Raw genomic sequence first — 144,179 nt, forward strand, 5'->3', positions numbered from 1 at the left:
TTCGAGTCTTGGGCCGGCAATACCACGACTGAGGTGCCCTTGAGCATTTCATTGTTTAGCCCTAATCCTCTTTTGTATCCCAGTACGATTTTACTGTAAAACATAATTAAAATTCACAAGACAATATTCTGAAATATTCAGTATTAATCTAATGAAAGCAAACTAGGTGAGGACTGTAATCTGCTGTAAAAATAGACCAACAGAGATGAATCAGTAATTATGTTCTTATGTAATTACTGTAAATACTGGTATGTTCACATCATCTCATCAAGGCTTCTGCTGTATTATTTCCTGCATAATTATTTCCTTTATAGTCTTTCAAAGTGCGTTGTCAAAGACTTTGATTTATTGACTGTTGTGTGTGTGTTTTCCACTTAATGGACATATAATCCATTAGCAGAGAAAGATAATCAATAGCATTGCAATCATCATGCAACAACATTTCTCTCAGAAAAGGACAGACAGTTGATATGTGACTTAAGTGACGTGACATTCAGCCAAGTATGGTGACCCATACTTATCAGAAAAGTGCTCTGCATTTAACCCATCCGAAGTGCACAGTCACAGAGCAGTGAACAGTCACACACACTGTGAACACACACCCGGATCAGTGGGCAGCATATGCTGTTAGCATTGGGGGTTCAGTGCCTTGCTCAAAGGGCACCTAAGTCATGGTATTGAGGGTGAGAGAGCGCTGTACATTCACTCCCCCCACCCACAATTCCTGCCGGCCCGAGACTCGAACTCACAACCCTTCGATTGGGAGTCCGACTCTCTAACCATTAGGCCACGACTTCCACTTCCACAGTCTGCATATGCAGTCAATGCTTTTGATCATATATCTATCTCTGCATATGTGTTAACATTTATTAGGGCTTTCATGCATGCGTGTTTCATACTGTACAGTAATGGGATTAAGGGTCTGGGAATGAATTTGTAACATCTGTCCAATACTGACTCTCACCTACCTTTTTCACTTCCCTGTCTGCCTGAGAGACACTTCCTGTCTAAATGGCATGATAAGAATTGATTTAAGTATCTTAAATCTGTGTTGTGCTAGCAGAAAAACAGTTGTCTTGAGCTATAAACTGATATCTAGAGTTGTGAATTCAGCATCACACAAATTATTTATTCTGTGAGGGGAAAAAATGTCAAATAATAGGGGGATTATTAAGATAAAGTGAGTAGTATTTGGTTGATCACGTGATTTCAAAATTGTGCCCCCCCCCCAGCCAGTGTTATTTTAGTGTTATTTACTGTACTATTATAGTCTTTACTCATGTCTTGAATTATATTTTTGTATTTTCAGTTTTCATTTAGGTTTTAGCCATTTTGATATATGCTTTTGCCATTTTTATTAGTTTTGTTTTAAATATTTTTATTTAGCTTAAATTTATTTTTAATTTCAGTTCATTTAATAATTTTAGTGCTTAAAACCCATGGCAGCTATGACAACATTTCTCATTTTTGTTTTCTAAGAAAAATCACATTTCTGCATTTTCAAATTTAAAATGTTTACGGCGGTCTTCCGGATCCCCGCCTCCACCTTGGTTGCTGGAGCCTGCTGCTTCGCCTCAGCCCTCCAGATGCTCAGGGTTGCTCAGGGAGCCTGCTCTGCTCCGTCTGGGTCACCATCCATGCCAGCATTGTCGCAGGAGATCACACCCCTGTATCCTCCACCCTGGTTTCCTCCATGGCTCCTCCCTCCTGGCTCCTGCAACTCCTTCGTGGGCCTTCATCTTGGCTGAGCTCTGGTGGTCCACCAGCTGTCTCCTCCTGCTCTGGCCCACCACCTATCTCATTACACTCCTGGTTCCACGCTGGCTCCTTCCTCCATCGTCACCTCCCTGGTCCTGGCTGCTCCATCCTTCATCCCTTCACCATCTCCAATCTTCTCTGCACCCAATCCTGTCTTCTCTGTCTCTGGTCACTGGTCGCCATCTCTTCACCCGCTCATGTCTTCCACACTAAACTCTTTGTTGGTGCAAGGACGCGCCTTCCTGGAGATTACGGCTGTTCTGTCACGGCTTTGTTGTGTTTGTGTCTTGTGTGACCTAGTTTTCTCCTCACGTGTCGTGATTTGATTTGATTCACCTGCCCTTAATCAATTAAGTCATTACCTTCTGTGCACTTACACTCCCCTCTTGTCTCTGTTGAATGTCTGATCTCGTCAGTTTGTGGATGCATGAATGTGTAGTGTTTTCCTGTCATTTGGATCATCATGCCTGCCTGCAGATTATTATACACACCAATCCGTGACAGGGGTTAGTGAAAAAATATGTACACATTCACAATAAGATCTATAATATGCAGAAAATAGATTTTTATTTAATGTCGATTTTAGAACAGGACACAGATCAGCACCGATGATAACTGATTCAAAAAACTTTTCTTTTTTTTAACTAATTGCTAGAATCCTGGTTAAATGAAAGCATCTCTTTAAACGTATGTTATTTGTATTTAATTGACAATTAGCTTGCATCAAGCTGTTGGATCATGGGATTAGAAGGAATGCAATCTCACCACTTCTATTTCCTACACACACTACCTCACAACGCCGTAAACAACCTCTCAGTCACACATCATGGCTAATCCACAGATGGCGTGCAGCAAGTTGGGCACACCTGATCTTAGTCACTTTGATATGTAATACAGTAGTGTTCAGGTGAGAGTAAAGTGGATTGGGATGTCTGCAGTGCAGCCAGGAGACAAAACACTGGTCTGTCAGGCCGCTCTGCACCCGCCTTATCTTCTTACATAAAGCCTTGCTCCATCAGTGGACACACACACGCTAAAACAGCACAACATGCAATGTATGAAAACTGCATATATTTCAGATGCACGCAGAGTGATGACTTGATCCCTGTGGTTATTTTCTGGCCTGCAGTGTTTTTGCAGGGTTCACGTCACATGACAGTGTACAGCTTTCTCTGTAATCCATAAGCTGCTTTGGTGGAGGGTAGAGGGTGGTGGGGGAGGTACAGGGATTTGACTGTTGGCACAAGTGTGGCTTGCCATGAGCACGTGATGAAAGGTGACTCTGCACTCTGTTCAGGTTAATCTATGAGCTGAATTATGTCATGACTGGAAATATCACCTTTAATTATGTGCTGGTTTTATTAATGTCTGCCTCTCTCTCTTTTGGTTTTGTTCTTTCTGCTTAAACACCCTGTGAAATTGCTAGACAAATGCAGTTTTCTCCTGTCTATCTATCTGTCTATCTATCTATCTATCTATCTATACAGTGGTGTGAAAAAGTGTTGGCCCCCTTCCTGATTTCTTATTTTTTTGCATGTTTGTCACACTTTAATATTTCAGATCATCAAACAAATTTAAATATTAGTCGAAAATAACACAAGTAAACACAACATGCAGTTTTTAAATGAAGGTTTTTATTATTAAGAGAAAACAAAATCCAAAACTACATGGGCCTGTGTGAAGAAGTGTTTGCCCCCTAAACCTAATAACTGGTTGGGCCACCCTTAGCAGCAACAACTGCAATCAAGCATTTGTGATAACTTGCAATGAGTCTGTTACAGCGCTGTGGAGGAATTTTGGTCCACTCATCTATGCAGAATTGTTGTAATTCAGCCACAGCCAATTATTTTTTTGATTAGTAATATGCATTGCTAAGAACTTCATTTAGACAACTTTAAAGCTTTTAGATGATGTATAAATCTCAGTTTCGAAAAATACCCTTATGACTGTTTTTTTGGTCCAGGGTAACTTATGTTATAAAAGATTTCTTAAGAAATCTTTAATATATGAACCAGTATGTTCATGTTCAAGCTATAATATGTATATAATGTTTATACAAAATGAAGCTATAAAAGTATGTTGTTTATTTTGAGCTATTCTTTAGGTTCTTTGATATAGAATAGAATAGAATAGAATAGAATAGAATAGAATAGAATAGAATAGAATAGTGAAATCTGCCTTTTCTCCCTTTAAAGGCTAAGATTCAGAAAGCTTCCTGGAAAGGGCTTAGTGACAGAACATATTAAAGAGTCATCAGCAATGCACGTTAGCGAGGCATGCCAGAAATAGCTCCCTGGTTGCAGCGCTGTGAAGCTTGCCTTAGTTTCCAGCCAGCTGAAACAGCACAATCATCCACAGAGAGAGAGAGAGAGAGAGTACTTATCTTTGATGGCACAGATTAAAACTACACACGCTTCTCAAGACTTCAAGGGCTTATATAACACTATAGCTCTCTTCCACACATAAAATGGATGTTTTTACTCCTTCATGTCTTAGTGTAGTGGAAACAGATTGAAAATGGGCTGTATGTGATGGACAGATGGTCGGTGTATGTCTAAAGATCATATTAATACTGCTTTAATGCTATGTGAATGTGCGTCTGTGATTGTGTACAGATGGACTGGCAGTGGGGTGGTTTGTCAGTTTGGCATTACATTATTCATCAATCGTCACACCAGGATGCACTAATGCAGACACTGCCATGGTCTATTATTATTATAGCTTAAGCGAGTTTGAGTGTCAATAACATTTAATACATTTCTTAAGCCTAATATCCATAATCAGAGATCAAAATTAAAAGCACTGAATTTTACTGATCATGATTTTCATTCATATATTCTTTATTTTTGTGATTCTTTTTTTTAATCCAAACTCTCACTTTATTTTTTTTTTGTAAAATGGCATTTTATGGAAGTAGCATCAATAAGAAAATAAATGAAAATGAAATGTTAAACTGCACACTTGGCTTTGAATGCTCTGATGGCTGCACACAATTAGCACTCGTCACATACTTATCAAACAAAGGGAGCATTTTATCACCCTTCTAAAGAGCTCTTATCACTTCTCGCCTGCCACTGTGTATAGTCTTTATCATGACAATGCTGCTTTCCATCTACACAATTTTCTGAAACCTTCAGAACCTTCTCTTTTTGAGATGTGAACATATGTTTTTTTTTATGTTTTCATGCTTCGCAAACCTTTATGCATATGGACTTTGTAGGAGGAAAATGGAGAGAGGTTATAGAGGACACTTGAGAGGTATCTGTAGGGGGAAGGATGGAGCCCTGACTGAGGGGTGCAGGCCAGTCCTGCTGGGCTCCCTCTGTCCCCATCTGGACTGTGTTTATTAGTCTCAGGGGTCAGTACAGAATCACAGTTCTCCTACAAACACCTTTACTTTCTCACAGATAGAGGTAAGACTCCATCAGGGACCGATCCCATGGTCCATTTAGACATCAGAAATATACTGTGATCTGTATCAAACTTGTTTTTAAACTCTATATATTCTATATTTTTTTGTATATGCTAAGCATTACCTCTTTGCAAATGCACATGGTACCCATTTGCCAGAGTGACAAATGTGTGGACTAATTTGTACAACTTTAAATCATTATTCTGATACTACTACTACTACTAAAATGTATGAATTATTTTTTTATTTATAATATTTATGGTTTATTTTTTTTTATTTATAATAATAATAGTATAGATTTTTTTTAATGATCCTACAAACTGGATTAGTCAAATCTGATGATAAGAAGATGTTTTATCTGCTTAATTTTATACTGCTCACAGATCCCCCCTCCCCCCGCCCGATATGTACTGTATCTGAGAATATACATTTGTTTTATGTTCAGTATCCTATAGCAGAGCCTTCCTGGGGTGTTAAACACTTGAGGCAAGTCAGTGAGTCAGACACAGTTGTGTAATATCAGAGGTCAGATGTTCAGTCAGACCCACATACCCTTTATCAACACTTCAGTCAAACCTGAGAGTGGTATCACACAAACACACTCATGTTAAAAATACACATACAGTACCACAACATCCGCTTTCTTCATTCACTTCCCTTCTCTTTTACTCTCCTCCTAAATATCTCTGACATTTCTTTATCCCAGTGCATTGTGGTAAAAAACAAACCACTGATTCGATTAACTCTTTAAAGCAATTCAGGGAAAGTGTAGTGTATGACTCTGTGTTTGCCTTAAAACAATCTTACTCAGTCAAGTCTGTGTTCTTATAAGTCAGTATTGTGATTGTAGGCCAGTCTTATGAATATTTTCAAAACGCCCTGAAGTGGAATAAATGTCTTACTAGTTTTAAGCTATTGTAGGTGATTGGAGTATATTCAAGATGCAAAACAGACCAGTCTGTTCCTGACTGTGATGTCCAGACTGTCTGCTTCACTCCCCCCCGTGGCTCTCACTCCAGACACAAAGGATTTCTCTCACTTTTTCTAACAGCTTTTTGATACCCCTTCACACGCATGAATAAACTGATAGATGTGAGCTGAGGAACAGATTCTGAGCCTGCGAGTGTGTGAACACTATGTGATGGCGAAAAATGGTTGTAAATGAAAGGCAGCCCTTTTTTTTTTTTTTTTTGCCCAAACATTTATTCTATATGCTTAACACTCCTAGTGTTCAGTCAATTAATAGTTGCTCTCAAATAGTTTAACTTCCTAGAGTTTCTTCCTAACTTGCATTTGGTCCTGTGACTAGTTCTGAAATGGTCACACTGTTAGCAAACACCCTCATTTGGCCCCTGCTAAATGGGCCATGACAATGTATGACTGGTACTCTGTAATTGATTAGACCCAGGATGACTGACTAGTGACTGGTTAATCTGTCTGGTTTGTCTGCCTGGCCTAATTGACATAATTAAATAGAAGAATATATATTTTATTCAAAAGGTGGGTGAGATTTTTTAAAATGTTTTAATGATGTCCCATATGTTCATCAAGGCTGCATTTACTTCATCAAAAACACTATAAAAACTGTAATAATGTGAAATGTTACTACAATTTAAAATAACTGTTTTCTATGTGATGTAATTTATTCTTGTGATGTCAAAGCTGAATTTTCAGCAGCCATTACTTTTAAGAGTCACATGATCTTTCAGAAATCATTCTAATATTCTGCTGATATATAATTTTATTTTTCGGGAAACATGGGTTCCCATTGGGTGCTTGGCAAGTGCTAATTTTGGAGCCTGAGTCTGAGTCTATTACTGCAAACAGAAATGCTGCTAGGGGAGAATTGTTGTCTGGTAGTTTATTCCTGAGTCAGGACTCGTAGTAATCCTTATCGTTCTCTCTCACATACTGTAACAGACTGCAGTGATTGAATTGCGTGTAATTAGGATTATGAGAAACACTCACTCTCAATGGGAGCGTAATTATGGGGCGGATTTCTTACAGCCATGGCCAATGCTTGTAAACATCCGGTTGATGGTCGGATGTACCTAGAGTCTTTACAGTTAGTTTGGTGGCATGTCATTCTATTTGGGGAGTTAAGCCTGAATTAATGTCAGATTGTAGTGATTAGGTTTGGAAGTGTTTTACTGCAGCAGTAATTCTTCCTCGTCTGGCAGGTGGCACTTTGATTCAGCGTAGCGTTACGTATTTAAATGCAGTACTTTCACAGATCACAAAAGAAACGTTTATCAGAATGTCTGAGCTGTGGTCACCTTTTACTTACACTGTATGGAAAAGAACAGCTTCGACGTTCGACTGTTCAGTTGAATTTTTTGCTTTTGTGGGTTTTTTTTTATTTTGTTATTTTTTTTTTTGTTAGCTTCTTTATGGAACTCGAAATGGTTCATAAATGGAAAAACTTGGAACCTTTCTTTTTAAAAATGTAATAAAGAAAGGTTTTCAAATGAAAGTGAATAAATGATGACAGAGTTTTCATTTTTGAGATAACTATTCCTTTAACAGGACCTTATCCTCCAGGTATAACCTTCAACACGCATAATAGTGTACAAAGGACTCAGACATCACAGATGGTCTCTGTTTGAAGTTTTTTTTACTCTGTCCCCAGGTCATTTAGAACAGAAGGTATTATCTAAAGAAGAGAGAACAGAAGATGGACAAAATGTGTACAAATTAAAAAAAAAAAAGAAAAAAAGAAAAAAAAAAGAGCAGAAATGACATAACACTGGAGCAGATACTCCAAGGTTTCCTCAGGTCAAATTCATATAAAGCATGATGGGTTTGACAGGATCCATAGAGAACTAATCAATCATGGATAGTCCAATATAGTAAAAACACAAAAGACGCTGGCCGTTTAATTTGGAGCCCTTTTTAGCTCATGCATCAGTCATCATGTTGTAGTTTATGGCACCCCTGTGATTGGCTTTCAGTAATGAAATGACCTTTGTGACCCTGAAATGGCCTCTGTGCACTACAGTCGGTGTAATTATATATGATAATTAAATACCAAAACCATACTGTTTATTTTTGACATTTATCAAATTTTAATATGAATGGGGTGAGTGTGAGTATTTACATATCCTGAAGTCTTAGAGATGTATTCCTCTAGACGGCTACCCTATATCTCCAAATATTTAAATGTCAGGATCACTGACATCCCTCCCTCCTAATGCCGTTTTAATATGTGTGTCTAATAAAAATGAAAATTGGTACATTTCCCAGGATTACGTAACTCTATTGGGATCAGGCAGGAGGGAGTCAGTCAGTCTAGGACAATGCTGGCGTTGCTAAAAGCAGGCACTGATCTGAAATGTACTTTCACCTTCTGCTTTAATTGTCCTTTGTATAGTCCAATTTCCACAAATGAGCAGCATGTGTCACTCTCACAAGTGTTAGAGTGCTAACATTGTTCCATGGTCTAATAATATATTGTAAGAAATAATATGATTATGCAAAATAATATAATAAATTTTTATTTTCAAGAATGTCATTCTTTTAATGCTTTTTAAAGCTTTTTTCTTCACTATAATATTGAAGGCTTTTTAATATATATATATATATATATATATATATATATATATATATATATATATATATATATATATATATATATATATATATATCATCCTGACATTTTACTGTATGACCCCCCAAAATATCTAAAATAAATAAATTCAGAAACTTGAGAATTAGACTGTAATGCAGAATGTATATCATTCTTTGTTGAATTCAGAAATTAAAAACATACAAAAAACATAAAAACATCACTGAAGAGGTGTTCTGAGGGAAAGTAATTATATGTGAAATTCATTTTTTAATGTCTTTATGATTTGAACAATAAAAAAGTGAGCACCATGTCATGGACCATCATGTTAAATCCATTTACAGTCATTATTATGTCATAATGTAAGATCTTCTGAAGCTCAGCATCAATTTTACTTATTGTTCACTCACCAACAAACCCCTCTCTGTGTATTCTCTCATTTACCTCCCACTGCTGCTGACTATTGTGTGTCTTTTCCAGCTTGGCTTCCTGTCACCATGGAGATGCCTCCTTTCCACAATGCCTCTGTCTCATTATGGATTCTTCCCAAAATGTCCTGGAAGTGATGTCTGGTCTTGCCTGACAATGTGAGTGTGTGATAGAGAACAAAACAGAGGGCTAAGCTAAGTAGATAATATTCATTCTATTTTGGACTATCAAACAGTGCTGGTATTCAATATTAACTGAATCAATTATTTGTCCAACATGCACAAGTTGCCGACAGTGTTGTTTGTTAATTTCTCTTTTCTTTTCAATGAAATTCTTTGCTTTCATGACAAAGTGTGACCTAGTTCAGTAACGAGGGTCTCGGAGTGCAAACCCCCCCATTCTACAAAATCTGCATAATGGGTCGACCCAGCCTGCTTTCCTGAATTAAACTACTGTGTATCTGAAACTGTTTCATCTGCCACTGGACAATACTCTCAGTCAGTAGTTCACATGCCTGTTCACATGCTGACATCTGAGCTGATCTGGAACCAGCTTAGTTGTTTGCTTTTTAATACGGAAAAAGAAATCAACAGAAAAGGCCAATTTTAATGCAGACTTCTTTTAGTCCGCCTGAATCTTGTCTGGATTGACACAGTAGGCTGGAATTACTTGTTTGCCGTGTCATAAATGTTTTAGCTATGCTTGTTGTGTATATATATATATATATATATATATATATATATATATATATATATATATATATATATATATATATATATAAGAACTGCTCACTGAACAGTTCTTTGGGAAACTCCAAATGGTTCTTTTATGGCATTACTGTGAAAATTCTCTTTATTTTTAATTGTGTAACTCACTGCTCCCCCTGTGGTGGCGTTCTGCTACTGCACCCTTCTGCATCACTACTGATGATGTCATACTCTTGTGTCCTTCCCTCTCTTTGTTTGTTTACATTTGCTTCCAGATTGTTTTCTCTATTATAGTGTCATATATGACTAATATGTTGAACCAGCAAGCACTTTTTTGCTCTCTTATGTCAGACACTGAGTTGTTATCGGTTCTCTGTTGCTTTAGATCAATATTGTTAACAAGTTGTATTTAGGTACAGTATGCATTATCACAATAATTGTTACATGAAATGAGTATATTTTGACAATATCTGATATGCTATAAATGATGATTTGAGCCAGATGTGTTGTAATCCAGGTGGGGAGTTCAGACCTCCTGGAGAAAGAGTCTGTGGCGCAGCACTAATCCTGGTTGTTTTAGCAACCGACCAGCTGCTGTCTGTCTCCTGCCATAAAAGCCATTCAGACTTTAATTATTCTTTTTGACTTTTGTATTAATCACTGTCTTTCATATTTATCACACACAATGTGTATACTTTATTCTATAAATAATATATATATAATTTAAAAAAATTATCTTCTAAAGCACTAAATGTGACAGTGCACAATCAACTCCTTAAATGGGTCATCCTATGCTACGTGCACTTTTACAAGTTGTTTGAACTGAGATGTTTGTTGGCAGTGTGTGTACACAACCACCCTATAATGATAAAAATCCACCCAGTGTGTTTTTTTTTAATCTACTAAAATCTTTACCCCTTTCTCAAATCGAGCCGATCTCAGATGCCTGTCTTTGATGTCACACAGACAGGCCCCTCCCACAATAGTTTGTATTACGTTTGTTTTTGAAGGGAATGTGCCCCCTATCTATGTAAATGTGTTTATGTTTGCGCAAATCATTTGTGATCCAGCTTCACCAACAGAAAATGTGAGGTTTTTTAATGAATCTTTGCAAATCACCTTTCCTAATAATGTGCTAATTAGCAAGTTTCGCGATGAATGCATCTAAAGTAAACAGTCTCTCTGAGAACGGCTCGGAAGTGAGAGGCGGGGTCAGCAGAGCTCATTAACATTTAAAGGAAAATGCTACAAAACTGCTTGCTCTGAAAAGAGCTGTTTTTGACAGGGTAAAAAAGGTGTTTTTTACACTACCATTGAGAAATTTTAATCAAACTATGTTTCAGATTTTTCATTAAGACCCTAAAGAATCATATCAGCTTGTGGAAAATGGGCATCCGATGACCCCTTTAAAACAGTGAAAGTTATTATAATTAAAAATAAAAAAATAAAAATAAATAAATAAATAATAAAAGAAAATCAATGATAGAAAGAAAGAAAATCAACTGCGACAGAATTGTTTTGATTTTGTAGGTAACAGTGAAAATTGGTAAAAAAAAATAAATAAATACAAAACAGAAAAAAAGTCTTGTAAATATGCCCCTAAAAATCTATTCCATGAGGCTTTTTTTTAAAAAAAGAAAAATAATAAATAGTGAGAGTATAGTCTAACATTCATGTGTGTGTGTGTGTGTGTGTGTGTGTGTGTGTGTATATGTATATAAATATACTGTATATATATTCATAAAAAAGGGGGGCTGGGGGTGTTATGTCATGGTGTGCAACCTCATAGGTATGTGTTATGTTTTTGCAGCTGTGTTCTTATGCATATTTCCTTTGATATTCAGTATGTGTTTCCACATACACATGCTCCACATTTCTCCTCAGGCCAACTCAAGCATCCATTTTTCTCCTCCTCTACTCCTGTTCCCCAAGATGGCCGTATATGCATGTTTTGTATGACAGAGAGAGAGCCTTGCAGCCTGCAGTCACTGCATCCATCTCTCTGATGCCCTGGCTGAGACGAGTAGACGTGGGATGCATACTAACGGACGCCTGCCTGACAAACCAGAGTCCGGGTTAAGACTGCTTGATGTGTGAGGAGCTCTCAATGCCTGGCAGTCATTTTGAAGATGGTGGCAGATGTGGGCGGTTATGCATGTATTCTGAAAGCCTGTCAGTGTGTAGCACGTTAAGACCGACGGAGTTACACAACAAGGTTTTCATCAGCGCAGCAGTAAACAGCTGAGTGGAAGGAGGAAAGTGTGTGTGTGTGTGTTTGCAGCAGGGGATAGAGGGGGGATTAGTTGAGGTTGCGGTGCGATAGATGGAGCTTGTCTTGCTGAGGGTGGGGGTGATCAAACAATCTGGGACAGACAGCCCATGTGATCGTCGCCATGGTGACAGTACGAGCTCAAAGGCGAGTGTAGTTGCTCACAGCATTTAGTTGCATATGAGTGCGTTTGTTTATGTGCACTAACATTTATTATTTTCTGATGTTGATAAAGAGACTAGCTCGATGTGTGTGTGTTAAGTAGCTTCACAGGATTATAGGCCTATTCAAAAAAACCTTTCTGTGTAGCTGGACTTCAATCACTGCCCAGCATTTTTGCTTGTTTGCACTTAAGTTTTTAGAAACATCTTGAAATGTGGAACTGAAGAGGATGTACACTGCAAAATCCAGTTTTAAATGTACTGTGTGAAAAAGTGTTGTGTGGTGTTGTTTGATTAATGGGTTTTTTTAGATGTTCTGTATTGTTTTTTGGAGTGTTCTCTTATGAGACAGCATGTCCATAAATCAATTGATGATGTGATGTGAATGGCAGCAGAAGACAAAATAGGAGCTCTATTAACAAACTGGGTACTCTAATATAACAAAATATGAGTGTATATACAATACTGTACAAAAAAAATCAATCCATGAAGGGGTCAGTAAGATTTCTTTTGAAGAAACAAATACTTTTATTCAGCAAGGATGCATTAAATGGCATTTATAATGTTACAAAAAGATTACTCTTTCAAATAAGCGCCGTTCTTTTAAACTTTCTTTTCATCAGAGAATCCTGAAAAATGCATTAATATAAAGAATTATTACAAAAATATTAAGCAGCATAGCTTTTTAATATTTGTTCCTTTGTATGTCTCCACATATAGTGGAATGACAATAAATTTCACTTAACTTGAATATTGATAATAATAATAATAATATTGATGATGATAATAATAAATGTTTCTAGCAAATTAGAATGATTTCTTAAGGATCATGTGACACTGAAGACTGGAGTAATGATGCTGAAAATTCAGTTTTGCATCACATGAATAAAGTACATTTTGAAATATATTAAAGTAGAAACCAGTTATTTTAAATTGTAATAATAATTCACAATATCACTGTTTTTACTGTGTTTTGGTGAGCATCAGTGACTTAAAAAAAATCAGACCCCAAACTTTTGAACGGTAGTGTATTTTATATGAATACATGTGAACTTAATGTCAGTCAGTGTTAATTGGTTTAATTGGTTAGCATAGCTAATGAGGCGATGCTAAACAACTAAACCATGAAAACCACTCAGATATTAAAACAAGAGGTGTTCAGATTATTAAAATAAGTCATCTTTACATCATTCTTGTCTCACACCAACTGCAAGGATCATTGCCGTCCCTCAAAATTTTCATACTTGCTGTGGATCAGTCATTGTTATCATTGCTCTATCTGCCCCTTCACTTCAGTAGCAAGCCAGGCTGTCTACTGAGATCCATGAGCTCTAGCATGTACACAGAGAGTTTTGTTGGATTTCAGCTCCCTCTGCTGGTGGGAATGGCTTTCAACACAACATAAATAGTCACAATTTTCCCTAAAGGATCATGTGCAACAATAAATAAATTGAAATGTCAAAATTTGAGTTTTACGTTGTCACATGACCCTTTTTGCCACACTCTTAGCGTTTACTACTGGGGCACGCCATGGCATGAAAAAATTGTAGAAAAGTTCAGTCCATTTCTCTAAAGAAAAACAAATGCAGTATTTGCCTTTCTGTTGATTTGTTTTCTGATATGTTAGAACAAAACAACCTGGACTGCATTTCTCAAAAGCATTGTGAGATAAGTTGATCATAGAGATCACTGGTGGCGTTGGATCTATGATCTACGTAAGCTTATAATACTTTTGGGAAACGCAGCCCTGTTCTCTTCATGACTGTAATGTGACAATTAGGCTTTATTCTCCTTATTTATGGCTGTTTGTAACTGTTAACAACATATATCTAAGGAAAATGTTTATTCTGTGTATCAAAGGCATTATAATAAAAAAAAATGTTGAGATTTTACAAACTTATTTGCACATAATACTTGTGAGATTTGTATATTAATAATAATGTGCATTAATTTCAAATGGTAAAAATTTAACCATTCTTCACAAAATAACAAAAATGTTCTTCATGAACATTTATGTCCATTAGCAGCTGGTAACTGGCATGTTGTGCTGAATGTAATCCTCTCTATCTGCTACTTTTGCAGATAATTCATCATGAAGAGCGCTGTGGCTGCAGGTCTGAGTGGTCACCAGGGATCCCTCTCACTCCTTCTTCCCCATCCCCACACAGGCAGCTCGCTCGAAGGAGGTGTGGGGCGAAAACCACTTCTGATTTTCGAAGAGCACTGCTTCGGCTGTCTGATTGTACTTGCCCCACCAGTCTCCTGAGCATGAGTCTCACCATTACCTGGTTGGCCCAAGCAATGCCCGATGCAGGACGCACCTTACTGCCCACCAGCCTGTGTTTAAGAAGTCATAAAAGACTGATTATAGAGCATCAGAAGCTCAAAATATGTTTGGTCCAGTTTTGTAAAAACACCAAACCTTCTGAAATGAGCTGAGCCTTTATACAGTAGCAGAAACTAGTATGTGAACCCATTGAAATTGGTTAGTATTCTGCATTAATTGGTCATAAAATGTAATCAACCTTTCTCAAATTCCCAAGTATAGAAAAGCACAATATGCATAAGGCACTGTGAATATTTACTGGGATGTGTTCAATAGAAGACATGAAAGATTAGAGTTGATTATGTGGTGTTAGCTTAAGCACATCATGTTTTTCTATACTTGGGAATTTGATGAAGATCAGATGACATTTTAATAATGCAGAAAACCAGCCAATGCCAATGGGTTTACATACTGTTTCTTGCCACTGTATATGGGCTGTTTTGCTGTTTTGCACTCACCCATAGTCGCACCATCCTGGATTTGGTCCATCCACAATATCTGTAACCTGGAGCAGAGAAATAGCATAAGAAGGATTTCTATGTTATTTAAATTCATAAGATAAGATCTATAGCTTTCACAGAGCATATTTAATAGTATTTCTGATTAGGTGTTAGAAATAGGATGCCAGTCTAACCTGGTTGACGCTTCAGCAGCACGGGCACACGCTGAGACACGCTCGCCTGCAGAGCCTCCTGCTCACATATCAACCAGCATCAAGTGTTTTCTGATGGTTATTAACTGGTTATTATTATAAATGTTTGCCAGTCTCACCAGGTCTGCTGCATGCTCAATGTAGATGTTGTCTCTAAACCGCTGACTGTGGATCAAAGCTGGTGGCAGATCTGGTCTGAGCCAGGGCTGCAGGGCAATGAGTTGCCTTAGTCATTTGATAGGGAAAGAATCCTCAGTGCAAATATAAACAGCTCCTGTTAAATTACCATATAAAATGTGATTTAATACATCAGTTAAGCAGAAATTTGTCAAAATTATTTCTTTCTTCTCAACTCTCCTTCTACACCAGTAATCTCACAATCAGGGGCCCTGTAACAGGTGGGGGCCCGGAACTGATTTTTACTGAGGGGAGGAATGCGATCACAGAGGGGGCCTAGAGTCAATAAACTGTTAACTAATTAATCTAATTCATTCAGCACATTGTGTAATTAATTAGATTAAAACATTTTTCAAACATTTTTTATATGCTTCAATTCCAGTAAGTTAGACAGGGGATATTCGATTTTTGCGAAAAGTTAGTTTCTATTCTGTAACAAATAAGAAAAGAAAAAAGTATGACATATCAGGATGTATCCTGATTATATATCATATGCAGGAGTCGTTTTGTGGCTCAAGTGACTGGTTTATGTCGCTTTACCTGAATTCAGCCCTCTGTTTCCCTGCGGGTACTGGACAGACGGGTAAAGCTGCAAACAGAACTGAGTTTTTCCAGCAGCACTCTCGCGTGCCAGCTCAGTTGTTCCTCGTTAAAACTATCTTCACACATTTTGAACTGCACAACATGTACTTCCCGGTCAGCAACTCTGACAAATTCAAAGTCTTAAATTCAATCGATTACCAGTTTTATTATTTTTAGACCTAGTGCTGTTTATATTTCAAGGACAGATAAGCGACTGCAAATATAACGAACAATACTTTATTTTATCAAGCCAATAAGAGAAACAGTGCGATAACGTATCGGCTACACAACACACTCTCTTTAATCGCGCTATAAGCCCGCTGTCTGCCACCACCGGACCAGTGCATTATCAAAATGGGGGTGTCTTGAATGAAAGTGTTTAACTAAATCGAATGACTGGGATTATAGAAGATACATTTATCATTAATATTTCTTTAAACTTGTGTTCCGCCATAAGGGACACATATTAGTAAAATAAACTAAGCAAAAATAACTAAAAGAAGAACTGTGACGTAGCGGCCACCCCTCTATATTCAGTTTTAAGAGCAGCCCGCACTGTTGTATCGCAGTTGGGTAGAAAGTCACAACAGTAAGGTATTATGAATCAAATGAAATATATGATCATAAAAAATGAATTTAGTCCTTTTAAACATGTTGCTCAATGAATGCAGTTTGTAAAACCTGTGACTAAATTGGACTGGAGGACAGTGTATGCTGCTTGATAGTGTTTGATCTAAAGTACTTTTACTTCCTTTGACCGGTGAGTGGTTTGCTGTTGAAGGTTAGCGTTAACGTCTTAAATTTATGCTAGTCTTTATGATATGAAATAAAGAATAAAAGGATGAAATGGGCTGTTTGTATTATGTTTACATTGGTATCACAGGTCTTATGCAAGCTAGCTTTTCATTTGGTAGCATATGAGCACATATCAAAACATTAGCTTAGCAAGGTTTATAGACACTAGAAATATACAATAGAGATAATCTTAAATATAAAGATAATCCTAATATGCGAAACAAAAATGATACGTGAACAGCAATGAAAGTGGTTCAACTGGGTCTTGTGTTGAAATGAGAGTGAAGTGTTCCGTGGCGAAGCGGAATGTGAGGGAGGTTTATGATCTGGCGACCCGGGTTCAAGTCCCGCTCTGAACGTGCTGTATCGTTTACGAGTTTATAACAAGTTTCTGTACGATTTTATTAAGTATCTTATTGTAATATCTGAATAATAATAAACTGACGCTACCAAATAGATAATGTGTGTTTAGTCGCATGTTTGTTGTTCAGTAATGGTGCACATGTTATCCTCAGGTCTGTCAGCATGAGTCGTCAGTGTAAGAGCTGTGGCGGAGCAGACATCGACACAGACCCAGCCCGGGGGAGTGCCGTCTGCACAGCCTGTGGCTCGGTTCTGGAGGATAATATCATCGTATCAGAGGTTCAGTTTGTGGAAAACAGTGGAGGGGTGTCTTCAGCTGTCGGCCAGTTCGTGTCTGCTGATGGTAAGAGCTGTTCACTTCAACCTAAACACAGTTGGGACCTGCATCATTCACCTTTTGAGGGGCACCAGTGGCAATGGCAATGTTTTTAAAACTTTTTTTGTTTCTAGCCAGTTTAGCTGATGTAAGATATTCCTCAATTTCTTTCAAAAAGCAAAAAAGAGAGGTCTAGAATTGAAATATGTGGGTCTGTGAATGTAGAATTAGGCAAGCAACAGCCCAACAGGGTCATTTTTCAGATCGATCATAATCAGCAGAGGCCAATACCACATCCTTCAAAAACATTGCACACTCATGATCAATTTCGCTTCAAAAAAAATTCTGAAATAGATTTTATGAAATGGACATATCCAAAAAAAGACAACAATTTAATCAGAATTACCACAAAAAGAGCAACTGGAGAAGAAAAAAAAATATAGTTTTAAACCTTTTCCATGTAATCGTTTCCAGGTTAGCACCAGGTTAGTTAGTTTCAAGGTTGTAAATTGTGTAAATATTATTGAATTATGTACACACATACGTGTAAGATGAGATAGCATTTTGGTTTAGCATGCATTTGGGCTTAATCTGATTTTAACAGTTTTTGTTGTTGTTTTGTTAACCAAGAAAAATTGCAACTTAATTTGACAGTTAGTGATCACAATGCATTTTATTTGCAAAAGCAGTATGCCAGGACTGGACAAATACAAATACACCCTCAGATTGAACGGGCTTGAGTTTTCCACCTGGGACTGTCATGTTATTTGTCAAATCTCACTGCACTTTCCTCATCATGACAAGAAACAACATTAATCATTTGGATTCACAATTTAACAGTGAATTTTTTTTTTTACAGCCTCCATGGTCATCCTAGAAAAGAACGTGTGGTTTCAGTATTAGAATATATATGTATATATTTTAAAAATTTGAACAATTGTAAACAAATTGCTTAAATTTACTGTTGTATCACGTTACTTAACTGTACATAATTTAGCAATGGAAAAGTACCTGTTATTATTCCTTTATGAATGCTGGAACCGTAACGGCTTCTGCTACCAGGGAAGAACAGGGTCCCTCTCAGTTTGTCATATGATGGTTTTACCGCTAAAAGCTTAGGATCAGAAGGAAAACGACCATCATCAGCTTCTTTTTGCTGTTGTGTTTGCAAAAAAGCTAATTTCTTTGAATTATCGTCGTCATCTTCATGCATGAAATTGCTGTGCTCGCCTACTACATTTAAAAGGCCTACTTTTTCCAATCCGTGCTCTTTAAAAGGCTGAGCACTGCTTTCAGTGGCAAGGATGTGACTTTCCAAATGTTTTTGGCCCTGTTCACTTTCGCTTGATTCAAGTTTTTTAGAAATAATATTTTCGGTGTACAGAGAAGAATCTTTTGTAAACGGATTGTTAATCAGTTCATTAAAAGGATCAGGGGAGTGTTGAAAATCACCATAAGGAGTGTAACTGTCCATGTAGCCTTTCAGGAAAAGCTGGTCACTCAATTCATTGCTATTTGGATTGTAGTTTGTTGGATTACTGATGGCAATGAGAGAATATAAAATGGAAGGCAAGGTTTCATTTATGACAAGTAATGCATTTTTTGATCCTCTGTAGAATGCTGAAGCAGAACTGTCGTCACCAATCATCACAGAATTGTCTTGATTTTGACCACTCCTTTTCATAGGAGTTTTCTGTGGGGCGTCATCCAGGGAAGATTTGTAGTCTTTAAACAAGCCATCAAAAGAGCTCTGCTGCCCTGCTGCAGGTGTCATAGATGGACCAGAACTGTGTTTGACAATCGTTTGAGGGTTAAACTGCACACCAGATTGCTTGAGGAGTTGGTCATGTCTGTGTGGATCAGGAATATTGCTGGCGTGGTAACTGTGTTCTGATGTCTTCCTGCCTTGATTTGATGAGGGATCTGTACGGTGTGGAAGTTCTCTTTGCAGAAACCGTGTCCCCACCTCATCTGTAGAACAGCAGCCTCTGCCAGGCTCATAAGGTTTAGGGTCAAAAACAGAAGCTGCGTGAGAGCTCATAAGGTTTCCTCGTAGACCTTAGTTTATGCAGATATACAAAGAGAAAAAATAAATTAAAGCAATTCTTTTTGATGAATTTTCCTGTAAAAGAAAATATTAGAACTAACCATTTACATCTGTAGTGTCTGTGATGTTGACTGTACCAAATCCAGGTCCCTCAAACAATCTGGATGTAAAAACCTTTTTAACAGAGTCAAGTGCATAGAAGCATCTCACAGTCAGCCTGAAATAGAAGGAAAAGAAAGGAGCTGATCAGAATTTTTTTTTGTTTTCAAAGATCAATCGTATTTAGCCCAATTCAATTTTCACATATTTATCAGTTTCATATATTGACAAATACCTAAATTTTGATTCCCTTGTAATGGCTGATTCCTGGTCAATTATGACACCTCCATCAGAAATGACCTCGTTTTCATACACAATGTAGCCTTCACCAAACTACACAAGGATGCAGATTACATATCCATCAGTGAATAGATATAAACAACTGCTTAAAATTTTAGGTCAGTATTTGTTTTTTTATTAATATTTTTATTTAGCAATGACACATTAAACTGATCAAAAGTGACAGTAAAGACATTTATAATTGCAAAAGATTTCTATTTCAAATAAATTTGCTTTGCCATCATAGGAATAAACTGCATTTTAAAATATATTCAAGTGTTTAATACATTTATTTACTGTAATTGGGCATGTGAATAAAAAAAAATAGTGTTTTACAATTTTTTTTCTGCCTTTCTTGTAAAAGTCAATTTGAAAATTCATGGGTAACAATTATATTTTAGCATTGCAAATACAACTGTGACAAGAGCTTACACATACTGATGGATTAACCTTCACAGAATAAAAAAAAAAAAAAAAAAAAAAAAAAAAATTTAATCAGTCACTAATACTGTTAGTTCAGGGCAGCTGCGGCACGAACCTTACATTGGGTGGTGGTAGTCTAATAAATTTGTTAAGCACTGCAAATATAAATAAACTCACTCACTATTTTTTTATCAAATAAATTCAATAATTTTTTTTACCGAGTCCAGATTTTTGGCCTCTAAGGTCAATTTATGCATTTACCATTAATCTAGTTCCACATGTATCCACACCAAAAGAAAACAAGACCCTTGTCTCATCAGTTGCCTTGGGTCTGCAGCTTCTGTCTAGAAGGGTTGTGCTGCTAGGTGGCACTGCTGGCCAGGTTTTGGTAGTAGTTGCCACCACGGTCATCATTCCATCTGTGGAACACACTAGAACAATAGAAATTGTTTATTAGTGGAGAGATACCATTTTAAAGCTTATAAACCCTGTTAGCATTTTAAGGTGTCTTGCCTGTTAGTTCTTCACTCTGAAAGTAACAGTGCTTTGTTATTCTCTTGTGAATCTCCAGAGTCTTTGAGTCTCTTATAAGAATTTCAAAAGAGCCAACAAAGTTTCTCAATGTGATGTCCTGGAAAAACAGAAACCCAAAATGTTAGGTTTAAAAGTATGTTCTAGGTTTAAAATAATTATTTTTACATTAATTATTCTTTAATTTTTTTTTATTATTATTTATTTTCCTTTAATATAACAAACTGTAAATAACCCTATATAAACTTCCATTTTTAATGCATTTATGTTTTCTTTTTGCCAAAATGATTTCCAGATGCTGTCATAGCTCAACTTTATTATACTAATGTTAAGAACAAAGGAGATCTGAATCAAGACAGCCATGACATTATGAAATCAATATACTATTTAAACAACAAATGTTTTTCTTTGCCTCATGAATGTAGCCCGATGTGAAGAGTGGGACCTCCAGAGTCATACTCTGACTGTCGTTTTTCAGTATGTATCCCTCCTGTCTGGATAAGTCAGATGTGAGAGCTTGATGCCCCACACAGACCTCCCAAAGTCCAGCCTGCTTAGGATGATTTATTCTGAATATTATGCTCTGTGCAGTACAGAAAGCACTGACATCTGGAGGGACTGAATGAGAGGGAAACAAATAAAAGTTAGATTGTTGGTCACTTGCATGTTATGTAATTTAAGGTCATTAACTCTTAAGACTTACAAGCATCATTAACATGTGCCACAACAGAGACATGGTGGAAAAATGTGTCGTTTTGCTTGATGATATTTAGAGTGTAGTTAATTTCTACAGAGTACTGGAGAAGTCCTTCACCCAAATACTGTCAATTAGAAATTAGATTTTATTTTTTAATAATATAAGATAAATATACAGTAGTACTGTGGGAATAATAAATAAAAGAAAAACCCTCACCACTTTGTTAACAGATTTATCTTCAAAAGGAACCTTAATGATGAAGCCGTGGGTCCCATTGGTGTGGGGAATTTTTGTAATGAAGTAATGCTGTTGAATGGCATCTGTTACTGACAGATAGTTCTCATTCAGCTTGATTGCAATGAGCTCCACATCCGAAGCAAAACTACCAAGATATACAGTGAACACTTCTTCATGAGGCAAAGTTTCTGTTAGAGGGGAAAAAAATATAACACGACTGAAATAAATTTGCAATCGTCTAGATCAAAAAAAACTAATTAATTATAATAAAAAGTATTATTAAAATCACAAACGACATTTTTAGTATTTTATAATGAGTATAATTTAGTTATGTCACTAAACTGTTATTGGTTATCAGAAATATAATCTGCATCAGTCATAAATCAATATCAGTGTATTGTATAATGGTATGATGATAATCTCACCATCTATAGCGAAAGGAATCCGAGGAACTAGTGGTGTCTCCATAACTCGTAGCTGGCGATGTCTGGTCTGTATTTCAGTGTCATCCGTAAACACATGTGAATAGATGTGCTCATAGCACAGGAAAGCCTTGTAACTCTCTTTATAGACATTATTTTCGACTAAGCTCTGCAACAAACATGACAAAAATATTGATTTTCTTTATTTTTCTTTTGCATAAGATTCAAGATTTTAATTAGTCACATACACGATTATATAGAGAATATATAACCACCAGTGAAATGTGAGTGTTTGGAGTGTTGTGCATAAATAAACAGCATTTGTTATTGGTTTGTCCAGTACATACCATTCTGTAACCTCCTGGTGCACCAAAAGGCATTGATACGTGCACCACCTGCCCATCTTCTCCAAGTACGTAACCCATGGTTTTCCTGGTGGCCTCGTCCAAGAGCTGAGCATGCGCACCCAGCTCAATACTCCTGCTTACAAACCTAGAGAAGTCCTGCATCAGCGGGGTCATGACTTTAGGAGTTCTCCAGTGCAATATCACTCCATCAAATGAGCTAGGGGCTGATAAATATGCAACACGGAGAGAAAAGTATGGGCTATGACAGCCTGAATTGTTATTTACAATAAAGATATTATACGTACATTTAGTTCAATAACAATAATTTCTGTAATGCATCAGAAATTGAACATGGCCAGTGAGTTACCTATCGTACATGCCGCAGACGTGTCAAGCATCACTACAGCCCATTTCCGTCTGAAAAACACTGTTGCATGAATCACCTCTACAGCAATGCCGTCAATCTGAGGAAACAACAAGGCTGGTTTCAGCCTTCATGTTAAAAATCCCAAAATACTGTCATGGTGGAACCTGCTCAATTAACATTTAAAGGGATAGTTCACAAAAATATTTAAAAAAAAAAAAAAATCTTACCGACCCCTGAACGGCAGAATATGTACAAAAAAAAAAAACTCAGGCATTTTTTTTTTTAAATATCTTCTGTGTTGAACTGAAGGACTTCAGTCATACTGGTTTAGAATGACTTAAGGGTGTGTAAATAATAATGACAGAATGTTTTGATGTGAACTGTCCTTTTTAGTTTCACCTGCCTCTGTGATTGCTGAATGTGTCTGATTGTAGGCAGAGCGAAAGACCACCCTGTTTGGAGTGGAATCCAGCATGTATCCCATTCGCCTGGCGTCAGAGATAGACATCGCATCCAAGCTCTGAAAGTCCTGATTCAGGAACATTATCTGCCACTCAGAGATGGCAGATCTCTGGGCCTACAAGTGGAGATACAGAGCTGGCAATAAGAAATTCAAATTCGTAGAAGTTCACACATGCAATTAAAGTGTCAAAAAAAAAAAAAAGAAATAAAATAAATTTTAAAAAGCGTCAATATTTCTTACAAAAGCAAGAGCAGCCGGCCAAGAAGTGTTGTGTTTATCAGATCTGCAGGGTGTATCTCTCGCCACCGTCACCTAGTTTAGAGAAAACCAGATATTGCTGACCAGCTTTAGTATTATGTACTGTAGTATTTATTAATATTTTGAATTAGCTTTTATTTATATATTTTCAGTTTTCATATAAATTTTAGTATAAGACTGTCATTTTCCTATGTGCTTATTTTTTAATACCTATGTTTACTTTTATTTAAATAAGCAGAATCTATTTTTAAAAGTTTTAATTAGCAAAACAACATCTGCATACCTCACAGGATTTACATTGCCTGCCTTGCACAGTCCTACCTCTATGTAGTTTTCTTCACAGAGGATCTCTTTTGAGGACCAGTCAACCGGCAGTGTGCAGTTCTCTGTGAGAGAGTGTTTATTCTCTCTCCCCGTATGGTCAGTCAAAACAACATTCAGCTTGAAAATGAAGTTGCTGTCATTCTACAAGACATCATACAACAGAAAACAATGTTCTCAAAAAGCCACAATCAAGATTCCTAGATCTGATAGTTCTAGTACTAATCAATGCAGTTTTGTCTTTGGACTTTTATTTATTTTTAATGAATCTCTTGCCTTGTTTTCGGTGTAGCAGGAGAAATAGGAAGCTCTCAGAGATGCCTGGCCATTCAAGTTGTTCAACGTGTAGCCACACATGGATGCATGAGCTTCACTAATGATATGCACTCCATTTTCAACTTAAAAAATATGCACTGATATGAGAACTAAAATATAAATGCGTGATCATTTATTGTAGAGATTATTGTCAAGCCATAGCACCATCATACCTACAGCTTCAAATCTTGGGACATGGCCTGCAAAGCCCACGTCCATAGACACCCAGAAATATCGATCGCGACATTCAGTCTCAATGGCACCTGGAGCATTAAAATTCAATACAGCTCTGGATTTAACAAAATGTACCATTACATGTTAAAATGTTGTTGTTCATCACTATAAACAGACCTTGTGGATCAGTAGTAACATTACTTCCATTCATCTCGCACAGTTGAAAGCACAGGAAGAGAAGCCTGTGGTATATCAGTTCTGCATGTCAGTTTTGTGATGTTGTTTTAAATATTTGCATATTCATGTGCTGTAAATTGGTCACAGAAACTTACCCAAAGCAGAATCTAACATCCATGATTTGACAAAAACACTAACTAGAATTTTTTTTTTATAATTGAGCAATATGCTGCTAAGAGGGAAGCCTGTACTGCTGTGGTTCATTTGTATCGTCCTGTCACTCTCCTCCGAGCTCCCCTGACTTGATTATCAGTCTCAGGTGTGTCAATCAATCTCTATTGGTTGCTATAGGAACACTTGTGTAGAGATATTGGCACCCGATAGGTGTCACTGGTGTAACCATACAATGATGATTCTGTTTTTACACACGCATCCTCTGGGGCGCGATAGAGCTGTATTTAAAGCCTTAAAATGGCACTGGTAAATAATAGGCTTTTTTGTACACCTGTTTATATACTATAATCCAAAACTATTCCTATTCAGTGTAATTGTCTGATATCAGCTTGGCCTTCATCTTTAACACAATAAATTGCATTTTTTGTTTCTTTTTTAGGTACTTCCAAAGCTCCGGTCTTGGGCAGTGGGTTCCACACAAGTCTGGGAAAAGAATCGCGAGCTCAGACACTCCAGAACGGTAGGCACACCTTTATATTAGTCAGCAGTGGAGTGTAGGTGCAGTCAGTGGATGATCATGGTTTATAAAACATGCAGACTTAAAGAGATAGTTCACCCTAAATTGAAAGTTCTGTCATTATTTACTCACACTCATGCTGTTCTAAATCAGTATGATTTTCTTTCTTATGTTAAGCAAAAAAGGTGAATTTTTAAAGAATGTCCTGGCCACTCTCTTCTATACAATAAAAGTGAATGAGGATGGATGAATAAAGGACCATAAGTGTAAAATAAAAGTAACGCATATGGCTCTTGCATTATATTATTTATCTTCTGTAACAAAGCCATATGATAGACTATCATTTACATTTGCATCAAATATAGTGCCATTAGATGCATTACGAAGGCTATAGTATTCTTGCGAATGCATATTCTTTGAATATTATGTTTCAATAAATCATTTACATTAATTTCTGACCCAGTTACAACTCAAGTGCTAATTATACAAATTTACATAATTTGCATCTGCACTTTCATAGAGCTGCCTGATAAATGTCTTTGGGTTCCAGGTGTGTGTCGATTTAGCAAATAGGCATGGCGTTGTGTAAATATGTACTTGTGTATATGAATCAGAGGGGCTGTGAGAGCAATGAGTTTTGTGGCATTATATTATACATTGCTCAATCACAGCTGTCTGTACTGGTGCGTTTTCTGAGCTTTAAGAACTGAGAGGAAAATACTTGAGAATCAAGGTCACCAACTGTATAAACACATGATTCAATTTCAGACTCAAAGAAGCTTCTCATAACAGATCAAAAACTTTAAATACACATAATAGTGATTATGAATATGTCTGGCAGGTAGTTTTAGTTTTAAAAGATTCTGATAAAGATTTCTGATTTATAAAAGTGTCCCTTTGGTCACAAACACAAGATTTCATTCATTAAATAAGGTATCCCATGTCCCTGCAGTGTTGTGGTCGTTATGTAATTCTGCTGTCATTCAGTGAGGTCACCGCAGACCTGGCTGATAATCCAGTTGCATGTGCAGCGTGAAAAATACTCTGGTATTATTCAGGTCTGGAGCATGTATCAAAGAGTTGTCACACAGTGCCTCCAGAATAGAAGGATTATGTTCTTAAAAGCTTTTAGAGTTATTTTTGGCCTTGGCCTGCCAACATGAAACTTGACACTGCAGCTTCTGGGCTCCGCAGTTGGGGAACAAAAAGTCAAACATCCACTTTAACATGTGGCTCTGTTTATACCATTGGTAAAAAGCAAAGAAAAGCAAAGCAAAAGTTTTCATACTTAGTGATGCCAAGGACCCCCAAATGGGGTCCCCCAAGTGTGATTATAAAGACTGTTGTTTACAAATGAAATTCATTAAAATAATTTTTTTAACAGTATCTATAAAAGCAAAATAATGCAACTAAATTATAAATAATTAAAATTTTCCAAAAAAAAAGGACCTCTTTGCCACCCCCTGGGTATCAGTGGTTTCCAGTTTGAGAATCCCTGGGCTAAATAAAAAGTTTGATGTGCCTATGCCTCAAACAAATTTGCACATTTAGAGGACAGATTGATGAAAGCAGTTGTTTCTTATAAGCACATCTACATGTGGAGTTTCAAGCATAATGAATGACTGGAATATGTCAAACTCATCAACTCCATCACATCTCTAGCCTTTCTGCCCAGCAAAACAACTTTGCATGTATGAAATGGTGAAGTGGTCTAAATCATTCTCTTTGTTTACAATGTGGGAAACTTTCACTGTGTGGGTGAGCAAGGTCTTTTGTTAAATGATGTGTTAAGTAAACAGAAATCTGCCAGATAGCCCACTGGACTGTGGATTTGAATATGTTTAACACATCGTAGCCCAACGTGGGATTTCAGGGCAGACTGATTTATTCTGTGTCCTATGAATTACAACTTGGCCTGTTTTGAGATCCTCTGTGAAGGAGTAAGTGTATGAGCGATTGTGAAAGAAGGGAAAAGATGGAAGTGGCCTCATTTGGGACGGTAAACAGCTGTTTTTCTGCCCGTTTTCACTTCCAGGCTCCATTAAAAGCCTGTCTGGCTGTGCATCGTTCTCATGACATCAGTGCTACTGGAAAACCAAACACCTGCGTGTGAAGTCATGCCTTGGTGTGTGAGCGTGCATGTGTGGATCTGTGTGTGTTTGCTTAATCTGATGCATATGTGTGTCCTGTCTCTAGGGAAACGCCAGATACACAACCTCGGCAGCCAGCTGCAGCTGAACCAGCACTGCCTGGACACAGCCTTTAATTTCTTCAAGATGGTGGTGAGCAAGCACTTGACACGAGGGCGAAAGATGACACATGTCATAGCTGCCTGCCTCTACCTGGTCTGCAGGACAGAGGGAACGCCACGTATCCTTCTCACAATGATCCCTAGGGTGTGAAACCCTAATTAAATACTTTGTGAATGGTAATCCATGGAGGAAAGTGCACAATCGAAATAAGGTTAGGCACATTAACCAAAATAAGAGTAAATCTCAGGTCTTTAACAGCAAGAATCCTTTAGCTTAATCTTGTAGTCATGGGTTCAATATATGTAAATAAAATGTGAAATTTATATATATCATTATATATGTATTTGTGTGTGTAATAAAATGTTTTGGTTGCTGTTATAAGCAACTAAATGAATAAGCAAGATTTCTTTGGTTAGCCAGTTTCATCAGAGGTTGGACCAGAACCAAACCAGCATAAACCAATCTGGACCAGCATAGAAATTCATGCTGGTCTAATAGAGTCTTTTTTATCAGTTCATACTTTTCCTAGGGAAAACCTGGTTTAGTGTCTGAAGAGACGTGTCAGGATGTAAAAACAATAGTGCTGCAATATGCTGTCAGAGAAGAAAGAGAGGAAGGGGAAGAGTGTTTACTGAACCCTTCTGAATCTGAGAGGATGTTCCCTGGAGTAAATCATGGAAAACATCCCAGATTTTCAGTCTCTGTCCTGGTTGTGTACAGCAGCTACTGAAGTGACACTTATTTGACCCAAGCTAAATTCCTTGTGAATACTGTTGTGAAAATGTGAAACTTTTTTGAACACTGAAGTAAAATTCTAAGTGATAGTTGAAGGAAATATCACTCCCCTGCTCCATATTTTAGTTTTTCCCCCAACCTGTCATAATTCTGTCCTCAGATTATGTGTGTTTGAGACTCGCCACACCTGTGTTACAACACAGAACATCTGGATAGTGTTACAGCACTGCTTTCACTCTCTGTCTCACAAACAGACAGACTCTTACTCACACGACATGCACCATCCTATGGGTCTGTTTGGGTCACACCCAGATCTCCACTCTGCTTTTGTGTAGCGTCAGCTTTCTCTAATTTCAGAATTTGCTTGTTCATTCTAGCCATTTACCAGTGTTTTTAATATTTCTGGAGTGTTTCTACTTTCTAGCAGCTTCACATCTTGTTTAGACCGGTCCTTTAAGGTGAAAATTGGCTGTTGTTTCATTGATTCAGTGATCTTCACTGACCTGATTCGACAATTGTTGGGTGGACAGGTCATGATTTCAGATGCTCATTATCAGAATATTTTTTTTTTTTGCTTACTGGTACATTTCTTACATAAATGCCCAGTTCTAAATACAGGGATCCCTTCAAATGCATGCATCTTACAAACATAGTAGCATGTGCATAAGCATGATGTTTTTATATAAGCATGATGTTTTTCAGTGAAAGTATTAGATTTCGTTATAATAATTTCATAGGTGCCACAGCATTAATCAAGAATAATAAGGTGTAATCACACCAAATGCAGTTCATGACCTCTTTAAAGAAATTTCCTAAAAATAAATTACATAAAGATATATTTTTTTTTTATGTTTTGTATTATTATTATTATTATTTTTAAAGATGCTGTTATCAATCTAATTTTGACCCCTGCAGTATATCTGCAGTTTTTGTCAATGGTTCATATCTGGTCTTGTAGCATTTAAGAGATAAGACAGTTATCAATAGCACTAATGTCAGTCATACAAGTATAAATACTTTCACGGCAGGCCGTAATTAAGGCCGTCAGACTCCTGATAAAGTGGGATTAGCTTGTCTTGTAGTGATGCTAATCTCTTTGCTAAAGGGGGCATTAGTCACCGTGGAGACACAGGCCTCAGGTGTGTGTGTGCCGCTCAGGTGAGCAATAACAGATGGTCAGGGTGAATCTCTTGCAGAGATAAGGAGATCCTGCATGCTGAAGCCCGTTGATGTAGAGATGATCAGTAAAGTCAAAACTCCCCCAGTCACAGTTACTGAGCTGTCCATGGTAAATTAAGCACTGTGACCGGGATTGATTTAGGAGCTGCATTGACTTCTTATTGTTAGCTGTATAGTTAGAAAAAGATGTTTAGATCTATATCACACTTTTTTTTAAATCTAGCTGTTTTGTATTCTTCTTCCCTTAACTTGATGTACAGACATGCTTCTGGACCTCAGTGATCTTTTACAGGTTGGCTTTCTTTCATTTCAGTATTTCATTTCTGAATAACATGATGCAACTGTGCTAACTCGCATGATGTTCAACCTTGAAAAAATATTTTATACCCTCCATATGACCATATGGAAGAAATACTGTATGAGGTATTGCATATGACATACCAGGTAAGCAGTTGCCAGTGTTGGGTAATAATGTGAGAAATTTTGTTATATTCCCAGCTTTAGTTCATCTCATATACTAGCAAAGTTTCTCTTGATTTATTAGGCCAAACTTGTTAACATTTAAGTGATTTACACAAATATAAAATGCAGGTAGTTGTGATTTATAAAATGTTTTAAATCTGATTGGATAATTCATGTACGAAGCTATTATACTCACACACTTAACGGCATATAAAATTTTGTATTATTTAATAAATCACTAAGACATTCAAGGCTATGGCACAGTGATTATACAATAAGACCATAAAACCACTGCAATGCACATCTTTTAATGCCTTATAGCTGTATTACACAGCAAGTAGGTGATATGAGGCTAAATTTTGTTTGTGAAACAATACACAATACTGTCTTTATGACAATATATACTCTATAGTTTTATAAGTAGTTATTTATGGCCAGATATTTCTGTGCTTAAGCACTGGTGTAATGTTATTTTTACTCCCCAGCTGTCCACTGAGCTAGAACTGCTATAGAACAGACACCGGATGGTTGGGGCAGAGGCTCAAATATGTCATGAATCTTTAGCAAGTGTAGCCACACCCAAATCTGACAAGACCCCAATTTATCCCGCCTGGATGCCAGGCTAACTAGGGACCAAGTGCTCAACTCATAACCCCTCATCATTATCGGGGTTGTCTGAAGTTCACATATTAACAGGTTACAGTGTTTTTAGTGTGTGTGTGTGTGTGTGTGTGTATATATATATATAAATATATATGTGTACGATGTTATTGTTTTTTACTGTATTATTGTTTATGCCTTTGTGAGCATAAGAGGCCGCAAACCGACTTTGTGTTAAAGACTAATTATGGAACATTTAATTCCTCGTCTGAAGAATAAGTTATTGTTTACATGGAAAATTGTACCCATTGAATAATTCAGACCTTTCAGTACTATTTCTTATTGTTGTAGGTTAATGTTTACATTCTGGGAAAGACCTTCCTACTGTTGGCTAGAGAGCTCTGCATCAACGCTCCAGCCGTTGGTAAGTCTCCCTAATGACCTCTCCATGACATCTCTAATGCAATTCAGCTGACCGGAACAGTGCTTTTGAATGAACCTCATTAATAAAGCAGCATCTCTCAAAACAATTCATTTGCTGAATTAGTTATCAATAACACACTGTGGCTGGATCAATATGAGTATACTCAATCTGTTCATCTGATTTGGCCTATGGATTCCTGGTTGCATCAGAAGGAAGAAGATTTGCTGTTGTCGTACCCTCATCCACACGTTGAGCTACATTTTCTGCAGTAGTCTGTAATTTAAGCTATTTCAGGCACAGGTTGAAAATGTTTTTACCCATCTGGAAATTATATTCATAGCGACCTGCAGTCTAGCCGGATGTTACTAGGGGGCACTGCATCATGTCAAAAAATCCATTACGGTCCATCATATACACCGCAACTGGTTTCCACCTTCTGTGCACACTGTGAGGACAGAACAGGTCTGCAGTTTTTTTAAACAGACTCATCTAATTAGAAGAATCAGAGACAAAATGATTCAAGTATACACCAGGGAGCATCCAAATGTTAAAGTGCTGGGCATAATCCAAGAATGCAGTCTGATTAGCAGCTCTCCATGTGTCATAATTCCACATTCATCTGTTTTTTTTTTTTTGTCAAAAATCTGCTGTTTTACCAAGCTGCATCTGCTCCATGTTTACTAAACCCTCAATTAGAATGCAAACGGTAGAGCAGCAGATTCTATAGGCTCAATTCAAACAGACTCCCTTTTCAGTTCCTCATGTAGCCAGCTGGGGATAATAGGTTCTTTATGTGGCCTTTCAAGATTAATATTTCATCCACACTTAACAATCACGGTCTCATTTACACAAGCCCACTGCTGTTGTGGTGTATGGGTTCATTTTTTTGGATTCCAGTTTAAACCTAATACATATCATTACATAGCTCATTTGCTCATATTACCTCATTCAAATTATTTTAAAGTGTATTTAAGTACAAGACATCTAAAATATAGATTGAGCTCAACTTTCCTTGTTGCTGAAGTTGGGATTGAGCAGAATGGCATCATTTCATTCTTGATGCATTTCATAAGTGGCCATGAATAATTAATGAAAACAAACTTTGGATTTGAGTCACAAAAACGTTTATAATCTGCAGTTCAGGAAGCTGATCACTAATACAAGACATTTTATTTGTCAGTCAGCATCAAGCTGAAAACAAATAAGTTATGTACAAAACATGACACACTAATGGCTTCCGTCAACTATCAGAGCAGTACAACTTTCTTCATTTATATATATATATATAGATCTGCTTGCTGCAGCATCAGTAATTAAATCAAATATATAATTTTTGCAATAAATAAAGCTGAAGAACATTCCTCCCATCCGAGTCCACTGTGGTTCTAAAACGCCATTACCATCAAGTTCACTGCTGCTACATTATAAAGGCAAGAGCCTCACGAGACCCTGTATTCAATCCATCTAAATTCCAGTGAGTGGAATGCACTGCAATATGGATGTCCTGACATTTTCAGGCATAGAAGACCAGCTCTGGGATCTGACCCCCCTGTACTCCAGTTCCGTTGGTACTGTCCGAGGAGCACTGGAACTGGAAGGTCACCTTTCCACATTGCACTTCCGTCATACCCTCCTGTCCGAAGTAACTAAGTTCATTCCCATCCAATACGGCACTGACTGTGTAGAAGGTGTCCTGCTCCACTTGGACCGGGTGTTCAAACCATACAGAGAAGGTGTTGCTAGATCCGTCTGAAACAAATTTTGTTAGGTTCTGGGCCAGTGTCACTCCTTGGCGCTTGAGTTCAATCTTGACACTGTACTCTGCCTTTCCACCGCTGGAACCGTACAAGCCAAGCCCTGCAATGAAGATCCTCTTGTCCACCGCAAACTGGATGCTATCGCAGCGTCCGCGGTAGCGCCATTGGTTACTACGGTAAGCAGATGACTGGAAACGATGGCAGCACTGTGGCGTCAGACCCTTTCTTTTCTGCAGTGGGAATTCCAGCTTGGGCTTATTGGCAGCCGTGTACCACAGGAAGACATCATGAGTCTCTTCCAGAGTTAAAACGTCTGACTGAGCGGCTCCGTTGGCAAACTCCTCCAGGGTCATGGTTGGGATACGAACCAAGTAGAGAGCCTTGCCCAGCACTGCCCTTTTATTACGAGACGTCGGTCCCAGTCCCTGCCTTTTGCATTCAGCCACGGCCCAATCGAGAGCTGCCTGGAAGACCACCGCCTCCCGGGTGTTGAGAGTCTCTCGCTTTAGTATAATCGCCAACGTTTGAAGATCAATCTCACAGAAACCCTCAGAGCGAAGCGCCAGCTCAGCCTGAGCATCAATGACCTCCCAACACCGCTGGGTCAACTCAGGCTCCTCAAACAGTCGACTCTGGGATAACAACACACAGGCATTTTTGGCCTCCAGGCTTGTCTCCAGAAAGGTGACACAGGCCTTAGCCAGTGCAGGCACTATATACTTTTTGGCAGCATACAGAGTGGCCAGCACTGTGTCTGCTTCAAGTTCAATCTCATCGCTGTACATGTACCTGGAAGTGAATAGAAAAAGACTTAGAAATCAACAATGTCTTTTTTAATAGCTGTTATACAAGCATTAGGCTTTGCAGTGATTGAGTTTAGAGTTACATGCCGGGGTCAACAACAAGTGATTAAAAAATAAATATACTGTATGAGGAAAGATAAAATGCATCTTAGAAATCTGCTCTTTGTATTCAAGTTAAACCATATTAATCCAACATTCAAGAAAATTTTCAATGTGATAATTTTTAAAAATTTCATGTGGTGTAACCAAGTAAAAATTATAACATTTTCCTTACACCTTGAATACATAAGAAAAATATTTTTTTTGCTTATTTTTCAAAAAAGAAAGAAAACCATAATTAATCATTACGCTTTAAGGGAGTTAAAATCAGAACTGTATGTATTCAACTTGAAAGTCACGAGGAGGGACTATTTAACATTTTTCTCTTCCAAATTGGTTTCACCAAATGACTTTTGGTGGACAAAAGCAGTTGTTACTTTTTTTTTCTCTAAGAATTTGGAAATTTCAAGAATTAAAAATGGAGAAAATGAGTGTCACATCAACGACACATAAATTAAGTGCAGAACTTACTTCAAAAGAATTAAAAAAGCAGCAGGCTCCACGTCAGGAATATGAATCTCAGATTCTCCTTCTGCTAGATCTCCATAAAACATGGCACCGAAAACAGAACTCCCCACTGCCAGCACATACTGGAAGCACAAAAGCCAAAGAAAAGCAGTCAAGCAGACGCTTGATGAAAGAGGCACTCGAGATGCGTGTTGACTCGGTAGGATTCGCTCACCTTGTGTGCTGGAACTTTTTGGGATGCTCCAGGCGGACCCACAACAAAATGAACATCTGCCATGAGTTCGTTATTGAACATCAAAGCATTCCTAAAGAGAACAAAATGCAACAGAATATTTTGTTTATGGACCCTTAACAGCGTAGATGATTCGAAAAGCAAGCCGAAGGCACCCTTACCTCTCTCGCAGTGTTGGGTGAGTGGACTGCCAGCTGGCAGCCTCGACGTTATTATTGTTGATGTTCTGCTGAGTGGCAGTGGTAGTCGACGTTGTCACCGTTTGAGTGACTTGGACGATGGTCTTTTTGCTGGCAGCTGTGACTGCTGTGCTGTTAGTGTTGGGAAGGTTGGTATTTATGCTGGCAGGATAGAGTTCTGCAGCCATCTTCTTCCTCAAGGACAAAGTCACAATTTCATAGCATACTGGCAGCTTGCTGAGCTGTTTCCCACTCTTTCTAGTCCTTTTTAAGGTTTCTGGAAGCAAAAGGAAAAACGTCAGAAACTTCATGATCCTGCCATATAGGCAATCTGGCGTTGTTGGCATCAGCAAGTTTATCCACCAGTCTGCAGAGTAATTAAAAGGCAGGTGTAGCGGGAAAAAAACAGCTCCCTTTAATTTAATTAGAAATCACAAGCCTCGGTCACACGCGCTTCCTGGGCATCTTTTCCATTTTGGACACATTTACCAAAACAACATCAACGTAACCGTCCAGCAGAAACGTTCCAGCTCGAAACCTTTTTCCTCCTCATCGCATCCTCGCGTCCTTCATCTCGGACTTTGTACAATGAATGTAACAGGATGCAAGTAAAGCAAACTACGCTCGGATAAATAAATCAAGAGGTCCGGAATCGACCACGGAAAATGCTACGTGGTCCTTGTCATCCTACATATCTGTGGTGTATCCCCTCTCAAGCGTCTCTACTCTGTACTGTTTGTAAAGCCCGTTTTGTGTAACGGGCGTGGACGCCCAGCTCTCTGTTGACAAATCAAACTACGAGTGAATCGGACGTCAGTGGCCCAAAGGCGCCTCCCACTGCCGAACCGCCAGCCCCCCTCGCGCCGCTCACACGAGCACGAATTAACCCTTTGCTCATTGTTTTTAGGGTTAGGAACCGAGAACCGCTCCGTTAAAAAAATAAACGAATCGAATTATTTTAGAGTTCAGCGCAACACTAATCAACGTTGTTGATTCCCGAACGAATGATTCTTACGAGTTGGTTCTTTTTAGTGAATCAAATGCATACGCGACCAGGGTACTTCGACTATGAATCGAACGATTCTTATGAATCGGCTCTTATGCTTCAAAACATTTACGAATTAATAGCAGCCTTACTGAAATTACCTGACTCGCAAGTTATTAATTTCATGTAATAAAGCACGAACTGCTAATGTGTTATGTTTAATGCTTGTGAGACCGAAATATTTGTATACGGAGTTGTTTACATGACAACGTGTAGGTATACACAGTGGTATTTAATTAAAACAAAAATTGAATTAAATATGGTACCGCATATTTATTGTACTATGTGAAATGCAAGACAAGTGCAATCCAATGTAAATGCTTAAAAAAGCTTGTAAAAAGTCATTAGAAAGTCTGTGTATGCACATATTTTTGGAGGAAAAATTGTAGGCTATTGCATTTATTTATGTTATGTTGAATCTGGCCTAATGTTATAATTTACAAATTGAGGACATTAAATGTTTTCAAAACGTGGGCCACTGAATTAAGCAACTTGAATCGTTAACAAAAATCGGCTTCGGAGCCAGAATCGTTTAATTCACGATTCCCATCTATATTGTTGAAATTGTATGTTTACGTCACCACTTCCATCAGCACTAAAAAAATCTAAATGTATCGTATCTTACGCTAGTGCTATACATGTCATCATGACCCGAGGCCAGATTTGATCAGCTTTATATGAAATCTCGCGCAAAGATTTTGTTTCTTAATTTCATAAAGTAACTTTTTTCCACCAACGCGCAATACAGAACTCAACAACGCTTTACAACTATCAGCTTCAGCTGCAGTGTTTCAACTTCATAGGATCAGTCAATCTGCTGATGAAGCCTTAATGTCTCATAAGGGAATAAACATCTGCAACCAAGTGCTCAACCTCCTAAGCAAATCTTTGATGTGGTCGGTAGAAATATCGTCCGCGTTCACAATTAACATGTCCGATCAATAGCGCGAGCGTTCTTTACAGACCGTTTTGAAAGAGATAAAGTAGCAGTAGAGCAGAGCAACCGTCAGCATAGATTTGTCCACCAAAACGGACTCTTTAGTCGAAGTAATATTAATCATTATTCGCGATTCATTAAAACAGTAACCGCAGAGGAACTTAAATAGCACATCATTCTTTACCTTACTGAGCCGACCGAAGAGCAGCTGCCAGGAAAATACATTCAGGTTTGATGTTTGAAGGCTCGCTGGCAGCCAGGAGCCATGTTAAATCTACAGTGTGCAATGAGAGAGAGGGGGTTGGGCTTGCACAGCTTTCCCGAATCTCCAACAGAGGGCTCCGGCGCTGGAAACTGGATCCCTCGCTACGATAAGCGGCTTATCTATCTCACACAACTTACACAATGATGTTTTTTTTTCCCGGACAAAGCGCGTGGAACATGCACACAGAGAGCGAAATGTACTAAATGTAAAGCACTTTCAGTAAGTCACTTTGAGTCAGAGAAGCAGGTTTAGGTCTTAAAGGTGCACTGAATAATGTTTTGCTAATTAAAAAGTTTTATACATTAAGAATTTAATAACCCTTTTGAGAAATAATGATTAAAATGACATAAACTCACATAAGATGACGGCTCCAATCATATCCATCTTTTAGAAAAAGCTGTGTTTGTTCTACATGAAGTACAGTAGTTGTCCCTTCATGAACGCTGCTATGTTGGTAGTGTATGGCAGTGTATACTGGTAAAAGGAAATAACTTGAAGAACAACACAGTGCATTACATGTTAAAACTATTTGCACAAAAACATTGTGTTTATGATTATGATACTAGATTAAAATAATATGATAAGAAATACCATTATCAGGCAGCATTAAGAGCTGTTTTTGTACAGCTAAAAATAACTGGAAGCAGACACCGGAAGCCTTGCACATTCAATTTACTAATGGCTGCACCCACTGTATGATTAAAAATTAGGTGGAAATAATGCTTTTAGTAAGCGCTGAAAGTGAACAAAACACAAACCAAATTAGTTAAAAAGCAGTCCAATAGGCAGCTGTGTAGCAGCAACAGCCACTAATGTGAAAGTTTATTACTGTTGTCAGATACTACAGAAATGGATGAGAAGTTTCGTAAATCTCACAGGAAGTAGTTAGTCATCCTGAACTTTTCGCCTACTCTTAAGTTAATACTGTGAATTTGGACAGTACTCTTCACATACTGTTTTCCCCCCTCTCTGTATATCTCTAGTGTATGATATATGAACTATTTAGAGGTTTAACAGTATAATACTTGCAGTTACCGTAAAATGACCGTCATTGTTTATTAGTTTTGTTGTGTAGTATTCATTCAGCAGTTTTGTTCTCTTATATGCATTTCTATAGTTTAATGTGTTTCTGTGGCATTGCGTTAGCAGCGCAGGAGGTTGTGGGTTCGATTCCCAGGGAACACATGTTAGGTAAAAAATGTTAGCCTGAAAGCACTGTAAGTCACTTTTGATAAAAGCGTCTGCTAAATGCATAAATGTAAATGTAATGTGGATTTTTATACATTTCCACTGGGCTGCAGAATTAAATGTATATTGAAAAAACCACTTCTGCCATGTGCTAATTTCAAAAGATCTTGATTAGCGCTTTCAATTAAGCACTCCCACTGTGTCAGAATCAAGCTTCCCCAAAGCAAATGATGATCTAACAATTACAGACACATCAGACAAGGTCAGAGAATGAGTCTGAGACGTCTGATCCCTCAATGCATCTTCTAAGGGATGTCATTGTTCAGCCTAGATCAGAACCTATTTTAGCACCAAATTGAAGAGCATCATCCATAATTTTGCTTCAGTGGGGTCTCTGTTGTTGGAATATGCAGCATGTGGCTTTCTCAAGGAGGATTTTTCCTAACTGTACTGCTGTCTACAACCCTCACCAAGAGGCGTCTTTTTCTACAAAGCCATGTTTCCCATCCCCACCAACAATTCTCAGAGATCTAATTGATTATTTCTCCCTGTATTCATTTGTCACTTTCCCCTTAATCAAACTCTGACAGCCACAGTCTCACAAATCAGATAATTTTACAGCCATGACTGAAATAGAAGTCTGAAAATCAATTTATTTTTCAGAGCACTATGGATCATTCCAAAGAATGTTACATGCGAAAATTAAATTTTTCTTAAACGACTTAAACTATTTCCTGTTTCACAGACGGCACAGAATATTTGTTCTGTCAACCGCTCTGCTTTAGTACTGCATCAATAAATATGATAATTTACTATAAAATTGCCTAGCATTATAAAAAGGCCGGTGACAGACACAGTCTAGGGAGATTTCAGTGAGCATACTATGTCTCATAAGTGCAGGTGCAGTCCTTATAGTGTAGCCTTAGATAGGATCGTAGATGTCCGCCTTCCTTAGCTGAGCTCATTTCCTTCTTATTAGGACAGCAGTGATGTTTGGGCTTTATTGGGTCAGCAGAATGAGTTTACCCAAGGACTTAGAAGTAGGTGGAAGTGAGGGATATGTGCTCCCACGGATTGACTAAGCCAGGCCTCTTTTAAAGGTTCCCATAGGAGGACTGTGTTCTAGATACAACATGGGGTCATGGAGAACAACCAAAAAATGATGCTTTTTTAATCTTTTGAAAGGGGATCAGCTAAACGAGGTACACAGAGATGAAAAGCCTTGATTTGTAATAAACTCAAACTCAGTTTTCAAATTGGAAATACAAATTTAGGTTATGTTCTCAGGTTCGTGTCCAGTCACTGAATACAGATCTGTTGATTTCTATTTATAGATCCATGTCTGTACATTCCACGATTCGCCCACATGTTGGAGTTCGGTGAAAAGACTCATGAGGTTTCGATGACTGCTCTCAGACTGCTGCAGAGGATGAAAAGAGACTGGATGCACACAGGACGGCGACCATCAGGCTTGTGTGGTGCAGGTAAATTGTCTAATGTTCTAATGATAAACACTCTATTGTATTTGGAGGTCTCTTGAACACTTTGTTCATCCAAAAATGAGAGTTCCATCCATATTTACTCACCCTTATGTCATTGCAAACCTGTACGATTTTGTTTTTTATCTGGGGAACACAAAAGAAGATATTTGAAGAATGTTTTAACTGTTCATGTCCATGCAATAAAAGTCTTTGAGGCCCTAATGAAATCCTTGTTCATCTTATGAACGCAGTTTAAATCAAATTGAGAAGACTTGAATCAAACCACCAGACATGTACCCTGAATCATAACATAATCTTCATTTTTTTGTGTAAACCTCAGTTCTGTCTTTGTTTTGGATTAACCTCCGAGTTGTTAAAAGATTCACTACGCCTTCTTTGTCAGCTCAGAATGAAAATAGTCTACGTGTTTTTTCAGTCTTCAGTTCTGCGCATCTGTCAGATCATAAAGCAAATCCCTTAATGTGCTAAAAGTTTGACATGGGAACTGGAGCAGTGAGTTCCATAACAAGGATAAAAACGAGATCACTGCAAGTGCTTTAAAAAAGAAAGCATTGGTCTCTGCAGTCTGTCGTCAGCAAGATCCCTTGATTGCTCAGGAACAGAAGGCAAACTTCCTTACTGCATCTTTAGTTCAGCCCTCTCTCACTGTCTCATTTTTTACTGCAGCAATACCTGAATAATTAATAATTCATCATTAATCATTCACAGTATTCAGGGGAATATGGTAAGTGTAAATGTCAGTTTTCTGCATTGAGGTTGATTGTTTTAGAGCGAGGTGAGTAAACACAACTACACTTCACCTTCTGGCTCAGAGTGTGAACACTGCAAAAACAAAGATCAAGATAAAAACAAAAAACAGAGTGTTTGTGCGTTCGTTTTTGAATGTGAAGTTATTATTCATAAGCAATTTTTTTTGTTTTATTTTTTTTTTTGATTTAGAATATGCACTTATTTTTGAAGAAATTATTCATTATATTTAGCACAGATGCATTAAATTGATTAATTTGACAGTACAAACTTTTACAAAAAAATCCATTTCAAATAAATGCTGTTCTCTCTGTACAAACTTTTACAAAAAATTCCATTTGAATAAGCAGCACAACTGTTTTCAATATTAATAATAAGATGACATGTTACTTGAGCAGCAAATCAGCATATTAGAATGATTTCTAAAAGATCATGTGACACTGAAGACTGGAGTGATGTGTTTTTTCAGCTTTGCATTGATAAGCATTTGGATAAAATAAAATTGCATTTTAAATTGGAATAATTTTTCCACAATATTACTGTTTAACTACAATATTTATTTAATTAATTAATTAATTAATTAATTTTATTAGAAACTGAACAACTAAGTGAACATACAACATACAAGTTTTACTTATTTCAAAGTAACAAAATGATGTGTGCCCAAGCAATAAAGCTATATGATAAATATAAATATATTGAAAATTATAATACTATACTTAGTAAACATAGTACTAAAATTTAATATGTAATATTTACATTTTTGTAAACTGTAATTTTTTTAAATATATTGAAAATTATAATACTATACTTAGTTTGATCTGACAAAATGCTTTTTTTGTGCTTTTTAGGACAAAAAAAGTATTAGTGAATAAATATATTGTTTGCTTATAGAAATATTGGATTGTATAGTCTTGTTTTGTTGTTTTTCTCTTAAAAACAACTCCGCAGCACAATTTGCATAATGCCCACTAACCAGGTTATTACATCGCACAACACACCTCAGCATCTGCAGAGATTCTTTTTACAAATGCTCACTTACTATAGAAAATGCACTCTCAACACTTTTGTAGGGTACATACACTGTATATTTTGCATGGTGGTTAAATGTCATACAAATTGAGAACAATACTTTTTGGGACAAAACATTTATCCTCATTTTCTCTCCCATGTCCTCCCAGCTCTGCTTGTAGCTGCTCGTATGCATGAATTCCGTCGTACGGTGAAGGAGGTGATATCAGTCGTCAAGGTGTGTGAGGCCACGCTGAGAAAAAGGTGAATATCATGGCTGATCTGAGCATATTTTTAAGGAAATTGAATGCTATTGTCACCCAAAAAACAAGTAGTGTCCCAGCTTATGTTTGATAGATAATGTTGAAATACCTCAGATTTAATTTGTCACAGTAGAACTAGGGATGTACAATATATCGGTGCCATATTGGTAAAAGTCTATACTGGATATATCTTGTCAGTATTATTAAATATAATTTAATTACTGTATCAACCAGGCTGACAGAGTTTGAGGAGACCCCCACCAGTGCTCTGACCATCGATGAGTTCATGCGAGTGGACCTTGAGAAAGAATGTGATCCTCCGTCTTTTGTTGCAGGACAGAAAAAAGTCAAGATGCAGCAGGTACTCATATGGGGGATACATTGCTGTTGAGATATTTATTTATTTTATTATTTTTTTTTTTTTGAAAGAAATTAATTCTTATATTTAGCAAGGAGGCATTAAACTGCTCAAAAGTGAAAGACATTTATAAAAAATTTTTTTACAAAAGATTTCTATTTCAAATAGGAAAATAGTAAATGATTTTTCTTTTTTATGGATAATTGAAAAATATAACAACAAAAATATTAAGCAGCACAACTGTTTTCAAGATTGATAATAATAAGATATTTTTCTTCATCAGTAAATCAGCATATTAGAATGATTTCTGAAGAGTCATGTGACACTGAAGATTGGAGTAATGATGCTGAAAATTCAGCTTTACCATCAAAGGAATAAATTACTTTTTAAAACAAATATATGAAAAAATGCTTTTTTAAATTGTAATAATATTTAATGTGACTGTTTTTACTACATTTTTTGATCAAATTAAATGCAGCCTTGGTAAGCATAAGAGACATCTTTCAAAAACATTACAAAATCTTACTTACCCAGTACAATAGTGTGTGTGTGTGTGTGTGTGTGTGTGTGTGTGTGTGTGTGTGTGTGTGTGTGTGTGTGTGTGTGTGTGTGTGTGTGTGTGTGTGTTTGTGTGTGTGTGACTTGTTTTTGTGTTTTTGTTATATGATTCAGCCATATGAGACTCTGGATAAATGGTTCTCTTAATTGAAATGTCATTGTTTCAGCTGGAGCAGGAGCTGGCCAAGAAACTTGAGGAATACCAAGGTTAGTCTGTCCTCCTGGAATAAGATATTGATTCTCTCTGTTGACTCAACATGGCATCTGAATGCTCTCTGTGGTGTGTTATCTTGGCTACACTAAGCATTTCAAGATTTTTTTGACTATTATGAATGTCAAGTTCCCTTGTGGTTTAGAGTGCAGCTGTTTCCATAAACGCCTCCATATATTAGGACTATACATCATTACTTGACGTGCCATTAGCATACACAATCTGAACGTTGAACACACTCTGCCAAGGAATCAATGTTGCATGCTGAATATTTTTCAGACAAAAAATCAAACTGTCTATCAGAGACATCAAGCTAATGTGTATGTGTGTGTATGTTTTCTGCAGGTGAGATCAACTCCTACCGCGATGAGATTGAGACACAGCTGGCAGCGAGCAGCAGAACCAAACTGAGAGGGATTTATGCCTCCTACGCAAGAGAAGGTAGATCAAATCAAGTGCTCTGCATGATTATTCATTACACCTAGGCTCATCTGAGCACAGTTTGCTGAGGATATTTGTTCTTAAAAGAGAGCATTGTGTGGTTTTATGCTGATTCACGTGTAGATATTGGTTTTTGTTTCATGCTGTAACACCCTTTCAGATGATGACTGTGGGTCTTTGGACTCTGGGATGACTGGAGACGAAGACCTAGAGGATGAGGAAATGGAGGCAGCTGCTCAACATCTCAACCAGGAGTTCTTCAGTCAGGTGCTTGAACAGGGGGACCAGGGAGGAATAAAGGATCAAGAGGGGAGCAGGGATACAGTACCGCTCTCCAGTCAGGTCACACATGTGCCAATGACAGCCCTCCTCGGCCCTCTGCCCAGTGCAGCCAGCCTTGGTCTAACAGACTCCATTCGGGAATGCATCACAGAAGAAGACATGACAAACAGTGAGTGTGCCACTTCCTTAGCACAGTATGATGTTCTCTTTGGCCGAACAAAGCATTCATTATAACATACTGTGTCTTTCTTTGCTCTTTTATATGATAAATTGTGGCTATGTACTGTATACACTCAACATTTAGCATTTCCTGTTTTTCTAATGATGATGCTTTTTTGTGAAAAAATTAGTTTAGTTAATAGTAGCTTTATAATGGTTCTTAACCGTTGTGACTCAGAGACTCCCAAAACAAGACATTATTCAGACCCATTTATCTAAACCAATGGTAATAAATAAACAAATTTAATGTAGTATTAGTTTTTTAATAAAACAAAAACAACTGAAAAATAGGATGTCAGTTTAATCTTTATTTTTAGTGCTCTTAGCAAAATTAATTAAGATTACAACAATAACCAATAGACAAGATGATTGGCCAATAGTGGCTCAATAGCCAACCAAGTTTCAATCCCTCCCCTCCAGCACATGAAATGATCGCAGTCCAATCAATTCACGATGGACTAAATCAAGTCTCATCTTACATTCTTTTTCTCATTTGTGAAGACATTTCATTTGGATAAACATCTCACAGTTGGGGGGGGGGGGGGATGGTTGCAATTTCCATTTCATGTTGACTTAAATATTAAGAAATAAACAAATAAAATGTATGGCTCCATATGACCTTATGAATGATTTAATTTGCTTGATATACTATTTCATAACAATATTATATTATTAACAATATTTTATCCCCATTTTTATAAAGGTCCAAACTCTTGTGGTCCATTTGTCTGTTGAAACAAAATATTTCCTGGTTATATCAAGCAGAATTAGTTCTTCAAAGTCACTGGGTTTCTTTGTAATAAGATGGATGACTGTAGGAAATGTGGTGAATGTTTAATCTTTAGGAAAGCTTTAACCCTTTGCTATTGTGAAAGTCAGTGCTCCGATGGAGGGTCTGCCAGACATAATCATTTAGAGCTTTTTGAAATCCTTTTAAGACATTTTATAAGAGCTGCTCCAATCTGTCTGCTTCATGCTGTACAGCAGAGCAAAAGCCACAGATGTACTTTCTCATTATAGTGTTTTTATGCTGATCTCATTTCAGTTTATAGAGAGCATATGATTTCAGAGGCAGGAAACATATGGAGCTTTACTCCAAGGTTATTAAATGCTGTCCTGTTTTACTTGCACAGATGACTGTATTCGTTATTTAACTGTCATTCAGTGATGTCAACATGAGAGGGTTCAGTTAAACAAAAATAATGCCTGTACTACTGTACAAATGTTTCTCATGATCATGCACCAAGGCTGCATTTATTTGACCTAAATTTTAGAAAGAACAGTAATATTGTGAAATATTATTACAATTTAAAATAAACTGTTTTAAAAATTAAATTAAATTAATGTAAAATTAAATGAATTCCTGTGATGGCAAAATATATTTTTTTTAACTATATGTAAAACTTCTAATTAAATTAATGCATCCTTGCTGAATGAAAGTATTAATTTCTTAAATTTTTTTTTGGAATGTTAGTGCAGTTAAGCAATATTAATCTTCAAAGCATTGATAACATTAATAACAAATCCAATTGTTAAGAACATCTTTTGGTCAGGATGCATTCAATCAGTGGCTGTGGCTGTCTGCAGCAGATCACTTTATTTACCAAAAGCTTTAGATTATTGAAAGACAACTCTGAAAATAAAATGCTCAGCAATACTCCTTTGACCTAAGCACCTGCTCACTAGCTGAACTCGGGCCATTCCCTTTTAACCTTTGACCCTGACCCCTGACGACTCCTCGACCTAGGTGTTCCCTACAGCTCTAAATGACGAGCAGCAGTGGTTTATCTGAATAAAGCATATGTCTCATCCGGCCAGTCTAAGGAGATTGGAGCCGAGGTGCTTTATTTTAAAGCAGTTTAGAATGTTATATGCTGTCTGAGCGGCTTTCCGTGGACTATTTCTGCTTTGGCGGTTTGCTGATACATTTCCCTCATCATCATTGTCCTTTTGCAGGAGAAGGTGATGATTCTGCAGGAGTGAAAGCCTCTTGGTCGCTCATAAAGACGGCTTTATGGGGTTCCACTCAGCATGGATGACTCACAGTACTCACAACAATACATACAGCAGACTATGAAGGCCAAAGATGCACTGCTGGCCATTCTGAATTTGGGGTTGGGAATATGTGTTTGTGTGCGCACTGAAAGATGAAGAAAAACAGTAAAAAGAGTGAGTTATTAGAATTTTTTAAGCTTTGTATATCTTAGCATCTGGGGCTTCAAGCTGGGAAACACCATGGATAGTTAGCCAATCCTATTTTTATTGTATTTTATTTTATTTTACTTTGTAAGTCGCTTTTTTTTATATTTATAATTGAATTATGAGTAGGCGTATTCCAGTGTAGTAGGGACTGAAATGCAGCAGTAACTGCTGCAGTATGCAGGTCTGCATAAATTTTGTGTTCTCTAAATAGGGAACACATGAGACAGACAGAGACAAAGTGAGTGAGAGAGGTAGAAAACAAGTGACCAAGAATGTGTGTGTGTGTGTGTGTGTGTGTGTGTGTGTGTGTGTGTGTGTGTGTGTGTGTGTGTGTGTGTGTGTGTGTGTGTGTGTGTGTGTGTGTGTGTGTGTGTGTGTGTGTGTGTGTGTGTGTGTGTGTGAGGTCTGGCAGATGCCTCTCTCACTCTAACAGGCTGTCGGTACTGAAGTGTCTCACTCTTTCAGACTGTCTGTCTCCTCAGTTCTCTGGGGATACATGAGATTTTCACTCTCTCACTTTCACTGCTGTGAAGAGAGCGACTGGCCAGTTCCACAGCCTCCTTTCCATCACTAGCATCTGTTTCACGCAGGTTCACTTCCCACCGGCGCACCAGTTTTAACCCAGAAATCTCCCCCAAAAGGCATCTGAGGAGTCCTGCTTATTTAATCTATATATATTTTCCAGAGCAGCAAATGCAGTGAAATTATGAATTTTAATCTGATGATGATAAAGGGGTTTAGGAGTCTATTATCAGTTTTTGTTTTTCATTATTCAATATATTCCAACCAGATCTTGGGTAATGCATTTCAGATTGACTCTGTGTGTGCTTGAGAGAGAGAGAGAGAATGAAAAGATAAAAATATGGGAAAGATTTTCCCTTGGGCTTGCTGTGGTTTTATGAACCTTGTTTAAACTTTGCCATTTCAAATGCCAGGCATTATCCAACATGTCTGAAAGGAGAGAGGAACTTTCCTCGAAAGGAGATGCCTGCCTGTTCTTACAAAGCTTTTCTGGATCTTTTTGAAACCAGGATATTTTGCAATCTTGCAGCATTGAGAATCTCAGTACCAGCAGCTTTACTGAGAGAGTTGAACGCTCTGGATTCAAAAGAATCTTTAATTTCTGGACAACACGTGTTTTTCATCAAATTTTCCAAATGCCTCTGAATCATCAGTGACTACTGTTACTGTTTTGGAACCAAGCAGTTAGCACACATGCTCTCATACGCTGACCTATGGTGCTCATGTAGGCGAAACAGTTTGTATCCAGCTTGTGACATTTACAATCCTGTTCCCCATTTCTTTTTTTTCTCAATGTAAGTGGAAAAAAGGCTAGAATAAAATTTTGAAAAATAAAGGCACATATTGATCTTACTGAAGACAGTTATGTGACTCTATAGGTTTAAACCCAATTAGTATGTGGCACACTAATGACTTTATAATGAACATACTAATGAGTTTCCTCAGCCCCTCACGGACTTATAGGCTGTTCACACACAATGCATACTTACTAGGGTTACTAGGGTTACTAGGATAGGTGTGTATTACCATATCTTCAGCTCTCAGTGTGCCATGTCCTCTGTTTTGTCTGCATGCGATCGGCTGTGTCGCATCCATCTTTACAAAGCGGCTGTGAAAAACTATAAATAAAGTACATAACATAAGTACATCAATTATTCAAACTACCATTCCGAGACATTCTGGTTCATTCGCATTGTTTCTTCTGCTGTAGTCTCTCCTTGTTCTGGGTCTGAGTTGTTTTTTCTGCTGTACGGCCGAATACCGGTCATCTCACTCTCGCTTGTGTTGCTTCTCCTCTCTGTTTATTGCCATATGCAAAGCAGAGACGTCTAGGCTCCACCCCCTTCTGGAGTCAGGCGGAAAGTTGCAGCTCATTTTCATGTAAGGGAACACACCCCTAAAACAGCACTTTTTAGACCCGCCCCAAAAATGACACTTTTCAACACATTATAATAAACAATCTGTATGGTATTTTGAGCTGAAGCTTCACAGGGCACATTCAGGAGAGCCATAAAATTCATATTACATCTTGTAAAAAGGGACATTATAGGTGCAGATAGACGCAGCATTTTAAAAATGCAGTGTTCATGCTTTGAGTCCCTGAAAAACCAGTAAGATGCTTACATAGAAACATTAAAAAACAGCACCAACAGATAAAGAACACATCCCTTGTAAACGGCCCCTAAAGCTTACAGTTTTAAGTGGCTATTCCAGGGGTAAAAAAGTGAAATTCTCCTGTCTGTATGTATTGAGGGGCATGTCATGAGCTTACTGCAGCAGGGACACTGATTTATTACACCTGCTTGCAACTCGTCCCATACTGCATTGCTACATTGCATTTCCTGTTGTGCACTGAGCTTCGGCTGTGATGATGCTGCCTTATGGTCCAGTGCGCTTTGAGCGCTGTCCCTCCCTCTCTCTGCTGTTAATGCCACTCCTGCTTGCATGTGTAAAGTATCGATCTAATGGCCTGCATGCAGTCAGACAGCTGTGCTTAATTTAGATTGACCAGTGGCTTGGGGAATGAGAGAGAGATGGGAGAGTGCGTGTAGATGGAGATGACAGTCTAGGAGGACATTCACTGAATGATGCATGGGAAAGCACAGCTTCTGCAGGCAAATACAGCATTTAACCTTTCAAATAGATGTGTTTGACATGATCAAAACATGCTTAAGGATAGTGGAGAGCAAAAGGCTCTTTTGTAATCTATCCACATCTGTAGTTAACGGTATGTGCAGAATGTCAATGTGTTAGGGCAGATATAGAGTCTGATTTAAAAGATACTGTAGCTGCTTACTGTAGCTGACCCGAAGATAAGAATACACACACATACACATATATTCTTCACTTCTTGGCCAGCTTGCCCATGGCACAGTCAGAGTGAGCAGGTGGTGAGGTTGGAAAAGGCCCTCAGAGGTTATCGTGCCATATTGCAAGAGGTTTTTTTTCCACCTTGTCCTCGTTTTTGTATGAGCTCGAAACATGCTCAGTCCGCAAGATCTTTCAATTCTTTTTCAAGCTTTAAATGAAAGAAGTTAGCTTACATCTAAAGTAAATCTCAGTGGATCTTCATTACATGGTTGTCTCTTGTTGGCATTGTGAGAAATCTAATAATTCATCCTTTAAATGATAACACCAGTTGATCTATAAATTCATTTGATTAAATGGAAAAAAAATAGATGGTATGTATTATTATTTATTACAGCAATTCATAGGTTGTAGTTTATAATATAATGAGTTATAAAATAATCTACAAATATTCATCCTTTCAAACTCAAAATGCAAATGTTGCCCCCAGTATTCATTCATCGCTGTGGCATTTCACAGTGGAGCATCAAGCTGATCTGTTCATTTGCATAATGATTCATATGATTCATTATGTAATCTGGATTATGTTCAGTCAAGTGCATACTCATATTAGAGGCTCGTTCCTCATTGAAATATGTTGGAGCATATTGCATTATGAGCATTTAATTTTGTTTTGCGTTCTCAATATCATCACACAAACAAAATGCCATGTTTTTGAAGAAGGCAAAGGGACAGTTTGCCCTAAACACAAAAAATTTGGAACACAAAGGGAGAATTTTTGAGGTATTGTCGGACAACTAGTTCGTAATGATCCAAAATGACAAATGGCATCTCAAAAGTTGAGACTGTTTCAGGTTTTCTGGTTAAAATTAATTATGGTGCCACAGGTTGGACGTCAATAATATCAAATCATTGGATTGCACGTGTCTCATGATCAAATGTCGTAGTTGATTTGAGAACCAGTAATAACTTACCTTTCGGTTTATTCATCACATAGCTAGTTTGATTTTAATTTGGTTAATTTTTTTTTTTTGAGTTTGACATGTTGCTTTGTACTGTTGTGCAATTTTAGAGATATGAATGGAAAACAGAGAGTTTAAATTATTAAAATGTTCTTATTTCTTTCTTGCCATGAACACAAGAAGACATTTTGAGATAAAGTGGATGTTTATTTTTAGAGAAAAGCTGCATTATGCTAAACCCTAGGCCTAGGGTTTTGTTTTTTGAAATACCATTGCTCATGTGAAATGTCACTGATGAAATCCAGTCATTCCAATAGGAATTGGGAGTTTAATGTGAAGGCAAAAAAGTTCCCCATGCAGATTTAGCTCATGTTTTAATTTGTTCATGCAAATCCAACACACTGACAAACAGAAAGCTGCTTAGTTCGAAAGTAACTTGTGTGAGAAGTGCTACATAGATTTGTATTCTTATGACAATTTTTTTGACAATGGAATTTTTTATTTTTTTGGCTAAAAAAAAATCACTAAAATTGGTGACTTGAGGCTGTATAACCATTCCCTGCTGGTTGCCTGTGTGACCTTTGGGTGACTCCTTTCACGCTTTTCAACCCCTTTGAAACTGGAGCTCCTTGTAACAGGCTACCATCATCTATCCAATCCCAATCAGCCATACTCCAACCTTCTAAAGAGCAGAAACTTGATCTCGCCATGTTGTTTTTCTTTCTCCCTTCTATCCAAGCCGGCTGTGCAATCGCTCTGGGGAAACGCAGTGATTTGCTCCACTGGGTTTGATATGTGACAGCCACTCCAAGCTGCCTGCAAACAAGCCCGATTCCCTCATAGACTAGCGTGTCTATGTTGGTCCATGCCTGAGCAAGTATCCTATCTCCGTCTTATGGACGAGATACCTGAATTCAATTACAGTCCAGCTAAAGATTTAGAATTCACCTCCCAGATGAAAACCAGGTATTAGAGGAGCAGGCTGTTGGAGACAGTAGAAGATGTAATACACTGTGTGAAGAAGGCAGTAAGAAAAAACACAAATATTTGATATGAGACACTGGTCTTTGACTGAAACCATGTGACAAAGAAATTGTGAGTTAGGGTAAAAACATCATCTACACAAGTACATATGTACACATTTGCTTGACCAACATGGGGAGGATAGATATACCTTCAGATGTATGTGCCATTAAACTGGATGTGTTGTTATTCAGGAGGCTAGCTATAAACTTTTAAGGAGACTTTAAACTTTTTTTTTACCCAGAACCTATAAATATGGTGCTCCTTTTATGAAGTACCCACTAACTAAAATATAAAGGCAACTGCATATTTTCATGTATAAACTAACCAGTGTAAGAAATTTAATAATAATATTATAACAAGACAACATACTTTTTTTTATAAAGACATGCTTTTATATTCTACATTATACTATATAAAATTATTTAAAGTTAAGTAATGTTAGATTTATAAATCTTTAGAATTTTATTTTAAAAAAAGATTTTTTTAATTTAGATTTATTTATTACTGTTAAAAACTAGAATTGTCAATGGAATAAAATAATCATGATTAATTTAATGATTTCTAGTCTATAAAAGCCAATGAAACAGTAATAATATCAGATGTGTAATAATTACTGTGTTAAGCAATTTATATATATATTTTTTTTTTGTACCCTCAAGCATTCCAGTGCAGACCCCATATTATCTAATGTGACTTGTTTTTCTTTCCTTGGCTTTTAAACTGGAGAATCTATTTTTTAGAAGGTGCCTCTGATGTTTGCATCTCAAATGATACTCAGTCAATTGATACTGGACACTACGGCCTTTGAAGTAGTGTGATGTGTCTTAAACCTCACACAGGCAAGTGTAAGAATCTGAGATGGGGACAGATTGTGACCTATTTTCTTTGGTCTCAGTTCAGATATTTAAATCCGTTCTCCCTGGCCAGTCTCGCTGTGAGAACGTCAAAGCGTATGAATGCGAGTCAGATGGCTACAGTAGAGACAGCGTTCAGCTCTCTCTATGTTCAATCAATGAACATCTGGTCTTGATCCACAGAGGCTCCACCAATCCAATCACACTTTTCCCAGGCTGACTCTTTACATTTGGAGAAAGCATTTTCATCATACTAAAATCATCTTTCAAGTCGCTTACAGAGAAAGGTTTGCGTGTGTGTCATCATTTGCTTTAGTTCAATCCTTTGGCTAGGTTTTTAAAAAAGTTAGCATGAATAGATAATGCAAAACTGAATACAAATGACAATCAGAATCAGAGTGCTTCTATTGTGTTATCTAGATAGTTTATTCTTGATCCATCATGAGTAAACACTATTGATTATTGCATTCCAAATGTTCATATGTTTTTAATTCTCTACCCATTACATTCCTATTTACAGGCAGAGATGCTGCTTTATTTTGTGATTGTTTTCTTTCATCATGTCTTGCCCTGATCTCATTTATATTTATATATTCCTACAGACACATGCTAATTGTATTCAGGTGGTGTTTACAACACATATTTATGTGAATCTGAGGTTACATCAGGCCATTGTATTAGCATACAGTAACATTGCTCTTCATATTTACCTTGATTTGAGATTTTAATTTTGGGATTAATAAATCTGTCACTGTGGATTTTAAGACAGTTTGGGAAAGTATTTGAGGAGCACAAAATCCTTTCAGATCACCGCTAAGCCTATTAATGGCAATTACACAACAAAGAGCTGGCAGTGCGTGCGTTATTGAGAGAACACCGCCAAAGTACTTCCTGTGTAGTGCACCATCTCACACAGCTGTAGACTCCAGTCAAGCAGGACAAATTTCATTCTGAAACAGGAAATTCACCTGAATAGCTTGTATGCTATCTGGTGGGAATTGCTCCCCCCCAAAATCAGACTACTTTTTCATAATGTTTTTCTCACTTTATTAATTTTTGTGTCTTTTTGCAGTGGAAGATCAGTCAAAAAATGGGGAACTAGATCTGGATGGGATTGATGAAGAAGAGATTGAAAAGGTACATTGTGTAGTTAGTTATTAATGGATTTATGGATTAACTTTTATATTCACTTACATTACAAAAATAATTTTCTTAATCAGTTTTTCTTTCTTACTTTTTTCTGGTAAAAATATCTTAACATCTTTACAAGAAGATACATTTACTTGCAAAATTCTGTTAGGTAATAAGATATAAATCTCACAAAATGTTGGATTTATGCTTAAAATTTTGCATGAATATTATAAAATAATCTCTGAAAGCATGTGTTATGTAGCTTTGCTTTTCAAGTAAATCTTTATTTTTGTGGAAAAACAAGGCGAAAATACTAATGAAGAGAAAAAAGATTTTGCATTGTTGTTCTCTGAAAATGGAGCTTGAAACTTCAGTTAAACTTTAGCAGGTCATGTGAAGTTCAAAAAACTGTCTGATGTTCTGCATCCCAGATTTACAAATTATCACCTCTTAGCCTTACTTATCAGCATGGGCCTGTTATCTTCTCTGCAGTACATTTTGAACGAGATAGAGGTGAAGGCCAAGACAGAGCTGTGGATGAAACAGAATGAGGAGTATTTGAGGGAACAGAAAGGTAAGTGAATAGGAGATGAAGAGCTTAATGCATTTATTAACACAAGCTCATTCACGCGATCTGTGCTGACGTCAGAGGCATGTGTCATACCAAGGGACTGCTCAGCCACAGAGATAAAAATGCAGTGAAAGGAAGGATTTTTCTTTTTTAAATATTGTATTCCTGCAATTTCATCCCATGATTGAACTTTGTGAAATTAAGTTAGATTTAAAAAAAAAAATAAAAGATTGACCTCCTAAAGTTAATCTGCTCAATGTTGTAAAAGTTTTTGGAGTTTTTATTGCTTTTTGTGTCTAGTCTAAAGCACTCCATTTGATAAACCCATTGTGTTTCCCAATTTTGTTACCTTTTTTTTCTTTCAGAAAAAGAGGAGAGAATAGCTAAAGAGAAGGAGGAAGGGACCTATAAGGAGAAGGTGAGTAAGTTGTGAGTGTGTGTGCACATCTGCCTTTTTCTTATGTTGTCAACGTGGGCTTTCCTCCCTTGCCGGGGTCTTCAGACACTCAGCAGCTGCGGGTCCTAAGAGACAGCATACTTTCCATTTTAACTTCACTTGCTCCTCTGGTTTCACCCCGGGCTCTCAATGTTGCCTGTGTTTAACCTGTCTGCTGTCTGACATCTGCACCGTGACTCCCAGTCGGGGTTAGATTAGCTGGCCCTGCTCTGGACCTCTAATGAGGTGCCTTGAGGCTGATAGCAATTTCAGGTACAGTAGTCCACTTGCTGACTGTGAAGAGACTTGTTCCACTTTGCTACACAGTCAGCGGTGACCAGATCAGATGGTCTTGATAGCTTTCCCAGGCTACTAATGGGATTCTGTCGCTTTATTGTTGACAGCTGTTAGCCTGACATCATTATATCAAGGCCCAGCGGGGAAAATGCACTGTTTAAATGATACCCAGATGCCCAAAGTGATAGAAATGCTCACTTACTTAAATTACCAGTATGCTTTTAGCCTTCTGAAATGTTTTTAGAAAGCCAAAGGACTCTTCTCTATAAATAAGAGCCATCTAAGCACTGACTCCAATATTTGTTTTTTACTCTAAACAACTCCTATTCCAATTTGTCTAGCCAAAGAAGTCATCCAAAAAGCGAGAACCGATCCTGGCCAGCACTGCGGGAGAGGCCATTGAGAAGATGCTGGAGCAGAAAAAGATCTCCAGTAAGATCAATTATGATGTTTTGCGGGACCTCAACAGCAAGGGCAGTGGGAGCAACACCACCCAGCAAGCTGAGGATGTGCCTGCCAGTGGCTCTGGCCGCAAAAAGTTGACCCGCCGCAAGAAGCAGCCAAACAAGAGCAATCTTGGCCTCGCTAAACCTGCAAGCCTCATGGGCAAGAGGTGAGGATTTAATGAAGAGTGAATCTTTTGTTTGTTTGTTATTTTTTTCACTTGGTTACTGTTGGCTCACAGTGCGCTTTCAACTTTTTCTACTTTTTCACTCTGTGAAACCACTAAGTCTGTCTTTATGTAGTAACAGGGACTTGCTCCAAATGGCAAAGAGACTCTTTTGTTCCTCAGACAAAGGACATGATCAAAAAGGCAGTTCCTTTTTGTCCTTGGAGGACTACATTTTTCTTTTTGTCGGCCTCTAACATTTTGTCTTTGCTTTGCTCCTTTGGCTGACCTTCACACCAGGAGAAAGCTTGTCATCAATTCAGTGCCAGGACTGTCTGTCTACCATCACCTGGCACCCTGTAGTGCATGCTGGGAGCCTGCCCCTTCTCCAATTAATAGTCCTCCAGGGCTCCAAACGTCCCTGTGAGAGAAGTAATGAATATATGACAGACGCTCCGCAAGATCATGACTTCTACACTTTGTCATTGAAAGATAATTTCTCATTGTGTGATGTCTTTCCTCCAGTCCATTTCGTTAATGATAATTACTAATTTCATACTGAATGGTGAGATGATGATGAATCAGACATATGAACGCTGTCGGAGACCTCATATCCTCAAGCTTCCAAAAGGCAATTTACTGACCCTTTCTTTTTGAGCGTATATTCATGAATGTGTTTGAAACAAACTATACAACTCTCCCTTTACTTTTATTACCTTTGAGATTTTTGAAATATAAATTTAGTGGATATCCTGAAGATCTAAAAACATAGCCGGCTAGTGTTATCCCTTTCTTTGTCTGGTGGAAGTGCAATATGTTTTTTGAAATTATTATTTTTGTTACGCTACCGTTCAAAGCTTTGGGGTTGGTAGGATTTTTAAATGTTTTTTAAGAGAAGTCTCTAATGCTCACCAAGGCTGCATTTATCAATACAAAAAATATAAAGTTTATTAACATTTATTTTAAATTTAAAATAATGGTTTTCTTATTTGAATATATTTTAAAGTGTAATTTAATCCTGTGATGAATTTTCAGAAGCTGAATTTTCAGCGCTACTCCAGTCTTCAGGATCTTTCAGAAATAATTCCAATAAGCTGATTTCTTATTATTATCAATACTAAAAAGATTTGTGCTGTGTAATATTTGTGTGGAAAATATAATGGTAATGATGATATTTTCCCTATTTTATTCAGGAATTCTGTGTTGAAGACTATAGGTTAGGCTTATAGTCCTAAAAGCCGTTTTTTATTTATTTATTTAATTCATTTGTTAATTTAATGCCAGTATTTGTCAGTAAATGCCAGTAAATCCTCTAGTGTTGAAGTCACTTTGTTTGAACTGTTGTTTGCCCCATCAGCTGGCAGACTAGCAGAGGCCAGTGTAAAAATATTAAATCATCATAGGTTGCTGACACTGTGGAACAAAATGGACGATAAACTTGAATTTAGTTCCAGCTTCAGTTGAAAGAGCTTGCTCCCACTCCTGTTGAAACATGGGAACATTTGAAATGAGCTGTCATGGGAGGGCAAAGAGTTTTAGTTTTGTTTACACGACATGCAAATAGCTGTCTAAGATTTTTTACACAGTACTTTTAGAAATAAATGGTTCAAAAGAGCCAGTAGCCCCTTTTCTCTTCTGGATTGACTAATTTAGCAGAAATAAATGTCTACAATTGCCCAATTTCTCATCGTTCAAAATGCATGCAGTGCTCTCTGTCAGAAAACTCACACTCCAACTGATCAAAGCACATTTCTTCAAACATATTTTCTTATATGAGCTGGTACATAAGTTATTATTGGCCTGAATAGATCTATTTGTCTATATAGGTCCTGTTGTTACTCTTCTTCACTGCTTTGACTAGCTAACAGACGTCTTCTAGACGCTCTGCTAACCAGGTAGAATTTGGTAATTCCCTTCCCCCTTTACCAGCCTCACACACCAGCTGCCAGATTGAACCTCTGCACGACCTCCAAACTAACAGCAACTGTGAAGCACTCCTCCTATAAGATAAGAACATAATTGCCTCCAGTTCTGTCATTTCTTTCTTCCTTTTTTTTACCTGTTCACCTGTTCCTTTTCTGTCCTTGTCGTTTAGTAAAGTCTTGCCATTCTTAAAACTGCTGGGATTTGCTTTTTGAAGTGTAAATCTGATCTCGCTGCATAAGGATGACCTGTCTATGCCTCTCTTCTCAGCATACCTCAGAAAAAGTGACAGCCTGACAGAACGCTTCACTTCCCCGCTCCAGCGTGCTGCTTGATCCTGTTTCTGATCCCCGTTTTACAGTAACAGCTACCGCTTTGAAATCAGACAGATGATTTGAGGAGAAGCATCGACCCTGGGGATTTGGGAGTGAAGAAGTATACATATTTCTACTGTCTACCAGGTCCAGTCTGGTTTTTTAGCTCCTTGACAACATGAGTGGAGATTGATTTGTAAATGTTAGCTTAAGGTCAGACTGTATGAGTTAGAGTTGTTCCTGAGATGTGCTTTCCACCAGGCCTACACTGAGTAAAGTTCACAGCGCCTCTCATTTATTTTGCCTGGCACCTCCGGAAATAGCCAATGAGCCTGGGTGCCCTGATGCGTTTCGCAGATCCTCCCTTTCTGTATGACCCTTCTCAGTTTCCCAAACTGAAATGTCATTGTTTCCACCCTAACGTTAGTCCACTTCCAGGCTTTTTGCTCATTGTTACAGAGTAGGCTTCATTGTCCATACTGTTAGACCCTATTGACTTGTGTTCTAGAGGGCAGGAAACCAAGGCAACCGACTGTGGTCCGTCTCAATGGAGCTCCTCGTCGCCAAAAACCCTTCACCACCTCCTAGCAACAAAAACAGCAGAATGAGTCAGTTTGTTTGTTTCTAGAGTGGTCACGTTGACACCGGACCAGCGTGGAACCGTCTGGCTGTATAGAAAAGTTATTCTCTAAAGACTGTGTGGTTGTACTCGTAGGCTTAAGTGAGATTAGATGTAGGAAGGACCTCTTAGTTTCCTCTTGTGCCTGGTTCTCGACCTCTAAGCTTGGTCAAAAGGTTTTAGACCGGGTGTCTCAGCATGGAGTGCTCCATTGTTTGAAGATGCCATTTATCAGTGGGTTAAGATCTGTTATTCCTGAGGATGTCTAGTGGTGGGAGTAAGGGAGCCACATCCTGCTGATGGGAATCATGTTTGGTCGAGGCGAAGCAGCTAGATTGTTTCATTTAATATAGTGAGGTCACTAAAAATAACTCTAATGAAATCGCAATAATAAGGGAAGGAAATTCATAGTTCTTAGACTATCATAGAAATTATACACATTATCCACAAGTATCCATAATATTATCCACAATATAAAAAAAAAAGAAAACTCACAGGCTCTTGCCATCTACAGATAGATATAGGCATCCCGCCAACTCTCCTCCACACCCATCACTCACTTCAGCAGATGTTACAAGGCCAGAGATCTGCATGTGATGCTGAGAGGCCATGTTAAAAACCTTGCGAGCTCTCTTACCCTTCCCTTCCATCTGCACTAGAGTCACAGAGGGAGATTGACTCAGTCACAGCACACTTTTCAACCTGTGTCAGCAGGAGTCTTCTCCTACTCGTCTTCCCTGATCGACTCCAAGCCATTAATGGAAACTTCTCTCTCCTGATGGCATGGGGCAGATATGCATGTACAGATGTTATTGTGATTGCAGGTGATAGAACCTCCTGTGCACTTTCCTTGCCACTGCCAGGTTTTGATCACCTAGTCGTACACAAAGCGCTACAGGTTTTGGGCGAAGGCTGTTACTAAGCAGCAGTCCTTCTGATGAGAAGAAAATTGCTACTTGCTCCATGGAGGCTTGGAGGCATGTCAAATTCTTGGTGTGTGATCGGTTCAGGGCGTTCTCACTCCCACACACTGTTTTGTTTTGTGGTAGGCAATGATCAAGAAGTTGCCTCAACAGCGCCATGGTGGGTTACTGTGAATAATATGAGTGTTGGAGGCAGTTTACAGGATATTTTTAGTGTATTGCACATTTGAGTGTGCATGTATTGCATATGCAATTTTGGGGTGTCTGTTCAAAATATATACATTACTTTTAAAAAGTTTAGGGTCAGAATCAAAGGCAGGATTTATTTGAACAGAAAACAGTAAGAACAGTAAAATTCTAAAAGTATTATATCTTTTATTTAGATATTTAAATATTTTGTTATTATTATTTTTTATTCTTTTACAAGTTCTGTGCCTTTATGATATGGCGGACACTGTCCTCACAAGCTATATACCCATCTGAAGTGAAGTAGTGGTGAAATCACTCACAATGCTGAACAAAGTAACAATAGTGAAATCAGGGACGAATCCCACCTCCCCTCTGTTGCTCTGGATTGCTGGAGGGTGAGTTATAAGTAGGATAATCACACCTTTCTTCTCCTCCATGGATCTTTATTTCTCTCGAAGCCTTGTCCCCGAGTCAGACCCCTGGGGGCCTTCCTCAGTGGCCTGCAGGAAGTGTGATAAGATGCCTTGTCACCACGAGGTTTAGAAACCACTGGAGCCTAATTGTTGCCTCCTCCAGGGTCAGATTGCATGTCTTTCCTCTGTCTCTCCTCCATCATGCTAGCTCTGAGAGAAGGAGCTGAATGCATAATGGCTTTGTCCTTCAGAAAGAGAATGCATTGTGAGTATTTTAGGGGGAACTTTTTTTGGAATGTGTTGCTGCTGTTCACAGTGCAGACAGACTCTGTGCACGCTTCCCCACTGATTTATATGAGTTCAGTGATATTTGATGGCTACAACTGATATTTTTCTAGCTGTGCAACCACTTTGAGGAGGAATGAGGTTCACTCCTGAAGGGGTAATAGTGGGTTTGGCTATTATAGGTCATTGGAGACCAGCTGTAAAGTAGTTTAGACAGTGATTTGAACCCCATTGCCTGATGTTTTGGTTTTGTTTACATGCCTTCTATCCTTCACCTTTTCACTTTTTTATGGGAATATTTCTTGTGTTTCTGCTAGAAGCTATTTATCAAATGAAGGTTTAAGGTTTGGTTTGTATTTGTTTTGAGCATCATAAATGCATAAACAGAGCTGTGGAATGATGACATTTTAAAATGTAACAGCCAAATGACTCTTAAGTCAACGAATTACAGAATTGCCTTATAAAGATTGAGTGTACTGAATAGCTTCTTTCTTTAAAGAACACACAATGTACATTTTTTGCCTGCACCTTTAAACCAACTAATTAAAAGAACTGGTTCATTATGGCCAGTTTTGTGAATCAGACATTATGGCTCATGTCGTGTTCAAAATGCTGGAGTGTTTTATTTGTTACGTTTTTTTGTTATAATTTTAGCGGCATTATGGAGCCCTGACAAATGTATATTTTAGTTAATTAATTTTGAATTATTTATGTATATTTGAATTTTATGTTTAGACCTACCCCTCAATCTTCTCTCCGACTGCCCCTACAGTAATAATTCACAACTTAAATTTAAACGCTTATACCCCCAGCCGGAGAGCAGGGATTACAGCTGCATAGTGGCACCCGAAGCTGGTGGAGAGCCTCCACCCCTTACACATCTCCCCCACTTAGATTTATTTACAGAAAGCCAGCTGCCGTGTGATATTGGCTCAACAGAAATATTACTTCCCCCTGTCAGATTTCATCTACATGCATTATTGACAGACTGGCATATGGGCCCGGTGCAACAGAAGTGCTCCCTCTGAAATGGCTGAGTCTGGGCCAGCATCGTTTTTTTTTTTTTTTTGGTAATGAGATCACACTAAGAGCCGTTTAAATGTGTTGCTTAGCTACAAAGCCCATAAGAACACATCAGTAATAGTGGAAGTGTTTGATTTCCGCCCTACAGCCTTCAACGTGTTATATTTGAATGGACTGTTAGCTTTGGTACTCAAATACTCATACATACTTTGTTACTTGAATTGCATAAATGTTTAATCTGTAGCTGTAGGATGAGGAAGCAACTGTGTAAATTAGTACCATAGTTTTTATCCTGTTATTAAAGCAAAAAGCCATGAGAGACTGTGCATTAAATTGATTTTAGCTTGAGTAGATGGTTTGTGGCATGATTATAGAAATCAATGTTCAGATGTATTTCATTATTAATCAAAATTAACAATCTTCCACCAAATAGAATTGTTTGTCAGCTTCACCATAGGCTGTTAAAATGCTTCCAAGCAAGCATTTTAACATAAAATGTATGGTTATAGTTTTGAATTTATGGTTGCAACTCATCCAACCAGAATTTTTAGTTAATCTATTTGTTTTATTATGGATTTTAATGATTTATGTATTGATGTTATATTTATATTGTACATTTTATATATTAAATATATTTATGATTATAATTATAATGGGTATTACGAATAGTTTCAACTATAATATGATTTATTATAATTATAATAATATTTTAACAAAAAATTAAAAAGAATAATTCAGTAATAATAATCTATCTATAATCTAATACATTAATAAATCCAACCAGGTTCAGGTATGTTTATATGTTATTGGAAACATGACTTGGAAAGCATACTGAACAATTGTATATGCTTTTGTTTGCTTGCTAGATTATTCAAAGCTTTATCTCTCATAGACCTGATGGTGTTTACATCCGTGCTTCATTCTGCCTTTGAAAGAGTCCTGGGAGATCCTAGGAAATTATTGATGACAGAGCAGTGTTGGGATTGATTGTTAAGTGGGCAAATTTGTCTTGCATGAATTCGCTCCATTAGCCAGTTCATTCACCATCTGGCCCAGGGCGGGAGCAGACTGCCGGGGGGAGTGTGAAGCCTGGCATAAGGACTGGGCGTCCTCACCAGCTTCACCCATTCAGCCCTGAGGGCACCCCTTCTGACCTGTGGATTGGCCCATTTTTATCTCCTCCTGAGAGGTCACAAGAGGGACACCCAAAATGTAGCACTCTGTTCAATAATGCAGGTCCTCCATCTGGTTCTGGTGATTTATTTTCAGTTAAGATGTCACAGTTCTGTTCTGCAGATGTACCGATTTTGACTTCACACTTTCGCCTGGTGCCAGGCACCTGTGAAAATCCTGTGAGGGGGAGCAATGCACAGATGCTACCTGATGTTGTAGTGTGTGAATGTACCTCAGACCTCCTGTGTACAGTATATCTGAAGATAATGCAGTGTTTACTATGATTTTGCTAGGCTGACAGACTTCTCAATTTAATGAAAATAATTCTCCAGTGTATTAAATAGAACCTTCTGCTCTGTCATATTTAACTCAGATTCAGCTGTTTAGGTCCTGCTGAGAGATCATTCTGTCTTTAAAGGATTAGTTCAAATTATTAGTTCAAAATATCTTTAAATTATCAGGAAAATTCTATTCTGGAAGTGAACTAATCATTTGAGTTGGGTGCTCAATGGGATTTTTGCCACGATTGTGGCCTAAGGGACATTTCGGAGATCATGAAAGATTTATTTTGTCTTAGGGCAGAATTGAAAGCTTTGGTTCACACATGCAAATGGATTAATCACCTTTACGATATCTTAGTCTCAGATGAAGTTTTAACAATATAACAGTCATCATTTCAATTTTGTATGTAAATAAGGATGTCAGAATGAACACAGACTCTAAAGACTTTAAATACCAGTCGGTGCTGTCAGACATGACCAAAGTCTTAGCTAAGATGTATATCTCACAGCCTGGCATAAAAGATTTTGATGAAGCACAGTCTGTTCACTCCTAAAAAATGATCAGTATGCATATGTTCACCTACTGGAACTGTCATCATGTTTATTCAGCTGTAAACCAACAGAAATGGAGGCTGAAAGCCTTGGTGAGCATAAGTAACTAAAGAAAAACTAAATAATCTTCCCGGACCCCAACCTTTGAACAGTGGTTTACAGCGATGTTGCTGATAAGTGACAGTGACATTTCAATGTCAACAGTGTCTCAATGTTCAGAGAATCAAGACCCTTGCCTATACACAAAATTGTATGCACAATACACTAATTCATAGGAAAATAATGAGACATAGCATACAAAAACTGGAATTTAATTTAAACGAAAAGACTTTATAAATTCATTCAACCTTGTTCTTAATCTAATGACATACATACTTCGCTTGTGGCCTTAATGTGACCCCTGCTTTTGGCAGACCAGTTGCCCAGCAAGGTGCATTAGTAAGCGCCACTGCATCACACTCCACTGTAAATCACACTTAGCTCACAGTGCAAACATACACCTACTGACATCATCGGTCACTTACCCTTCACTTTTCAGAGCATGCACACGCAATACAGAATGTGTGGTTATACAGAACCCTTTTGACATCTAACCTCCAAACGCATGCAGGACCCTCACGGGACCCAGTAGCCCAGGTCACATGCCAGAGGCCGTTCAGCTCAGTGTCACTCTCAGTCATGTGTGTAATATGTGAGTGTGGCGCCCAGGAGGCTTATGGGGGATTGGGTTGTGATGTGGTCAGCCCCTGCCAGGCATGAAGGAGCAATGCTGTGGAAACAGAGATAGAGAAGACCAGAGTTCAACAGTCATATTTAGAGCTTGTCCTCAAGATACACATATCTGAACGGTCCTGTTCTCTGTCTGCATCTTGTATTTTCTCTCACTCTCTCTCTCTCTCTCTCTCTCTCTCTCTCTCTCTCTCTCTCTGCCGCTCACTGATCTGACATCACCGGACTGCAGATGCCTGCTATTAAAGGCATAAAAGAGCTCTTGAAGAATAATTGGATGTGTTTACAGTGTTTTGCCCATCTGACACTGGTGTTGTGGCTGTTAATTCTGCCCGGTTAAAGGGCCTTGGTGCTGTCTGTGTGCCTAGCCGGCTGATTGTTTAGAGACGAGCAGACGGTCTGTCATAAATTGCAACAGTGATTTATAGCGGCGGCCATGGAAGGGTCAGTGTTCACTGTACTCAGGAGCCAGTGTACGTCTGTGTTCGAGTGAGAATGTCTGACATGTGCATCAGATTGTGAGCTAATGGCTCTGATCCAAATCTTGATGAGCTGCCTGGCTGTCTGCTGTCTTCATCGGCTGCTGCCTTCGAAAACACTGTGTTCTAATCTCTTTCATGTAATAGCGCCATCACATTAGCGAAACTGCAGTGAAATTTTGTAGACACAAGTATTTCCATTGTCAGTAGTGTAGTGATGCATAAAACACTGCTAACTTCACTTACTTCCAAACCAAAAAGCATTGCAGTGGTAAAAACAATAAATTAACATTTTAATAGTTCAACAAAATCTTCCAATTAAAATGACATGCAATTTCACTGTAAACGTGTAAATGTGATAGCACCTTAACTCTAAGTTTTGTTCTAACCAGGGCATGCCACAAGGGCCATTTTTGAAACAACCTTATTGTACCGGGTTATAAGTTATGTTATGGGGAGTGAAGGATGCATTTAGAAAAGTGAATCTTGCTGTATGGACTAACATGCAACATGGACACATAATAATATTTGACAGATATTACTGAAAGCTGCTTGTTATTCTCTGTGACAGCCCATGTGAACTGCAAAAATGAATCTAACCAAAAATTTTGGTCTGAACACTTTCTCTACCTGTCAGTCATTTTGAGCAGCCAGGTGAGCTGACATTGGGTTTGGAGGACAGGACTTTGTAGAGATGGGTGGTCTAATTCAGTGGTGGAAGTACTGTAAGTGAAGCAGCTAACATCCCTTTTAGCAGCTTTAAAACATGGTAAATAACAGTAATTTGTTTGCTTTTCTAGCAGATGCTCTTAGTGTTTGAGGACTCAGTTACAGCTCAGTCGACTCCATACAGCAAAATGATATAAGAAATGAAGACTTGTTTACAGAGAATATATCTTGAAGTTTATTTTCTTTACACCTGTGGTTAACAGTTTTTTTTTTCTTGTTTTTAGCATTGAAACATTAAATTAAAACATGTGAATTTATGTTTAAAATGAGAAAGAATGAAAAAACACTTACCAGTGGGGTATAAAAAATAAACTTGTATATTTTAATATATATTCTCTGAAAAAAAGTCTTATTTTACATAATTTGCCTCTCAGTTTAATATTTTTTGTTTTATAGATATCTAGATGTTTTTACTGGCAAAAGAAGAACTTTTCAATAAGAAAGTGATTTTTTTGGGCTTTTTACTTGCTTATGAAGAAAGAAAAACAACCTTTCTGAACTCTGTGCTCAGGTATTCTGCCTGGCTCATTTTTAGCAGCATCCTCGCTCACTTCAGCTGAGCTTGTGCATTCGGTATTGTAAGATTATCAACGTTTCTCAGTCCCCGCAAGCAGAGGGATCCGATGCACAATATGAGCTCTATGGCTGAAGATTTGTAAGTGTATTAGTCACACTCGGGCTGTAGATCTGCGCCTCTTCCCAAGACTATTCACTCTGCGAGGCCGCTCAGGGGTGATTGTGTTTTCCAGTAATGTGTTGGATAATCCTAATGCTGTGGAGCTATGTTGAGGATGTGTGCCAGAGCCAGGACACTGGTGCATGGAGTAGATCTGGCCAGAACAGACTCGACTGGGCTCTGTCCGGCCAGCATGCTGCAGATGGCTAATGTAGGCCGCCACTCCTAATGAGTTATGACAAAGGAAGCCCCTTTCTCAATATGTACTTCCTCTCTCACTCACTCTTTCTCTCCTCCTCCTCCTCCTCCTCCTCTCTTCCTTAAGCAGATTAATTAGCAGCACTTTCCCTTATCGGCCAAGAAAGTGCTCTCACTAAGTCCTTGGGGAGATCTCACCAGGGAGGTGCAGTCACTGCCCAGCTTTTCTGCGCTTTACTTTGTGTTTATATGCCTGTGTGAGTGTTTGTGTTTGTGTGGGTTGTTCTGTGTATTCAGACAATATTGAGACTTTATGTGAAAGCTGTATTTGCATATGCAGCGTTCAACAATACTTTTACAAGTATACCAGAAATTAAGACATCAGAATGTATATGCAACATAACAGAATTAAGAGCTTACACCATTCATGTCTGTTTTGGTAAAGCTCTTCAAAATTTGTGGATTTTTTGGCTTGTGATTTCAGATGAATTCACTGTAAAAGCACTCTAAATCTTTTGGAGGCAACTTTTTTCGGAGGCAACTTTATTATATAAGTGAGTGCTGTTTTGTAATTTTTTTTTTTGTGTGCTGAGTTTTTATGATGTTTTTTGTGAACTTTTCGTTATTGAAAGTTAAGTTGAACATTTAGGCATTTTTTTGCTGATTTTTGACAACTTTTTACAAATTGAAATGAGACAAGCTCCAAGCATTCACATTTTTAAAAAGCAGGTGAAAACAAATCTTTTATGTTAGCTTTTGATAAGATTATTATTATAAGTTATTAATTATTAATAATGATAATGATAATATTTCCTCCACTTTGAGTTGCATTTTATTTGTAAAAGGTGCCATACAAATGTATTATAGAATTAAAATAATTAACAAAAATTAAATTAAAAATCATTATCATTATGATTAATATATTAACATATTAATATATTAACATTATTATTTCCTCTTGCTTTGTAATTTTATTTATGAAAGGTGCTATACAAATGAAATATATCATAATTATTAAATATGCATATTCTTATTTTGTACTCAACTAACTTGCCTGTATATTTTTCTTTTCTCTTATGTGTATAAAAATGCACAGTCGTGAAGTAGACTAAACATTTCACTGCAATTGTACAACTTTAGCTCTAAACCAGCTCATCATAATTGTGAAATAAATAGCAGTCTCTCTCCACAGTTTACACTGGACTAACATGAAGCCAGATCAAGGTCATTCTCATTTCAGAAAGTTGCCTTCCTCCTCTCTCTCCTTCCCTCATCCAACTAATTAATGCTTTATACTGGTCTCTTTAATATCAGCCCAAAATAGTGCTGGTGTTTGATGTTTAAATCCAGTTGCCGGGAAGTGTAAGCTAAGGATTTCATCAGCACCACAGGGCTTCTTTAGCCCCAGTAATGCAGGTCTCAGTGTGAATCTATTGCCTTAGATATGCCTCAGTAATCTGCTGTGGGGTGGGAGTAAAAGAGGGGGCAGGAAGTATGCTTCATATTTTCATATTATTAGAAGGAAAATTAGGCTGGTTATGAGTTCTTGAGCTCATGTCAATGTGTAAGCTGCTCTGAAGTAGGTTGAGGCCACTGAACATTCACTAAACAATTATTTTACCTTTCTGCCTTGTTTTCTCTAGACTCCGCCCCTTAATATCATCCGCTCCCAAGAAAAAGAGGACAGCAGCCAAACCGGTAGGTTGAATGAGAGCCCTGTATTATTACTGTTAATGTTTTATTTTACATTTTAAAGTTTATTTTACATTGGTGCATTGGTGCATTACCATGGTTGTTCTTGTTGCAACCAGTTTGATTGGACCTACAGCCCGGGACATTAAAAACAAAATATATGGCAAGAATTTTCTCTTCTGTTTTTGAACTCTGCACCTCATTTCATAACCCAAGATCTAATGTGATTACTGAATGGCATCTCAGTGCAGAATTGTTTGTGGTCTGTTTTCTTGTTGACCTAATGAACAATATTTCATGAATATCAGCTTAAATTCACTTGATTAACCCTACTTGACTTCAGTGGTAAATCCATCATGATAATCAAATACTTCATAGCTAAATGTCACGGCAATAAATAGCGAACCAGCATATTTCACAATACAGGGTAAATATGGCATATACATTTAATTGAAAGTCAATATTTGTGATAATGCTCAAGCCAAGATGTATTGCCTCTGTAGTTGCTGGGTCTTAGTGTCTCTCTTCAAAATAGTCAGGCTTGATTAAGCACCAACGTGGCCTGAAGTCAACCATGCTGAAGTGTGTGTACAAACAGACGAAAAAAGCTGTTGGGGAAAAAACATTTGCTCTTGCAATGAATTCCCCTGCTGTCCCATCCAGGTTGCTGCCAATATGTTCTGAAATAAATCCGTATTATATAATGTATTGAGCCTTTCTCAGAGAGATTCAGAGGAGAGTCATTCCTAACAAAGAAACATAAGCTGTTCTCCCTTTGTTCCCACAAAACAAGAGCGGAGCATTCATGCAGTGCTTGAGACATGCGTAAGGGGTCTTAGTTCAGATTTCATAAATACTACTAATGAGTCGTAAAATGAAATAGAAGCATTACACAGAAAAGTGCTGGAATGTGCTGGAATATTATCAGTTATCTTTTCCTCAATTTTCTTGTTCCTAATGAGATCATTAATGCCCCAGCCCAGATTCTCTAGCCATTAGGCCTCTGCTTGTCTCTGTGAACCCAGCCCGGGTTACTCACGCTGGGTGTAACCTACAGGTGAGCTGCAAGGAGTCTTCTAGGCATTTGCCGAGCTTGGCAGCCCCTATTACAAGAACCCCACTGCTGCTGTTTCCCCATAACTGGCACTGCCTGAACTGTGGCCTCACGGTACAGCGGCAAGTCTGTGCTATAATTACCAATGAGACTTTCATGCTCTTCCTCCAGTTTTCACAACATGATAATTGATTTAGGCCTCTGCTTCCCCTGTGCTGTACTTCCTTACACAGATGCCTGCTGGGAAATGTAGCCCTGATTCACTTAGGCTCGTTCTTTTCGATTTAATTGTAGTTTTTTCATCAAGTGTGTAGTTTCACTATTTTTAGTATTTTTTTTTTTTTTGGAGAGATAGTAGAGAATGACAGGGAATTATTATGGAGAAGAAAAGGTAAGAGAATCAGCACACATTGCAGGCCAGAGTCAAACATGCATTTCCAACATAAGTTTGATTCAACATGTCAGATGCACTAATGCAGGCTACTACACTATGGTGCAGAGTAAGAATCAGTATTGAGCATTACTATGGAAAATATTTGTAAAAAAAAAAAAAAAAGAGAGATCAGGATTTGTTGCAGACCAGATTCAAACCTGCATTTCCCACATGAGCACCATGATTTAACATGTCAGAAGAATATTTTCTAGCCACCACACTATGGTGCTAACTAAGAATCAGTATATTGGATTATTATGGAAATTATTTGGGGCAAATAGGATCCGGACTTGTTGCAGGCCAGATTCAAATCTACATTACCCACATGAGCACCACAATTCAATGTGTTAGATGGGATCTAGACACATTGCAGACCAGATTCGAACTGGCATCACCAACGCAAGCACATTTTATATCTGACAGTAGAATTTCAGGGAACCATTGTTAGTTTATAAATTAATATGTTGTCTTTTATTGTTCTAAAACATTATCTATTTCAGATCACTCCCAGCATCACCATGATGTTGCCCCCTGCAGCCCCAGAGCCCCCTCCAGCCCCCACCCCTCCCCCCGTGTTGGAAAGTGGGCCTGTGGCATATGATGAACCTGCTGAGGAGGAAGAGGAGAATGAGGAAGAGGCGGAGGTGTCTTGCATTAGCGCCATGGAGCTGATAGGTGGAAATGGTCAGTATGTCACAGCGGATTGTAGTCATGTCGCTGAGAAGGATAATGAAGTCACGGCTCAAGGGTTCAGTGATCAAGAGTTTCCTAGATTAGTTCCAAGGTCTGACTCTTCATTTTGACAAATTGCGTAATGCTAAGTGGGCTGTAACTCTCTAGCATTCATGGCAGACTACATTTGAAGTGTTTATCATCTTGATAAACTGCTCCTATCTCTTCTCCTCTGCAAGTCATACATCTACAAATAGTTGGTTATCACAGTAGTGTCCTAATAGCAGTCTACCAATATAATTTGATCTAATCTTTACCGTTCTCTTTTTTCAACATGTATCCAGAAACAACAGAATTCATGACAACCTTTCTCTTTACAGACTACGGATGTGAAGCTGAAGAAGAGGAGGTATTTTAGACTGCCGTCTGTTCCTTGAACTTCTTCTCATCCTCCTATCCACTTCTCCATCACTCCAATCCACTTTCCACCACTCTGTATAGTGAGGAGAGGAGAAATTAAGGCACATTTGAGACACCTGTAATATGCTGCAAGTTTATGAAAGGTCAATCTCCCTCACCGTGCTTTATATGAAAACTGCAGCATCTGTGTGATGAATGAGCTACAATGGGAGAAGTTGGCTGGCAGCTTTAGACTGAAGAACATAAAACCAGTTTAGCACTTCGTCTGTGTTCCACTAAAAGTTGAAGAGACAGGAAGCTCTATAGTAGTTTCCAGAGTGTCTCAGAGAATTTGTTTTATGGGTGCAGGATTTGAACCTGTTGGTAGAAAGGTGAGGATATTGATGTCTGCTTTGCTTGCTTATAATATTGAATGCATTGTGGGAAAATGTAATAGCGATCTGTTGTACATTTACACTTGTTGTACAGAATTGTACATAAACATTAGGAAGAACTTTTAGAAATTGTCACTTTTAGTGTTTTAACTTTTTATTTTTAGCTATTTTATGTCTGTAAATATATATATGTAATAGTATTTTGTTAGATGCACTGTTATATTTCCTAATTCCATGAAAAAGTTAATGTTCCTCTGTGTTGGATTATGATACATATTAATGTATTTTACAACAATGTGATGACCCTCATTTTAACTGTTTTCATCAGATCATCAGATGTGGATTTCAGAGTACACAGTAAAAACTAGTGAGCAGAATATTTTAATGTGTATGTGAATAAATTCATGTATGTTTAGGATGTTTTAATGATGGATTTATGGTGCGTTTGCTTTCATTTTGAAGTTTAAAATTCATTGTAGTTCAATGGAAAAGAATGACAGCACAATCTTCAAAAATTCTCCTTTTGTGTTCCACTGAAGAAAGAAGGAAAGTCATACAGATTTCGAACGACATGACATCAAATGAGTAAATGACAACAGAAGTTAAAATTTTTGGGAACACTTATCATTTAAATTGTGAATTCAGAGTTCATTTCTTCATATGTTTTTCCTACAGTATATTTCCTTTCTTTTTAAATTTTTACATCATGCAAGTTCTATACAGTAGTTCCTTACAGCTGAATTTCTTAAATGTTCTTTGCCATCCAAACCCCTTTGCCCTGAAATATTTACTTGAAGTACCCCAAGATTTTATATTAATATTTAAATAATTGAACAACACGTTCCCATGTTTATAGTTCTCTGATATTGGTTAAAGGTAACATGACATGCAGGCAAACAAATAAATTGTTTTAGATTTTTTAATTGATTGTAATTTTTATAACTAAATTAATTATTAGCTTTTTATTAACTCAAAAATCACCTGCAGTTCCTTCACAAACCCTAGTTTGGCGAACCACAGTATGCTACACGTCTACACTGACTCACTTTCCACATGCTATACGTCTGTGATACAATTGCTAACGTCTCAAATCAGATTTGTTCAGGAGGCATGGTCAAGGTGGTTTAAGACTTCGATTCATCAGTTGCTTCCTGAATTTCATTAGAAGAATCAAGCTTAATGTCTTTGTGCGACTATGATCCGAGCATTCAAGAACCACAAAAGCTGGAACATACAAAACCGGTTTTCATTTGTGAGTACTGTAATGGCTAATGAGATAGATATTTTATGAGTCTGCGGTCAGGGCTTTGCCTGTGGCTCATATACCCTGACAGAGCTCTCATTAGAATGACAGAGAGAGATCCAGTTAAACCATTTACCCCTAAACCACCATCAGCCTCTCTGTGTGAAAGGCCGCATTCATACACGGCAAAGCAGCATGCAGCTACCTGGAGGTTTAAGACGTGTTTGCTTTCGAGAGTATGGAGAAACTGCAGCTCTGCTGATCAGACTGAAGGGTAACAAGACACTATAATGGTCTGCTTCTGCAGTACTGCAGCCTGTCACTCACATCTGATTTGATTCGTCCACAGATGCAGGCTCAGGGTGCCCTCATACTACAGCTGTATCGGGTTCAGTTCTTCAAAGCATTGTGTTCAAATTGCTTCCCACTCTGTCTGGCTGCAGACCTACTCTGCTTTCATTCGGTCTGGGATATTAATCACACAGTCCTCTTGGAGCAAGGTCAACATTGTGATTTTAACATCCCATAGATAACCGCAAGTTATCGTTGAACTGTGTTTCATAATTACCAGCCCAAACTGAAGTTAGTTATGTTTCCATGCAGCTTGTTAAGGAGAGTTATGCTCATTGCCATTTTTGTTACAATGTGTTTGAAGGATGATGATGAAGCAATGAAAGATCCCATAGATTCAAAATATCTTCGTTTGTGTTTCAGAAGAAACAAAGTCATACAGGATTGGAACAACATGAGTGTGCATAGATGACAGACGTTCAATTTTTAAGTAAACTATCGCTTTAAGAATTCATGTACAGTATGTGTTTTAACAAAAATATGTGCTTTTTTGTCCTTCATTACAGCTGAGGGATGAATTGAAATGACCCTCTTTGGTAATCGACATCATGCCACAGATGCTTTTCGTAGACATTAAGTGGAAAATAATGGATGATGATGTCTTATGACACTCATTAGATACAATGACGGTGATGATGATTGTGATGAATACAGTAAGTGATTAATACAGTCCCTTTAGGATTCACAGCTAATGCAACGTATCATGCTGTTTGCAGCATTCCTAGTCACAGGCTGTTTTGAGTTGCTCTTCGCCTCGAGCTACGGTAAAGCCTGTGGAATGTGCATAATCATGTTCCTGTGATCCACAGGCCAGCTGTGTCCTGAAGGTTGAGGGCAGAGGGCTGTGTGTGATTTATACAATATGACGCTTGTCCTGTATGCTGTGTGCTGGCAGATAGCTCATCTGTCTCCTCTGACTGTAGTCACTCTATTGGGCTCAGGTGAGAGTAAACATGTCCTCAACTGTCACTGTTAGTTCAGGCCAGGCCAACATATAAGCTTATAAGCATATACAGTACACCTTATAAAAAATGTGATCATGGGATAGGAAAAGAAAGCCTGCACACACACAAATCTTACACAATTATTGATACTAAATTCCACATAAACTGAAATGGCTAGAAACTTCATGCATGCTTACAAAACGTCTGAACTTATAAGTTTGATATGTAAGGAATAAATGATTTTTGGCCGTTGGTGGTAATGCTGCCTCAGTGCGAAGAGGAGCTAATGAATTATTTTTTAACAAGTCAGCAGCCCGTCATCAACTATTATTATCATTCTTGCAAATATGAAAGATGTAAGAGATGTTGAAGGCTAAATGATTGTGACAGTGAAGTCATGCAACCGTGATGTAGTTCACTTATAGCCTATGTTATAGCCTATAGCTTTTTCCGCTAACACTTTATGTTAAGGTGTCCTTGTAACACGTTACATGTATTTACTATTATAATAAAAATTAATAATGCATAATTACTTGCAAGTAACCCTAAGCCAAACGCAAATCCTAACCCTAACCATATAGTAAGTGCATGTAGTTAATTAATATTACTCAGTACTTATATGTATAATTACATTGTAACAAGTGTAACCCTTTTTACTTCTGGCAGTTCTATTGGGATTTACAATTCATAAACATTGTGTTCAGCTGGGAAGATTATCATGATGAATCCTATTAGGTTTTTGTCAAGGGAATCAGATTAATGTTAACTTCAAGGTTTGGTCTACAAAAATACATTACCACTGGAGTGTTGTATCTTCTTTGGCATATTGGCATATTTTGACTTTTTATTATTTTCATAACTTGAATAGGTTACATATTGTAAAAAAAAATGTTTTCTTGTGGTATTATGTTAATACTGCCAGTTTACAAAGTTAAGAGTTCAATTGTGCACTAATCAGTGTCAGTTTCAAAATTCGAGGATGGGGCAACCGTCCCAAGCATGTGTGAAAATAGCTGCTGCACTTCTCTTTCCATTATATTCTCTTTTTTTTTTGCCATAGCATATCTCATACTTCACGTTTTTTACCATTCTTCACTGCATCTCACATTTTCTTTGTGAACAACCCCTAATTAATCAGTGTTTACAATCTCTAATAGCAAAACTGTGCAATATACAGTAATATGGCCTCCATATATCTGAATTTCTCCAATGAAAGTTGTCCTTTCATCCTCTCATTTGCCCCAGCTCTGCTGTACTTTTCATGTCTCTCTGAATCTCTTTGAGTTATGGCAGACTGAACTAGAGAAATACGCAACCTATCTCTCTTTTCCTGCAGTGCACCAATTATGTAACTGTTCAGAGGTTGTCCCACGCAGGCACACACAGATGCTGTCACGTCTCCAAATGATCACCGTCTTGTAACGGTACACTATGTAGAAAACATCCTCTGCACTATCATTCCCTGCAGAGTTGTCTTGTGCTGTTGTCTGCTAAATTTAACGCGCTCCGGTGATGGGGCAGTGCTACATGCATCCCCTCACTGCTCAGCTGTTCTGGCAAACAGTTTTGCTGAGGGAGACCCCCATCCTTTGTACCTTCAAATTCAAACCTATATCCAACATGCCTTTTAATTACGCACAAAAGCTCAAAGGTGTGGACAATAAAATGTTACATGCACATTAAGAGGTATAATAACACACCGTAGCCATGAAGAGACAAACTCGCCAGGGCCCCATTCAAGTGACGAGCCCCATCCCAGCCCCCTCTGAGCCATCTGCTGCTCCGCCACTTGTGCATTCTCCTGCCTCACTTCTTGAGCCCAGACATTTATTATCTTTAACTTTTTTTTAAATAACCTTTATTTAACCAGAGTACCTAATTACTTTCTCATTTATGATGCAAAAGGTGAGGGGCAGTTCAATAACACAGGACAACATGTGACATTAGCTGCAATGCCATTGCACAATAATACATGGTTACATCATTTAATGTTGTTAAATAAAAATATTTCTGTAAATGTCAAAACAGTTTGCATATAATTTGCTACAGCAGTCTGTAAATGAAAAGACTGTAAATTAAATCAGCAATGTTTGCACATCTATTTTTACACCTGTTACATCAAATTTTATCTTGGTTGGTTTCTTTCATAATGTGCATTTCATGCTCATTAAGGGTTGACTTGTTTTTTTCTGGTAAACTCATTTTTAGTCTTTCAGTCTTTTGAATGATGGTTAAGCTTCATGGTCTGTTGAGACAGAATTTATTCTTTTTATGTTTTGGGTCTCACAGTTGTGAACATTAAATAATAATAGTAATTTCACGATTAACATTGGGTATTAAACTTCTTTTAATATTTGTATTTAATATATTAGTATTGTATTTAAATTAATTTATAATTGTAAATATTTATGAGTATATTAATATTTAATTTTCTTATATTTTGTTTTACCACAATGTAGACATACTGCATTTTTTTCTAAACTGCAATTGGTATGCATTTTAGTAATTGTTTCTGTTTATGGTCATTTTGACCCTGCCACAACTAGTTTGTATAAAAAAATCAAAATAAATAATAGGATATTTATCAGAGAATCTTTCATATTATGTTTTATAACTGGAGTATCTGAGACCCCAAACTGAGTATTTTTAATAGCTTGCTATTGTATTGAAATTATGTGTATAATCAGTTTTCATAAGATTATCAAAATACATGAAGTATCAATCTAACACTTAAAGTGATAGTTCACCCAAAAATGTAAAATTCTGTCATTGTTTACTCAACCTTAAGTCGTTCCTAACCTGACTTTCTTTCTTGCGTTGAACACAGAAGATATTTTGAAGAATGTTGGTAACCAAACATTCTCAGTTCCCATTGACTTATTTTATGTGTATATGTTTATAAATAAATAAAACAGAGTGAATGATGACAAAATTTACATTACAAGTATATTTTAGATCTAGCAGAATGAACTTGGTGTCTCTGTGACCCAAACAGAACATGATGGTTAACCTTTCATTATAGTATAAAAACAATGCAATTTGGCTACCTTGGCTTCATCTTAGTGCTCTTCCTTGTCGTATGTCTAGCAGCACCATCTGTGTGGGAAACATTTTGGGAAAGTCCCATTCATCTGTTATAATATCATGACATAATGTTGCCTTTGATCATCAAAGCCTTCAGCAATCTCTTCACCATCAGACACTTCACTTGTAGCCTGTAAATGATACAGCGGTTTCTTCATCACAACATCAAATGTGTTAAACCAGACAAGCTAACCATGACAAGACAGGCAATATATGCCTGACACGCTAAACTGAGAACACGTTTTACTTGCAAGTTATTTGTTTTTGTTAAAGAAAGCCTAAAGGTATGCTTCATTTCAGAGCTGAGCAGAGATGCCTGAGTGTCCTAACTAAAGTAGGACCACAGAGGATGCTGATAAAATTATCAAATGTTTGGCTGATACCCGTATTAAACTTACTGAGAGTGCTTAGCAAGTCATGCGTTTTAGTCTGGTTATTCAATTTAAACTGTAGCACACTTCATTTAACCTGACTTTGAATTGTTCAGCGCACTTCCAATCAGACTTAATTGTCTCACCCACTCACATAAACAGTCATGCTTGGCGCTCGTTAGGATATCCAAGTATTGTTGACTCCTAACATTACAATCAAATAAAACAGTATGAATTTGAATATGAAACAGACTGGTCCTTAGCCTCTGCAAGACTAACAGCAGTGAAATGTGATTCTATGTTAAACGAGAAACTGATATCTACTGTACCTTATTTTTAATGCAGATGTAAGCTATTTCTTGTACTGTAAATGTGCAAGAATTCCAATTCGTTAGGCGCTATAGGTAAATAACTAGAATAATGAGAAAGTGCAGTAAACATTTAAAGTATTTGCACTACAAACTAGTGTGTTTATGATTATGATTATAAATTCAAATAATATAAGAAAAAAACAATTTACAACATCAAGCAGTATAATGAACTGTTAAGTACAAGTAAAATAACTGGAAGCTGCCAACACTGGAAGCCTCACACATTCAAGTTACAAATGTTTCCACTGTTATGTTAAAAATAAGATGGACTCTTTCTCCCATATAAATATCTGAAGAATTTAGCCGTTCGTTTCTTCGGTTTTGGGCTCAGTACTGAAATCTATTGGCCTGGTTGCATGAAGTTGTTTACTAACTGCAGTGTTTCATATCAAACCTATTTGTTTATCTTTTGTTTTGTTCCTTTTTGTCTGTTTTTCTTCATCAGACATTCATTTGTGTGTTTATACTTACCACTTCTTGTCCCACCATTTATCAATCTTTGGTATAGACTTCTTGTGGATTGCTTTATTTTTCCACTTACATTCATTGTGTTCGGACTCTCTGGTGGACTGCACATATGCTGGTCCCTACCAATACTTGTTTTTACTTTCCTTTTAGATACCTCAACAGCACTGTTAGAGACACAGCCCATGCAGAACACCATTAATTTAGTTAATAGGAGCTCAGCTGCATGTGGCTCCACGTGATAATCAGAATCAGGGTCAATTTTAGTGCGATTCGTCACTTCAGTCATAACACATCATCACCCTGCGGTCACAAAAGTGCAAACACACATACACACACCTACTGACTTCTGTCAGGCATAGACACACACACACACGCACACTCACACATACACACACACACACACACACACACATGCACGCACACACACGCATATATATATATATATATATATATATATATATATATATATATATATTTTTTTTTTTTTTTTTTATATATACCGGTATATATACAAAATTCAATTTCACACTCCCACACTGACACACACTAGCAAAAAAGTCCTAAGTGCTGATAAACTGATGTAAATGATGGCCACAAGCTTTTATCTGTACATGTGGTTAAAAATGATTGATGCTGTTTTTCATCATAGTTATTTATTACCGTCTCCTCTGTACCTAAAGAGTCTAATCAGATAGAAACAAAGCATCCATGGCCTTTTCATTTTGCGTGTGGAAAGGAACATCTCTAACATGCGGTAAAAGTGCTTAACTTTGACTGTGTCATCTGTCTGTTGTTCCTAAAATGTTGTGATGATCCACATGCCACCCCCCCCCCCCCCCCCCCCCCCCCCCCCCCCCCCGTTTGTGATTTGGGTTCTTCTTGTCTTCTTTGACCTGCAGGTCTACTCAGATACACATAAGGAGCAAAAAAACATAATTATCATCCTCTTCTTGTCCAAATTCATCTGCATCATTGAGTGTGAATAAAAACCTTTTTCCATGGAAATTAGTCTTATATCAAAGCAGTTAGTGCTCTTGCATGGCTTGTGTTAATTAAATGAATGAATGGCAATAGAAGGATACCGTTAAAGCACAATTCACCCCCATAAAATGACAATTTTGTAATTTTCACTTGTTTCATACATGTGTGACTATCTTCCATGGAAAACAAAAGGAGATGTTTTGATGATCACCCTGCTCTTTTCCATATAATAAAAGCATGTAAAAAAAAACTGTAGAAAAATGATATGATAGCCTTGTGTGACAGACAGACTGAGCAGAGTGTTGCATACTGTAGCAAGGTGTTGTCAACAAAAACTTTTTATTAACTAAAATAAAATAAAAATAACAAAAAGAGGTTATAATATAATAGAATAATTATAACCCTATCCCTAACTTACTTTGCTACAGTATCATATAATATAATATAATATAATAGCTAAAATACAGTTAAAATAAAACAAATGATAATTATTTTTAGTTTTTGATAAATGGCGTACTGTAAAACTTAAAATGTTTACAACCTGCCTACATTAAACATGATAATGCCACTATATAACATGAACATAGACGTGTGCTGAGAAATTTATTGGCTTTCATGGAAAATTTCAGGGCTTTTTTGTTGCAACATATTCTTGTTGTCAGTATGATAGAATTGGATGCTATGATGTGTAAAAACAAAATGTTAGATACATAACCCACTAATATATTAAAATATGCACTTTTTCACCACCTCTCAATCAACAAGCAGACCATAGCTTAAATGTTGTTGTTGTCCATTTGAAAATGAACTTGCTGTTTTCCATCCTACGCAGGGCCAATAAATCAGCTGCCAGGATTCGAATGACTTTCCTTAGAGGACTAATGCTAGAGGCCAGAGGAGACACTAAACAGACTGTTTTATAGTCACTGCATATTAAGCATGTTTATAATAGCATATGTGCATGTTGGAAATGTATTCTGGCTTGTGTGTGTGAGTGTTTGCAAATAGAGATGGAATAATATGGGAGGAGAACCAGATGAAAGAGACATCTCTCCTGGATTGGCACTGGCTCCTCCATCCTTTTCCCTCAGCACTGACTTTCACTTTCCCCTCATCCCTTTCTCGACCTCAGTGTAAGGGCTCAGGAAGGCTCAGGAAGGCTCGGATGGTTGTGGTGTCAGTAAGGAGGTTTGGCTGAGGTAAGCATTGATTCCCCCATCAGGTCTCATAAATCAGCGCCTCCATCTTTGCCTGGATCAGCTCTCATCCATTTGCACTGTCACTCTTAAATTACCCCTTCTCCCAACACCACACTTAGGTCTGAGAATAATTTCCAAGAGAATGAAATCTGTGTTGGCAGATTTTGCACAAAAACTGCCCTTCCTGTGGGGTTCATGTGTTTTCTGTCAGCTGTTTTTTAACTTTTTAGTGGTGGGGATTTTTTGGGTATTTTTGCTTGGGTTTTTTTCTACCCAAATTCAAAAGCTTTCCCATACCCACATGCAGAGGTGTACATACAAAAGTTGGGTATCATTTTACAGGAAATCCTTTGAAATTACATAAAACAGTGTTGAAATTGATAAAAATGGTTTAATATGTTGTCTGTGTTATAATAAATGGGAAAAAAAAGGCGCTTTTTGATTTTTTTTTTTATAAACTGAAGTTTGAAATTGTATAGCTCAGGTTCTGAGAGGTCCAGCATCCTGCAAACAATTGTATTTGGTTTCCAGCACATGTCAGCTAATAGAGGAAAAAGGAAATTTGTTTCTATCATAATCTATGCAAAAGTTATTCTATTCCATCTAAAGGAAGGAATAATACCCTTTTTGTATACATTTTCCGCCTACCCACATTTGAAGACTCCAAATACCCACATATAGTAGAATAGATGCAATATCTTTATATCTTTTTACAGAAAACCCTTTGAAGTGACATAAAAAGCTGCTGTTTGTGACAAATATTATTATTTGTGTTGTTTTTCACATGATGAACCACCTCAATACAAGGCGCTTTTTGTGTGTGTTCTAAACACTTTCTTTGAAAGTAGATAACTCAGGCCCTGTGTGCTCTAGCAAACTGCATTACTTTATAAAATATATCTGGTCTATCACAAGCTAAAATAGAATCCACATTCTCCAGCTTTATATCATTTCATTCATGTGCATTCTGTATTGGTATACTGATTCAGAGCATCTGACCTCAGCAATCCTGTATCACTTCAGCATCTTCAGCACCCTATCTGTCTGTTTGGTCGCGAGCTGCGGGCTATCCGCTAACCGGAGCTGCTATATGGCCTTCAGAGCGTCAAAGAAACAAATATATGTTCATCCACACAGCACTGTAATAATCCATGTGTATTTACTGTATATTTACTGAAATGCATCATGTACTGTACATTTTTTTGTCAATAAACAGTTTATCAGATTGTCAACTGTGCTTTCACGTTTCAAAATAAAGATTCAAAGATAAAAAAAAGTACCTAACACGCTTATAGCCTCACCAGACGCGCGTCCATTCCTCTCCACGGCGCCGGTGATCATCCATAACTTGTAATATGATTATTATAAATTGGTATTTGCCTAGAAGCATATGCGAAAGCTTTTCCGCGTGCGAGCGTTGTATATAATAAGCCGAAAACTACATATCCCAGGGTCCACCGCAGTCATCCCCGGCGGACATGGAAGGGGTCACTCACTGCCCCCACCCTTCCCCGCTGATGACGCAGAGAGGTGTCAAATTCCACAGCCCACTGCTGATTGACATCTGATCTGACTAATAGCGCTTCACAACCGAGCTCAGATTTATAGAACATAATTCCCTTCAACCCGAGAGCGCATTTGATATAGGAAGCGCGTCTTTCGACGAACGCGCGCCTTTTTTTCCTTGATGCGCGTCTGGACAAAACGCTTTATATCTCACCGATGGAAGCACGCAGAAACGTAAAAATGGTCTTGTTTGAAAGAAGAGATTCTAATCTAAAAGATAATATAGAGTATATAGATATTTGTGGCTGTTTGCGGCTGACTGAAGCAGTGCTACGAGTATAAATAAAAATTTGCTCTGAGGTGAGAAATTTCACATCGCGCTTTTATTGAAGATCATTCGATCTGTGATTGTCACACAATAAAATGATTTACATCGTCGAATTTCTGAGAATGAGAGCTTTCTTGTGATATATGACTTGACTGTTTTGTGAAAAATATATAAAATACACATTCTTCGCAAAAATTATTCGCTATTGTTAGGCGGAAATTTGTGTGTGGGACAAATATATTTCTAAGCTTAATTTCACTACTTTATGAATCATAAAAACCCAAATTAATGGTATTCTTTGTAAAGAAGACACTCTAAGCTTTAAAATGAACCCATATATGGGCTGATACCATATAAGGAAGGCTTTGCAAATGAAACCGGAACATTTTGTATGCTATTTTTGGACCCGGTACCGGGTCCGCAGAGTTTAAGTGATAACAAGATGTTCTCTTAAGCTAAAAAAGGCTGAGCTGAATGATGTTTGCTTGTTACTGTTCAGGGTTGAATTCAGTAACAGTTTTGTTTCTGTTTGTGCAGTATTGCATTGCAAAAACCTGCATCTTTTTATTAGCTACTACAAGCAATCTAGTTTAGACAATGCAAGTGCTAAAAACACTCAAGAGTTTGTTATACCACTACACTCATAGCAGAGTTATTTCAGTGTCACTGAAGTACTATTGTATTTTTTAAAATCATTATTACTATTTGTATGCTTTAATTTGACTTTTTTTTTTTTTTTTAAGTTGAACTTAATGAATACAAGATGTTTCCTTGGCAAGTAGCTGAAATAAAACAAGTTTGTTTGTTTGTGTGTGTGTGTGTGTGTGTGTGTGTGTGTGTGTGTGTTTAAATATACTATTTAACTCCACTGATTTAGTCAGATTCAACAGCATTTTTACTTGAATAAAACCGAATAATTTAGATGTTAACACATGAAGCACTATTTTTGTTTTTGTTTCATGTACAAGAGCATTACAACTCCAGTGTTTATTTTTATAGTAGTTTATTTCACCATATTAATATTAATTATATATATTTTATAGTATTTATTAATATTCAGAATTAGCTTTAATTTTTAGATTTTCATTTTAGTATTTTTATGTGCTTTGCATAACTTATTTTAGTTGCTTTTTTATTTCCATATGGTTTTAATTCATTTGTATTTTTAGTTCCAGTAACTTCAACTTTATTTCAGTTATTTTCCAAGTCACCTGGCAAGTTTTTTCATCTAATGTTTATATTGTTTTATTTCAGCTTTATGTTTAATTATCGAAAACAGTAACTATTTTAGTTTTAACACTGTCACTCACATATTTTCTTATTAATCCTCAAAAAGACAGCTTTTCAGTCTTCAATGAGTCTCTGACGTTGCTTTTCCTGTTGGTTGTTAGGGAAAGAGAATCCTGATTATGCGTCAGTCTCTGTGGTGAAGTTCTGGACCGGTTAGACATCTCTCAGCCATTTGTGCCTCATGCTGTGGCTGTTGTAATTGAATTCATTAATAGATTAAGAGGCCCGGAGCCGAAACGCCCCCTGAGGCCATTGACTTCACTATGCCCCTTTTGGTTGCCAGATCCTAGATGGGGTAAATCCTCAGATCCAGACACTAAACTCTAATCATATACCCTCATAAACACACCGTGTCTGTTTTGATCACTTCTGATCAGTCTAGCTCCATGGCAACTCCATGTGGGGTCTCTCAGATGTCTCCTGAGAGCAGGGTTTAGTGACCTAGGGTGAACTTTGAGCTTCAGCCCTGTGTTGACATGAATTGAACAATAGAGGTCATATTGAGTGTTTTTATGAAGTGCAGGTGGAGAGGCGAGCACTGCACAGACCAGAGAGGGCGGGATGCAACAGATGGACACACTCTACAGGGGTTCTGCTGGACACCAAATATGAGGCTGTGTGGCATAATGACTTTCACTCTGTGTCTGGATAATAAAAAAAAAAAAAAAAAGGTTTTATGCCTTTAATTTTGTATTTATTTTGTTATTATGCTTATAATTTTAGAAAATATTTTAAATATTTATTTAAATCAACTGTATTATAAACGTTAAAAATAATAAAATTGTTAAAAGATTTATATATATAAAATAATATATATATATATATATATATATATATATATATATATACATAAAGCTGCATATTCATACAACCTACAGTAAGTATAATTTATCCCTTAATACAACATAAAACCTAATGTTCTAACTAACACATTTTAGTTGACTTTACTTAATGTACAACAGTTGGTTGATTTTAATCGTAAAAATCTAGTAATCAGTTTAAAAAAATCACATAAAATTGATTTTTATGAGTACCATAATGTCAAGCTAGTTTATAGTTCCCAGCATGCTTTGCCTCAGACTCCAGGAGTAAATGTTGAAATAAAGTGTTATTTTATGTGTTTTTGCACAAGATTAATATAGGGGGAGAGCTGTTAGTGTTTAATGTTCTGTTCTGTTCTGTTTGGTTTTAAAAGGGTTTCTGTTATGTCTGAATTTCTGGGGAAGTTACCATTGTGTTAAGGAGAAGAGTTTGTGGTTAGGTCAATGATGGTTCTGTAAACATGAAGACAACATACAGCTTTATTTAAAAAGCTTTAACTGCTTTAACTGCTTAGTTGTTGATGCTGTGATATTAGCTGTGTCTCATTTAGAAGGCTGCGCCCTCTGGAGGTCGCATTCGAAGGCTGCAAATGTCATCGAGGAGGTCTCATTTCAAAAAAGCAAGTAGGACACTCCGAATGTGACCTTCGAATGCGCCTTTCTTTCACAGCAATTCGGAGGATGCATGAGGTGTATCCTTCACTGCTACAGATAACCCACAATTCTTTGCGTCGCCGTAAACAACCGTCTTTAATTTGAAAAATGCCAGCGTCCGCAGATGTAAACACGAGCGCAGGAGTTTACAATTTAACGTACCTTAAATCGCCTAAGATAAAAATGGATGAACTTTTTCTTAAATATCCTCCTCATTTTTCTCTAACAGATGTCTTTTGTACATATGCTGTAGCTCCTCAAAAGTTGAACAAAATAAAACAAGTAAAATCATTTTTCTAATTACTTTTCAAATGTAAAATAATTTCCTTCATATAGTGTGAGAGCGCAACAATGTTCTAAACATGTTGGCATAGCAACGCGATACTTCCTGTTTCCTTTTCCACCAGTCCCACAAAGGCCATCTCGTTTAATTCTAGGTTGAGGACACTTCGTATACGCATCCTACAGAGGATGCGACCTCCAGAGGACGCAGCCTTCTAAATGAGACACAGCTATTGATTATATTAGCACAATTGAAGGATTTAATTTACTGGAGTTGCACTTACTTGATCTATTTAAAGGGATAGTTCACCCGAAAATGAAAATTACCCCATGATTTACTCACACTCAAGCCATCCTAGGTCTTCTTTCAGACGATAGCAATCAGAGTTATATTAAAACGTCCTGGCTCTTCCAAGCTTTATAATGTCAATGAATGGTGGCCGAGATTTTGAAGCCCAAAAAAGTGCATCCATCCATCATAAAAAGTGTGCACATGGCCACACAGCTCCGGGGGGTTAATAAAGGCCTTGTGAAGTGAAGTGACACATTTGTGTAAGAAAAATATCCATATTTAAAACTTTATAAGCCTTAATCTCTAGTGTCCACTAACTGTTATCAGTTGCATGCTTTTTAAATTAAAATTTACTATTAAACATTTTAAAGTATATATAATTAGATAACAGTTATTTAAAACTGTTATAATATTTCACAATATTACTGTTTTTATTGTATTTTTGATTAAATAAATACATCCTTGGTGAACGTAAAAGACTTCTTTTAAAAACATTGCAAATCTTATTTATTCCAAACCTTTGGCCAACTATATATAAATTAGATATAGATTCTGTGGACTGTCTACATAAATGCCCTCTGATGTTGCTTTGGAAACATAGGCTACTGTACATATCTAATAAAAGAAAATACAATAAAAAATAAAAAACTGAAATTATTTTTAAAATCCATTTTGAATCAGTCACAGAGGGCAGCTCTCGCTGTATAAACAATCACACTGGTGTAAATTACAGAGAAGCGAGGGAAAATTAAAATGCCCTAAACATGCTGAGGTTTCTCAAAATGTCAGTGTGTACAATTTTTTTTTCAGCATGCACACCTTTTATGTACTTTTAAAGCACTTTTAAAAGACTTTTGCATCAGGGCTTTACTGCTAGTGCTATGCGTTGCTTTGACTTCCACATGAAAAGCATAGCAGACAGCTTACTATTTTTCTAGATAGCAAGAAAGCAGGAAGTGTTGCTAGACAGTAAGCAGAGAAAACATGTATATGAGCTTAAAACAGAATCAACATCCTGCTGATGGCTTTTGATACGTTGTATTAAAAGCCAAAACTATCGCAGGATTCTCTTGAATTTAAATTAGTTCCAGAACTGAGAAACAAACAAACAAACAAAAAAAAAAAACATTATGAGACATTCAAAATTTCTTCATGAATTTTTACTGATTTAAAATATTTTATGTTGCTTTTGCTCTAGAAGGCAAGATGGGAGCAGTCACTGCAAGGAGGTTTCATATGTCTTGTGTATTCTCTGATAATCATTGGCCATGTTTTGAAAGGTCAGCGGCAAATGGGGTCAAAGTTGAAATTTTTGAACTTTGTCGCAATACAACACTTGAGCGGCTCAGGGTATGTAAGGAGGTCTGTGATACATGGAGAAAGCTATGCTAGCATTTCATTAATCTCAATGGCAGTAGCTCAGCTGCCCTCTAAATCATCCTCTGTAATGAAATGTATGTGACTGATAAATTGCCTGCAAAAATGAATGTAGTCAGAATAAATGGTTACTTATGAATGGCCTTCAGTTGAGATTGGGAAAGATGCTTTTTCCCCATAGTGTTGTAGTTACAACATCATCTACAGTACCGGCTCGGGCTGAATTGGCAATGAGCTAAATAATTGGCAAGTAACATCGAATTAAACATGAAATTTAGAAGTAGAAAGATTGCAACAGTGTTTTCTTTTAAAATGTACTTCAAAATATCGTTTTTTTTTACAGTGTTGTGTTTTGTTTATTAAAATGTTTTATTGTGTATTATATTTTATATATGCAGATATTAAGGTCATGGAAAAAAAAATCTAAATCTATAAAAGTTTTACAATACATTTTTAAACTAAATTCAAACAGGCGCATCTGACTGTTGCTGGTGGCAGGCCTACTTATTCAAGCATGTCACACATAATTACAATGTCAGTTTATGATAATCATAACTAGGCTATATAATCAGGTGCTCATTTTGTATGTTAGTTGACAGGCTGTTAATACGCAATCCTCACCACAATTTGCACCCTTCATATAACCATTCACATTTTTACGCAACTGTCTGACTCACGCATATGTGCTATTATTAGCCATATCAGTAAGTACACAGCGATTCCATTTTATAAATAATAGCATGTATCACATAATATGAATGTTCATGCAGTGGAGTAGAAAAAGTTCCTCCATGGTTGACATACTGCTTCAGAAATAATAGGTGATGTTTCAGTGGTGCCAATACGTAATTAATTGAACCATAAAGACCTTGAAGCACCAGGTACCATATTAAAGATTTGTTTTCAAAACCTACATCATTACTTCACTGTGTCATTTAATGAGGACAGCAAGGACAGTTGCACCTCTAATGGCTCTTTAATTATTGAGACACCAACCGATTATCTTAGCAGAAAAATGTGTGGATCACCTCTGAGTACTTTCATTTAAAATGAGCGAGCAGATAGTGTGGCACAAATGCCAGATGTTGTTTTTATAGAAAGTCCTCACAAAGTTTTTGAACAAAGCTTTGTGCGCATGTATATAATTCATTAATGTAATGTATAACAATTATATGTATAACATATATATACATATACATATATATCCAGTGTTTCTTTGATCTAGTAAACACATTTTGTCTTAATTCAGTGAGTTTGCTCAAAACAACCTTTAAAGTTCAAATGCACTTAGTTTCTGTATCTAATTATATGTAGTAGAAATTTTGCTTGGTTTATTACTGTAAAAGGGTCTTGAACCCAGGACTGCTCACATCAAAAGAAAGAACCATTTGTTTCATTTTTGACTGATCACTCGTTTTATTTATTTTCCCCCTTAAATATATGTATTTATATTATGTAAGCTTGTTTCTGCAGTGGAATAAAAAAAAGAGGTAATGACGACTTTTAATCTCACAATTAAGACAATTCTGAGTAAATTGAATTGTGCGATATAAAGTTAGAATTGCAAGACATTTTTGAGAAGAAAAGTTGGAATTGTGAGACGTACTGTAAACTCGCAATTGCGAGAAAAAGTCAAAACTGGACAAAAAAGTCGCAATTACCTTTTTTACTTTTTATTCTGAGGCATTAAAGAATTAAAGAGGTAAACTCAGAATTCAGAGAAAAAAAATCCTGAAATCTGAGTTTTCTCACACCCCAAATCTCAAATTAACTCCTGATTATGTCCCTGATGCATGGCGGCTCATTATGTGAAGGGTTTTTTTGTGTTTTCCACCTGGCATGTGGGTGTTGAATTTTGATCCCCAGTCAGTTCCCCCAGTCTCAGGATAATTAAGGACCGCAAGACCTGTTCTTTAAGAAATTAAGACTTGCAGGTTTAATGACAATTTCAAGCACGGCGCTGGCAGAAATTACATGTCATATTGTTCTCTAGGATGAAAAAAAAAAATGCTTTGCTTTTTATTTATTTTTTTTACTCATGGACAGGGGCTTTCTGTTCTTTGCATTCACAGTTTACATATTTCCTCAGTACTGACACGATTATATTTGTTATTTAAGAATATGATATGATGTACCAGCTGTCAGCCTAGTTCTCTGCTACCATCTGCTGTGTTCTTAGTTAACAGTATATGTAAAGAAAGAAGGAATGAAAGTTCGAGAGGAAAGCTTTCGCCCACATACTGTAATGCCCTGTTTACACTGACAACGATATAATTTTTTCCCATTGCAAGAAACAAAAATAATCCATGTCCAGGCACTCAATTTTTTTTTCTTCCACAGAAAAAGAAGGCCATACAGGTTTGGTTTAGCATGACAGTGAATAAATGATGGTAACGAAACTATATTTTTGAGTGTTCTATCCATTTAAGAGAGACACCAGTGCTCCAGTACACTTTGGCTCACAGCATAATTGGTGTCGAATATGAAAATCCATGGTCACAGAGGTCTTTTTGGTGTTCAGCAAAAGTCACTTTCCTGCCAAATGATATGGCTCATTATTAGCTGAAGTGACTCATGGGGAACACATGGAATCAGACTAACTGACATTGCTAATTGTGCTGAATGGCTTCCCGACTAAGGTCAGGGTTGTTTCAGATTTCACTGGGTATCTGTAAATGTGCCTGTATTGGTGAGTGTTTAATTGAGGATGAAGAGAGGGTGCAGAGTGGCAGATGGCCTCTCCCCATACTGCAGTCTGTGGGTCTCCTGACACACTTCCACATTACACTGAGGAAACGGATGCTCTTTTGATTATAAGTACTAATAAACAGCCAATGTGCCAATTTGGGTTATTTTGGCAACCCAGCGCTGGGTCAAAAAGGGACGAACCCAACGCTGGGTTATTTTAACCCAACCAGTTGGGTTAGTATGTTTAACCCAGCATGCTGGGTTGCTTTTTTTTTTATGGTTTAAAATTACTACTTTGCAGGGTTTTAAAAACCACAGCGGGTGTTTTTTTATCACTGTATTTCAGAAGGAAACCGACTGTATTTAGAAAATGTTCCATTTTGCACGTAATGCTTGATAAGGCAGCGTTTGTGAGCTCAGCGCTTTGTAGCCGTTACCGGAGAATCCTGCATCTCTCCCGCTCTTAAAGCGCCCCCTGCTGGCAGAAAATGAACTTGGAGTGCCGCCACTAATTGAGTGAAAGGCTGTGGGAAACAGTGCATTGCTAGGCTAAAATGAACCCAAATTGAGCTAGGCATTAAACCTACAAATTTTGTTCATTTTAAAAATCACTTTTACACACAAATAGTAACTATCAAAAGGTAAATATTTATTAAAAACAAGAGAAAAGTCAAAAAGTAACATGCATGCAAGAAGAAATGCAGAAAAGTATGGCATTAACAGCTACAGAGTTCATAAATAAAGCATTGAACATTTGTTGAATATAACTTTTAAGATCAAATTGGACTTTGGTAAATTTTATATATTGTATAAAAATATACAAACACTATTATACAATAAATGTACAATTAGTTAAGTTCTTTACCAACTATTCTAGCATTACAGTACACAAATAAACCACAACATTAACACTGGTATTATAACATTTAACAGACGTGCGTGTGTGTGTGAGAAAGAATGTGAGCATGTGTATGAATGACAGAGTGTAAACTCTTTTACTAAACAACACAGAACAAGCATTTAACATTTTTTTTACAAATTATACACTTACAGTTTGTTTCACAGTCCATGAATACAGATCATGCATCACTGTCAACTTTCATGATCTCTTTAGCATAACTGATTTAGTCATGAAGAAGCCCCATCAGCACATGTGACATCTTTTCCATCATCCAGGGCAGTGTCCTCCTTTAAAACCACTGTTGCATCAGTTTAGGGGAAAGGACATTTTCTTCTTTGACCAGCATTCATCCCAGTCACCACCTGTTCTTCATCAGTGGCCTAAAAAGAGAAACACATTTGAAAAAATAAAACATTTAATTAAACTATCCATTTTCAGATAGAGGTGTATTCACATAAGTAAGGAGAGGTAAATAATCTGTTTTAAAGTTTCAACACTTTGTGTGGTTGTTTAATGTCAGCGCTCGAGAATGCTATAATGGCAGCACCAGTGTGAGGGCATGTGATATTGTTTGAATAAATATATTGCTTTCAGAAAGCTACTTTACTGAAACATTCACACATACCTCACAAATGTTCATGTACGTTGAGGGCTGCTCTTCAAAGGGTTAGTCCACCAAAAAATGAAAATGGTCATAATTTACTCCCCCATGTTGTTCCAGACTCATACAAACTCTTCTAATTTTTGGAACACAAATAAATATATTTAATATTCTATTAATTTTTGTCCTCCATTGTAAGTCTGGGAGACCAATATTTTATTTTGAACATACGTGTTTGCTATCATATAATTTAAGATTTAATCATATATAAATATCGGAATGGATTACTTCTACAATAACTCTGTATTTATGAGGTTTGAAAATACTGACTATCTAGACTCTCAATGGATTAACAAAAATCTGAGAAAATTCAAAATATATTCATTTTTATTCTAAAGACAGACAAAAGTCGTATAGGTTTGGAATGACATGAGGGCAAGTAAATGATTTTTTGTGTGAACTATTCCCTTAAGAGGGAAGACCAAGAATGATGACTCTCCAAATCAGACAACTCCAATGTTGGTTTGAGTTCTGCAATGAAAAACAGACATCGATGGTTTTAATGAAATGAGCACATAATCACACTGCTGTTGCATCAAAATGTGAAGTAAAGAGACAGGAGACAACAGAAACATTAATTTTGCTAAAAAATAACTTACATAAATCTCAAAAGAATGATGCTCACCTATGTCTCTGGCTTTCAACATCTACAAAAACAAACATTATTTTACTCTTAGTAAAAGAAAACAACTGATAACTGATATTATGAAATTATGAAGTTCACTTGCCTTAAACTGTCTTTCCCTCTCTTCAGAAGAAGCTGAGAACACCGCCTCCTCACACAAGCAGGCTTCTGTGTCCTTAACTCCAAAGTTAGCTTGAGTTCTGCAAAGAAAAAAGGGACATCACTGGTTTCAATAGAATATGAACATGTAATCATACTGCTTTTGCATCAAAATGTGAAGTAAAGAGACAGGAGACAACAGAAACATTAATTTTGCATAAAATATCTTGCATAAATCTCAAAAGAATGATGCTCTCCTATGTCTCTGGCTTTCAACATCTACAAAAACAAACATTATTTTAGTCTTAGTAAAAAAAAAGATAACTTATAATTTTGAAGTTCACTTGCCTTAAACCCGTCTGTCCCTCTCTTCAGAAGAAGCTGAGAACACGCCTCCTCCTCACACAGTCTGTGTCTCCTCACAAGAGCAGGTGTCTTTAACTGTCAGTGCGGGGACAATAAAGACACGAGCTCAACAAGTCTAAAATATTACATGTAAAACATACTTTTAACAATTACCACTTCAACAGCCTCAAAATCATCATGCTAGTCTTTATTACATAACGCGGTTTCCTTTAGGAAACTAACGTACATTCAGTTTAACCGCGAAAAATAAAATAAATTAACATGAGCGTAACCGTAACCATAACCGTCTATTAACACCTCAAAAAGTGCAGATATTGTAAAATATTATGTAAATATGACATAAGACACCTCACGGACGTTATATTTAAAAGTACGTGTTCCGTTCAGTAACGTTAAAGGAGGCCGTTAAGACCTCCGTTTCTGAGGCGAAAACCGCGTCCGCGTATATTTCTATATAACTGTTAGTGTTTTTTTTTTTAGCGTTTAATGAGGCCTTTAAGACCTCCGTTTCTGAGGGTAAACAATAAACGATAATTTTACATTTTGAATCTTTACTTACCGTAATGTCTTTCACTCGCTTTCTCGCTTCTTTCACGCTGAGAAAATGGCGGCTTCTCGCACTGGAGACGTACGATTTTAACGCGACGTGCGTGCTCTCCTTCACGTCCGCGTTCACAACCCAGCGCCGCTGGGTTATGATCAAGACCAATTTTCAACCCAAACTTGGGTTAAAACAACCAAATGTCCTACCTAGCGGTCTCAACCCAGCATTTGGGTTGAAAAAACAACCCAGCGTTTTTTAGAGTGTAGTTGGAAACAAGAGCGTTTATAAGATGGAGAAGACAAACCACTTGTAGAAAAACAAAGAGGAGAAATGGAAGTCCTGCCTTTTAGTTAAAATAGCCTCCAGGATGTACTAGATTAGCTTGTTTTGAGCTAAAGAAGCAACATTTGAGATTTTATTGCTGATTTGTAATATGCTATTGAAACAATCCTGACAAACGGTAGTGGAGATTTTTTTCCCTCACTCTAGTACCAATTATCCAAAGAAAATGGTTTAGTATTTAACTAATTTAACTTCAGTTCAGTTCATTGTGCAGCCAAATGCTAAACTATTTTCTATAAGTAATCACTACTTGAGTGGGACAGATGGGATGGCTGCCAAGTAAACTGACTTAACGTATAAAGACAGTTCACTCAAAAATTTACATTTTGCCACAATTTACTCTCCCTCAGATTGCCCAGAACAACACTGAACCCTAATGACTTGCACTGTATGGAGAACCCCAGAGACATAAAAGTTTGGAATGACATTATAGAGAATATGAGTCAATGAGTTTCATTTTGTGAAAGGTGAAAGAGTCTTTGATAAAGGCAATGAGATAAGAATGGAAATGTGTTTTAGTTGTAATAGTGTCCATAGTGGACATTATTGAATGCAATCATTCAGTCCCACAATGCACCTCAAAACACAACCGATGTACACATAACAGCTAGCTGCAAGAGAATAATGATACACTGTGAGCATCACATCAACTGAATTCCTGCGTCTTGCAAGAAGATTACATCTCCAGCACTTCTGGCACCCTCAGTGTCTGAATTTACTCACTTGTTGTCATTCACTCATTCAGTAGACCTTCTTAATGGACTAATGTAACAGATGTAGGGGGTAAAATAGGGGCTGATTTAAGATGCCGCCTTAATTTGTCCCCCAAATGACATACTACACATTCTTATTTAACGCACTATGTACTCTACTGTCTAGTGTATGAATTATATACATTTTATTTTGTCATCCAGCATCAGCATCTGATAGCCCTTCCAGTACGTACTTAAATCTGTGACAGCTGAGTTCATGAAGAGTCCAATATTCCACATGTCTTTTTTTCTTTTCTTTTTTCGTCTAATAAGTGTGTTTGGGTATTTGAAGTGCATTTTTTCTTTTTGGTATTTTTTAGTGTGAACACACTAATCATGTTATTTATGCAAAAAAATAGGCACAGTTTCAGAAAAGGGGCATCACTTTGGTAAGGTCAAGAGAAAGAGTAAGACCATTAGTGTACTGGCACAAGAAATGGTGCTCACTCTGCTGTTTTTACAGTACACTTCACAGGCCACACATTTCATTTCAGTTTAGTGCGAAAGTCTCTACAGTCTTTTATTTCCATTGAAAGAATTCCATCCAAGTCCTCCAGATGATTTTTTTCTGTATCGTGGCTGAAGTAAACATGAAATGATTTGGAATGTTTTGATGAATCATAGCATAGTCTGTACTGATTTTTTTATTTTACTTTCTGATTTGTATGCTGTCTGTTGCTTGTTTCTAAGGCAGGATTACGTGGGCATGTAAACACATTTGAGAATCTGTTTAATATCAAATGTTCTCTGCTTTCCCATTTTACTGCCTCAGTGCTGCAAGTAAATAAACAACAATATCTTCATTTTTTATTTTTTATTTTAGTTTGATTACCATTCCATGGCATGAATATGCAAAACTGTGAAGATGATCTGATGGACAATTGTATAACAGCATGGCATTATTGAATATATGTGCGTGAGAGCATGCAGTGGTGTGCAGGGGGGGAAAATCGCTGACGCTAAAGTGCCCTTTCAGAACCCTTCACCCCACCCCCCACCTCTGGACCGCGATTGTGCCCTCGTCACGCCACTTCTCTCCTGCCCCTCCGGAGGTCTGTGCACGCCACGGAGAGCATGTGTGTTTCAGTTTCCTGCTCGTATCCATCTGTATTTTCCCATTTATTTGCCAGATCATAATCCAGATCCTTCATAATTATTCCTTACGATAATGAAGACATCTGTCTGCTTTGTGTGGAGCAGAGTGGCGACAAACATGCTTGCGTTTCACATGCCGCCTTCTGCCACCGCTCCACTGCCAGACAGCAATATGGGGCAGCATTTGGGCACTGGGCCCTGAAGACTTGAATCCGCCTGGCTCTCTAATGCCAGCAGTGCCCTCCAGTGCCTCCTCCTTACACAGCCTCCTGGCTGCCTCCTTGTGCACAGCCTGCAGGAAAGTTGAACTGCCTGAGTGGGTAAGATCACCGTCATGAGAAGTTGGTTCATGCTAACTCTTCCTTAGAGGGGTTAAACAACAGATTTCCTTACTTATGGCAACACATTGTTTATTCAGCTTGTGGAATTAGTTTGCCTTCTTTTTACAGGGGATTTAGATCAAGAGCATGGTTTTAGAGGAAGGAAATCTGTCTCATCTATGGACAAAACTATGATCACACAGTTTAATCACTTATTTTCAGCATTGGTCATTAGACACAACTGGGCAAAAAAATCAGGAAAAAATATTAAATGTTTCTAAAACAAACAAAAAATAGAACCTCTATAAATGCGCCTATAATTAATTTTTACTGCCCGGATAGCTCAGAGGATTTCAAACGATGCAAAGTGTAAGGAGCTAATCACACATAACACATTTTTGAATTTAAAAACAACAGATGCAGGGCAGTGGAATTAAAAATGGAATTAGAATTAAAAACTGCAAGGCTTTGAGACACATTTTTTGAAAAGCTGAACTGCTTTTAACTTGAGCACTGTGTTTTTGGAACACCTTGTCATGTGCTAGATGCTGCAAAAGATGTGATGGTCAAGGGGGATGTGGTTAGAGCGTGGTTAGAGAGGTTAGAGAGTTTGACTCCTAACCCTAAGGTTGTGGGTTCGAGTCTTGGGCCGGCAATACCACGACTGAGATGCCCTTGAGCAAGGCATCGAACCCCCAACTGCTCGCTGGGCGCCGCAGCATAAATGGCTGCCCACTGCTCCGGGTGTGTGTTCACGGTGTGTGTGTGTTCACTGCTGTGTGTGTGCACTTTGGATGGGTTAAATGCAGAACACAAATTCTGAGTATGGGTCACCATACTTGGCTGTATGTCACAGCACTTTCACTTTTCACTTTCAAGATGTCTGTCTGGCACGTTTACATAGAAAAACAATGGAAAAGTAGCACCGTGGAATTCAAAAGCATGTCCTGTGTGAACGCCCTAAAAAATGGAGGCATGTTCATGCCAGATTATTTATTTATTTATTTATTTATTCACATATTCTATATTTATATATTCAATATTTCTCAAGATTTTAGCTTGAAAAAAATTGAGGGAAACAACTTGACTGCAGATTGACCATCAGAACAGAAGCAAGTTTTGCAGTAATAGTAATGACATGGATCCGTATGATGTAGAACGAAGGTGCCCAAATTTTTTACCATTAAAGGAGCCGTATGTAGGATTGTGGCCTAAACTGGTACTGCAATCACTATAAAAATACTGTAGAGCGGTGTATCCCCTCCCCCTACCCCCTGACTCGAGGTTGCCAGATGACGAACAGACGTACACAGTAAGTAATTATGTTTATGCTTCATGAGAGATATTTTGATAAGTAATTATGTATTTAAAAAATGTACTAATTGTCATTAGTTAAATATTATCGTAAAGATTTATGCTCGTATGTGACAGTATAATCGTAAAATTTTATGCTCGTATGTGACATTATAATCGTAAAGATTTATGCTCGTATGTGACAGTATAATCGTAAAGATTTATGCTCGTACGTGACAGTATAATCGTAAAGATTTATGCTCGTACGTGACAGACAGAACGGTAACTGTTAGTCTAGGCTACTGTCTCAATTACTTTTCAAAATTGCCATAATGAGCGTGCTAATGTTGTTTTCCTCAGCGTCTCAGCATAATGACAGAGAAACGGGCTCCTGTGATGCATTGCTAATGTTAGCATACGTCCATGTGAGCTAACGTTATGTTACTTTGCACAAACATAAATAACTTTGTTCGACTGTCATGAATATATGAAATGTCCATTGACATTAAGTACAAGTTAGCCAAGCATAGATGAATCTTACCTGTCCAGGAGAAAATTAGCAACGTTGGCGTCTGTGTTCAAATTCTTCTCCGTTTTCAGCCGTCTCCATCTTTCAAAAGCATCTCCAATACAAATTCTGGTTTTATTTCGGACTTTGTCACGACGAATTTATGAATTATAACGAGGTCTTTTTGATTTAGTAAACATTAGACATTTTTATCTGACTGGAGTTAGGGTAGGTTACAGAAAAGCTGGCAACACGGATCCCGAAACACTACTGACTTCGTGATTGGTAGATAGGTGGAGGGAGGCGCGTCAGGCCAAAACACAAAATGACAACATCAACATCAGTTGAGGGCTGCAAGTCCACTTTTTAAATGACAATATCCTTGGCCGGACTACTGTTGTCAGTGATATAAGTATTTGAAATGAACATGATTTCTTGATGTCTAGTGACACATCAGGGCCATTTTATGATTAATTGAAATAGATTTCTTACATACAGCTCCTTTAAGGGCTAAAAATCAAATATACTAAGTGGCTTTGGGCTAAAAAATAAATGTTGCATTACATCCAACTATATTATATTAAAAAATCTATACAAAAAAAATTAAACTCTCTACATTTCAATCTAAAATAAATAAATAAATAAAAAATTAAGACTTTGGCCAGCAGGCCCTGGTTTGGACATCTCTGATCCAGAAAGTCCACACAGTGAGCCTAGGAACTCTGAGTTGCTCTTGAGTCTGCATGATGGAGGGATCACTCATCTCACAAAAGCATCTCTAAGAATTTGTGGCAAAACTCCAGACAAGCCTGAGTCTCTCACCACAAGCCAATTTTCTGTCCCAACCTCTTGACATCGCAGCAGAATAAGAGGGGTGTTGGATTCTTGGGCATGAATGAGCTGAACCCTGTGGAGAGCAAATCTCAGTAAAGCTGCTAAGGTTATGTTGAAGCAGTGCAGGCAAGCTGTCAGGTACAGGGAGACTTGCCCATGATGGGGATGCCAGAGCTCTCCAGGCTCCACTAAACCAGCACTCATCCTCTCTCCGTCTCGTTCTTTCTCTCCCTCTTCTTTGTCAGTTCTGCAAGGGCTGCCGCATCACCACATGTGGCATTAACCATGATACGCCTGAGCTGAGACATCCACTGTTCCCCCCTCCGGCTCTGAGGATGGAGTGAGAAGAGTATGCCAGGATGCCACATTGGACAGATGACAGAGTGTGAGACGGACCCTGCCCACTGCAGAGACTTGTGTGTGTAGAAGTCTTGATGAGTGGCATCTTATTTCACAAGATGTGAAACTATGTTTATGAATAATGGAAAAAATAGAAAATCTAATTCCTAATGGACTGTATGGAAATTTTTATCTTATTATAAAGTACGTTCTTGCTGGATTTTGCACTGCAGTTCTCAGAAATGTTCTGCAGATATATACACTGCAAAGGAGAGACAGAGAGACAGAGATCAGAAAGGAGTTTCTCAGAGAAAAATTGCAAAGAGTTTGAAGTTATCATCATCTACAGTGCATAATATCATCCAAAGATTCAGAGAATCTGGAACAATCTCTGTGTGTAAGGGTCAAGGCCGGAAACCATACTGGATGCCTGTGATCTTTGGGCCCTTAGACGGCACTGCATCACTTACAGGGTTGCTACTGTAATGGAAATCACAACATGGGCTCAGGAATACTTCCAGAAAACATTGTCGGTGAACACAATCCACCGTGCCATTCGCCGTTGCCGGCAACTGCGAATGGCACGGTGGATTGTGTTCACCGACAATGTTTTCTGGAATGATTAATAAAAGATTTTTTGAAAGAAGCCACTTTTGCTTGCCAAATTTGCATTTATTTGATCAAAAATGTATACACTATGGTGTGCATAAGACTTTGTTGTTGTTGTTAAAAAAAAAAAAAAAAAAATTGTTATTATTCCAACCTTTTGACCAATATGTAACACATGTCCAAACCAAGGGGCTCTTAACTAAGCAAACTCACACACTTTGCATTACACCATTGCAGCAGTATTAATTATCAATACACATTAACTACTAATACACATACTATATGAGATGTGTGAATGAGTGCATTATGACAGCACAACTATCAACTGATGTTCTCTCGTCAAGTCAAGTCATCTTTATTTATATAGCGCTTTAAACAAAAAAGATTGCGTCAAAGCAACTGAACAACATCAATTAGGAAAGCAGTGTGTCAATAATGCAAAATGACAGTTAAAGGCTGTTCATCATTGAATTCAGTGATGTCATCATGCAGCTCAGTTCAGTTTAAATAGTATCTGTGCAATAATTTGCAATCAAGTCAACGATATCGCTGTAAATGAAGTGTCCCCAACTAAGCAAGCCAACCTCTCGTGAGGTTTTGGAGACTGCTGATAAACATCTGCCTCATATTCATGCACAATGAGTATTGTGCACCCTACTGTGATAAATGCCTGCTCTCTGTATCCTGATGAGACCCCCGGCAAAATCATCTTAAGCAGCAACAGGCAACCAATTTTGATTAATCTCATCCTTGTACATTTGAATACAAAACTGTGCAGTTCTTTGTAATAAAATACACATGAACCGTTAAACTGTTGGGAGTGGAAATCAAACAGGATGTCCAAAACAGAAGGACAAACACTTCCCTCAACATGGATGACAGGAAACAGGGAGGCTCAGGGTAAAGAAACAGGCCTGGATCTCTCTCTCTTTAGATTGAAGTCTCTGGAATCTGTATTTTTTGTTATACTGAAGGTTTTTTTTTTTTTTTTTTTTAATTTTAGTTTGTATTGTATAATTAGATTAGATGATAATATAATCTGTTTAAAAAATAAAACGAAAAAAAAAAAAGTAGCATGTTAAATGGTTAACATTGACTAAACAGCAACACCATTGGATACAGTTTTAGAGAATAACATCTCTTTTTTGACTCAAAATGAACAAGTGATGGTAAGTCCAATTCCGCGAACCGGATCTTTCGAGAGGGCAGACAGGAGGATCTGATGACTGACAGTGTCAAAAGCAATTTTAATGAATATAGCTCTCTACACTGCATAATGAATCTATTATTTACATTGTCTCTACACTTTGTTTGTTATAATGAATGACGTGCTTTCACGTTCCCTTTCAAACATTCACTTCACGTTGTGTGTATGGGAAAACTCCTGTTTTACTTTATACTGAAGCCTGATTTGTTCACGTTTGTGTAGCTGCACAAACCAATGGTGCTTTAGCCCACCAGAAGGGGCGGAGCCAACCTGTATATAAGGATTCATTGTGGCCATCCGGCACTTGAAGAGCAAGCATTTTCTCAATTTCTCAGCATGCGTTGTTTCAAATGAGTATGGCTTATGCAAGGACTGACCCCTTGCATGAGATGGATGGGCACAGTGAGTGTGTTGCCTGTCTCGGCAGTGCCCATGCAGAGGCTGCGCTCACTGAAGGCACATGCTCCCATTGTGAGAGCATAAGTCTTTCCCGTCTCTGCTCATGGATCGCCTTTTTCCATGAAGGCGGTCCCCCTCGCTCAGCCCTCCCATTTCCTGTGTTCTGCACAGAGTTTGGACCCGATATCATGTGACATGTCCCGCATGCTAACCTTTTTGCAAGAACTGCTGGAAAAGAGGCTGCTGCTGAGAGCTGCACTAGTAATGGAAGGCTAAATCCTCCTCACCCTCAGACCATGCCATCTTGGGACTTGTCCTGCGGGCCCTAAGAGGGCCCCCCTTTGAGCTGCTCAGCTCGGCCGTTTTGCATCCATTATCGCTTAAAATGGCCCTCTTCCTTGCCTTGGCATTGGTTAAGTGAGTGGGCGCCTTGCAAGCACTGTCGATCAGCGCCTCGTGTCTTGAGTTTGGGCCTAGTGACTGGTTGTTCATCAGGTGGTTCTAAAAACCAAGACATGGTTATGTTCCTAAGGTGCTCACAACTCCATTCAGAGCTTGGGTGATCTCTCTATTGGCGCTCCCCATTACAGATGGTGAGCAGGGTCCAAACATGCTCTGCCCAGTGAGGGCTCTGAGAGTATACCTGGAGCACTCTAGCCTGTTTAGGCAGTCTGAGCAGTTGTTCATTTGCTTCGGGGGCCACCATAAAGGACTGCCGGCCACAAAGCAACGACTTTCTCGCTGGATTGTTGATGTGATAGCCTTGGCTTACGCATCTGAACTTTTCTAGTGCCCTATAGGGGTGACGGCCCATTCCACAAGAGGGATGGCCTCCTCCTGGGCGTGGTTCAGCTGAATATCTATTGATGAGATCTGTGTGGCCGCCAGCTGGTCGTCGCTGTCCACATTTGCCAAATTGTTTGATGTTTTGTTTGTTTGATGTTCCACTCTTCCCCTTGGGCAATATTATAATGGTTATATTTGAGCTCTCAGCTACCAGCTTGGGGCTCAATGTGCTCAGGTTTTTAGGGGTCCTTGTTAGTGCTCCAAGACTGGGCTTGCAGAACAGGAGATCCTGAATCTGCTCATTGCGCGGCGTGATTGGACACATTCCCCATACACATAGCGTGAAGTGAACGTTCAAATGGGAATGCTCCTGTTACTGACGTAACCTCAGTTTCCTGGGATACACCAGAGCTATCTGTGGTGTGAGGTTCAGCACGTGCACCGATAGAGAAGCATTTTCATTGGCAGCTGTATGCTGGTATTATGGCCAATCACAAAAGACGGCATTCCGCAGCGAACCATAGACACAAATATATCATGCTAGGTTTATGTGCAGAACTGGCATCGCTTTCATAGTCTTTTTAATGGATGAAATATAGAAGAAAATTTTTATATATATATATATATATATATATATATATATATATATATATATATATATATATATAACCAGTTGGAAATGAAACACCATCTGACCTTGAAATTCACTCTGTCCCCCAGCGCCCCCCCACCCATTTCCAGCCCTGGGTATATTAATATGTAAATATGTATAAATAAAAACCTAAAGGTAGAAAGAGACCTCCTCATTTCACAAGACTGATTTAATGGTATCTGACTGCAGAGTATTATTCTTGTTTTCTATTTTTTAAAAAGCATCCTTTTTAGTACCTAATTAATTGGGTTGTCTAGAATGATTCATGGAAAATCTAGACTACTTTTAACTACCTTGATTGCTTTGTCTGTTTTTATGGGTCAAACAACACTTCATTTTGCATAAAATAAATTAACGCTTATTTAAACAGATTACTCAGATGCATCAAGGCAGATGCTCTCCATAAATCTCTGTGGCCAAATGTTGTGTAACATTCATTAAATCTCTATATCACAAAGAAAATATCTAAATAATGTTACGTGTTTGTGTTTTTTTCCTCCACTCAGGATGGGGCTATCTCTTTATCATGCTTCTTTTCCCTAAGCTGCCCCCCCCCCCCCCCCCCCCCCAAAAAAAAAAATTGCTTCTGTTTCCCATGATGTGCTCATCATCACAGCTTGCAACCGATGAATCTGCTGGGCCTCCGGAAGGTGGTGAAACACTGCATTTCCAGAAGGTGAGAAGTCCTTTTGGTATTCTATTACACCTAAAAGTCTCTATCACTCTGTTTTTCTTTTGTGAACATATTCAGTGGTGAGAATTATATTTGAAATGCCTACAGTACATGCCAGTTGATCAGTCAATAGTTTGAAATGAACTGCACCATGAGAGCACTGACCGTAGCTATGTTTAAATCTAAAGTTGCAAATTTAAATGTAGATAATTAGAATATCACATAAAACATTTGATAATAAGCACCATTTCATCCCATAAACAAAATCGTCACTTCCTAGGAAATTGGTGCAAAGTATCAATTATAAAAATTAAAGCTACTGCAACCGGGGAAGCATGTGGCTCTCTTTTCTATTTCAGAATGATTAAAACACTGTTTGAGATGGTGTGCCACGGGAATGGTTTGCTGGTTAGTCCAGTTATCCAATCACATGATCTGTTGAGGCAGTCATATTTTTTTTAGTTGTGCAGTGAGGAATTTATCAAGTTGTACTTATGTTTCCATTGTAGTTTATATGCATGCTTTCTTATCAGCCAAAAAAAAAAAAAAACCTTTCCACCTAAACTGAGCTGAGATTTTATGCACATCTTGAAGTTTCCATCAAGAATTTGTTTTTTCCTTGCAATCTCCCAAAATGTGCTTAAAAATATGTGGATGGAAACATAGCTTGTGATTTTTTTGTATGTTTCTGTTGGTTTTAAATGTAACATGGAAGTTGGCAGGGTTGGCAGATAAACCAGACTAGATGGAACTATAACCAAAATTTGGTTGCCGTACTAAGGTTGAAAGTGAAATGTAATGGTGTGGTGAGGTCACATTTATGCAGATTTCTAAATGGGTTCCAGAATGCAGCTTGTTGGTTTTGAAAGTGACTTCTGTGTGAGCTGTGCTTCATATAATTTGCTGCACAATGCCTACGAAATAGCGTTGAAATTTTGATCATTCAGCACCTTAATTTGTTATGTTTAACACCAGTTTACTGTTTCAGTAAAGTTTACAGACATTTTAAAAGGTCAGTTTCAGAACAGTTTCACAAAAACACTTTATTCCAACTGAAATCATATCAGTCTGGATTCTGTTTATTATATCAGTCAAATCAGTCTGGATTCTGAAGAATAACAGACCTAGACAGTATGATTGTAGCTCGGCTTTGTGTAACATTAATGTGTGATAATTGGAATACAGTTTGGTTTGCTCTGAAAACAGGTGGCGCACAATTTTACATTAGATACATCTTCTGCGAGACATATATTACTAGCCTGATACTTTCTTCTTCAGAACTCAGTATATTTGGTTTAGGTGTATATTTTTGACTATATGTGCCAGCAGTGCTGGATGAAGAAATTGGTTCAGGTGGTTCAGAACAGGTTGACTGATGGCTGCAGTAATAGAGGAACAAAATACCCAGAGGCAAGATGGGCTTTGGGGGCGTAAGTGCATTAGAGCCCATCTTGCCTCTATGCAAAATCATACTGCCCTGGGGCTGGTCTGATGGTATCAGAGGATTAGCATTTGTCAGTTTGTTTCTAACCGTACTTATAATGAGGACATACACACTCAGTCTATCATTAAACCCATCAATCCAACTTCAGTGTGAACAGACCAATCTCTCACTTGTGTGATCCACTGTGAAAAATGAATCTTACTAGTTGAATGTACTGTAGGTCCATCAAAACCACATTTGGACACTGCCTGTATCAAAAAGTAAAGCTATACAAGGCTGAAAGTGTCAAGCTGTATGTTAACAGGCCAATCTATTTATATGCAATAATATGGAATCGACTTGATCACTAGATATAAAGTGCAGTAAATTATATGAATGACACTTTTCATGTTGATTACTGACTTTATGTTTGTGTTAAAATAGACTTTTTGAGCATAGAAGCAGGAAGAAATGCTGTGTTTTGGGTGAGATATTATGCAACAGACCCTGTCAATAATTAATGTGTTACTTCACATGACATATAAAATATTCATTGATTGATCACGAGGATAAGAGATGGAAATGCTTGTTTGTGACAAAGCCATCAGACAGAAAACGCAACCAACAAAGCCATCATAAGAGTAACACAACAACTAAGCCTAAAAGCCAAGAGTTATTTTCCGACAGACTAAATGGTGCGCTCACGTGTAAGGTTCATAACAATGCTGTTATTGCTAACCAAAACTATTTATTTTCTTTGATTATTAAAATTAAGCTGATGTAAAATATATGAATATCAGATAAAAAACAAAAACTGAACTGAAATAAGTTTAATTTGGAGCACTAAAATTACTAAAACTGAAATAAACAAATTTAAATCTAAATCTTAATATTAAAATAAACTAATAACTAAATTAAAAAAGCACAGAATAAAATAACTAAAACTAAAATCAAAACTTAAAATATAAATATAATTTAAAATATATAACAAAAATGCACAAATAGCATAGAAATAATTTTAAAATAACACTGGTACATGCATAGATTTATTTTAAGGTGCAGTGTTTTCCTTTCCCAAGGAGGTGAATAATATTCAGAGAAAGTCAAGTTAAGTAAAGTTAGTTATGTTTTTTTGTGAATTCTTCTGGGTTTTGGGTGGATAGGTACATAGGATGGTTATTGCGTTAATCTCAGACCCCCGGTGCATACAGATAACACTAACAGTAGAGCCTAAAAATCTAGATCAAATATAAAATATAAGATATAACTATAAAATAAGGGACTGTAAAAAAGACATTTAATAAAAAATAAAAATAAAGTTAAATAAAGCAGCGCAAGGCACATGGCAGATGTGAAGGGATTTTTGATTTCTCAGTTCATGACCCCTTTAAAGGTAATAGAGTGCAAACCAGTGAACAAACAGTGCAGATAAAAAGATTTTTAGTGCAAAAAAAAAAAGAAAGCTTATTCAGTCTGATTAAAGTGACAAAAGGGCTCAAGAGCAGTTATTTTATTTCATGATGAGGTGATAGAATGATGTCAGTTCCATGGTGAATGAGTTAGTGAGCAGACCAATGCTGCACAAAGTGACTGGTGCATGTCATCGTATGTTAGTGGAAGGGGGGGTGGAAGGACCTGGGGGTGTGGGATCTGGGGTGGTGGGGGGGATTCATAGTTCAGTGGTGGGGGGAAGTTCGGGAGTGAGTTCAGCTTCCTGACAGCCTGATGGATGAAGCTGAAGAAGCTGTGTGACAGGTGGGTGGGATCACCTGCGATGCAGAGGGCTTTGCGAGTGAGACGGATTCTGTAAATTTCCTGGATGGAGGGGAGAGAGACACCAATGATCTTCTCAGCTGCTTTCACTATGCATTGCAGAGTCTTCCGGCAGGACGCGTTGCAGGCACCATACCACACAGTGATGCAGCTAGTCAGAATGCTCTCGATGGTGCCTGTGTAGAAGGTGTACATGATGGGGGGTGGGGCTCTGGCTCTCCTCAGTTTGCGGAGGAAGTAGAGACGCTGTTGTGATTTCTTGGCCAGTGCTGCGGTGTTGTCGGTCCAGGAGAGGTCCTCTGTGATGTGCACACCCAGGAACTTGGTGCTGCTCACTCTCTCCACAGTTGCACCGTTGATGGTCCGTCAGCAACCAGTAGTTGGTCAGCTGATGCATGACGGTTGATGGTCCGTCAGCAACCAATAGTTGGTCAGCTGATGCATGACCTCCCTCGAAGTACATGAAATTCATACAGCCATCTTTGCTCTTTTTGTGGAACAAGTTTTAAGTGGAACATATTACTGCTTAGTTCACATTTAAGTGCTTTGCTGAAATAATTGCTTTTCAATATGCCCCATAATCTACATGGCAACAAGAAATGTCAGTGTTATGAATCTAAGTCAGATCTTGCAGCAACATCAAATATTTTAGATTGCTTCCACAGCAATCATATTATGAGATATCTGACATCCTGAAAGCCCATCAACAGGGCTTTGCTGATTTGCTCTAAGTCAGATCTTGCAGCAACATCAAATATGTCAAGTTTGGTCCTGGAGCTTCGCTATTACCTCCTCGGCCGCCGGTTCACCCTGCTGACAGATCTTGCGCCACTGCAGTGGATGGCCCGCGCAAAGGACACCAATCCCAGGGTGATTGCGCTCCAGGACTTCCACTTCACCGTACAACACACCGGGCGGGGACAGCCAAAACGCGGACGGCCTCTCCAGGATAGGGCAAGCTTTCGCAGGTTAGTCAGGATTCCCCACCCTCCCCATATCTCCCCATTGTTCCGCAGGCGCAGGTCGACGCTTAGGGGGGGGGAGTGTGACGTGTGTCCCGAGCGCTCGTCAGCGTCGCCCTGGCAACACAGTGGAATCACCGGCACTAGCTCGTCACTGGCTGAGCGGCCGCACCTGCAGCTCATGAAGAGGCGTCTACTTCAGCCGGGGAGGAGAGCAGTATGGTGAGCAATGTCTCCCGACACAGACCCTAACTCTTTCCTCCTCTGTCATAGAGAGCAGCGTGTGACCGTCAGCCCCAACCAGGAGAGCACCGCACGGGATCCACCACTCAAGGCACAGAGAGCACGAGGGAGTTGGAGCACTACGGAGAGCACTGTCCTCACTCAGAGCACAAAGTTGTCAATAAATCCACCCTTCGGGGATTTTCTCTGTCTATCGGTGTTGTCGTGTAGTTCCTCACCTCGCCACAATATATATATATATATATATATATATATATATATATATATATATATATATATAATATATATAATATATATATATATAATTATTATTATTATTATTATTATTATTATTATTTTTTTTTTTTTTTTTTTTTACAGTACACTGAGTGCACACAAGATAAAATTTATGACTTTTTTATGATTAAATTTTCATAAAATTTTATGTACACAAATACTGATGAACTTTTTGTTGTGTAGCATGCCATACTCCGTTAAAGAGGAGGCTGAGTGGGACCGACCAACTATCTTATATAAAATATGTAAAAGGCATGTGAAATATGTAAAAATGTGGGCGTGTCATTTTGCTTGATGTCAGCTTACTGTGATTAGAGCAGCAGCTGTAGCAATGTGTCTTACAATGATAATAAGGATGATGTACCCAATATTTACATTTCCTAGTTTGCATTTAACAATTTTTTAGCAGGCAATTATTAAACAATTACAATGAATACATAGATTAAAAAAAAAAAATAAGAGCATATATTCTATTAGAGATGCACAATATATTGGTGACATATATTGGTTATCAGCCGATAATGGTTATCATTAGATATTTTTTTACCCATTTCGGTTTGGTCCGATATCGGATATTTAATTGAACGTAATCATTTCTGCTGTTTTTACATTCAGATGACCTTTGCCTTCACTGAATGCTTGCTTAAAGTTAATCTTTCAAAACACCAATAATTTAATATCACTGTCAAATGTAATCTTTAAAAAAATCTCGAAAGGAATATGCTTTTTCATACTTTATAATGTTGTGATGCCTGAAATCACTTACAATTTTTGTTAATACTTAACAATAAGGTTTAATTTGCTAACATTACTACATAAGTTAAGATGAACTAAAAAACCTTCTACAGCAATTATTAAATTTAGTTGATGTTAATTTCTACATTTATAAATACATTTTTATTACAAGTTGTATCGTTTAACAGTAAAGCACTTGGACTAACATGAACAAACAATGAACAATTGTATTTTCTTTAACTAGCATTGATAAGCATTAACTAGCATTAAAGGGGTCATAAACTATGATTGGCTAACAGTTTTATATGTTTGACAGCCTATCTTTTAGTTTCAATCTTTCTGAAAATTCTGGGTCAATTTGTACCTTGTTTGTAAAATGAAGTGAGCAAAGGACCAAGTTCTTACTGATGCCATACAAAAACTGTTTTTCCTCAACTTGGCACTGCACAGTGTCTTGTTGTCTTCTGAGCCATCTTTATCGTTTGTTTTCTTTGTAGACCTGCATTTGGCTCTCTTGTTATTTACACTACATGTGTGAATCGATGGGTGGGGCTAAACAGGCAGTGATGTAGAAGCAGGATTTTATCTTCTCTAGAGGTGGTGTTTAGCCACACTATAACATCATAAAGTTGCACATTCCACAAACTGTCGTTTTGGCAGATTGGCTTCAATATGCAGTTTTTAGACTAACTAGAAAGTTCTGAAACTTGCAGGATGTTTTTTATAGTACAATGACCTCTTATCTGACAAAAGATCAAGGGATTTTTGATTTCTCAGTTCATGACCCCTTTAAAGGTAATATATGCCATAAAATATATTTTTATAGTGATTTTTTATATATATATTTATAGAATAATATAAATAGTATACATTTTAAAATGATCCATCATGTTAAAGTAATTATAAGTTAATTGATATTTTCCAAAAATGTATTATTAGTACATCTCTACAAAATACCATAATCTATAAATACAAGCTCTTGCACAAATGCTGTTCTCCATGGTGTAACTGGATCTCTTTACACAACAGCTAGAGAGATTATACTGCTCCTGTCCACTCTGTCCTGTAAAAAAAACTGTAATTAAGTGTGCATTGGTTATGACAGTGAAGTAAACTGTGACATGTTCTTTATAGGAGCTCCTATGGTGAATATACAGTTTATATACTTTATCTGTTGTTAAATGAGTGTCAGTTTATTAAAGCATTCATAAACAACATTTATAAGAAGATAACTACACAATAATGTCCTCTGTTTAACATGAGATCTGTGCTTAAGTTGCAGACAGCACTAAACCTTCATGCAGCAGACATGGAAACGGACAGATTTTCTGTGATAAATGCCCCTTTTAACATATTCTCAACACATAATGTATATACATAGAAGGAGCAAAGATCGTGTGGTGTGATGAATTGTGGGTTACAAGACTCTCATTTTCCAATCATCCCTTTAGCTATCCATTAGTATCACATCTTATATTTTCCATTTAAATGTATAAGTGTTACTGAGAGCCTGTATAGAAGTGTGCATGTGTGTGGCTGCCGTGGCCTCATGGGCCTTTGAGTGATAAGGATTGCTCCATGATCCAAAGCTTAATTGCTCATGACGAGCAAGGGTGGAGATGATTATGGATGTTTCACATGCCAGCTGCCACGTGGTGAAGCTGCAAAGCTTGTTTTTTCACTCTCTAATCGTAGGAAACTACTGCAACCTATTGATTTGCAATTAGCCTCTGCTCTCAACTCACACCCGCTTCTCTGATACTCAAGGATGAGAGGAGCAAAGAGCACAGATGAAATCAAAACAATAACAAACCAACTGTATTTAGCATGTTTACTCCTACTGTTAAGACTAGACACTGATAATGATGCATGAGGTTTGCTGGATACATTGTGACTGACTGAAGTGATTGTTTTATTTATTTATTTTTTATTTTATTTTTCTAAATTATTAATTTATATAGCATATACTGTGTTATTTATGTAGTTAAAATAATATTAATAATAATTATTTATATATATATATATATATATAGTTTTTAAAATATATCTAATAAACAATTTAATATTTTGTTGTGCATGCTTATTTTAGTATTTTTTTTACATTTAGACTGACTTTGCATCATCTAGTAGTAAGTTAATCTTCAATCTGTAAACATAATAATACTGTTAAATATCGTTAAATGTTAAATATTTTAGCAAATCTAAGAATTATTATCTATTTTTCATATTGGGGATTAAAACCACTTATAACCATTGTTTTTATTTTTGTAGTGTTTTAATTTGTATTTATTTGACAAATTTGTGTAGAATGTTACTGTCAGCCATTTATTGGCTATGGGCCATAATATGAAAATAATTATCGGCTTATTGCACTGGCCAGAGTTTTAATATTACATCTGTACTCTGAACATCTTGAACAGACCAACACAGTGACTGACTCAACCAATGGTAAGAGTTTGGGGCAGAACAATTTTTTGTTCAATGGCAGATGGGGAGAGTGTTCAGCAACCTTCTTTATTTTTTGTATTCTGTTGGTTTTTGTAGTGGCTGGGGGGAAACGTCAACTTCTGATCCTGGCAAAAAATATTTGAAAGATATTTTGAGGAACTGTCACGTGCTTGGCCGAAATTTACCATACAGTAGTGTCTGTCACAGAAAAGCAGCTTTTAAGCTCAGTGTTCTTATGACTACCAGAGTATTCCTCCTGGAAATGTACTGGGATGGGCCATGCATGTTAGATGACATCTTTATTTTTTTTCACTGAATGTTCTGGAAAACACAATTATTTCCTTTCCGCTCATGGGTGTCTTTTTCTCCAAAAGCCTCTACTTGCAACAGTTTGCTGGAAAAGATTGGTGTTATCATTCTTGTAATGCGTGGCCGTCACTTCAGCCGATAGGTATCGCCCTGCACTGTCTGTGGCTCGGGTTGTGTTGCCGCATTGATTTCCTCCAGAGTGAATGGCCTGGCTCCTTCTTCCCTTTTTTACTCAGCCAGTCAGAGAGACTCAACACACACTTGCCCTCTTGCTTGATGTTAATCTTCTTAATTGAGTATGTGAGCCAGCCTCTGAGAGACTGAGATACGGGGAAAGAGACAGGGAGGGATGGGGAATTGATTATGTGTCCTGATGCTTTCTCACAGCGGGACGTATACCTATTTGAGGCGTATCCCTGATGTTTGTGGTCTTTTGAACTACTTTGTGTACATTTCAAGGATAAAAACAGAGATTTCTTGGAAATATTGAGCTGAAATTTGGCCAAGTTATAAAGATTATTTATTTACTAGAATAACTCACACTGTGACTATATAAATAGTCTGACAGACCTATGTAACCCCTGAATGATGTAATAATTATGTTAGCAGCTCTGTTGCTTTATTTAATCAATACTGTTCTCTTGGCCTCATGAATAAAGGGTCTCATCCCTCCTCGGCCTCTGGAGAGGCATCTGTCAGCCCTGTGATGAATCGAAAATCCTTATTAATAGGTCTGTAAGAAGAATGTGTTTCTGGGGTTGCCTGTCACTCAGAAGGTCTTCCTGCAGACCAACCGCTCTTTTTGGGCCGATGGATCCCAATGGGAGGGCCACTCACAGTTCATGTGAAGAGTGAGCAGATTGTCTAATTACAGCCTGTATCTCCTTCACTGCAGTCACCTTTCTGTGTAAGAAATAAACAATGAAAGCAAAGCAAGAAGAAGGAAAAATAACTTTGACCTTCTACTAAAGCTAAATAGTTTTTTTTAATTTATTTGTTTATTTTTATTCTGCTCTCTGGAGTGCTTGATTCTAAAGATGCAAAATACATAGGTAGCATTTCCTTTTTCGGTTAAATATTAAAAAAAAAAATTTTTTTTATCAGTCTATGTTGGATATATCAGCTGATAATGGATATTTAACTGCACATGCTCATTTGCCTTAACATTCAGATAACATTTGCATCATCTAACACTCTTTTGTTCTTAAAACTTAAAACACATTGTTGTTTAATAACACTAATTTAATAACAGTGTTAAATGTAATCTTTAGCAAATCTCCAAATTAATATATAATATATATATTTGTACTGTAAATTTTAATGTATGCAAAATCCACTTTTACAAGGTGTTTGGACAGAAAGGTGTGTTGGAATTGTGTGTACTCAGCCATCTTAGAATGATAAAAATCCATCCAGTCCTTTTTTTAATCTTCATAAAACCAAACCAGGCTCAAAAAACGAGCTGTCTGGATCCTGTCTGCAATTTGACATCATATTGAGTTAGCCTCGCCCACCACTATTGACTAACAGGTGCGTATTACCATATCCTCAGCTCTCAGTGTGTTATGCCATGTCCTCTATTTTGTCTGCATGCGATCGGCTGTGTCGCATCCATTATTACAAATCGGCTGTGAAAAACTATACAATTAAATTAATGATTCAAACTACCTTTCCAAGACATTCTGGTTCATTCGCATTGTTTCTTCTGCTGTAGTCTCTCCTTGTTCTGGGTCTGAGTCCGGTTCGTACATGTACGGCTGAATACTGGTTCTCTCACTCTCACTCATGTTGCTTCTCCTCTCTGTTTATTGCCATATGCAAAGCAGAGACGTCTAGGCTCCACCCCCTTCTGGAGTCAGGCGGGAAGTTGCAGCTCATTTTCATGTAAGGGAACACACCCCTGAAACAGCACTTTTTAGACCTGCCCAAAAATGACACTTTTCAACACATTATAATAAACAATCTGTATGGTATTTTGAGCTGAAACTTCACAGGTACATTCAGGCCAGCCATAAGATTAATATTACATCTTGAAAAAAGGGGCATAATAGGTGCCCTTTAATATCAGCAATTTACAGTGGGGAAAATAATTATTTGATCCCCTGCTGATTTTATAAGTTTAATGGATAGAGACAGAATATCAACCAAAAAATCCAGAAAAAAAAAACACATTATATAAAGGTTAGAAATTGATTTGCATTTCAGTGAGTGAAATAAGTATTTGATCCCATGCCAACCAGCAAGAATTCTGGCTCCAACAGATTTCTTAATGTGCCCGTGTGGAACACAGATTAGTCCTGCCAATTTAAGAAGCTACTCCTAATGTCAGCTCGTTAGGTGTATAAGACACCTATCCACACAATCTGTATCTTCCATTCCAACCTCTCCCAGCACCATGGGCAAGACCAAAGAGCTGTCAAAGGGATTTAGAGACAAGATTGTAGATCTGAACAAGGCCTGAATGGGCTACAAGACCATCAGCAAGAAGCTTGGTGAGAAGGAGATAACTGTTGGTGTGATTATTTGGAAATGGAAGAAATACAAAACAACCATCAGTCGGCCTTGGTCTGGAGCTCCGTGCAAGATCTTGCCTCATGGGGTAAGGATGATCAAAAAACGTTGAGGGATCAGCCCTGAACTACACGGGAGGAGCTTGTTAATCTTAAGGCAGTTGGGACCACAGTCACCAAGCAAAACACTGGTAACACAATATGCCGCAATGGACTGAAATCCTGCAGCACCCGCAAGGTACCGCTGCTCAAGAAGGCACATGTATAGGCCCGTTTAAAGTTTGCCAAAGAACATCTAAATGATTCAGAGAAGGCTTGGGAGAAAGTGCTGTGGTCAGATAAGACCAAAATTTAGCTCTTTGGCATTAAAGGGGTCATATGATGCTGCTAAAAAGAACATTATTTTGTGTTTTTGGTGTAATGAAATGTGTTTATGTGGTTTAAGGTAAAAAAAAACCCATTATTTTCCTCATACTGTACATTATCATTTCTCCTCTATGCCCCCCCTTCTGAAACAAGTCGATTTTTACAAGGCTCATCTCTCTGAAAAACGAGGTGTGCTGTGATTGGCCAGCTATCCAGCGCGTTGTGATTGGCGTGAGACGGAAATGTTATGCCTCTTAACATATTTTGATGCCTTGTCTGGCCGGAGCGATGAGACAAAAACATAAAACCCATCATAAACGTGATATAAACATGATTTCTAGTTGTGTTTTCTTTTGGAAGGCAAAAACAAAGTAGTTTCGCTTTCTCCATGAAACAGCATCACACACCATGGCCTTGAGTGAGCGGAGGCCAGAGGCCTAGAGTGAGCCACGGTCTAGAGTGAGCTGCGGCCGGCTTGAGTGAGCAGAGGCGTGCGGCTTGAGAATGGTGCGGCAGACAGATTCTACGAAGGAGCGTGCCTTGGTCTTGCAGCAACCAAATGTGACGACCCCGGGCTGGACGCCTCTTCGTCCATGGTGAAAGCCGATTCGCCGATCCACAACACGAAGTTGATGTATTTCCTCAGTGACCAGCACGGATCAGCTCCAGGCATGACGAAGCAGATATCATCCTTTTTTGGAAGGCCAAACAAAGTAGTTTCACTTTCACAGTGAAACACACAGCGTCTATACGACATGGTGGCGGCGGCAACAACAATACTACAACGAGAATAAAAGGTACGCTTTCTTTCTTTGCGTGAACATCTGGGCGACGCTATGCAAATCTTCCCACATACTGATGTAGATATGTGGCGGTGTGTTAGAACGCGATGCGTCAGGGGGGCGTGGTCTTCCCACAAGAATATCTCTTTGGATTTGAGACTTTAGTCTTTGCAACTTCACAGATCTTACAAGAGCTTGTAACACTCCTCTTTGAAATTGAGACTTTAACTCGACTCGCTGGTGTTTGCAGAAATGTTGACTATGACCCCAAGAACACCATCCCTACAGTCAAGCAGGGAGGTGGAAACATTATGCTTTGGGCACTGGCGGAGTTTCACTTTTGTGCGTGGGGGGGCACCTACCAGCAGACCACGAGCTCAGATTTTTTTATGGGCTACCATATTTCATATATCATACCATCTACAGGGAAAATAAGTTTACAATGAACAAGGACTGCTATACAAAGAAAAGCATTAAAAACATATCTTACCTATCAAGCCGCCTCTTTTTCCGAGTTGCATAGATGTCCACTATCTTCTCTTCTGATAAATTTTATAACTCTCCCACATCTTCATGCTATTTGAATGTACCTGTGACGAAGTGTGTTTTGTCAGCTTCTCTGACAGTTTTTTCCAGTTCCGAGCTCCCACTTTTGTAAATAGTTCGTCTGCGTATCTTGCAATATTTGAAGAAAGTGGCGACAGCAAAAACAAAAAACCGAATCCAGTGATACTGAGTACTCCATCCATGGCAAAAAACCGAATCCAGTGATACTGAGTACTCCATTTACATTCCAATTAGGCGCTTAGGGAAAGAAGAAAGTATGGGCTGTTTCGGTCCTTTCTCCCCGAGGTCACCGTATCCAGATCCAGATGCGGCAGGATGAGTGGGTAACTCCGCTGACACGGTGGCGCCGGTTCTGCTGGATCTCCACACTTTTACTAGTGGGTTTATTAAAAAAACGACGAATGTCCATTTTGTTTATTTACCATGTAGACTAAAGCGGGAACAGAACAAGAAGAGAGTCCACTCACGTAACTTACCGCGATACTTTGAAGTCCGCCAAAATGAGCTTCTTTTCAATATAGTAATTAAAAATAATTAATTCTAAACTTACTCATTATATCCACAAAAATTATAAGATAGGACAAATAAAATGAGAAAATATGAATTCTGTATTTTTTATTTTATTTTTCAAAGCACAAGACAGGCAGTGCCCCCCTTAGCCCCCCCCCAAACTCCGCCGATGGCTTTGGGGCTGTTTTTCTTCTAAGTCTACAGGATGACTTCACCGAAATAAGGGGCTAATGGACGGGGCCATGTACTGTAAAATCTTGGGCGAGAACTTCCGTCCCTCAGAAAGAACACTGAAGATGGGGCATGGATGGGTCTTCCAGCATGACAATGACCCAGAAAATACTACCAAAACAACAAATGAGTGGCTCAAGAAGAAGCACATTAAGGTCATGGAGTGGCCCAGCCAGTCTCCAGACCTAAATCCTATTGAGTTGCCAAATGACAGCCAAGAAACCTTAAGGATTTAGAGAGGATCTGTAAAGAGGAGTGGATCAAAATCCCGAGATGTGTACAAACCTGGGGGCGTATTACAGAAAGTTTCTTGTCTTAGGTCTTAACTTAAGATAGGAAGATATGTTAAGTTAGGATTTTTCAGAAATTCATATTACATAAGCAGATCTTAGAGGGGTCATATGATGCTGCTAAAAAGAACATTATTTTGTCTATTTGGTGTAATGCAATGTGATTACATGGTTTAAGGTTAATAAAACACATTATTTTTCATATAATGTACATTATTGATTCTCCTCTATGCCCCGGCTTTCTGAAACATGTCGATTTTCACAAAGCTCATCGGTCTGAAAAAGCGAGGTGTGCTCTGATTGGCCAGCTATCCAGTGTGTTGTGATTGGCCGAATGCCTCAAGCGTGTGACGGAAATGTCATGCCCTTAACATGCTATGCTGTCTCCCAGGTCAGCAGCACGAGACTCAGTCCAGCTGCTCTGCTCGTGCAGATCCCATCATCGGTTCTCTTTTAGCAGTTCAGTCAATGTACTGTAAGGAGTAACCTCAATAACTCGGGATATTGGTTTATTTCTCATCAGAGTGAGTGTAAGGCAAGTTTATAACCCGAATAACTTAAGTAATTTGTGGATTAGTGCGTATTGGAGACGCGAACCGTTTCAAACGATTCAGTTCGATTTGGTGAACTGGTTTGACCAGTTCACTAAGAGGATTCGATTAAATAGAAAGATTCGTTAGCGATCTGGACATCACTAGACGAGACAAAACCAATAAAACCCATTACAAACGATGCATTTGTTGCATCCAGTGGGGACATAGTCACTGATTATAATGACTTATACTGTCTTTTTACACGTTGCGTTGCATATCATGCTGCGTAAACATAAAACCATGTCTGCATTTGTGATCTGAGAAACAACAAGCCTACTCTACTGCTCAAAACTCGTGTTTGAATAGTCAGTGGCAAATTATTTAAATACAAAAAACCTTCTTAACAGGCTGTGAGTCAGAAGAGCCAGACTGTCCTTGCAAAGTTTGTACCGCCCCACTTTATAGAAACAGCCATTGTGCCACAGACTACTGGTTCAGGAAACAGTCCTCATCCCCCATAAAATGTGCAGCACACATCTGGATATTTGGGTTGAACTGTTCTGGAACAGTGTTGAAATACAACTTAACCACAGATTTCTAGTCGTGTCCTCTTTTGGAAGGCCAAACAAAGTAGTTTCGCTTTCACAATGAAACACACAGCGACTCCACAACATGGCAGCAGTGGCAACAGAATAAAAGTTACTTATTCTTTCTTTGCATGAACATTTGGGCGGTGTTATGCAAATCTTCCCACATAGTGACGTAGAGATGTGGGTGTGTTTTTGAATGAGCCATTTTAGGGAGTGTGGTTGACTCTTAACTTTTATAAAGAATATCTCTTTGGGTTTGAGACTTTAGTCTTTGCAACTTTACAGATCTTATTTATGCACCAAGAGCTTGTAGCACTCCAAAGAGAAAGGAAAAACTGAAATCGCATCATATGACCCCTTTAACTTGATTTGTGATTCTTATCCTATCTTACAAAATCGTTTCTTATCTCTAGTTAGGAAATCTTAAATTGCATTATCAAGCTCGACAATCCACTCTCAGGTCTGTTACCAAACAACCAACCTTGCCCGAGCTGCTGATAAGGTAAACAAAATAATAAAAGCTACTTCACTTTGAAAATTGCCTTTTGCGAAATGAAATGTAAGCCATTAGTTACTTGCACTATAACAGGTAATGCTTTGTTGTTGTCCATGACGCTTTGTTGGTCTCTGTAATGCTGGTTCCATTCCTGTGCCAACTGTAATATCATGTTGTGCGGCAGTCTATAATTACTTACAAGTTTTTTGTCATCAAAATGTAACACATCTTCAGGGTCCTCCAAGAGTTTTTCTACCATAAAACATCTTCGTTCTTCATTTTCAATTATTAATAAATGTAATACCATTGTTGGACAGAGCAATTGTAAGCATTTTTTCTGTTTTTCCACTTTTCCGCTTTCAAATAATTTTGAAGTAAGGACAGCTGTAGGGTAGTAAAAATAATTACAGAATGCAGAATTTTAATCGGATCATTTCTAAATTCTGATTGGTCAAGCACAGTTTTGAACAGTCATATTTTTGTATAATGACTGCTAACTCCATAGAAAAAAAAATGGATTACAGATGTAATGTAATGTTGTTGTCTTGTTGTTAGGCCATTTGTTTTCTATGTTGATATTTTTTACCAGAAGCTGTAGGCTAATCTACAAGATAAAATGCTTTACATGTTCCCTTCCGTATGCTTGTACACATTCTCTCAGTGGAGATAAAGACAGCACACAGGGACTAAAAGCTCAAGTGTCTGTAGTCTGCCAGAAACCCCAAATCATTAGCCGTATTCTGACAGTTCTGCGTTGGATAAAAGGTTCCAGAAATTCCACACACTGTCTGTTCCGGTAAATGTTCTCTCACATTAGCGCCATGTCATATGGGATGCATGTCCACTGACACTAAAAAATAGAGTCTATCCTCTGGAAATTAAATCTTCTCACATGCTCATCTGCAGAGCTTTGGAGGTTTGAAATATGATAGCAAGGTCATCAGTACCGGCTGCAAATGGTAGTCCAAGGTCGAACTCTTAACTGTCATACTTCACTGTCAACACTGCGTTTTATACCCAGGGACTGACCCCCCAGAGAAAAAGAGAGAGAGAGAGGGATGGAAGGAAAATAGAAATGTCTAACCATGCATTCACACCGCTGCAGGCAAGAGATCATAATTCGCTCTGGCTGCCCTGCCAATAATGCTGTAGAAAGATTTGTGGATGCTCTGATGATCGAACGCTTGGTCTTGTATTTAAAGGAGCCGCAAAGGAAACAAGCATGTTGATCTTGTGCAGACTGACCACAAATAATGTATAAGTTAAATATTTTAGATGTAAAAGTAAGAAATTGATCAATGGAAAGAACTTAATTATAGTTACTTGTTTGCTAACAAAATAAACCAATAAAAGCCATTTGTGTGGTGTGTTTTTGTGTTCATGGTTAACTGCTAACTAAGTCTAATTTCAACATGCAGTTTATAGGAGATGTTTACAAGACTTAGTCTTTAATTAACATTAACATTAATTTTTGCGCAGCCTACATTACAAACTGTCCTGGCTAAAGTGTAGCCTAAATGTAGTTGGTCAAATCGGTGTTGTTTTAGACAGTAATGGCGGAGCTTTGAATACACCCGGCATCCTAGTTTTTCTCATCTACTTTGTACTTTTATTGTGATCGACAAACAAGAGCTGCACGATAAATCGCATGTGATTATCATATGCATCTCATCAGTAAAGTGTGATTAATAGTACCGGTAACTCTCCATCACGTGCTTTCAAATGGAAATTATTCAGATGCATTTAATACACAGAGCCGTAGATCACTGACAAGCTATGCTATATCGTGTTCATTAGATGAATCGCATTCAATTATGAATGCGATATTGCATAGCTTGTCAGTGTTAGTGTTTTTATTAATGCAATTTATGTTTTTGTTAATACAGCACATAGCACTAGTCAACTAAATGAATGTAACATGGCTAAGATGAATGCACTTTTGGAAGTTGAATGTAAGGGAAATGTCATTTTGGAATTTCTTTGGTCTAATGTGATATTGTTGTTCATGTTCTTGTTCATGATGAAATTTTCTTTTATTGCTGTAATTAATTTATAGCATTAACAAAATGACCACTTGAATTCATTTTGGAAGCGATGACTGATGAATGTATTTTTAGTCCAGTGCCTGTATATAAGATTAGTATTGACCAAGTTCAGAGGCTGTCATATGTGGATCCACTTACTATGTTGTGTATTTTCATCAGTTTCAATATGAAAAATATCGTTCATATTGATTCAATGGATTTATAGGATTTTGAGAAAAAAAGTGTATATATTATATATATATATATATATATATATATATATATATATATATATATATATATATAATATATATATATACACACACAGTATATACAGTATATATATATATATATATATATATATATATATATATATATATATATTATATATATATACTGTATATATATATATATATATATATATATATATATCTATATATATATATATATATATATATTGCTAGCTCGATGACGTCCAGGGGCTACCAAATTGCATTTCTGCACTGCCTGTTGGGCTATCCTATAGAGTGATTTTGCATTCTCTCACAAATTTGGTCGGGTAATTATGTTGTATGTAATTTTCAGGCATTGGCAAGCCACTATCAATATGTGGGGTATTGAAATCACGTTTGAATGCACGCTCGCTTTTTACTTTCACTTTCAATTCACGATCGCATAAACTGTGTATAGGGAGTGGCGGTACTGACTGTGACCAGGGATGTCTAGGAGTCAAAAACAGCCCTGGATTTTCAACCAAATAGGCCCACCAACTACAAACAGTCACTACCATCTCAAAATATGACAGCAATCCTATTGCATTTATGGGAGATAACATAACAAAACCCATGGTGACCCTGCTGACAAAAACAATAAAAACCATCACAGAAATTTGAATGTTTTCCACTACAAATATCATTATAAACATTACAAACCATCAGCTTTTAACCATTAAAACCATTAAATAATGGTTTACTGTATGGTGTTTTGGGACATATTACATTAGGATTTAGTGACTTTAACAAAAGCCATGAATAGAAGGTGACCAATTACCAGTAGAGACCAACAGGCGGCATTACAGTTTCCATTAAAACAATACAATTTTCATTATAACTAGTAAAACCATTACTAATTACGTGATGCTTTCTATTTTCATTTTTCAACAGAGGATTGAAATAAATGTATTATTGTATGAACTAAAATACTTGAAATCTACATAAAAAGAGCAGAATGCAAAATGTATATGACAATGATAAGCATAAACCTGGAATCTAGAAACCTGAAACAACAGAATTTGTGAACTTTAATTTGAGTATTCATCTGTCTCTCTCTCTCTCTCTCTCTCTCTCTGTGTGTGTGTGTGTGTCATGTTAATCAGACTAATCACCTTATAGGCTACTTCATTTATTCTATTTTCTAACTCAATAGCTCTCAAATGTAACCCTTGTAGAATCACTCCTGTCTCTTTATGAATAGATTTGAATATTCATGCCAGACAATGCAGAGTAATAAATAGCAGTGGACACTTGGACCTAGGATTTTAAGATTTTTTCTTGGGGAAGTCGTGGGCTAGTGGTTTGACTCATAACCCTAAGGTTATTGGTTCGAGTCTCGGGCCGGCAATGCCACCACTGAGGTGCCCTTGAGCAAGGCACCGAACCCCCAACTGCTCCCCGAGGGCCGCAGCATAAATGGCTGCCTACTGTCCCAGGTGTGTGTTCACGGTGTGTGTGTGTGTGTGTGTTCACTGCTGTGTGTGTGCACTTTGGATGGGTTAAATGCAGAGCACGAATTCTGAGGATGGGTCACAATACTTGGCTGTATGTCACGTCACTTTACTATAGTGCTATAGGCTACATGCTGTGTAGTGAAAGAGGCGGGCAAAGGTAACCTGATGTAACTGTTCGCTTTTTGTCCTTTTAGCTTCTCCCAACCGCCTTTATCTTCACGTCTTTTGCTTGCCATTACGAGCCCACACTCCTTCGTGTCAGTTTTGGTCTCTTATCAGGGTTGCCATGTTTTCACAACACTCCCCCCAAAACCCCCCTGCCCAATCGGTACTCAAAACTAGCCCAATCACTTTCGAGGGGGGTCCCCGTTAAAAATAGCTACCGGGGATAAAATACATGTGTTTTGGTGGGGTTTCCCTGGTAAAATTTGCAGTTTCACGTTATTGAGATTATTTTTATTTTCAACCGGCGGACATGAAAAACAACCCCTGGCAACAGTGTTAAAATAGCCCAATTCTGCTGGAAAACCGCGGACTTGGCAACACTGTTTCCTAAAAGCAAAAATAGATTGCATTAGTGCCCCCTTTTGTTGGCAGTCAATGTCACTTATTATCTGACACTTTTTCTTTGATGATGAACCAGCCAGGTTCATCATCAAAAGAGAGACAGACATGTTCTGGACTTCTCCAGAACGTCCAGATGGCCAGTCCGCCACTGACTGTGACGCTCCAGATCTGTTGTGCACCAATTCCTCCGACATTGTCCTGTCAGTCATTACTATCCTCACTTGACAAGTGAAATCTCCTGCAGCAAGCTTAAACATGTGAGAGAGATTGCATGCGCAGTGAAAAGAATTGCAAAAATCCTTACAGTTATGTGTGTGCATGTGAGGAAGAGGCGCATTAATTCAGAGGCGTTATGCTCATTCAAAGTGAGGGGGCACGTGCCCCTCAGATTTCTGAGCGAGGTGGATTTTGAATGCAGCTTCCAAAAGACAAAAAATAGCCGAGACTTTTTATATATATATATATATATGATACAACCACACCGGTATGGTTAGCTCATTCAGTGCAGCACAGCATCAGCTGCTAAATTCAAATCTGCGTTCTGTGCTTTGGCTGGTGCTGAGCTAGAGGCAGACGCATTTGTACAGCACTGCATTATGACCAATCACACGTTTCTGTTTAGTTTATGAATGCAGTGGCCAATCAGAGACGTTCAGATGAGTCATCGCTAAAACGCAGTGTTTTGTTGATTGAATTACCTGGTGAATTTTCTCATCAGAAATAACAAAGTGCAGATGTGCGTATGAATGTAAGTTATTCATTTCACAGTGTAAAAAGCTTCAGTGATTATAATGGGAGTTTTGAGAGTGCCTGAACTCTGGCTAGACTGAATGAAAATGTTATTTGATAATGTAAATGTTCTTTACTCTCTGTAAAATGACACCCAAATCTGATTCTTAAGTAAAAAGTTGGGGTTTTATGTGTAGTTAATAGATTACACTATTACACTACTTATCTACTTTGCCCATCACCATTTATTAATTAAATAACAATCTATAGAGGTGCAAAATGCATTTACTTAGGCTACACATATTTGAGAAACAAGATATTTCCTAATATAGTTAAAATGTTTGAAAATATTTTGAATAAAAAGGAAAAAAAAAAAAAATATAAGCCTATTAGAGCAGCTTTATTAAGGCGTAGGCTATGAACGCAGCTGTGGCATGCAGTAGGCAGAGTCTGGTTCCTCACTAAAACTAAGCAGGCCAGAGCCTGGTCAGGACACTGGTGGGAGATCATTTGTAAAAATTTAGTTTGCTTCTGCAGCTAGTTTTAGTCCAGCCAGCAGGGGGTGATCATTCCCTAGCTCGAATGGGTGCAAAACTCCTAGTGTATTGACGCAAACTTTAGACTGTGAAAAGGAGCATCCTGTAGATTAATCCTGTAGGCATTAAACTGGCCTCAGGACATTCTGTTGTCATGAATTCCCCACCTCATTTACGAATTTGCCTTTGTTTCCTTTTTGAAGCTGGTAGCACATTCTGATGGCTGGTAGGCCATTGTGAAAATCTAGCTTGCTTCTAGAGCTAGTTTTAGTCCAGCCAAAAGGGGGTGCTCATTTCCTGACTTGTATGGGTGTAAAAGTCCTAGTATAATGATATGGAGTTCAGACTGTAAGAAGAGGCGATCTTTTGATGAAGCGTTAAACCAACCCCTTTAAAAAGGAGCGTCCTTCAAGTGAGGCTTTAAAATGGCCTCCTGACATTTTTTTGTCATTAGTTTCCCACCTTAATCATGACTTTGACCTCATTGTTTAAGATGGTAGAGCATCCTGATGGCCGTATTGAGCTTGTCAGGATGCACTATTCCTTTAGTAGAACAGCTTTATCAAGGCACTGAGTTCAAATGCACCTGTTGCAACAGCAGCCCTTGTCTGGTTAGTCACTAAAGCTAAGCAGGCCAGATACTGGTCCCTACGTGGATGCTAGACGCTTTGAGTGAAGCTAGTTTGCTGCTGCATTAAATTTTATTCTGGCCAGCAGAGGGCTTTCATTTCCTGACATGTATGGGTGCAAAAGTCTTATTTTGACTTCAGACTGCAAAAAGAAGCGACCTTTTGATGAAGTGTTAAACCGGCTCTTTTAAAAAGGAGCATCGTTTAGATTACATTTACATTTAATCATTTAGCAGATGCTTTTATCCAAAGCGTCTTACAAATGAGAACAATAGAAGTAATCAGATCAACAAAAGAACAACAACGGTATACAAGTGCCATGACAACTCTCAGTTAGTCTAGTACAGAACACGTAGCCAGGTTTTTTTTTTGTTTTGTTTGTTTGTTTTTTTAAGAATATGATAGACAAGAAAAGAAAAGGTAAGTACTAGTTTTAGTTGGTTAAGTGCTGGGAAAAAGATGAGGTTTTAGATGTTTTTTGAAAATGAGTAAAGACTCAGCTGTTCGAATTGAGATCGGGAGGTCATTCCACCAGCTGGGCACAGTCCAGGAAAAGGTCCGTGAGAGTGATTTTGAACCTCTTTGTGATGGCACCACAAGACGTCGTTCACTTGCAGAGCGCAAACTTCAGGAGGGCTAGTTTTAGTCCGGCCAGAAGGGGGTGTTCATTCCCTGACTTGTATGGCTGCAAAAGTAACTAATCAGACTTCAGAATGTAAAACAAATCAACCCTCTAATAAAGTGTTAGACTGGCACCTGTAAAAAGGAGCGGTGTTTAGATGAGGCATTAATAAATCCAAAGAAGAAACTGGAGAAACGCAGTAAAAGTGCAGCACAACCAACATCTGACATCAAACAAACAATAACCAGCAAAGGACTGAACAGAGAGAACTTATACAGAAACTAAACAAGGGAACTAATGAGATGATTAACGAACATAGGTGAAAAGAATAAACAAATCAAGGGAACCAAGAAAAACTAGCAGTGCATTCCAAATGGGAAATATCGCCCTCCGAAGGGCACTTTGGAGTGAAAACAATCATGGCCGCCGTATTGATTGGTAGTTTCATTCCGAAGTGATGTGATAATGGATGGTTAATTGGGAGGTTCGGAATGAAGGATTTCGAAGGGTACAACTGATGGACATTTCGGGCTTCCATGATCCTTTGTGCAGATTCTTTGCATGATGACGGCGCCTCTGTGTGGGCATGTGATGATGACGCAAAAGGGCACTTCAAGAAACAGTTGTTTGGTCCCCTACACCCTTCAACCCTTCAAAGGTTAAAGCATCACAGTAAGTATTTTGACATGACAGAGACCTCAACATGTAGATCAGATGATGTGAATGTTAGGGTGAAATATGGAAGCGACATCATCATTAGGAACAAACACAATCATATATGACATGAACGTGTCCCAGAAGGCTGTGGATCCTCTATAGGCATACTATGAGAAGTTTTGCCTCACAGAGCAGCTGTTTGTCTTTTGCCCTCTTCTTTAAATCTCTTATATGATCATTTTACTTCATCAGGAGTGTGGGAGGGCTCTCTGAATCATACCCACCGCAGCACAATGACAGTCACCCAAATACATACTCCCTCCGAAGAGTTTGTGTGGGAGAAGGAATGAGACATAGAGAGAGAGAGAGAGAGAGAGAGAGAGAGAGAGAGTGTGGGACGGGTGAAAACCTCATTCATCTTCGACCATGAGAGCTGACAGCTGTGAGCAGCAGTATGAGAACACCTGCAGATGGTCAAAAAGGAGGGAGTCTGAGGATGGTGGGTATTGGTGAATTATTTCAAAATGATGAAGGTTACTAAAGACATATTCAGTTTCCTTTGTCTAATGATTTATTCGTTGACTGTTTGGTGACACTGTCCGTTAAAATATTCAAGACAATGGCCCTCGGAAGGGCATGAGAAAGTGCTGCCCTGCTAAAAAGATCAGATAAACCAGGTGGAACAACCTGGTCTAAGCTGGTTTAAGGTAGTTTAACTGTTCCCACATCTTGACTAAAACTTGTGTTAAAGAGTTAGTCCACCCAAAAATGAAAATTCTGCCATTATTTACAGACCCTCATGTAGTTCCAATGGTTTGAGAATTGTTTTTTTTATTTTATTTTTTTGTCCACACAAAGTGTCAGCCTTGGTCCCAGTGTCCTGTGTTTTTTTAAACCATTGTGGCTTCCCTGCCCAGGTTTTCTCCCTCTATGTCCTTATTTGGTCTTCCTGTTCCTGTCCTGATTGTGTTTATTTGATTCCAGCTGTGTCCCATTGATGTCCTTGTTTGGTTCTGATTTATAAACCCTGTGTTTCTGAATTTCCCTTGTCCAGAATTGTTCATCTCACCCCAGTGCTATGTGTGTGTTCCTGGTGTTCTGTTCATTAAAGTTTTGTTATTATTGGAATCTCCTATGTCTCCGCGTCTCCTCGCTCCAGCACAGTAACAATGCGTGACAGAATTCCGGACCCAAAACCATTTTCCATTTTATTTTCATTTTTGAAAGTCTTTTGTTTTCTTGTTTTTTTTTCCCCCATGATCATGGAAATCGCTGCTTGTTTCTCCGCCTTAGCCTGCAGAGATCTCCCCTTTGTGGAGCACACTTAGGAATTCTATTCACCTGTAACCAAGGGAGGAGGATGAGAGAAAAAAAAGACTGGTCACAGCCCTCATCCCAGCCCCAGAGCGCGCTCCCAGTGTTGGCTCCAGCCCCAAAGCTCAGCCCCAGAGCCGCTCCAGTGGTCGGCTCCAGCCCCGAGCTTGCTCCGTTGTCAGCTCCAACCCCCGAATCTAGCCCAGTGAAGGCTCCTGTTTTCCCGAGTTTGGCCCACGGAGGGCTCCTGCTTCCCGAGTTTGGCTACAGAAGGGCTCATGTTCAGCCCCAGAGCTGATTGTGTTTATTTGATTCCAGCTGTGTCCCATTGATGTCCTTGTTTGGTTCTGATTTATAAACCCTGTGTTTCTGAATTTCCCTTGTCCAGAATTGTTCATCTCACCCCAGTGCTATGTGTGTGTTCCTGGTGTTCTGTTCATTAAAGTTCTGTTATTATTGGAATCTCCTATGTCTCCGCGTCTCCTCGCTCCAGCACAGTAACAATGCGTGACAGAATTCCGGACCCAAAACCATTTTCCATTTTATTTTCATTTTTGAAAGTCTTTTGTTTTCTTGTTTTTTTTTTCCCCCATGATCATGGAAATCGCTGCTTGTTTTCTTCTCCGCCTTAGCCTGCAGAGATCTCCCCTTTGTGGAGCACACTTAGGAATTCTATTCACCTGTAACCAAGGGAGGAGGATGAGAGAAAAAAAGACTGGTCACAGCCCTCATCCCAGCCCCAGAGCTCGCTCCAGTGTTGGCTCCAGCCCCAAAGCTCAGCCCCAGAGCTCGCTCCAGTGTCGGCTCCAGCCCCAGAGCTTGCTCCAGTGTCAGCTCCAACCCCCGAATCTAGCCCAGTGAAGGCTCCTGTTCCCGAGTTTGGCCCACGGAGGGCTCCTGTTCCCGAGTTTGGCTCACAGAGGGCTCATGTTCCTGTGTTTGGCCCCTGGAGGGCTGCGTTTCCTATGTCTGGCCCTATGGAGGGCCTTGGAGCCCGTAATCTTCCCCAAGTATTTTTTGGGGGGGAGTTATAGGGTTCAAGCCGTAGATGCTGGGGCTGGGAATGTGGCCTCGGAGGCTGCTCTGCTATGGCCTCCTGAACTGTCTGTTCTGCCATGTTGCTGTCTTGTCTAGGAGTTTTGTTGGGTATGTGGTATTTATGTTCTGCAGAGCAGGAACCTGCTGAAAATCAGTTTTATACTGAGTCAGGCCCGATTGTCTTTAATCATTTCCTGTTTAAAAATATAAAAATAAAAAAATAAAATAAAAAAAATAAATAAAGAAAATAAATAAATAAATAAATGTCTTCCTGAGCCCCCGATCCACCATGGCCTCCTGAGTTCCCTACTCCGCCATGGCCTCCTGAACTGTCTGCTCTGCCCTGGCCTCCTAGTCTTACTTCTCCGCCAAGGCCTCCTGAACTGCCTGCTCCGCCATGGTTCCTGGAACGGGTGCCGCTCTTGAGGCCTTCCGTCCTGGAACCCTGTTCCTAGAGGCCTCCAGAGCACCCACCCCTCCTCACCGTTTGAGTAAATGTCAGTCCTGTGTCCCAGTCTTGTTTTTTCCCCCATTGTGCCTTCCCTGCCCAGGTTTTCTCCCTCTATGTCCTTATTTGGTCTTCCTGTTCCTGTCCTGATTGTGTTTATTTGATTCCAGCTGTGTCCCATTGATTTCCTTGTTTCGTTCTGATTTATAAACCCTGTGTTTATGAATTTCCCTTGTCCACAATTGTTTGTCTCACCCCAGTGCTACATGTGCTTTCCTGGTGTTCTGTTCATTAAAGTTATATTATTATTGGAATCTCCTACGTCTCCTCGCTCCAGCACAGTAAGCACGCGTGACACATTGGAAGTCAATGGGCTCCGATGTTGTTTGGTCCCCAAAATTTTTAAAAAGATCTTCTTTTGTTTTTAGCAGAAGAAAAAAACACAAACAGGTTTGGAATAGCTTGTGGGTGATTAAATGGTGACAGAATTTTCCATTTTGGGTGAACTATCCCTTTAAGCTGGTATTTACTTGGTTTGGCTGGTCAGTCAGCTCTACTCCTTGACTGACATACTGACAAGTGTCCAAAACCCCTTTAAAAACATAAGAAAGGAACATCCTGGCCAGGTTTGGAGACCATCTGACCACCTTAGTTAGATTTAAGCTGCTTCTTCAGCATTTTATAAAAGTCTTATCCATCATATTTTTCATATTTCAGTCTGATCTCATCACAAACTTGTAGTCATTTTTTAAGGTTCCCATATTTATCCCATATTTATAAGTGAACTTTTTGGACACAAATGACTCCTACTCGATTTGAGACAAATTGATAGAACAAAATAATTTTAAATTAATAATAATTGGCACCTCTTGCGGCAGTCTAATTTTTGTCTAACACTAAACCTAACCATGAATTTCACTTAAATCTGTCGAGATCCAAAATTCATCTTTGGAAGAGACAACAGATTTCTTTTACGTGAACAACTTCATGTTTGAAATGTGCTGCACAACATGTAAACAGCAGCAGGAACAGAACGTTCTATTAGGTTAGATCACAAAATGACAATTCTGTCATCTTCTCATCTGTTCTTTGCCATAAAACAAAATTAATAGCAACTGGGGCTGTCATGCTGCAAAATAGACAGAAAGCTCATGAAAGCAGTCTATATAGTTTGTGCATTATGCACTGTCCTCTAAAGCCATACAGCGTTGCATTTTCAAATCTGACACAAATGTGAATAACTTGTGCACAGATTAATTGGTTCTTGTATGAATCTCTATATAAGTCAACTATAAGGTTAACTGGTACTAATTATTATGAGTTTGTCACAACAAGACACTACACTTGAAAATAAATTAATTTATTTTAGATAGTTTATGCTTACCTATGAAATTGTGTGCTTCTCCATATGTTTGCAGTAATAGAAAACTCAAGTGCTGTTGTATTTGTTGTTAAATTATTTGGTGTTTGCAGTATTGTACATACACTAGTCTCAGTGGGGCTTCCCACATTGCCCCATTTGTCAGAGTTGTCACCATAAGCCCACCTGTAGAAAACTACAGTCCCTCCACGTTCACAAACATCAGCCAGCCTGACTTCACACATAGAGGTTACCAGAAGGTTATTCACCAGGAACAATATTGAACATGCCGTTGACATTCTAATTAGTTTTAGTTTACTCTACACTAGAAATGCAATTAATATGGCAAGACACAAGCAATAAGGTCACCTTTTATATGGAAGTACATCACAGTTTCTGGGTTACAGTGATGAGATGTCTACGATTGTTGTTATGGTAATAAAGTATTGAATGTGGAATGATTGAATGAGGGAGTAATGTAAGTTTAGCCGTCATCCATGGATTTTGCTAAAGATGCTGTGACATACTCTACATACTAATCTCCAGACATCATCTTTAATAAATCATTCAAACAGCTTCCTTATGTGTTTAAAATACAAGGCCTGACAGATTTTCCATTGGTTGTGGCAATATGCCTAAATCTTAATTTCTGAGAGGAGATATTAATCTTCAATAACAGATGGACTCTCCTTTACCAGACATGGAATTACATCTCTGGATGACTTAGAGAATAGTGGTCATTTTGCTTAGCGAGATTGACCTTCAATATGACTGTACAAGAACAAACTTAGTTGGATTTATATTGGATACAAAGGCTTTATGATCCAAGTGATAGCTGGTAAACTGACAGTTCTATTACAGTACATAATTCAGAAACGCCATGGTTCCAGTGCACTGACTGTGGCACAGATTCATTTTGAGGTCAATGAAAGCCAGCAGAAACATCTTGACTTCTTAGGTGAAGAGTGTCAAACACATTTAAAGTCCACTGAAGTGGTTATTATGTTTCTTTTGTGAAGGAAGCAAATTAATTCAGCCTTCAAACGGTTTGTTACACTGCCAAATAGGAGGGAAAATGTTTGTGGTGTGTGAAAGATAGAGTGGCATCTTCTGGCTGTGAGAAAGTTAATTATTTTGGAAATACTCTCAGACATGATGAAATTCTCCTCATTACTCATTGCATCCCATGTAATTTAATTTTTATTTGCTTGTTTAAACTTGGCATCAAAATCTGTGTTGTCTGTGTGAAAAGGATGTTACCTGATTTAATCAGTTTAATCACTGCCCTGCAAGATTTACAGCATTAAAAGAGAGAGAATTTTTCATATGAGTAAAATGAACATCATAACTGAAAAAAAAAAAAAAATTGTTATTTATTTGTTAGAATATGTGCAACTCAATATTTTAACTAATTGCAAAAACTGAATAATTGATCAAGGCCTAATCAGTGAAATAATCATTGATTAATCATTTTAATAATCGTTAGATTAATCAAAATGATTGTTTGTTGCAGCCCTAATAATGTAGTTATCTTACAGTAGGCCTGATGAGGGTGTTTTTTTTTTGTTTTGTTTTTTTTACTTCATGCCCTTTATAAAATAAAGTTTATTATGTTCTATTTTATTCTATTGCATTACATTATTATATTATATTATATTATATATCCCTAATTAATGTGTGTCTCAATTACATCTTCTGTGACCACTTGTGATCACATTTTTAGTTGAGGGTGCATGTTGATAAATTGCAAAAAACACAATATTTTTTTAAATAAAATTTTTAAATACATTTTAAAAGGTTTCAAGCTGTAGACATGTTATTTTTTTCAAATGGTCTGAATCACAGCTTTTTATGTTTTCCAGCATTAACCTAGAGAGAACATACTTTACATATGTGAGTATAATGAACATTATAAGTGAAACATACCTAAATTAATCAGAATGGAATCAGAATCAAATCGAAAGCTTGCATATTGGAATTGAATATTATAAGGAAATCTGTATCTATACTCTACTTAACATACAATTGCATCTCCTGTGACCACTTGTGATCAGATTTCTAGGGCAAATGCATGTTGACCTCAAAAAGAACAAAAACTTTTAAAATGTTTCAAACTGCAAAATTGTTTTTATTCTTTTATCAAGCTCCCTTATTAGCTGTACTTCAGCAGTTCAGGTGATGTGTGTCATTGGATGTCCATACCAGATGTTAAAAACAGATGTAAATGTGGTCTTAGGTATTTTTTACACGTATAACTGAACATTTGCTCAGTATACAGCAGGGACATCATGTGCACTTATTGTGCCAATAATTAGGGTTCAAGTCAGGTAAAATGTTCAAAAACCTGTGTTTAGTGCTTTGTTCTGCACTCTTGTTTCTGTGTTCATGGTCCCTGTGAAAGATTGAGGGCACATGTATGAGTCAGGCTTTTGATCTATGGTTGCGGATGGCTTCTGCCCTGGGCATGGCCCTCATACTTTTTTCGCTCTACGTGCTGCATGGGACAAGTTTCCTCCATTACACTCTGATTTATCTTTATGAAAGCTGACACCTGGCTCAGAGGCACAGCTTCACACAGCTCTTAATGTGTGTGTTAGAGGTAAGCAAACCCCTGACAATGGTTCCAGCCCTATTGGGTTTCTTTTTAATTGGCTGAAATCATGATGGTCAAGTCTATGTGTGTATCTGTGTATTATTGTGTCTTTTGACGGATAGCAGGTGTGATGTATGTGCTTCTTTTGGTTTGTTGCTCATCCAAGAGAAAGCATGAAATATTCAGGCGCTCGTCAACACTCTGGGCCATCTTATGCCCCCCTTGGGAGAGATGTGCGTGCTTCACAAGCCTCTTGTCATGTGTTGCTGACCTGTGACAGTGACAGTGAGCTCAGAGTGGAGGCAGGAACACTGAATAATGAAACGCTGCCATTGATGTCATCTGAGAATGTCATTGTTAGGATCTGTTGAGTTCAAAAACAGGCTCAACACCACAAAACCTGTGACTCATGCAGCACTGAAATGTGAGTGTGAATGACATATATCATCACTTTTATTTGCAGATTACAGCAGATTCACATGATGGTGTAAACAGCTATAAAGCATAAATAGGACATAAGTCATCATACCATACTGTAGTTGCCTTACAGTATAGTTCTGATATGTGTGTTACCTCAACTTCAGGCCCTTTATTTACTGGGGTTAATTTGTATAATATAATATAATATAATATAATATAATATAATATAATATAATATAATATAATATAATATATAATATAATATAATATAATATAATATAATATAATATAATATAATATAATATAATATAATATAATAAAAAATGTTGTTCTTATTATGTCATTACATTAAAACTCTTTGTCATGCCTTCATAATTAATTTTTTTCTATTTTTCAAAGGCCTTTCATGTACAGATTTAATTGATTTATCCTTTTCCCAGATCCAGACTTTCTATGAAAATCCATCATAAAAATATTAACTAATTATGTAAATTTAAAACTATGATGATTTAAACAAAGAGTGAAATAATCATAAACAATTTTAATATTTATTGTTTGAAAAATATTTTATTTTTTCAACTTTTTATTTATTTATTTTAAATTCAAAGATGGAAGAAACATTCATATATGAAAGCTTTCATTACATTACACATTTTTGGTCGTTTGAGCTGTGGAAAATATGTTTGGTATATGAAATTTATTAGGCAACATAATGATCAGTGTACATGACCGTTCAAAATTTTGGGGCTATTACATTTTTTTTCTGAAAGAAATTAAGACAAGTATGCAAGGATGGTCAAAAGGACTGATCAAAACTCACCAAAAAGACATTTATAATGTTACAAAAGAACTGTTCTTTTGAAATTTCCTTTTATTAAAATTTTTATTATTACATGTTTTCATTAAAAATATTAAGTAGCACAACTGTCTTCAACATTGATAATAAGAAATGTTTCTTTAGCACCAAATCAGCATATTAGAATGATTTCTGATGGATGATGTGACACTGAAGACTAGAATGCTGAAAATTCGGCTTTGTATTACAGGAATATATTACATTCTAAAATATAATAAAATAGACAATATTGCTGTGTTATTACTGTCATTATTACTTTCACAATATTACTGTTTTACTCAATTTTATCAAATAAATGTAGCCTTGGTGAGCATAAGACACGTCATTCAAAAACATTCAAAAATCTCAAACCTCAGACATTGAACAGTAGTGTTTGTTGAAGAACAGGTGAATAAATTAATAAAGTATTATGTGTGTTTCATTTTAAATGAAGTATTTGTTCCTGGTATTGTTTATTGTTAACATGCCTTACTCATTTTAAAGGGGTCATTAACTGATAAAACAAAATTGCCTTGATCTTTTGACATATAAGAGGTCATTGTACTATAAAAACATCCTGTAAGTTTCAGAACTCAAAACTTTCTACGTCACTGCCTGTTTAGCCCCGCCTACAGATTTGCGCATGTAGTGGGACAGCAAACGCAGGTCTATGCAAAAATCTAATGATAAAGATGGCTCAGAAGACAACAACATGCTGTGCAATGCCTAGCTGTGGAAAAACAGTCTTTGCTATGGCTCTTTGACAATCAGGTGTATCAGATGTACAGGCTGGCCCCAGTCATGGCCTGGTGGTAAATCAGAATATTAGAGAGAGGTCTTGCTGACTAAAACTTGGCACTGACAACACTAGCTCTGCTATAGCACCAGTAATCCCATCTGTGAACATGTCCATCCTGTCTGCCTCTGATCCGCCTTCAACTAGCCTTCAGCTGAAATGGCCCACACTGCAAAACAAAATCCTATTAAATGTATGCTTAAAAAAAGAAAAATCATTTCAGGCTTTCTTGGTTGGCATTTTGCTGCCTGTATATGTTTACAGTTCATAACCAATATATTTCATTAAGCTATGATGTTAAAATTAATTTGGTCTTTCCATGAAAAATGGAAACACAACATGTTAAACTCAAACTTTCCACTTTTTTACTTATTTAATGTTTCTCATTAATGTTTTTAATAACTTCTTATTTATTTTCCAAATTTATTTTCTGGAACTATTGTTTGCACTGTTGTTTCCTAAATAAATCAGATTTTGTTCTGCAAATAACAGTAAACCAAGCTTGATAACATGCTAAAAGAACATTTTATCATAGACGGTTTTTTTTTTATTTATTAAATTTTTTCATAGATGGTTGTTATATTTATTTATGCCTCAGTGTTCCTCTGCTGTCTTTGTTCACTGATGAGATACAGCTGTCTCGCTTTCCCCCTCGGGAGGAGGAGGGAGATAATTTTGCTGGGATTTAGGAGGCTTATCCTGGCGGAGGTTTTGAATGAGCACAGATTTCTCTTGCAGGGACAACAGAGCCACCAAAACACACACTGCCAGCTTCTGCTGTCATAGTCATGAGCAATAAATGATACATTAGATGTGCAATTAAACAGTACCCTTGTTATGGATGATATTAGCTGAATACGCCTTTCCAAATGGCTCTCATTAGGAGATAGAAACACAATGGACACATTTAATGGTGTTACTCAAGCACACTTCAGAGTGTATTTTCCGGAGTTCTATGGTGATCCCCCCCTTGTTTTCTTTCTTTTTTTTTTTTTTTTTTTGTCAAGGGTTCAGGTTATGGAAATCTAAAATGGTGAAATTTGGCCGGCATGTTCTCCCATGCATTGGCAATTTCATGGTTACTTTGATTAGAGGCTCATTAAATTGTTGCTATTTGAGTGGGTCTACTTTAGATATAGGTATTAAAGGTTATGCTGTTTTCATTTGTATATGGAGAAATCTTAAGTAAGATTGTGAATGTTACGTAATTGTATGATTCTGATTAGATTCTGGCCTAATAAAATTTCCATAAAAAATAATAATAAAAATCTAAAACAACACAACAATTTACTACAACAATTTCAAAATTTACTTAAAAAATTTGCTTATTTTTTATTTTATTTTAGTATACTCAAATTATTTAACAGTTATTAACACTTTTAATATTATTGTTTTTATTTTTCATTTTTTATTAAATTTTTTAATGGAACCCTAGCTCTATACATATTATTATATCAATGTATTATGGTATATATGGTATAATCAGTTGTCTGTTTATTTTAACTGAAATTAATGAACCGTAGATCAGCAAAGAGTCCTCAAAATCCATTGAGTTTGAGACTCTTTCAAAGAACCTTCTCATTAAAAACATTCCTAGCCTGCACAAGTTGTCTATTATTATTATTATTATTATTATTATTATTATATAAAATAAAAATAAATTGAACCTGTTTTAAACAAAATTCCTGTTTCCCAACCCGAGATTAGAGTATAACCCTCGTTCTGCTCTTTTCTCTTTCTTTAGCTTGTGCTCCTGTCACTCAGACTCTTCTTCTGACGGGAAATGGTGTCTCTCTGGACATAAGCTGCGTGCATCTTTAATCAAATACTTCTGCTCACTTCCACCTAATCAGCTCTGAATTTTCCTCACTTTTCCTCCAAACCAGAACGATGGCTTGACGAGCAGAGATTCCGTAACAGTGCTAATATGTTCCCCCCACCTCTCCTCTAAGGGCTTTAGGATCCAATCAAGCTGGTCGTGCATGCCACCTCAATTAGGGAGCTCGCTTTTAGGGAGCTGCACAGTGTCAGCCTGGGTCCCCTGAGAGCCATAAGGGTTATGAATCAAAATTAATTTCCTTCACTCTCTAAATCCTCTGCATGCAGGCCTTATGAATATCAGCTCTGTCAACCTGAAAAGCTATATCTGTGTTCTAATTTGCAAAACTGGATGTTAAAGGGATAGTTCCCTAAATATGAGCATTCTGTCATTATTAACTCACCCTTGTGTCGTTCAAAACCTCTGTAACTTTCTTCTGTGCAATGCATAAGGAGAAATTTGGAAAAAATTTGGAGTGCTGGTTGCTTTCCCCCCCATGCATTTAAAATAAACAGGAATTGAATTCTTCAAAAAGAATGCAAAAGCACAGGCTCTTTTGAATGAATTAGTTGGTTCTGTGCCCAAATTGGGCTGAACTGGTCCTCGAGTTCAACTCACTGACTTGATCCACTCGCAGCAGTTGACAATCCACCGGAATGGGACAATTAAATGATGAACAATAAATAAAGATATTAATTTAGGTTAATTTAATTTATGAATTTGAACTTGGGACGTCGGACAAATTGACTGTCAATTCCAAACCTCTACAAAAGTTTTGGAACAAAGTGAGGGGCAGTAAATGACTGAATATTACTATTTAGATGAATTATCTCAAATGAAAAAGAAGTACATTTTATCACACATTAAAATATATATTTTTTAAACTATTACAGATTTTACATACTTTAAAAGAATATGCTAAAGTTCATGTTAATAGCAAATAAATGAAAATGTATTTTTTTATATTAACATGAAAAGCAATTAGCAGAATTTAAGAGTTGTATTTAATGTATTTATATATATTTTATGTATTATATATATATTTTAATATATTTTTAAATACAACTGACAAATATATTTGTCATGATTAATTTGCAATTAAGAACATTTAAAATATAGTCGTGGTCTAATGATTAGAGCATCTTGACTTATAACCTAAAGGTCGCAGGTTTGAGTCTCAGTACCAGCATGAGTTGTAGGTGGAGGGAGTGAATGACCAGTGCTCTCTTGCACCTTCAATACCATGAATGAGGTGACCCTGAGCAAGGCACTGAACCCTCAACTGCTCCCCGGGCACCACAGCAAAAATGGCTGCCCACTGCTCCAGGTGTGTGTTTGTTCATTACTCAATGCTGTGTGTTTGCACTTTAATGGGATAAACACAGAGCACAAATTCCAAGTATGGGACACCACATTACATCACTATCACTTTACATGTGATTTAGTATGTTTGTCAACACATCAAACTAGGTGAACTTCTTTATTGTCTGACAAATTATTATTAAATATGAAAATATTATTATATTATTACTGTCACAAAGTACACTTTGTACTTAAATATATTTAAAGACGATCATGACCATGTTTCTTAACACACTTAGGAAGCCTTAAGTAACATGGTCATCTTCAAATACACTGAAGATTCCTTTTATTTCGATCATGTTTTTTGCAAGTACCATTTTATATATATATATATATATATATATATATATATATATATATATATATATATATATATATATGCTTTTAAGATTAAGTAGTGCACATTTAATACAATTAAGTGCACTTCTTTTTCACAAAGGATCCCTGTGATAATTGTCTGTTTTATCTGTATGATATGATAAATGTATAATAGCCAGATCTCTCCATAACTCTCTATAACACTTTTACATTCTGCAAATATGAGTGTACATGCATACATTTCCTGGTAATGGATACAGTTTGGCTCGTATGCACTGTGTGCTGCATCCCCTGCTAGAGTCTCTCTGTGAGCCCTTTTGAGGTGGAGCAATGGAAAGCTTAATGGCACTGCAAATTGAAGCTGAGCAGTGGCCATAACTGAGATCAATGAGGGCTGTATGCGAGAGGGCTTGGGGCTGTTATCCAGCAGTAATGGCTGATTGATTGAGGTCCAGCACAAGCCCACGCGGTGTGTCATTAGTTTTGTTAGCGATGTTTGGCTCAACTCATGTGAAATGAACAAAGCTGGTTCTCTGTCTTACAACACTGCCTCATCAATCAGCGCTGTTGACTCTGTATCAGTGGTGTTCAATGCGACCCCTTCACCCTAGTCATCCACATTATCCGGCCATATCCATATTTTTCCCCTGCACCACAGCTCCTACATGGTTATCATTTTTATAGCAAACAATTTTTTATCTTGCTGAGTTTAGAGGTAAGAATGACTGGATTGCAGCCATGGCCTAGTGGTTAATACACTGAGCGTTGGTGCACATGTGTGAAAATTCAGGTTTGAATCTGCCCTGTGTTGTGTCCCCAGTTGAATGACTGGATTGGAGCCATGGCCTAAAAAAAAACTATATATATTTTATATATATATATATATATATATATATATATATATATATATATATATATATATATATATATATATATATATATATATATATAAAATAAAAATAAAAAGTGAAGTTAAATAAAACAGATTATTGGAATACATTTACAATAAAATACTATTTCAATTCAGCATTACTTGCCATTTCTTTGTAATTGTTTGTGAATTTTACTACTAACTTGTGAGTAAAGATTGTTTCTATACCATTTCCAACATATGCTGTTTTATTGCAAGTAACATTTGCAATATAAGTTCTAGTATAAATAACAATGCCAAGTTTCTTTGCACACACATCAATCACGTTAAACCAAAAAATTCCAGCAGTACTTCTAGCAAATCAGATGCAAAGTCAGAAGCAGGGAGGAGGGATTCGTTTACTCACCCTGCATTGCAGATTTTTCATGTAATAGACGGATAGGATGGATAAGTATATTTTGCTGAGAACAGCTTTTCCACATCCTCTCCGTGACCTAGGTGTGCACGCTGTTTGATTTGACATGGTCACCGTCGTCCACAGATTCGCATAACTGCAAAGTCACATTTGAACAATGTCACAATTTCACACACTATGTATGCACACATTTAGAAAGGTATATTAACTCCATAATGACATTTTTCCTAAATGTCATTTGTAATTTGTAAAGATTAGAAAGCAATTTTATCTGTAAATGAAGCCGTTGGGTTTTGGATGGTGTGAAATATTATACAATATGATACAATTTAGAACCTGCACTTGGAGGGCTGTATTTTCAATTTGTGACACAGCAAACTGAGCCTGAAATTAAGATAAAACAGAAAGAAAATGGAAATGTCAGTCTGATATGTTCAAAATCTAATTATTGTAGACAGGAGCCAGCAAATATAAATGTGTGTGTTAACTAACTATTAAAGTAAATGTAGATCTTCATTGAAAAAGAAGCTCTTTCTGAATTAGGTATGCTTGAATATATTTCTAAATTAATCAACATCACATTATATCAGTCTCAATTTTGAGCGTATCATCATTGTATCAGTGTGGGAAAAAGGAGTCGGAGCATTTGTACAGAATGGAAGCTTTTACCAGTGCTGTCCTTGAAATACAGTATCATACCTTTAAGGCTTAAATACCTTAAAAGTCAGTTATACGCAGTCTTATAGGTTATCCTTATCAAATTTTGTCAATTAAACAATGGTTAGTTTTGAAAATGCTAATATTAAAAGCAAATATATGCCAAACGACAGACATTTGGACACAATGCACATTAAATCTGTTCTCATTATTTTAACATATGATTATGACTATTAGGGATGCACGATCTATCAGTACCGTATTGATTATTGTCTGATAATAAAGTCTTTTTTTCAGACTTTCTAACACAAAGTCTTCCAATGTTATCTGAATTGTTAGCATTGTTCATGCTAATTTCCTCTATTTTTGGCTACATAGATCACCTTTGCCATCATCTAACGCTCACTTAGTAAATCTAATAAAAAAATACTATAATAAATTAATAACACAGTAAATGTAATATTTAGCAAATCTCAAAATGAATATAAATTTTTATACTGTACATGATAATGATTTTTTTATAGTTGGATGTTATTTTTTAATTTTATAGTGTTTTTATAGTGTTTTAGGTTTTTTTTTTTTTTTTTTTAAATTGCATAGAAAATTTATTATAGTATCTACGGCATACAAATGTTTATTATTTAAAATATTAAATAAATAATAATTAGTAATGTATGTTTGTTTACCTTGATTTTTATTATTGTTGTGTCTTTCTGTGACTGAGTAGTAAACAGAAATCAAATGAGATTTTTTCCAGCAAGTGGCCATTCATTTATACTTTTCTGAAACTCTGGGATAGGCTTCAGCCCCCCATGACCCTGTAGAGGATAAAGCAGTACGGCAAATTAATGAATGGGTGGATTTTTCCAGTATCTTGGATGATTGGAATGACGAGTTTATGGATTCAGGATGAGGAAGGGTCACACTCCAGGTGTTTGACTAGGCCTAGTGATTCCCACACCTCAAGTCAGTTTTCACTAGGGAATTTTCAGAATAAACGCTGAAATTGCAAGCTTATATGGATGCGCTTACCACAGCATGATGTGACGCATTAAAGCACAGCTTAGCCTTTCTTCTCTTCTAACAACTGCACTGCTTGTCTGAATTTCAAATAAGTTTTGTGGGTAAAAAAAAATAAAAAAAAAATAAAATAAAAAAAAAACGTGTGTGTTAAGTCAGGCACTCCCAAATCTGTTTGGCTAAGGTTATGTAACAACAGACCCGAGACATGCCCGGAGGAGAGGTAAATAGCGAACGATGCGTTCACAAACGCATTGACTCTCAATGCAAATGCTAAGAAGAGAGGTGCATCACTGATACACATGACTGCTTTGACAACAGTATGCTGGAGCTGCCTTGTGTGTGTTTGCCGGGGTATCTTTGCATATTTCAGACACATGCACTGCTTGTGTCAGGGTTTTTTTAGGCTTTAGAGGTGGTTATGGCTGGGTCTGTATGAGACATCTATAATGTAAATGCTCACACTATACAGAAACACAGTATCTCTATTTTCACAATAATAAGTACAGTTACAGTAAATACAATTAGATGTGTACATATTACATGAATATGATGGTTGCTTTGCTTTGCTTTTCATATACATTATACAGACCCAATGTATGAATAAAGTAGAAAATATCATTGTATTAAGAAAACTTGTTTGTAATATTAAATTGTCTTTTAATTTGTCATTGCATTAAGATAAGAAGTGGATTAATTGGAAAATATTTAATATTTAATCTTTTTTTAATATTTAAATAATGTTGTATAAACATGAAATATTTTCAATAAATTGTATTTATTTTATTTTATATTTCATTTTTACATTGTATATAGTTTTTTTTTTCTGTTAAAAGCAAAAGTTGTTATTAGAATAAAATTAGCTTTAGTTTAATTTAGTAAGCTTTAGTACTTTTTCTCACTTTAGCCCTGGACCCCAGTTTGAAAATATATAATTTAAATGCATATTCAAAGCATCCCAATGTTTAAAGTGCAAGGAATATATGAATGTTTAAATGTTAGTCTTTTTAAATGTGCTCCAAGCTTAAAAGTATATACATTATAGTGTGCATAAAGCCCTTTATAGATTCTATGCTACTCTACAATGTTCTGCTTAAATGCTACTAAAATGAATAATTCAAGCCATTTCAGTAGCTAATTGAAGTTGTAATGTAATACCTGCTTTTAAAACCTAACATGTGAAGCTCATTTGTGTGGTAACTGTGTTGGAAATTAGCCATCATGTAACTTAAACCTCATATTTTCTGCCTCAGAGAAAAGCTTTGTTGACTTCATAAGGCCTTGCTTTTTAAGGAAAGATTGACTTCTGGGGGGTTTCAGAGCTGCCGAGGAACTCTTACCTAATTACAGTGCTTGTCTTGGGCAATTGCCCCTGTATGGCACATTGAATGTCAGGCTGCTTATGTGACATTCTGTCATGAGGGTTTGTCCACCGGTGACTGTTTTGCAGGTTAAGCTGAATGGAAAGCTCGGCAGAGCGGATCAATCAGGTCCAGACAAACGTCCTGGTTCGACATGATGCAGAGATTTTTTGTGTCATAGGTTGTGTATATCACAAAGTACAAGGTACTAATAAATAGCTGCAACCTGACTGTGATGTACAGAATGCATTTAATATCTCATGCTTGTCATGGTGTTTTTTTTTCAGTCCAGAATATTTATGGGAGCTTGTAGTGTTGAAGATTGCTTACCTAGCGGGCCGAGTGTGCCCACGTTGTATTTTATGTGTGTGCTGTGCATGCAAGTATATGCCAGCACACAGTAGTGTGAATCTTTGTGTAGCGTTTCTATGGGTGTTTTGCCCACACATCTTCGCAGACAGACAGACAGCCCAGTGCAGCGCAGCCGTCTTTGACAGACTCATAAATACAGGCTCAGGGAAATGGCAGCAAACTCAATTTGTTTTCCGAGCAGAAACCTTCAAACCACCTTTCACTGTCACCACACTGAGAAGGATTATGCGTTTCCTTCAGCTCTCCCTCCCTCACCCCAGCTCTATCTTCCTGCCATCTGCAATCACTGATATGTGATCAGGGTGCTTTACCAGACATCTACTCCAAAAATGCTGTTTTCCTGAGTCAGTCTGCATAATTTATGGGAATCTGTGGTGGACAGAAGTAAAGTAATGCTGCATTTTAATTTGTTACTGTATAAAGTGAGCCAAAGGAATACAGGTATAAACAACTATACAACAGACTGTTTGGTCATGATTTTTTCATCTGCACCATATAACCACATCATACGGTTTGTAACATGCAATTAAGTAAATATGTTTAATTCTGTTGTTTTTTAAAAGAATAATTCACCCAAAAATGAAAATGTACCCTCAGGCCATTCACGATGTAGATGAATTTGTTTCTTCATCAGAAACAATTTGGAGAAATTTAGCATTTATCACTTGCACACCAATGGATCATGTGCAGTGAATGGGTGCCGTCAGAATGAGAGCCCAAACAGCTAATAAAAATATCTGTGTATATTTCTCTCCTGATTCAGAAGAAACAACTTTTTTCACTGGAGAAAGCAATATTATGGATAGAGGACTATTTTATGGATATAGATATTTTAGTCAGAAGCAACTTTTTAAAGTTAAAAATAACTATATAATGGATTTGTTTCTTAAACACAGCTTTTTGCTTCACAAGACATTCATTTGACTGTTCGTGTGGATTACTTGTGGATTATTATGATGTTTTTATCAGTTGTTTGGACTCTCATTCTGACGGCACCCATTCACTGCAGAGGATCAGTTTGTGAGTATGCGATGTAATGCTAAATTTCTCCAAATCTGTTCCGATTAACAAACTAGCTCATCTACATTTTGGATGGCCTGAGGGTGAGTACAGCTATTCATGAAAAGAACTCACTCATAAAAGTCATTTGTTTGTCAACTGGACTATTGTATGCTTGTTATGCTGTGCATTTTTGAATACTTAAGAAGAACAGACTCATATGGATCATTTGTTCATGAATCAGAAAGTACTAGTTGCACTTTGTTTTAACCTGCAGCCCATGAGGACAGCTAGAAATAGAGTATGTTTCTTGCTGTTGTTTTTCAGTACACGTTTTCATGCAGCCACTGAAAATCAAATTAGGATTATAGATTGGATATTTGATTTGATGGCTGAAGCCATTTGCATTCTTTTTATGGTAGAATTTAATAATCATTGAAGCTCAGAAAGTGAAACGCTGTCATTCATAGAAAGGTTAAAGTTAAAACACCCCAACCAATGGCCCATCCATCATAGTCAAATAAAGCCATATGAAGAGTTTGTCATGACATCAGATATCTGGATCCAGAGTCTTTGTCAGAGACAGTTTCATTCAGTCTTCAGAATTTAGAGGCTCGACAGAGATCTGAAGCCATGAGGAACTATTCTAGATCATATAACAAAGGGTAAATGAGATCACAAGACTTATCTAGAATGTCATCTGGGCTATTCAAGAAATATTTCCAGCCTTTTCATACTACAGATAAGTAATCTTTTCAGGGTACGTGTGAGGAAACAAAAGTTTTTTTTCCAGAAAGTAAAGTTAAATGTGCTATGTGTCACAGGACTGGTGGATCCTGAAGGACCAGAACAGAGTATACTCTTTGCAGAAAATAGGACATACTTTCATGTTCATTTTGAAAGAAACTTATACTTTTTGTGAAAGAAATGTATACTTTAAGTGAGGATGCATTAATTTGATCAAAAGTGACAGTAAAGATAATTATAAAGATTTCTATTTAAAATAATCCTTCTTTTCAACTTTATTCATCAAAGAATCCTGACAGAAAAATGTCAAGGGTTTTCACCAAAATATGTTTTCATAGATAACTGTTTCATAGATAATTCTGCACCAAAATCAGCATATCAGAAGTATTAGTGTGACAACTAAAGATTGGAGTAATGGCTAGTTGCACTTTGCGTATATATATATATATATATAGGATTTATAATTTAGGAAATGAAAAATATTTCAAAAAATTTCAAAAATGCAAAAATTTACTGAAAATACCAGCTCAGTATTAGATTATAATATACTGTACTGTATCTCATTCTGAACAGAGGGTCTATCGGAGGAAGGTAATTCTGTGCCTGAATAGATGCTTCAGGCTATTCACCTGTACAGTGATATCCAGAGAGAATCCATAACGTCACGCTCTCATTATCAAATCGCACTCCATCCACAGTGTGTCACCTGGAATCACCCTGGGCCTTTAGAATAAATCAAAGACAAAAAGAGAGAAAGAGCCAGCAAGAATGAAAAGGAGGTAACAGGTACCGTCATCAAAGAGTCCCCCCGGGCTCCTCTGGGGAAATCAGAGTCCAGATCCCATTGTGGAAGATTGTGAGTGTGTCTTGACTGGGTTTGTCACTAATGAGGAGCCACAGGCCTGACTCCACCTGTGCCTACTGTAAGGAGGGGGCTTCATTAATGGGGTTAAGTGCTAGCAAGTTAGAAGTCCATTTCTGAGTTAACCTCCTCTAACAGACATCTCTTTGATATGCCATCCAGAGGCAAAGAATTCGGCGAGTGAAACAGTGCTCTTTGGTGTCTGGTATTGCAATGCGGGCACATTCAGATCCCATGGGAATATTAAGTTTTCTTGCAGAGGTGCCACATCATAAGGATGCTAATATAGATGCTAATGCAGGAGAGATTTTCCTTAAGGGCTTTGAGATGAACCTTTCTTGTGTCTGAAATAAAATGATGAATTATGCAGTGGCTGTTAGGAGTCATTTTAATGGACCTCCTATTTAATGAAGCCCCGTCAGTGCAGCAATGTGGGATGTGAAATTATGACTTACATATCATTTGCGTTTTGGTGTTTGATTACAAGTGTCCCGGGATATGAGGATTGTGTTGGATCTCTCAATCCCACTCACTACTGTACCACATTCTCACACATTCGTAAATGGGTGGAAGCACATGTTGCCAAGACTTGCTTTGAACAAGCTGATCAAACATGGGTTATAAGAGTAGGTCTGTAATTTAGGTGGGAGATTTGTTGAAGTGGCCTGGAGCGCAGCCATCTGAACATCTCTACAGCTCATCTAATGGTTCCTCTAAACCAACACGGGCTGTCTGATCTACGCCATGTTTAAAAGGAAAGACGTGTTTCTCATGCTAGTCTTAATCTTTGGCCTAGTCTTTCTCATGGACATTATTCAGGGTTTCTTTGTATGTTAAAAATGTCTTAAAGTATTAATCTGTCCTTCCACAAATTAAGGCCTTAAAAAAGTCTTACCTTGGAGCAGAAAGTCTTAAAAGTCATGGCATTAAATGTTCCAATACAAATATCTACCATAAATATACTTAAATCAAGATAAATTTATTTGAGATGTAAATGTAAGATATTAAGGTTTTTTATGTATTTAATTTATTTATTTTAGAGAAATTTAATTAAGTGATTTTAAGGTTAAAACAAGTATAAACATCTGTCAGTGAGGTATAAAAACTTGTTTTCACTTTGAAGTTTTAATCATAAAC

General features: G+C 37.5%; 3 protein-coding genes and 1 pseudogene across 7 annotated transcripts; 1 reads left to right on the top strand and 3 right to left on the bottom strand.

The window, feature by feature from the left end:
• The first annotated feature begins 9,291 nt into the window (after positions 1-9,291).
• On the top strand, positions 9,292-70,077 carry LOC109058210 (transcription factor IIIB 90 kDa subunit-like). Of its 3 annotated transcripts, XM_042777629.1 has the most exons (20): positions 9,292-9,322; positions 14,384-14,487; positions 17,349-17,539; positions 25,283-25,363; positions 27,557-27,730; positions 29,787-29,818; positions 30,940-31,012; positions 39,320-39,469; positions 41,416-41,509; positions 41,743-41,869; positions 42,592-42,631; positions 42,981-43,076; positions 43,237-43,527; positions 52,523-52,587; positions 53,074-53,155; positions 53,518-53,570; positions 54,227-54,498; positions 66,645-66,699; positions 68,681-68,864; positions 69,233-70,077. In XM_042777629.1, the coding sequence occupies exons 3-20, from the start codon at positions 17,359-17,361 to the stop codon at positions 69,268-69,270; spliced, it is 2,088 nt and encodes a 695-aa protein (XP_042633563.1). In that variant the 5' UTR covers positions 9,292-9,322; positions 14,384-14,487; positions 17,349-17,358; the 3' UTR covers positions 69,271-70,077. The 3 variants fall into 3 exon arrangements, with proteins under 3 accessions (XP_042633563.1, XP_042633561.1, XP_042633562.1); XM_042777627.1 differs by lacking the exons at positions 9,292-9,322; positions 14,384-14,487 and adding an exon at positions 16,099-16,798; XM_042777628.1 differs by lacking the exons at positions 9,292-9,322; positions 14,384-14,487 and adding an exon at positions 16,099-16,632.
• LOC109058183 lies at positions 14,392-16,105 on the bottom strand (annotated as a pseudogene).
• On the bottom strand, positions 18,167-24,980 carry LOC109094978. The gene is made up of 19 exons (XM_042777626.1): positions 24,825-24,980; positions 24,670-24,734; positions 24,492-24,581; positions 24,280-24,401; positions 24,004-24,147; positions 23,665-23,736; positions 23,365-23,538; positions 22,962-23,058; positions 22,595-22,818; positions 22,251-22,416; positions 21,805-22,013; positions 21,595-21,712; positions 21,304-21,509; positions 20,874-20,991; positions 20,622-20,791; positions 19,894-19,991; positions 19,661-19,776; positions 18,524-19,570; positions 18,167-18,385 (listed from the first exon to the last, which is right to left on the bottom strand). Exons 1-19 carry the CDS (start codon positions 24,845-24,847, stop codon positions 18,381-18,383), a joined length of 3,264 nt encoding a protein of 1,087 aa, XP_042633560.1. The 5' UTR covers positions 24,848-24,980; the 3' UTR covers positions 18,167-18,380.
• LOC109058209 (BTB/POZ domain-containing protein 6-B-like) lies at positions 32,120-36,883 on the bottom strand. Of its 3 annotated transcripts, none has more exons than XM_019075430.2 (5): positions 36,717-36,883; positions 34,533-34,827; positions 34,354-34,444; positions 34,143-34,261; positions 32,120-33,558 (listed from the first exon to the last, which is right to left on the bottom strand). In XM_019075430.2, exons 2-5 carry the CDS (start codon positions 34,736-34,738, stop codon positions 32,526-32,528), a joined length of 1,449 nt encoding a protein of 482 aa, XP_018930975.1. In that variant the 5' UTR covers positions 34,739-34,827; positions 36,717-36,883; the 3' UTR covers positions 32,120-32,525. The 3 variants fall into 3 exon arrangements, with proteins under 3 accessions (XP_018930975.1, XP_042633564.1, XP_018930974.1); XM_042777630.1 differs by lacking the exon at positions 36,717-36,883 and adding an exon at positions 35,040-35,588; XM_019075429.2 differs by lacking the exon at positions 36,717-36,883 and having other exon boundaries at positions 34,533-35,598.
• Positions 70,078-144,179: the final 74,102 nt, after the last annotated feature.

Source organism: Cyprinus carpio, chromosome A20 (genome assembly GCF_018340385.1).
Source record: "Cyprinus carpio isolate SPL01 chromosome A20, ASM1834038v1, whole genome shotgun sequence".
Lineage (NCBI taxonomy): Eukaryota > Metazoa > Chordata > Actinopteri > Cypriniformes > Cyprinidae > Cyprinus > Cyprinus carpio.

What these genes read in the sequence shown, in the direction of transcription:
- LOC109058210 (XM_042777629.1), top strand. Translation starts at nt 17,359, where the DNA reads ATGAGTCGTCAGTGTAAGAGCTGTGGCGGAGCAGACATCGACACAGAC. An exon ending in GAGGCCACGCTGAGAAAAAG is followed by an intron (nt 41,510 to 41,742) that starts GTGAATATCATG and finishes TGTATCAACCAG; the next exon opens with GCTGACAGAGTTTGAGGAGA. An exon ending in AAAAAGTCAAGATGCAGCAG is followed by an intron (nt 41,870 to 42,591) that starts GTACTCATATGG and finishes TCATTGTTTCAG; the next exon opens with CTGGAGCAGGAGCTGGCCAA.
- LOC109094978 (XM_042777626.1), bottom strand. Translation starts at nt 24,847, where the DNA reads ATGGATGTTAGATTCTGCTTTGG. An exon ending in GTGAAGAAAACTACATAGAG is followed by an intron (nt 23,737 to 24,003) that starts GTAGGACTGTGC and finishes TCTCTAAACTAG; the next exon opens with GTGACGGTGGCGAGAGATAC. An exon ending in ACAAGGGAATCAAAATTTAG is followed by an intron (nt 19,777 to 19,893) that starts GTATTTGTCAAT and finishes CTTCTATTTCAG; the next exon opens with GCTGACTGTGAGATGCTTCT.
- LOC109058209 (XM_019075429.2), bottom strand. Translation starts at nt 34,897, where the DNA reads ATGCCAACAACGCCAGATTGCCTATATGGCAGGATCATGAAGTTTCTG. An exon ending in AAAAAGTTCCAGCACACAAG is followed by an intron (nt 34,262 to 34,353) that starts GTGAGCGAATCC and finishes TTGTGCTTCCAG; the next exon opens with TATGTGCTGGCAGTGGGGAG. An exon ending in GCTTTTTTAATTCTTTTGAA is followed by an intron (nt 33,559 to 34,142) that starts GTAAGTTCTGCA and finishes ATTCACTTCCAG; the next exon opens with GTACATGTACAGCGATGAGA.